The sequence below is a fragment of the Ammospiza caudacuta genome, chromosome 9 (genome assembly GCF_027887145.1).
Source record: "Ammospiza caudacuta isolate bAmmCau1 chromosome 9, bAmmCau1.pri, whole genome shotgun sequence".
NCBI lineage: Eukaryota > Metazoa > Chordata > Aves > Passeriformes > Passerellidae > Ammospiza > Ammospiza caudacuta.
Window position 1 is genome coordinate 28,887,308 of NC_080601.1, and position 129,535 is coordinate 29,016,842.

Below are 129,535 nucleotides of genomic sequence, written 5' to 3' on the forward strand. Positions count from 1 at the left end.
TCCATCAGACACACGGGGCAAAGAGCAACCAGGAAAATGCTGCTGGAGGAAGCAGACACGTCCTCCTGCCTCCCACATGCATGCACAGAAATGGACAGCAGCAATGGCCAGGGCCACCAGGCATCCTGTGTCACGGTGTGTGCCAGTGCCACACTGGGGAAGGGAGGCGAGGTCAGCAGCTCTGGCTGCAGCTGGGTCTGCCTGTGGCTGCTGTGTAAACGACTCTGTTTATGTCATGTTTTCTTCAGATACGCTCGTCCTTGTGATAACTTCCTCTCCGCTTTCTCTTTTATGAACAATCTCGTTCAAAATAAGCACATTGGCTTGGATAGTTGGGAGCCAGCAGCACCACCTCAAAGCCAGGCTGCTCTGCACACAGGGCAGCCATGCACTGAGGGACAAGCCCATTGCTTGTCCCCTCTCCACAGAACCATGCTGCACCTGTAACTCACCAAAGAGAATGGCAGAATTGTTGGGGTAGAAAAGGACCTCTGGTCCAGTCCTGCCAAGGCAGGGTCACCTGAAGCAGGTAACACAGGAGCACACCCAGGTGGGTTCTGGATGTCTCCAGGGAAGGAGACACCAAAGCGTCTTTGGGCAGCCTGTTCAGTGCTCTGCTACCCTCAATGTAAAGAAGTTCTTCCTCATGTTGAGGTGGAGCTTCTTGTGTTTTAGTTTATGGCCATTGTTCCTCATCCTATCGCTGGGCCTGGACCATCCTCCTGCACCCACCTTCAAACCATTTACATGCATTGATGAGATCCCCTCTCAGTCTTTTCTTCTGCAGACTGAACAGGCCCAGCTCCCACCGGATCTCCTCGTAAGGGAGATGTTCGTGCCCACCTGGGCTAAAAGCCTCCCCCAGCCCTCTAGAGGACTGGCGGAGCCGCGTGGGCCTGGCCACCCCGGCCGGGCCCGGCTGTCAGTGCCGGATCCCCTGCGGGGCCTGAGCGCCCGGACTGGGCCTGGAGACCCGCCGGGGACCGGCTGGAGGGGAAAGCCATGGCCGGGCCCCGGGCACAGGTCCCGCTCTCTGCCATCAGCCCGGGGCACCCACCCTGGGCTGCCCCGCTCGCCGCGCCTCACCTGCCGCCGGCCCGCCCGCCGCCGCCGCGTCAGCGCCCACGTGGGCCGCCAGGGCCGCCCCCAGCGCGTCACCGCCGATGTCACGGAGCGCGGGCGGGATCGCGACCGAGACCGAGACCGAGACCGGCACCGAGACCGGCCCCGGCCCCGGGATCAGGATCAGAATCAGAATCAGTCCTGGCACCGCCACCGCCGCGCTGCCCGGCGTGACCCCCCGTCCCATCCGGCGCTGTCCGGACGGGGCGCGGGGCTCCGTGTCCCGCTGAGGGGAAGGCGCTGTGGAGTCCGGGGCACCGGAGTGCGCTGCAGCCGTCAAGGAAGGACCGGACCGGAGTGGAGCGAAGCGCCTGTCCCACACCCCGGTCTGCGCTCGCCTCCGCGATCCGCTTCGCCCTTGAACTTCCAAAACCCAGCGTGGAGCAGCGATGGAGGCAGAGCAGCGAGCGCGCCCGGCCCCGGGCCCGGGCCCAAGGCGGGCGGAGAAGGAGCCGGGGCAGGACAGCAGGGGCTGCGGGCGCACACCGGCTCCCCCAGCACCAGGTTGAAATTCCATACTGTGAAGGAATTCTGTGCTGTGCGGGTGATGAAGCACTGTAACAGGTTGCACAGAGAAGTTGCGGATGCTCCAGCCCTGGAAATGCTCAAGGCCAGGCTGGATGGGACTTTGAGCAACGTGGTCCAGTGCCTGTGGTTGACACTAGATGGTCTTTAAGGTCCCTTCCAACCAAACTATTCAATGATTCTGTGAAAATCTGGTCATTTGCCGTGCATGCTTCCTAATGAAAATACCTTCCACGGCCCTGCTCTGTCCTGGCAGAGTATCATAAGCTGTAACTGAACCCCACTGACAGAAACAGGAGGCTGTTACAGAAATGCAGATGTGAGAAGATCACCACCAAGAAAGCTACAGCAAAAGAAAAAGCTCTGCTTTGTGACTGTGCCTAGACAAGAGGGGTTTGCCTGCAGCAGTGGGCTTTTGGAAGTCTCCAGTCCAGCCCTCTACTAAAACCAGGCCAGCTTCAAAGCTAGAGCAGGTTGCGTAGGGACTGTCCTTTGGGCTTTTGAGTATCTCCAAGGTTGTGTAGGGACTGTCCTTCTGGGTTTTGAGTATCTGCAAGAAAGGAGCACAGCCACCCTGGGCAGCTGGTGCTAGCGCTGACCACCTTAGAGCAAAAAGGTTTATTTCAGATACCCAAGCAGATATCCTGCATTGCAGCTTGCCCCTTGACCTTTTGCTGTGCACATCTGGAAAGGGTCTGGCTTCTTTTTCTCTCAGACTGTTCTCCAGACTCAGCATTTCCAGCTCCCCTGCAGTCAGGCCTGGCCAGCAACTGTGGTGTGCTCCACACTGCAGATCCCTGGAATACAATGTAGGGTACAACACAGCACAGCAAAACTTGTAATCCGACAGAAGAGAATAAAAGGTCTGTTTGCAACCAGCATCCCAGCATTGGGAAGGGTCATTGGCAGGGGCTGGGATTGCAAACTGTCCCTGAGGAGGGACAAGAGAGAGGGGAGGGAGAGGCTGGTGACCAGGACTGTTATAACAGGAAAATTTCTGTCCTCATTAACCTCCTTGGGTGAAGCTAATTGCTGTTTCTCGATTATTCTCACCTTATCTTTCAGCCTTGCCCACAGGGGACTCCTACAATCCTGGCAGTCTGGGCCAAAAAGGCCCATTTAGTTCATCACACATCAGTGTCCCCCTCGGGGTAAACTACAGCCGTGTTTTGCATTTGTGTTACAGACCACATTATGCTCACCCTGCAGAATATTTGCTGAGATTAATTTCTTGGAAACCAGCCAGAATCCAGTGATGTTCATACTCAAGCACGTGTCAGGACATTTTAAAAGCAGTGCAACATTGGCACGATGATCACCATCATGTGCTGATGGTGAACTCTGCAGCTGAATCCAATCAGGGTTGTGAAATACTCCTTTCAGCCTCCTCTGACTCACAATAACAGTAATAATAATAATTTGGGGTTAGATTTTGAATTTGGCTGTGGCTCTTAATAGAGGGTTGTGGAAATCTGCACCTGCCAGAGCTGTGCACCAGCCCAGGGAAGGGAAAAGGATCAGTCCAAAACATTTCAAATATTTGTCATATGCCTTTGCAGCTCTCCAAGTGGGGATGCCTTCTCCTCTCCTGTTCTGCAGCATTTTCAGTTTGTTTGAATTTAGGACAGAGGCTAAACACAAGGTAATCAGCCTGTGCCAGTGAAATTGTTTGTTTGATTATTTTTTACCAGCAAATCATTATTATATCACTTTGGGCTAGCTCATGGTCCGTGGGAGCAGTGGCAATCAAATACAGGGAGGAAAGAAAATACTTCTTGTATGTGGGAGTGTGACTTGGGGAGCGTGCACAGTATGAAATACTCAAGCTGCTGGCAGATCCCAGTGTACCAGGGGGAGGACAGGGAAGGGGAAAGCTCAGCATTTTCACAGAACTTGCCCCAGTTGCTCCAGGTCTAGAGATGCCATTCTGCCTGTCCACAGCCAGTCCAAGGAAAACAACTACAGTGTGAAGGCAGGTCTGTCCTCCCTCCTCCTACAGCCTCAGCAAGAGAGGAGAACAAACCAGGAGGATTGAATTTTATTAACTTTCTCTACCTTGGACCCAGCTCAGGGCAGAAATAACAAGCATCACTGTGGACAGACTATCAATGTGATATTGATGTCTCTATGTAATTTAAAATGAATTAAGCCACCACTCAAAAATACCTTACTGCATTGTCTGGTGGCCAAAATGTGTTCCCATTCTGTCTTCCTCATCAAGTTCTTTATTTAATAAAGGTAAAAAAAGACTTCATTCCCATCTCCTAAAAATGTGCTAAAGGAAGCGGAAAACAGAAGGGAAAATATTGATGTCTGGAAAAGCTTCTAGGTTGTTACTGAGTGCCTGGTATTACAGAGCCACATTGTTAAGGTTTCTGTACCCAGAGGTGACTTCTAACTGGTTCTGACTCATTGAGCACTGAAATTTAGACTAATTTGCTTTCCTTTCTGATAGAATTAATAATGACAAACTGATGGGTATTCTGCATAGGAACCTCATTCCAGAAGAGTGATGATCTTGTAAGAAAAGATATTTTCACATCACAAAGCATTGTGCAGCAGTCTCCTGCCTGTGCTGGTGACAAGTCCTCTGCAGTGAACAGCCATGTCACAGGTGGAGGTGTGAGTGTGCCATGTGAGCTGCTGTCCTGCCTGTCTGCAGGGACCTGGGTCTGAGCACTGCACCTCAGTGCCACCTGAGCCAACAGGAGCATGTTTAGCCCATGGATGAGCCCTGAGGGCTCAGGAATGCATGGGGGGTTGGTGCATGGCCAGGCTGAATGAGCCAGTGGATTGCTGCTACAGGCTTTGCCTGGGTGAGCAGAGGAGGCAGCACTATTTATTTCATTTGAATAATACATGGCTAATAAGTTAAATAAGAGAAGGCAGAGTGAGCTTTCCGGTTAAGCCAAAAGGTTTGATGCTTGTTTCCTGGGCATTTGGAGTCTCTGGGAAGCTTTGAAGTGGTCCTAATGAACTTGCCAGTGTAGATAATGTAAAATCTTTAATAATTCATTTATCAGGCAGAGCTATGATATATGTTATTAAATGTTCAAAGAGATGAAAATGTCCTTTCTAAGTGGTTGTTTGACCTCAAATAAAATGATGGAAATTGTGATGCAAAGAATTTTATGGGAGCACTTCAATCTACCTTGCTTTGGATTAAATTCTCCTAATTAGGCTATCTTTTATGTCCTTAAATTGCTGCTTTTGCATCAGATAACAAAAGAGAGGGGTAAGGGAGAAAGACCTGAAGAGAAGCAACCAAAATTCCCAGAGACCAACATCACCAAATAACAGCCATTAACTGTTGTAATCTTGATCTGTATCAAGTGATCAAGGCCAGGAAATAAGCCATAAAAGAACTTGCTTTATCTTATCAACCCTCCTATACCCATTATACCTTTATTGTGGTTGTAACTTCCATTTCCTTCACCTTCTTCTTTTGGGGCACCTGTGATATTTAGACTCCTGCTTTGCAATGTAATCACCAAAAATGCCCCCTGCCCATCTCGAGCATCCCGCAGCCTTTTGATGGCAGATGCTGTTTGACACCTTGGTGAGATTTTGGTGACAGAAGTGACCCAGCAACCAGTCTGTGACCAGGATTTTTTTTTTTTCCCTTCAAAGTAATGCAGATTTTTGTGGGAGACAGCAATGGAAACTGGGGATTTGTAGGAGGGGGCTGAGCATCTACACAGCTCTCACCAAGGGCAGGGGATGCCAGTGGTGTCTGCCAGTGGCTTGGGACATCTCCTGGCCACAGGACAGATGAAAGGGTGCTCTCAGCCCTGCTCCCCTGACACAGAGGCTGGTGCCACCAGCACCACTGGGCTCTTTGCCATGGCCCCACAGTGCCACAGCCTCAGCACTGTTTCCACGCTGGGAAACGCAGCAGGAGACACACAGGGGGTTGGAGGTGAAGTGTGGGATCATTTCCTCCCTGCCAACACAGGTCCAAAACACATTTTTACAAGGTTGCACACATGACTGAGCAGTCCCTCCCATCAGTGTGTGAGTGCTGGGATTGCCTGGACAATAACCCAGCCTCTTGTGTTTGTGTTTCCAGGGACTGTCCTGCAAACTGTCATGTGAAAGTTTTACTCACAACAACCCAAGTGAGCATCTCAGTGCTGGCTGGGCAGGGTCACATTCTCCCAGCCCAGGGGCACACCTATGTCCATGTGAGGGACAGCAAGTCCAGTTTTGTTCCTATTTCTACCCTAGAAAATTACCTAACAACAATTAGTGCCAGTGTTTTGGTTGTATATAACAGCAGTGCTGTAATGTGCCAAGACAAGGAAGGGCCTGAGAACAGCAAAAAATTGTTTGTATTTTTAGCTCTCAGCTCTGAGTTAAATGAAGGTTTCAAACATGTGGCATGAGTCCTCTTGGATCATGTTTAAAATAAATTTTGTATGTTTGGAAACAGTGAAACAAGAAACTGCAACAACAAATGTTGTGTTTGGGGGAAAAGATAGCAGGGAGAGAAGAAACAAGCCTATCTGGAGATCCTATCTTCGTTTTCCTTGGGAGGACAATTTATCTGGCCAGCACTGGAAGTTGATCATGGTTGGGTGGTTCCCAGCAGCCACATTTGGAAAGGAAAGGGAGGCAGCAGTAGGCCAGGTAGATATCTGAGTACTTCCACGTCTGCTCTTTAAGTGAAATCCCAGATGTTCAGGCTCTGCCTGCAAACCTTTAATGACTCAGATGAAAACGAAATGTTTGCTGCATTCTCTGCCTGGCTCCACTTCAACACCACAGTGCACACACATCCCCTGTCACCTGCACTTGCCTCTTTGCAAATGGCCCAGATTTGAGCCTTGTGGCTATTTCCAGGACTCCTTAGTTTTCCCTTGTCCATTCTAGCAGGAAAAGAGATGGGAAAAGCTAGATCTAATGTATGCAAAAGAGACCACAGTGGTCACTGGTGCAGCACTGGTGATAAATGCTTTAGGAGACCCTTTGTTCAGCCTGCATGAAACTCCATTCTGCCAAGGAATTATGTCCTGATGAATTGCATATATTTATGGATATATACCATGTCTAAATTTTAAAATCATGCTCATTGCACAACAGAGACTTTATCCAGTTCCTGTGATGCCATTCTTCCTCAAAGTCTTCACTAGCACAAACATTAACAGGCCCCAGTGACCTGCCTGTATTTTGGCCTGACACCTGGGAAATATTTTTATTACACAAGGTTTCCTTATCTGCTCCAGCTATAAAACTAATGGAGCCAGGTGTCTGCTAGATCCTGTCTGCTTGGGAGGCAAATGAAAGCCCTCCTGTGAGCTCCTGCCATGGATTGGGATAGCAGCACTCCTCCCAGTGTTAACACCAGTTTAGCATCTGAGATTGCCAGGGGATTTTGTTTCTAATTAATATGTGCAGGGTAATAGACATTTATTTGTGTAAATAAATATATAAAAGGGCCACATTTTACAAGCCCAGTTCCCACCCAAAGTCACTGCTTTTGTGAGCAAGGCCCACTCACCTGCTGAAAAATCCCTTGAGCCTGAATGTGTTGAAATAATTTGGTGTCCCAAGCTGTATAATATATTAAATGAATCACAGCACAAGAAACAGATGTTTATTCCAGTGAGTGCAGGAGTCCAGACAAAAAGTATTGGGTTACTGTCTGTCTCAGATAACAGTACAAAAGTTGGGATTAAATATCCTACATGTGTTCAGTGGAGAAACTTTAAAGCTTAAAAATGTAGCCCAGGTTCTGTGCCTGGCCTTATGGGACCAAACCTGCAGTTGCCATGAGGCATTCCTCATTCCCAGGCTGTGGTCAGCACCTGGGCACAAACCTGGCTGCTGGCACATGCCCTGCACATTACACCAAACTGAGGCTTAGCTGCTTTACTGTGGGGTCTGGCCCTGTTCCTTAACTCTCATGCCCAAGGCACAGTGATCCATAGCTGGTATCTGTGAGAGATTTGGGACATCTGAGACCCCACCTAGGACATTTCAACTCTTTAGACACTGCTGTCCTGAGATCTAACTGCAGAACTGGGCTTTTCAAATTAGCTGTTTTCCTTAAAATAAAGGCTCATTATATTTGATTAGTTGGTTTTGTCTGTTAAACCAAAACTCTAGATTAGGAGTGATAAAACCTGGGCTGATTTTTTTTTCCCCAAATGAAGCATGAAATATGAGGCACTCCAGAGAAATCTGGGGGCCAGGGTATCTCTGTCAGACTGGCCCCTTGACTCTTAGCAACTTCATACAGGGAATGTTTGCTCAAAACTCTGAACAGGAGAAAGAAGGAACCCAAGAAAGCAAATGAGGTAACTTTTCTCTCTGTAGAAAGATCATGCATATCCAGGGATGCTCCTTGCCTGAAACTTTTGTGCCCTGCACTGATTCTTTTATCATCAGCATTACCCACATGAGTCCTGTTTGGGGTCATTTCTAAAGACCTGAGGGTCCAGGCTGTGCTCTGTGCTTGGGGACCCTGAGGGATCTCAGCCTTTGGCCCCACAGCAAGGCAGCCAGTGCAAAGCAGTGTGACCAGGTCTCCAGCAGCTCCTGCCACCAGCAACCACTGTCCTTCAGCTGGCAGCAACTGCAGAAAATGAAAAGCACCATTTCTATATTATAAAATCTGTTTAAACAAACAGACCTTTGCTCAGAGAGAGCTTTGCCTCCTCCCACATCCCACCAATTGCTGTATCACAGGCAGTGGTTCCTGGCTGCAGAACCTAAGCTTCACTCATAAAGGAGGAAAGACCTGCTGCTTCTTTTCTGTTCCTGTTTGCATCCCTCACCACACTTGAAATGAGCTGTATCCTGAGTTATTCTTGTACAAGCCTTCCCATTGTTCACGTCACGGGTTATGGATTCTGTCCCTTGGAAGAAATATGAGCCATGTTATGGAAAAGTGAGAATGGTGTTGAGTCTGCACGAGATACTCATGGATGTGACATACAGGAAAACGATGAGTGCTTTGCTCTGTCCTCATGAATGAAGCCACAGGAAGGAGATGTGACAGGGCACTGGGCGAGCTGCTGAGAAATTTCCATGGTTTGTGACTCTGCACTGGCTCAATTTGCATCCTCATCCTGCATTTTCATTGACTGAAAGCGTTCCTCATAAAGGGCTCCTGTGGCACAAACAGTCTTGTCTCTGCTAAAAGGTTTTTTAAATACCTAGCACCAGTCATTCAGACTTAATTTGCAGAAGACTTGGAGTAGAGGAGACTGAAGGGTGTCTTCATAGCAGGCTACAGCTTCCTCACAGCAGGCAGGAGATGGGCAGGTGCTGATCTCTCTTGGGTGACCAGCAATAGGACAGGAATGAAGCTGTGCCAGGGGAAGTTCAGACTGGACATTAGGAAAAGGTTCTTTACTGAGAGGGTGTTGATCTCTGAAACCAGCTCTGCCAGAGTTCAAGCATCTAGAGGATGCTCTCAGTCATAGGGCTTATCTGTAGGTAATACTGTGAGGAGCAGGGAATCAGACTCAGTGATCCTCATGGGTCTCTTCCAGCTTGAGATATTATATGATCTTATGACAGTCATTGGTCCCTTGCCCAACTTTCCACACTACACTGCTCCTATATTGTCATCAGCACTGCCAGCTGAACATTTGCAAGGATGGGAGAAAACACTTTGTGCTGGTAGAGACCAAAAGTGCCTCTCTGCTGGCTGCAGTCTCCTCCCCAGGATGCTATTACCACAAGGTGTATTTTGCTGGAACAGGGGAAAAAATCCAAAACACCACAGCCAAAGGCCTGATTCAGGCAGGTGCTGAGCATCACCAGTCTGAAGCACTGTCCCTGGGATCTATTGGCATTTTTCTCCCCTCTCCCAGCCCTGGCATGGTCACCAACACGGGCTGTGCTGCCCATGCCGAGCTCCTGCAGGCTGCTATCATGAGCACAAAGGAAGGAGAAGGCAAAACAAGCACAGCCAGGAATCGCATAATATTGCTGCAGCCCTGCCAGGAAACAGACTGTAGAAGTTCCTGTATTTAAAAGCCAGGAGATGAGTTTTATTGTTAGGAGTTGTTATAGCAACCGGAGGTGCTGGAGAGTAATACATGCTCGGCGCGTTGCAACAGACTCTGACAAGTTCAAGACTGTTGCCTTGCTGCTAAATCTTGTTGCCAAGGCAATGCAACACAAGGCAAGAGCCTAGAGAAATTAATACTGCTGACAGCTCATGCCAGCAGGCCCGGGCTGATTAAAAGGGAACTTTTAAAATTGATGTTAAGTTAAAAAGCACAGCAGCAGAAAGGAAACGGGAGCACAGATATGGAGGAGAGCATCCAGAGGAGGAGCAATGGGTTAATATCAAGCAATAGGTAAAGGAAAGCATTTGATTAAAAAACAATGTGGCTGAACAGGATGTCTTAGCTTGTGATGCAAGAAATGTGCTGCATTTTTGGAGAGAGTAAAAACAAATTCACTAAATCCTCACTTTTTATATTTGTTTAGCCTGGGCAGTGCTGCTGTAATTTGAATGGGAACTTTGTCTTTTTCCCAACAGTGTTGACAGCAAAAATAATTTTCTCAGTAAATTTGTTTAGTGGCATGAATGTTGTTGCTGCTGTAGTAAAAACCATGAAGTAGCTCAGTCAACTTTGAATTTTATGTTCATTTCCAGCCTTTTAAAATGCTTCATGGCAAAAGGTTAGCTGGAAAAGAGATGAAGCTGCAAGCTGATTATTCTCTCCTGTCTATGATTCACTGTTAATGCTGACAGTATACCCTGAATTGAAGGAAGAATATTACCCCAAGGACCACAGAGTCAAAATAAATGATCAGTGCTGAAGAAGTTAGGTAATTACGTTAATTTCAACTACACATACAATATTTTTACATTGCTATGGGATACTAGGGCTCTAAAATTCAAGTACTGCAGAAGTACCTCAGATACACAATGATCTCAGATGAACCTGTTGACTTGTCAATTGATTTGTGAATAAAAGCAAAACATTTCTTGGACAAATACCATAGCAATATTCTGTTCCACTCCCACTTATGCCCCCCATATTTTACATTTCCATGAATTATCAATAGCTAAAAATGACCTCATGTTTTCCTATTCAATGACTGCTCCATCATGTGCAACTTTCAGTACAGTAGTACTTCACCTGAGCAAATGCCCTGTGTGGGAATTTGTTCTTCTGGCACCTGCTGTGGATCATGGAAAAGTCAGGTCTGCAAGTACTTTCTATTATATTAAAATGGGAAACTAAGACATGGGAAGTGGTTTGCCAATTGTGCTGGAAATTTTTGTGTGTGCATTCCTTGGCAGAGCCATCTCTATTGACCTTCATAAAAGTCAGGGGTTTTAATTAACTGGCAAATATTTTTGTACTATTTTGAAGTTCTTAAGCTGTGGGCCAGGAAGCAGGCAGGTGACTGGTCATATGCTTGTAGCCATCATTTGGTTTTCAGCAGCTAAATTATATTCAAAAAATCTGGCAATGTGTTACTTGCACCCCTACTACTGTTACTGGCATTGTTCCACAATTGCTGTAGCTAGCTGTGAGATATTATACAATCAGAAAGAAGGGAAAAACTGGTTCAGGCAATTGTGAAAGGAACATGGCATTGCCCCAGAGGATGTTTTTGTTTGGAGACTGTCCATTAGATAACAAAACATGAGAGTCCATGATCTGGGCATTTGCATTTTTTTTTAAATTTTAATAAGAAAGCAAAAAGAAACTCTTTTTTTAGTCTCAGTTTAATTTCTCTGCTGATAATTCCACATGTGGTGTTATTTCTTAATATATTCAGGAGAAGGTTTTGAAGCCCTCCAGAATATCCTTCCTTTTTCTGAAGGGAAGCCTACACAGAAGTCAGGCTAGCAAAAAGGCAAAACCATATGGGCCGGTCACACAGCAGCACCAACATTTAGCTGAACTGCAGGACCCCGGAGCACTTCCAAGACCTGGCTCTCCTATCTGCAAGTCCCATCTGCCCCTAGAGCCTGTGACAATGGGATCCTTCTTGGAAGCTTTCTGGACCATGTTTACCAGCCTGAATGTGTTCTGTGATGCCTCCTCCAGGACAGATGGGACACACAGGGGAAGCTCAGACCCCTCCAGAAAGAGCCAGGGCTGAAAAGCACTACAGCTAAATGCACCTTGGCACAGCTCTAAAACATGGATGTACAACCCAAGGTCATCCCCCTCTGCTTCCTTCTGCCTCCTGTGCCCCTTCCCTGCTGTGCTCTTGCTGGAGAGCCACCCCCAGAGAGCAGGGAGGCAGTGTGGAGCTGGGACAGTGTGTCATCGAGATAGCTACTGATAGCAGAGCAGACAGAGCTATTTCCAGAATGATTAATACTATTAGCACATGCTGAAGCTTTAGGCTAAACATAAGCTTCAGAGGAATGGATTTTGATGTAAAAAGTGAATAAATGAGACAACTGTCAGAACAATGAGTGGTGAACCAAGTAAAGATTCTTAGTGTAGGAGATGCAAAGCACTGCCTGCTGGCCTGTTTTCACTGAACCTGCTGGTAAAATTCCCCCTGCCCTTCAGGCTGGAGAAACAGCTCAGCAATAGCATGTGGCACAGAGGTAACCCAGCCAGCAGGCACCAAGGCTGCTCCCACAACTCATTAGCTGCATGGCATTTGAGCAGAGGCACGGCCATGGTGACACCCTGGGATCCAAGGCACCGATCCTCCCCCAGCCCAGAGCATGCTCCACTGCCCCTGGAGCCTGTTTGAAGATCTTTGTGCTGCCCTTTACTGTACATACCTTGAGTGCTTGCAGGAGTACCAGTGTGAGGGCTCATCTGTCACTGAATAAAAAGCACGTCTCAAAAGGGCCATCTGACTTATGCTGTCTTCTCATAATCCCTATTCCAGAGGTCTCAAATGCCATAATTGAAAACCTGCTGTTCATCCCCTGAAAGTCAGGTTTAACTTATTGTAAGCAGCTCCCAGAAGGACAGTATTTTGCATAATCAGTTACAGGGTATACATGTAGCATCTTTCTGTTTTTCTTCTCCTGACACTTTCCTCACAGAAGAGCAAGCATATAAAATATAGGCATAGCTGTGCAATGTCCTCTTCCCCACTTCCTTTTATTCACCCCAATCATCAAGTCTACTTCTTTTCTTATGGTTATAACATTGTATGTACAGTTCTTAGTTTCACTTGGAAAATTTATTCTTATTTTTCTGACATAAGACATCTTGAGAATAGATGTCTTGAATGAATTCACCAAAATCAGGTGAGTTTCTTACTTTAGATCCATGTCTGCAAAGAAGTCACATGCTCAGGGCGTTTCTCTGGAGTAGCTAATTCAGCTTGGGCCCAGCCACATGATCCCCCTTTCCAGCCTTGCCTTATGGCCTCTGAGGAATGCTGCATTGGCTGCGAGGGAATTGCTAGGTCTTGGCAAGACACATTAATATCTTTGCAAAGACTTGTTAGGGACCAAGACTTCAGCCTCCAACTATTTCCTCTGATAAAGCAGAGTATTCACAGCAGCTCGTTAGTCTTGAATCACCAGATTGACTTTGAGAGAAATGAAAGTTCCTCAGAAACCAGAGGGGCTCTGTAAGTAAAGCTAGCTGGTGTTGCCAGCAGGCTTCAAAACAGAAGCATAGTATTGGATCCAGTCAGAAAAATCAGTGGCTCAGGACACTTTAGTCAAGGGTTGGGAAAATGATCACCCAGGTAGAAGAAAGGTTATGAATTATGGCCATACCTGCTGTAATGGGATTTGAAAGACCAGCTATCAGCACATGGAAAATTTTGACATGGGCATTCAAATTTGATGTTTTCTCCTGAAGATCTGCCCATGTTCATACACCAAGTTTGTAGCAACAGCAGAATTATAGTCTTGTTTTATTACAGCAGTTGTTTTGAGTTTTTTTTAAACACTCAGTGTATCTTTCCATTAGCATCCAACATTACACTGATAATCCTTGAAAGCACCAGAGCATAAGTATCATATCTGCAGCTGGATCTCTCTGCTAGGAAGTTCGTTACACAGCATGGAAAGAATTTTTGCTATCTCATTTTGAATCATTGATAACAATATCACAAGTGAAGGGAATGTATTGTTCATCCATGAGATTGTAAGGGATCACTCCCACAGTCCCAGCACATTTCTGTCCCAAGCAGCCACTTGCAAGGCAGAGAGGCAACATCTGAGTTACACATTTTGCAATCCAAGAGCAGTTTTCCTAAAGCGTGGGGGGCACAACACTGGTGCAAGGGACAGAAGGTGTATGACAAAAGGTCCCTCCATGCCAGCTTCCAAAAGCACTTGTATCATTGAGCTGAGCTTCACAGTCAGAGAACATTAAAGGAGCCTGAGAGCTGGCCCCTAGCAGCAGCAGCCAGCTCCAGCAGCTGGAGTGCTCCATCTGAGGAAGGGTAGCTATCAGTCAGATGCTCAGAAAATCCCAGCTGACTCAGGGCCCCATTTCTCGGCTCTGTGCTGGCCTCTTTACACCTCTGGTGTTGGAAAAGGAAGTGGAACAGCCGGTTCTCATGTATAGGTTCAGCAGCTTTGAAAAGCCCCCCGTTGTAGAAAAGCGCAGCAGAGCTGCGAGGTCTGGAGCTGGTTTCCTATCTGAAAGCCAGGCAGGATGCCTGATCTGTAGCTGCAGTTCAGCTTGACAGAGGGCCAACTCCAACACCGCTGTTCTCATCTGCTTCAGTGTCAGATGAACACTTGTGTGCCATTTTCCAATCCAGCATCAGACAAGCCTAAACCAAAGAAAAACGTTCCCCCAGCTTTCTGTAGAGTGGTGGCATGAATTGCTGTCTTGTTCAGTGACATTTTCTGGCACCCATCTGGCACTGGGATCCAAATCAGGGCCCCAATTTAGCAGCTATTCAGTGACTGTCCCATTCCAGCTTCCCTTGCCCTAGTTAGACACATGTTTAAAGAACTCGTACGGCCATGCTTATGCCCTGAGAATAAAACATCCCAGCAGAAGAGCAGAGAACCAGCTTGATCAACCACACACAGTGAGATGTGTTCAATCCAACTAATGAGTAATCCTGTGTCTCCCTACAACAAACACACAAGACAACTCACTGTCCTGCTTGGCAAGAGAGTGTTATTGCCTCTTGGGGAACAAGCCTTCTTCCTGGTCAAAGATTATCCTTGTGGAATAAATAATCAAACCAAACTAATGATGCATGTGTGTGTATATATATATATATATATACATATATATATATGTGCAACTTGTCATATGAATCCATGTGAAATATATATATATAAGTATATGCATATGTATACATATATTTCACATGGATTCATATGACATGTTGGATATACTTATGTCAGTCCATCTGATGGGGTAGAAACCAATGGGGAAGTTGTAACTGCATGGAAGGAATGGGAATTTTCTGGTGAGCCTCAGCATGGCAGAGACTGTTCTCAGAGGTCGTAAAAGACTTCTGCAGCCTGCTAATTATACACTACCCAAATCTTATTACAAACAAGTAATAAGTACAGGCACGTTTGTTGGTTTTGCTAATGACATTAATGTCCTTTTTGATGATTTGCAGAGCTCCAGGAGGCCAGAGACAATTTGTACTGATGTACCTCTCACTCTGGTGAGGTCTAGGAAACTCTGGATGTTTGATAGTTTTTCACCATCTATCTTTAGACAATCCAAGGTCTGTTTTCTTGCACAGGAGTTTGAGCTGCTTCATCTGCTGTATAACACACACATTCAGAACTCTAATTAGATAGTGGATCTGTGTATTATTTTCTGGTATGTAAGTGATGCTATGTAGAATTACACATTCTTCTTAAAGGGAATTTGTGCTTTTACTTCTCCACAGTTTCCTTATCTCCCTCAGCTGTGACACTGAAGTCTACTCTGTAAATTAATTTATCTTTCCCCTGTGGAGTACTAGAGAGTTCAGATATCCCTGTTAAAACCACAGACTTTGCAATTTAGGGTAAATCATCACAGGGTAAGAGACAGACTTGGAACTGGTTAGTACACATTTTAAAGAATTACCAGGATTTGCTGGGCAAAGAGAAGCAAAGGTTTTTGTCTTTTCTCTCTATCCACATACTTGTGTGACTGATTTGTTTTGGGTTTCCAGTGTCTGTTTGCACAGACCTGATCGCTGGTCCCACTGCCCTTCTCCACTTCCTGTCTGAGAACAAATGGAGACAGTCAGCAGCAGCAATCTCACATCCTTTCTATGAAAACCACCAAACACAGCTTGTCCCACCAGGGAAATCAGTGCTTTAAGAATGTGAGTAATCCACTGACTTCATAGGAATATCTCAGGATGGTTTTTTCAGCCTGCTCCATGGCTGCAGTGACAGAAGGACACTGCCCTGAGCTCACTCTGGCAGCTGCAGGCTGGTGCCAGGAGCTCTCTGTGGGCACTGCTGGCCTGTGCTGCAATTTGGGGAGCCCTGCTGTGCTGGGGCAGCGAGCTCCTGCCCCCAGCTTTCGATCCAGCCATTCCTAGCATTACACATCCCTGGGAATACACTCAGAAACTACAGATGAGGTCATTCCCAAGAGTCTGCTTAGGTATTTGGGGCCCTTGACACTGAGAGGAGCTAAAATCTTATGCTCTATGAATGGTTTTTAAAGGGAAAGTGGAACTCTTTTTATAGTACATTAGCTGTTTGCTAATCTTGAATGGGTAAATTATTAACTCCTCCACAATTTGTTTATCCTCGTTGTTAGATACTGCACTAATACACATTCTTTTATCTTACTGGCCTCCTAAGGAGCTTTGGGAGTGACAGTTACTTATCAAAATCCAAAATAAAACATTATTCATGGATTAATATTGTTTAAGCATATTAACAAATCTGAGGCTGACTTCATTGCCTTGCTGTCCTTTCAAGTGATCCATCAAATATGAAAAGCAACAGTTGCCCCAAACAGCTCTGAATTTGACTTGATGCTCTAAACTTCTAAACATTTGTCCAGGAAATTACACCACACGCTCCTTTGTGGGCTCTGAGATAACACAAAAAGCACAGCATGCCAAGATACCTCAACACTGAGGATGGGGGACTCTATCTTTGTCCTATATTCAATTTGTCTTGGGGTAATGAAGAAGAAAGTGGAGCTCCAGGGTAGTTACAGAGAACCTTTTTCAGACTTACTGAGTCAACATGCACATCTATCAGTGTGCCATGACCTTGGGCTCTCACACTTGCACACTCCTCTCTCCCAGCTGGTGTGTGTCTGGTGACAGCACACCCATGTCAGAGATGGCACTTGAGGTTCCAGGCACCATTCATGAGCTGACAAAGAATCCCCACCTTGTTGTTCAACCAACACAAACCTTTTGCCTGGGTGTAGATGGTGCTGAGCCAATAAATGTGGGTTTAGTGATGCAAAGAAATGTGCTGTGCTCCAAATGCATCATCAGAATCACAGATTAGCAATGTCTTTTTAAAAATGTGCTCCGAACATGAGTTTCTCCTTCCAAAAATAACTTTTATTTTGTTCATATTAGAAGAGCAGGATGTTCTTTCCTGTCCTGAAGGGATAAGGAGGAAATGAGAACTATGGGGTTCTTATATGGTATGAGCTACTATTCTTCTGGACTAGTGCTGTGACTCTTGATTTTTTTTCTCCCCAGCCTTAGCATTTTATTCCCCATGGACCTAATTTTGCATTCATTCATGCTGATGTTACTCCAGTGAAGCTCTCTGATATCAAAGGCATTCCTCCATGTTTACAACCTCTCTCATCCTAAGGCAAAAGACATTAGAAGGGAGGCAACCTACTGAAGACAGTGCATGCTAAATGTCCCCATTCCCTTTTCGAATTAGATAAAATCAGTTGAGAGACATGAGTGGGGGCAGAAAGCATCCTTTCCTGTACTCTGTGTTCAAGGAAAGAGACAGCAGTTTGGAGGAAATGTGAACGTAATGGACTGTGCATTTGTATCCCATTGTACCGAGGTCTGACAGGAAACACTTGGGGCTTGATTCAGGAAAAAGTAAATCCTATCCCTTTATAACACTCTCATAACCCTGGTTATCCTGCAGTATCTGACTACATCCCTGTCTTTAATGTATATATTCTCACAGCTCTCTCCAGAAGACCAGAAGGAAATCTGGTCACTGGGGATCAGGGGAGGCATGGGAAGAGATTTTACAACATTTTCCATCCGATGGCCTTCCTGAGTGACAGCAAAAGGCCAGCAGCTCTTCGCTTTTAAACCAAAGGGACTCCTGAGCAGCTGCCACCATAAGCAGTTCCTTACATGAGGAAAGCTGCAAATACCAAACTTTGGATAATTTCTGAGCAGCCTCTGCCAAACCCATGAGAGCTGTGTGTTGCCATTGGCCTTTGCTGTAATGTGTTGATGGTTGCAGTGAGTTCCCACCACATGTGCAGAGCCAGAGACTCCTCAGCAGGCACTGCAGAATCCCTTGGTTGGAGGTTCACCCTGCAGCAACATGGAAGAGGCTCCAGCTCCCAGCATTCTGCAGCTCTGTTCCTCAGGCAGCCTGCTGGGCTCTGTGGGATCTGTGCTGCTCCCAGGAAATGCTTTATCTGCTCCCAAGGGAGCCTCCCTCCCCTGTGAGCAGGGTCAGGGAGCTGTACAGCCCTTTGTCTGCGGGGAACATGCAGTACCACCAGTGTTTGGCATTCTGTGTACAGCTCACGGAGCTGCAAAGGCTGAAAAAGAAACCAACCCCCACACGTGACCCAGAAGAGATGGATTGAGGACATAATGCCCTTGATTGAAAAGGGAGGCACCCAGGAAACCTTGTGGTATATTTATTTATTTTTTAACTAGAGCTAAAGTAATTTGGCATGTGTGTCCCCTGAGCTGCTTCCTAAACCACAGCTGCATGAGGAATTATCCAGCTCTTAGCTGAAGTAACTTCTCAAAAAACCCCAAACATGTAGGTCATTAAAGGGCTAATACAAAAATGTTGATGAATCTCTGAGCAGTGCTCTGATTATCTCTCTGTGGGGATGAAGGACTCATTAACATGAGCTCCATGCCACTCCCTCGTCCTTTCTCTGAGTTTGGCATAGAGCAAGGAAACAAATGTTTGTGGTTTGGCCAAGTTTCTAATGAGTAGCTCAGCTAGGTCCACTGATGAGACACGTGGCTTTAGGGAAGGTGAAAAGGCTGCCCTAGCATGTAAAGTGGCAAAGAGTGGCAAAGCATTTCTGCCACACTGGGTTCCCCAAAAGGAAATACTTGACTTCTTGTGTGGATTTTTTTCAATGTATTTAGCAAGAAATGTACAGAAACAGAGAGGGTTTCCTTGACATGGCAAACAGAGAGAAACAGTGTGAGGTCCAGAGATGGTAACAAAGGCAGGTGGATGTCTGAGGGGTCACTCTCCAAAAGTTGCTGTTGCAGCTTGCTGTGTGTTTGGTTTCACTTGTTAAGGGGGGGATTTAATGTTAAGATACAGTCCAACCCCAAAAGAACAGTCCTGCCTGTTCAGTCATCTGTCCTCCCTGCTCTGGATGTGACCTGTCCCACCCCACAGCAGGATGGATGCACAGGCAGAGGTGTCCATTTGCTGCATCACCTGCAGGAGATGCAGCACAGAGATGTGCCTAACTAGAGTGGCCCACACCACTGAGTCTCTAGAAGCACCTGGCAGCTCTTTTGAAGGAGGGAGCAGAAGCTCCAGAACTAATGGGAGAAGTCTCTTCCATGCAGGAGAGTTTCTCCTTGATCATGCTTGTAATCCATTTATAGCCTGAATCATCAGTACATGTCAGCTTCATAATCCTTCCGAGACTAAAGTAGAACTCATCTACATGCCCAGGAGAAGAAAACTCACCCTACAATAAACCTGCTGGGATAAGCAACTGCTGCCTCTGAAATTCAAATATCAGGGTGTGTGATCAATGTCACACAGCACCTTAGCACGCCTGAGACATCAAGTCTGTCCCCTGCTGCTGCAGACAATGCATTGTATAATGACTTTAATAAACTACAGCTTAAAAGCAGTGAGATTTCCATTCCAAATACCCCCCTTGGAAAAGGCAGTATTTGATTGCTCTAATGGTTAACAACTCTCTTCTGGTTTCCAGCTGAAATTTGTGTGTGGCCAGCTCCTATTCAATCACTCATGTGCCTGCATCTTCTCTAGCTAAGCAGTTGTCTGGGCCAGAGCTCAGAATTCAAGGCAAATCCCAATCCACTGATTTCAAAACCACACCTAAAGTTTCTAATTTATTGGCCTCTTCAGATTCAAGGTTTATTAAAACACAATACAGCTGTAAATTTTTTTCCAAAAGGAAATAAAAATGAGGGGATGAACATGGATGGAACAGCCCTACTAATTCCATGAGTGTTAAACTGAATTAGGCAAATTGGAGAAAGCCAATTGCTCCAGCCTTCACAGCACACTCCACATGTAGTTACATATTCTTCCTGTGCCCAAGATAAGTTTTAATTTCCAACAGCCACCAGTATTAAAAGTCCTGTATTAAATAACAGATGCTGTGCTACCTCATCCCCTTATTAGTGGCTGGTACCTGCAGGTTCCCGTGGTGCTGGAGCAGTCAGGTGGAGCCATCTCAGTGCTGGGCACACATTTGCAAAGTTAAAACGTGTTCTGCACCTTTTCCATATTCAAATCAGACACCCCATGGCTGGACAGTTTGGTGCCTCAGGCATTTTTTTCTCCAAGGACCTCTCTAGCTCCCAAGGGCCCTCGCTGACTTTGCAGTGATGGTCCTGAAGCTCCTACACTGATGTGGTGGCAGCAGACGGCTGGGCTGGAGCTTCTCTGGGACTCCATCAGAAGAGGTCCTGGCACACAGGGTCTTCATGCAGCCCTGCTCCAGCCCTGCTGCTTTCCCCATCACCACAGTCCTCCAGGGGCTCTTTAAAAACGAGCAGTACCCAGAATTAAAAGGTTTTGTCCTCCGAACCTACATGGAGTTAGTTAATGTGTAATTTTGCACCTGAAAACAGCAGTGCTGATTTCAAAGAGACCTTCCAAGACTTTTAAGCATAATTTACAAAGTTTCTTCTTTATCGTGCTTGTAACTCACTCCTAGCCTGGATCATGGGGACTTGTTGAACTTGAGGACTTCTGTGTCTTAGAAATAAATTAAAACATAATTAAAATACAGAGGGATTTTTTTGTTTGTTCTGTTTTATTTTTTGTTTTGTTTTTTGCATAAAAAGGAGAACTATCACCCAGTGCTTCCGTGGCTTCAAACGTCTGATCAAAGCCGCTCAAATGCAACAAAACCAGCCCTGAAACCGAGAAACCAAGTAACTTTGGGTGGGGAACCAAGAACAGGGATGATTTCAGCCGCAAAGCGGAACAACTACAGAAAGCCAAGAAAACAAAAAACAGGGAGTAAAAAAAAAAAAAAAATGCGAAAGAAAGGACAGTGTTTGCCAATATGACTTTAGATTTTGTGCAGCTTTTTTTAGCCAGGGTTGCTCTCGGCAAAAGAGCTTTCTCCTGAGCAGCACGAGCCATCTGGAGAAGCCGTCTGCCGCCTTTCAGCCCCAACAACTGTTTGAATTTCTCACAATTTCACTTCCAGCCCAGGGTTTAGTTGTTGTTGTTCGTTCAGGGGGCGTGGGCTCTTCATTCATGTTTCCCGCACACACCTCCCCGTGTGCCCCAGCCCCCGGAGCCGCTCTCCGGCCCCTCGGGAGCGATGCTCAGCCCCGCACTGCAGGTACGGCGGGGGCGCGGGGCGGGCCGCAACAATGGAGGGCAGCCCGGGCGGAGGACGCTGGCGGTGCCGCCGCCCCTCGGCCAAGCTGGAAGCCGTGGAAGGGCGAGGGAAGGCGGCCGAGATTCCAACTTGGCCGAGGGGCGGCCGGGGAAGGGCGGCGGGCGAGCCCCCGCGCGCTGCCAGATAGTGATCCTCGTCGGGCGGGCGGGCGCGGGAGGAGGAGCCCAGGTGTCCCTTCCTGCCACATAGTGCGCCGCCCCTTTCCCCGCCCGCCGCCGGTGGTGCTGGCGCTCCCGCCGCCGGGCGCGGGGATGGACTGCAGCACAAAGGCGCGGGCCCGCTGAGGTAACGCTGCCCGGGCTGCGGGCACCGGCGCGGGGGCGGCGGGGCGGCGCGGATCTCCCTTCCCGCCCAGCGCGGGGCCGGGGCCGGCCCGGAGCCGCGCTCGGGGAAGGGGGGCGGCGGCGGCCGGAGGCCCCGAGCGCTCCCCGCGCTGCCGCGGCCGCCCCGGGGCTGCGGGGGGAGCGCGGGGCCGCGGCCGGCGGCGGGATGGGGCGGTGCGGGGGCACGGCGGGGCCGAGGGGGGCTCGCCCGCGGGGCTGCGCCAGCTCTCCGCCCAGGGAGATGCTGCAGCGCTGCCGCTCTGCCTCGGCGCTGGGCTGAGGAGGAGGACGGGGCTTTAAATAATGCGCCTCCGCTCCGAAACTCCGCTAATCAAATAAAACCTTGGGAGTGAGCGTTGTAACCGCGGGCCGTCCTTGCTCCACCGCAAGGCTCCGCGCTCCCTACGCCTCCCGGAAAACTTCTTCAAATCCACATGATTTGGGGTTTTTATATTGGCGCGCAGCTCCACCTTGGCCGCGGGTCGCGGTGCGGGGAGCCCGGGGCTGCGCTGCCCGGTGCGGGCTCCGGCATTCCGGTCACGGCAGCGCGGAGCCACCGGCGTGACCGGCATCAGCCCGCGCCGCTCGCTGCTGCGGGCTCGCCCTGGCCACCCAGACCCCTGCCCTGCTCCCAGCTTGGAATTATCTCCATTCTGTGCCTCTCTTAGGGTGCAGGAAATTCAAGATTGCTGCCTTGAACTTTAGGCTCCAGAAAGGAGGATTTACGATGGGCCTTTTGGGAGTTTGTTCCTCGGTGTTGGTCAGTTTTCATCTCGCATTGAAAAGCTTATTTAGGAATTCAGAGCGGAGTTTTCAGTCGGTGTTCACTGCAGACTTCAGGGCAGACAGTGTCTGCATGGCTGAACGATGGGATTTTGGCAGGGAAGCCTTGGAGTGGCTCTGTAAGGAGGGTAGAGCATGACTCAAAAGCAGCAGCACAGTCGTGGAGGTGGGTTGCCTCTGTTTCTGTCTCAGCATCGTTATGTTACAGGCAGGTTGAGCCTGAATCTGCTGGTTTTCATTCACATGTCCTGGACTCGTGTCTGGAGGGTAGTGATGTGATACCAAGTGGAGGGAAAATGTGTAGGCATGTGCCTCATCTGTGTAGTTCCACTATGTGGAGGAGTTTAGTTTAAAAAAAAACAAACCGATAAAATCAATGGCAATGAATATCTGGGCCAAAAAATGAATGGCCAAGGGTTATAAAAGCATGAATGTATGGAATTGCTGAATTGTGTGGGAGAAGTTGCTGCTTAAATGAGCTTTGGTACCAGAGGAATGAAGCTGACAAATCTAACCTCAGCCTTTCAAAGAGCGCTTCGGTGTGCCTGGGGCAGCTGTCTCGCTTACCTTCTGGTCCAGTTGCTGATGACTGGAGTGAAGCACAGGTGTGGCAGAGGCACGGCTGTGATCTGCTGGGAGGGGATGGTGGTGGCTTTTGGGGGGAGTGGTGCAAGACGGGGCAGGTTCTGCCTGTGTCTGCTTTGACAGCAGTTCTGCTGTGAAAAACTCCCTTTTGCCTCCCTGCCAGGGTTTGCCGTGTACCAGGGAGTTCTCAGGGCTGCACACCCGGTCACTCCAGTGGCCTTGCTGGCTGGAAACTGTGTGAACAAATTGTACAAACCTCCTTGGTGGCATCCAGTCCTTGCAGGGAAAGAAAGTGTCAGCCCAGGGGACAGCCTGAGCTCTTGGGCTGTTATCAGACAAGCTCCTCAATGCTGATTTGAGTAAGAAGTGTGTGTATTTCTCAATGAAACAAAATGGTAATTGTGTAACTAATAGAGTATACCAGTTTTAAGTTTAGATGTTGTCATGTTAATGCTTTTAGTGTTAGTTGCATTATTTCCCAGAATATATTATTACTTGAGTTTAATTTTTGCTGGAAGAATGTGAAGTCCCAGGCAGGAAGGGGTGGGCTGCTTAGGGGTTGAGTGTTTAATGACAGAGGTTAGTGCACGATGATGATGATGATTAAGCACGTCCTTAAATCCTGACCAATAGATGGAGTGCTGCTATGCTTTAGGATATCTGGGGATTTAATGGTCTCTTGGTTAAATCAGTCATTATCCTTGACTCTTGCCTGAGGATTGTGGCAGCTGACATTATTTACGGGAAAGGTGATTTTAGGGTGGTGCATTCAAGCTGCCATGTACCTCACAATCATCTAACCAAAGAGAAGGTCCAGGGGATGCCTCTGACCCCGCAGGCTTTGCAGTGCTTGCAGGGAGGTTGGACTGGAGCGATCTGGGGGAACGGGGCAGTTTCACTGCCTTGGCCAGCAAGGTGTACTGCAGCCCTTGCAGTGCCCCTGTGCTGGTTATGAAATGAGCTGGGACAGGGCTGGCTGAGCCCAGCTGGGCTCGGTGGAGCTGTGCTGGAACGGTCCCTGTTGCATGTGATGTTAGAGGTGACATTGCACGCAGGGGCCGCCTGCTTTTGTTCAGCTCCACTTGCTAGAGGCCAAATGACCTGGCATAAGACTCTGTTTGCTGTGAAGATCATGAGAAATTAACATGTAAGAGTGAAAATCGTGAGAAATTAACATGTAAGAGGCGAGAAATGAAAACTTGTTTTAAGAAAGGCCGGCATTAGTTTGTTTCCCTTTGTAAGGGAATGTTTTACGGATCAAGAACTGAACTGAAAGAAGGCAAAAGGCTGCTGGTTTTTCCCTTGTTGAAATCATCATTGCCAGTTAAAACTGCAGTGCTGTCCTTGCTGTGCTGGGGATGGTGCTGGAATGATAATGCCTAACAAAAACAATTTTAATTTAGGGGAATAACTTGCTTCACTTTGAGATGGTGCATAAAATTGCCTTTTTGCTAGCGCTTTTTAAACTGGACATGAATTCTAGTTTCTTTTAAAAATGTCCTGTAACTTTAGCAGCCATAGTAACCTCTGGCTATTATTTCCCTTGTAAATCAATTTTGCATTTTCATAGTGCTGCTGCTTCAAAAACCGAGTTGGTCATTGTTTTGGTATTGACTTAGAAGAATGCAATCTATATTGTTTCATGGCATTGCTTCCCCTTACATCACAGGCTTTTCTTCAAGCTATGTTTTGAAATGCCTCTTGCCATATGAGAGATGGTGGTGTGGCTTCTGGTAGGATTCTTGGGGGTTAGTTGTCTTTTGTGTAGTGTTTTTTGGCAGATGATGATGAATAAAAACTACTTGACCCTTGGGGAACAAGCAGTAACTTACTCATTGTGTGTTAATATTAGTTCTGCTTGCCCACAGAGAATACTCTGCTTCTATACTAACTCTGAGTCACTTGACATGTGGGAAAACACTTTTGTTTCTTTTCTGTATTCAAGATAATGCATGTCATTGTACATCATCACAAATGGGATTTTGAGGTATTTCATTTAAAGATACCCTAGCAAGTACATGGCTTTTCTGCAGATAATTTGTGATCCGGATTATTAATTAAGAGAAACAAATTTTAATTGGTTAGATAAGAAAGTATGTTCAGTTATGGCATGCTCTTAATCTGGGCTGGTGGCAGAGGGATGGCAGTTCAAAACTGTAGAGTAAACTGGAAAATGTTGGCTACTAAAAACTTGACATTTTCTACAGATTCATTGAGAAGTTGGATGGTGGGAGAAGGCTTGAGAGCATCACACCTCAGTGGGAGGGTGATGGCTCCCGGTGTTTTATTGCCCCCTGGATCTTTACAGTCTGGTGAATGTGATGTAGGAATTTGTTTATTTAGGACTCTGGGAGCATATTAAACGTCGTTTGTGTCTTGTGGTGGTAATGTCAATTCTGCTCGACAAGGATGCAATCAGCTGTTACAAAGTGCTAATTAGGGAAATATTCTCATAGCTTCATTCATTGTTCTCGTCTGTTAAACTGTTGTGGTCTTGGCTAGGGAGAAACTCTTTTCTTGCCTTGTATTGTCTGGCATATTAAAATCCAAGTGACATCAAAGCAGGAGGCAGCTTCGTGTGAGTCAGCAGGCTGAGGTGAAATCCGTAAATCACAGGCTGGTGTGAGAGCTGGGGCTTGCTTTGTAGCCCTTCACGTTGTGTTTTCTTGACCCACAGCAGCTGACAGCTGGTAAATCCCTTCTCCCCTGTGCAGTTGGAATCTCCTGAAGTTATTCTGCAGCTGAAGTACGTGGCAGCCCTGAGCAGCACGGAGCTGACAGCAGCACGCTGCTGTTCCCATTGCTGCCCTGGACGTTACCTGGCGTTACTGCAGCGCTTCAGCCAGGAGCTGAACTCTGCTCTGCTGGCCAAAGAGGATTCATTGAACTGCTTTGGAAATCTCTGCTTGTTGTCTTCATCTATACCTGTAATAACTGATCTCAAACTTTTTTTTTTAATGCATATATTCAAGTGTTAAATGATATGGGAGTTTTGTGGTTTTGCTTTTGTTTGAGTTTTTTTTTTTCCTTGTATCCCTGTGCATATGATCCATCGCTATTACACTAAACACAGCCTAGGTCAGAGGCCAGGTGGACCTGCATATTCTGTTTGCAAATGCACAGTAAATGGAAGGATACCTGCATGTGTCCTGTAGTAAATACAGTGCAAAATAGGAAAGCTGAATTGATGGGTAAAGCTCACTTAACTATTCAATACAGTCAAAACAAGGGAGGAAAAATCTAATTATAAATATATATTATATTCCCCCCCTACAAATGTAGACCAGCTTTTTTGTTTTTTTTTTTTTGGACAGCTCTAGAAGCCTTGGCAGAATGCTGTGGGAGCAGTTTGGTACTGAGGTTGTCTGTGTGATTAAAATAAATAGTTTCTAGAGCAATGTAAATTATAAATTGGCTGGGTTCAAAGGGATTGCTGGTATTAATGTAAGTCATTTCATATAATCCAGTATCCCAGTACTGTCTTAACAACCCATATGATGTTTTAGTCTTTATGGATGTATATACAAAAAACCTCTGTATTTATAAAGAGCATCACTAAGGCCACAAAGTCAAGTATTTGAAAGCTGGATAGTGCTCTCCAAAGAAAATATCCTCGATTTAAAAATTAAATTACAGCATTGGAAAGTACACTTAGGAGCCCTGATGTCAGGAAGAGAGAAGTGTTTTGGCTCAGATGCTTCAGATCTAGCAGACACTTAGCAGAGGCAACCTTCAGCCTAACGTGAAAAATTAGGTGAAATTGAAAATAGAATTTTGGGACGGAAACAGTGGACAATACTAGGCAGTGCATCCAGCTCTGTCTAGAACTGAATACAATAACTTGAAAGTACTGACCTCACAAGTACCTCTGTTTTTTTCCTGACTCAGATACGCAACCATTTGTAGGAGTGTTAATGAATTGCATAACAATTTCTCTAGGCTCCTGGTCAATGCTAAAACAGGGGTAAAACAGAATTTAAGCAAGCTGCCTTTTAATATTATTTGAACTACACACCAGGCAGCATACCATATTTGCTGTGTGTCCTAAACCACCAAAACCTAACTTAAATTTTTTTTTCTTGGAACATACAGACTTTATACAGTATTTGAAGGTGTGTCCTGTGGAAGGTCAGATCAAGTTTTCTCAAATTATTATTTTCAGCTGTATTGACTACAGTTCTTTGAAGATGCAGAGATTTAGGGTGTAAGAACTTGTGTATGAATACAATACCTGGCATGCCTATGCTACATTAGCTTGTGTAGCTCTCCTGATACAGCATTGCTGCAATAAATTAATACTAGTTCAATATATATTTCTGTTACTGTGTTTAAATTGTGATAGTACCCACAACAAGCTCATCATCCTGTTTCAGATCTTGATTGCAGATGAAGCTTTGCACTAAATACCTGGTTAGGGGATAATTGTCCTCGTAGTGTTCACAGTTAATCTGTACAATTTCTGGCTTTCAGTTGCAACTGTCTTTAAATGCTTAAATATGTCTAAACATATAGGCAAAGGCAAAATGCTTCTGGTAACCCAAATGTTTTTGGACCCAGCCATCAGGGTAGAAGGCAAAGATGTTCATGGTCTTTAATTCACCCACTAAAGAGAAGCTTTTCCCCCCTAGAGCAAACTGTGTCTTTTCAGGCCAAAGTCTTTGTAACTTTCTTATTCCTAAAGTTACTGAGGTTGTAAAAGCACTTGTGGGTATGTGTTAAAATTTTTTCCCCCTTTCCCACCAGTGGGCATAATACTGAATACAAATGAGATTTCTTACTGATGTGCTGATTGGAATGGGTTGGCTGTGCAGAGCTGTTTGACACGTAGCTGAGTTGGCATTCAAAGGACACGTGCATGTTCTGTGTTAAATGGCTTAAGGACTGGAGTGACACAGTTGGAGAGCTTGGCAGATACCTCTGTGTGTGCATGATTTGGAACAAAAAACTCCATCTTCCAAGACAAACTGTCCGAAGTGGACCTCACAGTCAAAATTTCATAAATATTTTTATTGCAGAGATTTAATTCTGAGCATCTTAAGAAGAAAAGAGGACTTGTGATCATGTTTTAATAATGGCTAGTACAATGTTTTGTAGAGCCCAGTATGTCTGTAACCAGCAAAGCTCTCTTTAGGTGTTTGTTTTGTTCCTTATCAACCTGATCAAAATTATGGGTCTGTATGGAGCAGGAAAAAAATGCAGAAGAAATTGCAAATACATTGAAATTTATGGTGTTTCAAAATAAATAAATGAAGCCAACACAAAAGCAGAACCCAAACCAAGTGGTCTGGCAGTCAGGTTTCCCCCTCCGTTTTTTTGCTCTGTTTCAGACTTTGTTTAAATACTTCTGCAGCATGCAGAGAGATTGAATACATCTGTGTAGTGCTAGCATGAGAGAGTCTGTGCTCAAAAACAGGTTAGTTAAAAAAAAAAGAAAATCTTGAAATGAATCTAGGTAGCTTCCTAGTTAAAACATATCAAATAACATAAAGTATGTGAACTCAAGACAACTCAGTTTAACTGTATAAAACATTCAAGCTGTAAAGCATCAGGAGTTTTTTTTATAGGTGCCTGGATAATTTGCCCTGAGGTGGCAGGGGAGCAGATTGGGTTGGTTCCCTTTTTACATCAGAGGTTTTCCTGTGAACCAAGAACTTGGGGAGAAACTGAAATACTGCTTCCTCTTTAAAGGGTTGTTGCTCTTTGTGTGTGTTTGCTAAAACTTAGATATTTTTAAAGATCTGTGCCCCTAGTTTTAACATGTCCTAAGACAGCTCCTGGATAAGGGCTGGATTTCAAAGACTGCTTAGTTCTTCTCAAGCACCGCACCATTCAAAATAGAAACTTGCTGTCTTGTCAGCAGGAAGTGTTCTTTTTTCCTTGCCATTCCTAACATGAGTGTTTTATTGCATGTCAATGCTTCTAATCAAATCAAGTGGCACTTAATGTATTGCCTGTGTCCTTCAGAGTATCTTAAGTCCCCAGTTGTCTGGATCAAGGCACTGTCTCTCAAGCAATGGACCCAAAGTGGCCAATGGAGGCTGTCAAGTGTGGTTATTATTTCTTCTGTACCAGAGAGGTGTCATCCAGCAAGGGTGGTCAACACTTCAGCCCAGTGCTTTGGGGAATCTTTGCCTGGATGTGGAGATTTCCATCTGAGGAGAGGTTTGGCAAACCCACAGGACAGACCTCAGGGTGAGATGGAGGGAGAGCTCTCAATGGGGGTGAGAGGTTGGAGCGCTCAGCTTCGCACACAGGGCCAGCAGGAGCCCAGGCTCCTCCAGTGCTCCCAGTGCCAGCAGCCTCCTCTGCCTGCTCCTCTCCTAGAGCTGCAGGAGCAGACAGCCTAGGCCATGTGTGTCAGCAGAGCCATGTGTGCATGGTGCCTTTCCAAGGACCTCGAGTGCTGTGTGGCGCTTGCCACCGAGCTTGGGTCAGTGACCTGTTTCACAGGAACCCATACCCCAGACCAAAGTATATTGGTCTTATTGTCCCAATACTTGTCTTAGGAGATTCTATCTCTCCACTGGAAAAATTATCAGTTTCCTTGTTGAAAAGGGTTGGAATTATCCCCTTTATGGGAACAATATTTAAAAATTAAAACAAAAAACTCCCACATGTATCGCTTCCTTTCCTATTAATATTAGCTACTATATTGCATAAAACTAATGTATGTGCAATGTTGATTAAAAAGAATTGGCTAATGGTGTGAGTAAGAATAAAAGTTTATTTATAGCCTGGGCTAGCCTTTAACAAGAGAAAATAGCTTGAGGTATAGCATGTAACACTAGTGTCTGGCTACTATCAAACATGCTGCAAATATATAGCAACAGATATTGTGGGCAGTAAATTTATCTTTGTAGTAGAAACCTGATGTTGTTGCTATTCCCAGGGGCTAAGTTGAATTACATTATTACCGAGGCTGAGCTAACAGAGCTTTGCTTATAGCATACATACAGACAAGGCGGTTCTTCACAGAGAGGTGACCTCTGCTGTATTTTGGTTTCAGATTTCACAGAGACCCATTTCAAAGTTTTTTGCTTCAGTCCACACCCTGCTGGTAGCTAGCTATAAAACTCTCTTTGAAGTAAGTAAAAAAAAAAAAATCTGTCCTTTATTACTTTAATAAAGTCAGATAAAGGTCATTTGTTTACTCATTTTGTGATATACACTGCTGCCACTGTTCCTTGTCAATACAAGTGACACTTGAAAGATGGAACTAAAGCTACAAAATTACTGGCTGCAGTGTGCAAATGCATAGTGTAAGTAATTATCTTTTTTATGGGTCTTTTGTTTATTAGTTAACTTGAAGAATGTGCACAAGCATATATTTGTGCTAGAGAAGCTATTATGGTTGACATGGCATAATGTAGTGTACTCCCTCCAAGGTTATTCCACCCTCTCTCTAAACTTTTTTTGTGTTTCTCTCTCTCTCCAAAACCAATTTAAAGAGCCAAATTAAAGCCCTGTAATCCTATTTAAGAGCTCTGTTGAATAAGAAGTCTGCATGTCACTGTTCCAATAAATATAATCACCTCTTTAGTGCAGTCACTCCTCTGTAGGACAGATTTCCATCAGATTGAAATATTTGGGTTGAACATTACAACCAAGCTGAAGGGGATATCCTGCTCTTCCCTCCTGGCCCTGTGGCCCTGCCTCATCCTCTCTTGTGTAAGCCCTGCTGCTTGCTGAACTTGTGCAATTTGCTGTGGATTGCAGCAGAAGAGCTCCTCTCCCCCCTCTGACTGCATCAACTCTCTTTAATAAGTTGAATTAACTCAAGAGAGGGTAGAGTGAGCGCTGGGTGTGTACAAGGTGTCAAAGGCAATGGGGAGGAGCAGGGAAAAGGGGGAGTGAGAAGATGGGGCACTGTGAGTGCTGGGCTCCAGGTAGATTGCAGCCCCTTGATCCTGGTGTGGTGATGCTCTGCAGCACTGGGAGGTGTCAGTGAGCACTGCAAGGCAGGAGAGCAAGAGTGATCAAATGATTTCTCTGGGCTTTGAGATAAAATGCAGCAGGCCCCAGATTGAGAGGTTCCCCATTACCCTCGCAGTGCTCTCAGAGTCTGAGGGAGAACAGTCATGTTTAAAGGGAGATTCTGGGATAAATGCAATGTTTTGGCAAAACTACATAATTTCAAAAATATTTTAATTAAAATAATCTCTGCATGCTGGGCATATCCCAGCTCTGTGTGGCTGCCAGTGGGTGACAATCCTCTGTGGTGTGCTGCTTTTGAGCACTTGGTGTTGCTTTCCACAGCAGCCTTCCCTTGCCTCCAGAGCCTGCAGTATCCATGCATAGCACAAGATGCACAAATAAATTTTCTATAGTAAAACTCAAAGGTTTGCAGTACTGAGTGGTGCATACCATTGCTGCTCTTACTTTTTCTTTATTTCATAAGTTATATAAAAGAAGTAGAGGCTAAATACTGCCATAGGAGGACTTTATTACATCAAGCAGGCCACACTGTCTATATGTATAGAACAAATTCTTTGGTGAGAGGGAAGGGTGGGGCTGCTCTTGGTTTTAGTAATGAACTTCTGCATAGGTTTACAAGATAACTTTAAATATAAAGAATTCAGAGTTCCATGGAAGAAAATGTATACAAATAAGTTGCTTAGCATATCTCAGTGAGCCGCCCAAAATGCTAATTCTAGCTTGCAGCCTCTTAGGTGCCTTTCACAATGGCATTGCCTCTCTTCTCTTTGCATCCAGGTTCTCATCAGTTAAAGAATGTGTAAGAAAACCTGGCAGAAGAATTGTTTTAGGAGTGTAATGTTGAGTCCCTAGCAGCAGAAAGCTCTTTGCTGCTGGAGCTGACTGAAATCGTTCCAGGGCATCTCTGTGCAGGTGGTGGTGATAGAAGCTCTCAGTGTGAGCATTTGTCCTGCAGATAGCTGTTTATTGTTCCCACTGCCAGGTCCTCCCAGCTTTCTCCTGCACCTCTCTTCTCCTTTTTTCTCTTCTTCTAGCTGCAGAGAAGGATTGTCTTCCAAAATTTGCATTTGCTCTGTTTCGTATGATATGCAGGCTCCAGTGTAGAGACTTAAGGAGTCTTATCAAAGTAATACTGGCTCAGTCAGAGTAAAGATGCTTTAGTTAAATAGACTATGGCTGTGTTTAAAAATAACTGCTCTAGCTGTGTCAGCGTGTTGGACAACCTGATACTGACTTCAACAGAAAGAGCTTCTGAAAATTACTTTGCCTGTTGCAGTATTGCCCCAGTGTGAACTTGGTTTCTGTTGGTAGCATTTCAGTGTTAGATAAACCAAAACAGAGCCCCTGAATTTTACAAGTGAGCAGCCAAATGGCTTCAGAGAGAGCTTGTTGTAGTGGGCACCTTTTGAATGTACAATCAGGAGTTGCAGCAGTATTTTTCTTGTTCACGTTGTGAAAATAGCAGTGCCTGGGTTTTGGGTGCAAACACCACCCTCATTTAAGCTCAGTTAGTTTTGGGTTCTCAGCTGTTTGTAGTAAAAAGGTGGTGTGTGTATTTTCCAGCCCAAGATCTGTGTGTGACTCCATGCTTGCACACATGTAGCCTGTTGCTTTCTTGTCATAGTGTGGTGTGTGGAGGGGCTTTCTACTAATTCCTGTGCAATTGTCTCATTTTGCCCCAGCCCTGGTGTGTCTCTGACTTCTGCTGCCTTTCTGAAGACTCATTTAAAGCACTGATGTTCTTAAAAACTCTGGGAGAACTTTTAATGAGAACTTTTTGAAAATGCTTTGTGTATCTGATGTTTATTCTGTGTTTTACAGTTCTTGTCATGTGTGGGTTTTCTGTCCTTTTTTTTTCTTGGCAAGGAAGACAGTATTACATTCTTGTATCAAGAGGAAGAGTATTAAGCCTACTCATAAAAAGAAGATTTATTATCAAATGTAGTTTTTCATTTTGTCCATTGGAAATTATGTTTTTTTCCAACTCTAACCATACCCAGATTACTGGCTTCATTCATGCAGTTGTATCAAGTTTGGATGCTGTCTTTGTTAAATTATGGCTCCTGAGGGTTTTCTGTTACAGAGGTTTCTTCAGTCAGGGGAAATGAGGGTATAATAAAGAGGATTCAAGGACCGGACACAATGATTCCATATAACTGAAACAAACAATGCCAGATTTGGCTGATGTTGGATTTTCCATCAAACTTTTTTATTGGCGTTCATTCATTTTACTTTAAGCAGAGTTTAAAATTGAGGCAGTTTGAGTGCCTGAAGGAACTGAGGGACCAATAGCAGATGATTTGGGCAATACTTTTTTAATCGCTATATCCTATCATTGTGCATTTATTTTGAATTCTGGCTTACTCAGGAAGTTGCCTTGATTCAAATGCCATTAGAGCAGTAAATCCAACAGGAGACATCCAGATTCATTGAAAGGACTATCACTAAAGCCAGTGTAACAGACCTGACTGTGCCTGGGCTTTCTGAAGCACTGATTCCAAGCATTGAGCTTGTGCTCAGTGAGAAGCAGTGCTGTTTTCTGGCAGAGTGAGTACCTGACCTTCACTTCTGTAGCCTCTCACTTGCTGCAACTCCCTTAGCTGTTATTGGTAGTATATTTTGTGTTTTACCACACTTATAAAATGTTATTAACTGTAATGTGCTAGAATAGGGATAAAATAATCAGAGTGCGCTTCATGATGCAAGCAAAATTGCTGTGAGATTTTATAAATAAATGACTGCCAGCCAGAAATACAGTGTGAAGCAAGAGCACAGGGTATGCTGGTAGCTCTCTCTCTTTCTCATGTTCAGCACTGCCAGAAGGGGAATGATGCTGAATCTGTTTTTCACTGCCTCTGCTATGCCAGAACATTGAATTTTCGGGGTAGAGAGTGTGCACTACTGCAGTTTTCTGCAGATAGTTCTAAAGGAGAGAGAGGAGGAGAAAAAAGTAGTATTAGTTTGATATTTACAAGCTAAGAGGTACTACATTAAGCTGAAGTTGAAACTGTAGCTGTTGTTTAAATGTCTTTTTAATTATTTTAGAACGCTTTGGGGCGTTTTTCCTATTTATTTCTGTGTCTTTGCTCATTGGTGAAATCAGATGCATTGGTTGATACCCAGTACACAAAACTCTTTCCTCTTCCCATCTTTTTCTGCGTCTGCTCTTCAATGTGCCTTATCCAATTCTTTATTCACAGAAATCTAGGAGAAGCTTTCCTAATGCTCTTTCTCTCATTAGAGAAATAATAATGGCATCAATAATGAACAATGGTTCAATGGCATAACTTTAAGTTCTGTTCCTGCATCTTTTCTGTCTTTAGTGGCTTAGAAGTAAAAATGGTAAAAATGAAAGCCCTTGCAGTGACCTAACATGTAGCACTTTGGAAGATGAAAACTAAATTCAAAAAGCTGTATGTGATTTGAGATTAGCACTTGCAGTGCATCAGCCCTGTGCATTATGGTCAAATTCATTGGACACACTGTTTTTAGACTTTTTATGCAATATGTGGTAAAGGAGGATTCTGCTTGATGAAAGAAAGAAGGCAAGCTGACAGAAGGAGTAAAACTACATATTGCCCCAAGGATAAAATTTTAGAAATATTTCTCTGGATTCCAGCAATGGGCATTACATAAGAAAAATGTCTGCCCTGAAGTGCCTAAGTTATTGAAGCATTTGTAAAAATAGGATTTGTCTGTCCAGAAATTTATTCCCATGTCTACTTCTGACCAGAGGTGACACGAGTGTGGATGCTTTGTAAAGTCCCACTCATCTACAGGAACCTGTGGGTTTTGAGGCTGCAAGGTTGTGTAACTCAGTGTGAAAGACATAAAAGGTTGCAGCTGATATCTTCAAATTATTTGTTTACCTTGCAGTTGGGTGAAATTAAGTTTCCTGAGAGGTCTGAGTGATGTTATTTACAGTAAGATAATCTGATCTTGTAGTTGTTTGTTCTTTGTGGTGAACTGAGCTAGCACAAATGACCAAAAGTGTGCAATTGTGCAGCTCTCTAATGAGAGGGCTCTCTTTGGTGTATTTGGTAGATCAGCATTGAGGAGTGGTGGCTGTAAAAGCAGAAAGGAGAGCTGTCATCACTGTGAGATGCAGAGACTTCCTTGTAGCATCTTGTGGGGAGGAATTTGCGCTGGACTCAGACCCACACTCAGACCCAGGATGTTCTCTTGAGCCTCAGCTCTTTCTTTGGCTCAGTCCTTCAGGGAGCAGAAAGGCAGGAGGTATTCACAGCACTGTTTGTGGCCAGCCAAGGCCTTCCCCTTAATCACATTCCTGCTTTGAACTGCTGTTTGGAGAACACTCTGAGGATGCTGGAAGCCTTAAAACAAGGCAGACTCCAGTCAGGCTTGGCTGGCTAATTGAGGTGCCCCAGCAGAGCAGTGAATAGCACACTGGGGTTGTTATTCCTGCATACAGATTCTTGGTACCAGGGACCTGGGTCTGTGGCTCCTCTCAGCTCTGTGCAAATAACACCCAGATAACAACTCTGTTAATTCTCAGCTCGTTATTCAGATTGCTGTTATATTTAAATATTCTGTCTGCATTTTGGCTTAATCTCTGAGAGGAATTGGGCTGTGAGGTTTTTTTTCTTTAAAACTTCTTAACACAAGCTGTGTAAGTGCTGCAATATGTTATTTTTCTCCTTTTAAGATCTTTTATCCCATACTGATGTGACAGCTGTTCATGTTCACCCATCTTGGCCACAGTTAAACCCTTCATGTGAAGTAGTTGGCAACTAGTAGATGAATGAAGGTTTTGCCATTGATTCATTAATGTGTCCAGAAACCACCTGTAAGGTTTTGGGTTCTCAAGCAATTCCATTTATTTGTCCTGTCTCTGAAGAAAATAAACAAATACGCACACATCCTCATTTGTTTCTCCTACCCCCATCCATAGGTAGGCTTCTCAAACTGGGGTTTCTTTTATGTTTAAAGAAAAGACTTTGCTAGCAAGACTCCTGTTACAAATAGCAGATGAGTGCACCTACACATCAGGGCTCTCTTTTTAAGTGAGGCTGTGGCAGCTGAAGTTGGGGGGTAATTTTTGAATGCTCTGCAGTTCGACTGCATGGTGGGCAGAGCCTCTCACCTCCATCACACCCACAGACCAAAGCAGCTGGAAACCCTTGGGGCAGAGCAGAGCTGAGCTCAGGGCCTGGGCCCTTCAGCAGCCTCTCACTGAAGGAACCTTTCCTTGAGGAGCAGGAACAAGTGCTCTGCTCACCTCTGGGCTCAGAGTTTATTTATCCACCCTCCCCAGAGCTTCCTCTCTGAGCAAGGTGGAACCACACTTTAAATCATCCTGATTCCCCCACTAAAAACAGCGTTTCTACAGCCATGCGTATATATTTAATCCTGCTGAAAATGATTCTCAAAACAGATGTTTAAAGCTCTTCTTAAAGGTCGTTTGGGACATTTTAAATAGTTGTGTAAAATTCCAGTTGTCCTGTTGTCCTGCCTCCAGAAGCAATGTACCTGTTGATTAGAAATTGGCTGGTCATGAGAGGATTTTAAAATTTCACCTTCATTCGCATCATCTGACACAGAATTTCTTAGATGAAAATAGGACTTTCCCCTGTTTTGATTTTTATTTTTTGACTTTTTCATTATTTCATAGGACCTTTTTAATACCTTGCTTGGAAAAGATAATCTAGATTAATCAAATATATGAGCTTTAGCAATAAATGTAGGTGCTCCTGCGTGGTGCTGTTCTCTGAAGGAGTTACTTATCTTTTGATTAGAACTTTAAAAAATAAAAGGGGTTGCTCTCTTTTCAACTGTTGGTTCTCAGTGATGTCACTGAGAACTAACCCAGTTTTTCAAGTATTTTTGTCCTTCAATAAATTCATTGTTAAGGGAACAGTCTCAGTAGCCACTGAACATTTTGGAGGATTTTCTACTTTAACTTCATATGCTCATGGATGTGGAGTGAGAGTAATGATTATAAAGAGAGACAATTTTTCTTAAGCATTGGATTCTCTGTTCGTATGAATAAGAACTTGTCTGATCTAATTCAGGAGTGTGTTTGTTAAGAGGACTGTTCTTAATTAATTCAATACTTGGATATCAAATATGGTGAAAATCTCTTGGGTTCAGGTGTGGAATGATTCAGTCAGTCTTTCTGTACTGTTTCTCTTCTGTTTTGAAAAGGGTTTGAGCTTTATTCTAATTTGTTTGAGGCTCTAGATAGGATTTTATAAACCAGCAAGCATGAAAGAGTGGAGTTCTTATTCAGACTTTACTGATTTTGAATTTAAAACTTTTCTGTTGTTTCTGTTCTTTTGCTTGGTTCCTCAGGGTTTTATCAGAATTATAAAACCTTCTATATCCTAAGCAATCCTATAGTACACCAATTAAATCTTTATTTTATATTTTAATTGCCTTAGTGAGAGTTCTCTAAATTTGTAAGAGATTTCAAGGATGATAATATTAATCAAAAACTTTGGTATGTTTCAGCTGACTTTTCATTTTCTTTACTTAAGTAAACACTACAAATAATTGCTTAGAGTGTCCATGGTTTCCACAGCTCTGCAAGCAGAGTTGTAGTAACTATTTTTGCACTTTGAAAATTAAATTACAAGTCAGGTGCAGAGCTAACTAAGTATTATTTGTAGCAAGGAAACCCAGTCTAGACTTGGTTGTAACCTGCATCCTTGCCTTCTCACAGCTGGTAATGCAGTGAGCTGCTGCAGAGCAGAGTTTCCTCAGTACATGATCAGGGTTTTTGGTTTTTTTAACAGTGTGCTTGAATTATATTTTGGTGGGTTTGTGAAAGGAGAGGGGATACAACTTTTTTAGTTCTAGGAAACATTTTCTTTTTGAGTTAGGAGACCTAGAGAAAACATAGAAAATGAGTGAAATTCACGTAGAGAGAATTTTTCCTTAAACACTGGGTTCAGGATGTAGGCCACATCTGTAATCATGTTTTTAGAAATGAGTCCATATTAAATGGATTCTCTGCCAACAACATCTGGTTGCAGTTTATGTACGTGTTTTCTTTCATAGAGAAAGCAAACCATATGACATAACCCCAGCCAGATAAAATGATTGTTTATAATACTTTGTTTATTTATATAGCACCACAAGATGAAATACATCTTCATCTGAAAAACCTTGCAGCAGATTACCAAGGTGAGCAGATGACATCTGCATTTCCAGATGGCTGGTTTGGGGCACTGTGTTGTGTGGTTTTTAAGCCCTGCTTAAAGGCATATAAAATTAGAGGCTGAATTTGGTAATTGAATGGGGGCTAATAATTCCAGGTGCCTTCATGGGGAATGTCCCACATCCTGTAGAGGGGCTGTGATGCTGGAAGTGCTCCTGATGCATTGCATGGGGTCAGAAGGAGCATTACTGTGCAGTGACAAACCTTCACAGACACAATGCCTTTAGGACTGGTAGTAACCCTCTGGTAGTGGCCGCTGCTCTGAGTAAAATTTGAGAGCAGTGATTTTTATTAAAATGGGCAGCCCTGCAGTTGCTGTGCTGAGCATGAATTGCTCAGACTAATTTCAGCAGGCTGATCTTAACTGGGCTCTTAGAAGTGGTTTCTTTGCTTACAAAATGAGCTGTCTGTGGGACTGGTAGTGGTCCAGCCTGGACTCATCTCTTGGGCTCTGCTTGGAAACAAGCCACAAGATAAGAACTGGAAATACCTTGCAGACATCAGAGGTGTGATATCTTGTATTAAAGAGTGCTGGGCTGTGATGCCCTGGGATCAGGGGAAGCTCCCAGTGGGTTTCAGCTGCTGAAATCCCAAACAGCACATCTCCTGAGCACCTGCCTGCCCAGGTATTGAAGGGTGTCACCTGCGTCTTTGTCACATGAAAGTTGAGCCACCTGCAGCTGTAGAAGAAGCTGTAGAAGAAGCTGTGTTTAACTGAGCATGGATGGTACTGTACTCCTGAATCTGAGATATTTGGAAGGAGCAATTTCCACGTAGGCCAGCAATTATTTCAGAAATAGCTTCATGTATCAAAAGCTCGATGGGAGCTTTTCTACCCTGCCAGACTTTGTGTGTCAGTGAGGGACATACTGGGGAGGGAGGCAAATGTCATCTGCTGCAGGGTTTATTTCTTCCCTGAACAGATTTTTATCGAATGTGCACAAGGAAAGAGCATTTTGACAATTTGTACCCAGATAAAGTATCCTTGTGTGCTTGATGATCTCGACTGAGATCCAGAGTGTCTTTCATTTTGCATTTCTTAACTGATTATTCATACACTAAAGCTGCTTAGAATATGCAGTACTCAACAAGTAATAATTTATTTGACTCTTTGTTGCAACTGATTAACTTTTCTTTTAACAGCATAACTTCTTCTTTTGAGCCAGTCAAAAAAATGACAGTGGTTTTGAATGGATTTTTCTTGCATTACCCAAACAAACCAGAAATTTAAATATTGTGGCTATTAGACCTTTTAAAATTAGGCACCCTAATTAACAGAGCTAAACATGACTTAATTACTTAATGTAATTAACAGAATATCTATTACCTTTTTAGTTGCTAAGCTAAAAGGTTTTTACTCGAGTACAAGCTTTTGCTGTGCATGATGACCCTTTAAAGGCTTTTGGGCCTCTGTCCAGCTGGCAGCTTGGCATTGCTGAGCAGATGTGGCTGCTCTCTGGAGAGCTGATCTCTCCTGCTTAGCTTTATTAATTCCTGACATTCATATTGATCTGTGGGTCCAAACAAAAGTAAAGAGTCTCAGGTGGAAGTGGCATAGTGTGTAGCTTCCTGTTGGCCTTTTCCTGCTATTTTCAGGATATATTTCGGTATTTTTAGTCTTAGCAGCTCTTATTTTTATTGTATGTGCATGTGCATGTTTCACTGTTTCTTGGCTTCATACTCTGTTCTTGGTGATTCATAGAGCATCAAAATGCACAGAAATCATGTTCTCAGCACTTTGGAAGACCTCTCCAAATAATTCTGCATGCTGGTTGTTCACAGGAAGCAAGTGGGCGTGCTGGAAGAGCATTCAAGTTTCCCGAAAGTGCTCATGATCACTGAGGGACTGCTGTGCAGCTCCCTTCTGAGAAGCATTCTTCACTTCTTCCAATTATTTAATAATTAAAATACTGAGGTTGGGAGGAAGTCCATTTTGCTGTAATAAGGACAGGTGGTGTTGAAAAAGCAGTTGAAAATGTGTGCTGGTGGACTGAAGTTTGGTTTTTCCTGAGATGTACTTTATATCCATAAAAAGCAAACAATAGCAAGTTTGACAAAAAAACTCAAATAGCAAGTGACAGATTTTTCTTAGTGTGGGGAGAGTTGTAGTCAGATGTTCTGTGCATGGAAAGTCTTTGTGGGTCACCCATCAGTGTATTATTATCACAGTAGTAAAATGAAGATTTTTTCAAACATTTATCAAATTCAAGAGGAAATTTGAGGAGTTTCTGAATAAGAAGTGTGACCAGAGTTTGCACGTTGGAGGCACTGATCACAGGTGGTTGCAGGCTGGTTCTGGAGGTCACAGTGGAGCATGCCAGCGGGCTGTGGATTTCCCCCCTGAACCACACTCTGTCACAAATAAACATGGTTTTTATGATTACTTGCAGCAAAGGCTCTGCACTAGCACACACTGCTGACTTCATCCCAAGAAACACAGCACCAGCCAATTACTGATAGAGCTCGTGAAAAACATTTGTTTAAATACTTACTGAAAACAGATGTTTGGGAGTTTTGTTGGGGTATATTAAAGTCTTCTGAAAAAAATTTAAATCCTGTACTGTAATTATAGTAGCTGATAGTTTATACCTTTCCAATCCTTGGTCTCTGAGGCCATGCTTTGATAATTTCTCCAAGGGAAGCACTTGCTGGTCAGAAAGTGGATTCAGATTGAGACCACCCAATAGTCACAGAGTAGAAGTCACGGCAATATGTGTGTTTTCATTTAGTATAAACATTTTTAACTTAATGACTTCCTGTTTCTAAGGATGAGAATAATCTTGCCTAAAAAAGGAGGAGGAGGAATATTAAAACAGGAAACTTGCATGCATGACTGTCGTTTGCTAGCAAGCCTATAGGCTGATGCAAGCTTAGGAGAAAGCTCATGAGATGTTTTGATAATTGCAACTTGCAATTCCTAAGGTATTTGTCAAATAGTTATGGTTGTTTTCATACAAACACACAAACTTGTGCATTTTGCCAACAGAAATGGACCAAGTAACAAGAGTTTGTTGAATGGAACAGCAAGTGAGGGATGAGTTCATGTCAGGAAGACAGAAAGGGAGAATACAGACAGTGCTTTAAGTAGTGTCTTAATAAATGTTACACTGGATAGGAGTTCTGTTTAAGTAGGTAACAAGTCCCTGTTTACATTTTGAAACCTGTTCTGGATAGGCAGATATTGCTATAAAAGAGTAAAAAGAAAAGCTTAGCTAAAACCTAACAATTAGACTTGAATCGTTTAAACATTCAACAAATTCAAGCTGAAGGTGTCTGTCCTAGTTTTGTTCACTTTCCTAACTGAATTTGATGTACAAGTTCTCAATGTGACTGCCTTGAAAGTGCCTGGTTTTTTCCTGAGTTTGGCAGTTTCAGCAAGTGGAAAAAATTGAGTTGCAGAGATAGGTAAAGGCTTGTGTAAGTTGGCTGAGGTGCACATACTCAGGGAATCTTACAATTCTGTAGTATTGTTTTATTTTAGACCTGGGTGTGGATTAATTCTGCTGGCCTTCAATGTGTATCGCATGCAGTCTTGCATTGCCATTTAATGGAGTGTTCTGGTTGATCAGCACATGTTCCCTTCCCTCCTTTAAAGCAATTTTTGTTGAAGGGATCCAGGTGTGTGCAATAAAGGCTTTAGCCTAAGCTGAGGCTCTTGTTAGAAATGCAGCTACTGAGAGGTGACTTTGAAGTTCTGCATTTATTTTCCTGTATTGTTACTTTCATAGATCTTCTTCATACCTTAAAACTAATAAAACCACAACATGAAATTTAGTATCTTGTGTTTTATCTGTAAGTGGCAAAAGGTGCTGGAAAGCAAAGCTGGGTGGCAAGTGAAGACTGCTGCACCCTACAAACTTTCTTGTTGCACTTGGACCTTTCAGTCACTGTTAGCCATAGTCACCACTGAAATTCCTAATTTTTAATTTCCAGCCTCAATTCCTTAAGCTGTGGAACTGTTGCATTAAAAGCCTAATCTCCCTTTACTGACATTGTCATGAAATAAGGTTTTACGCTTGCTGAAATTTGTCTTAACAGCATGGGCAGTGGTACAATGAATTTTTTAGTACCAGGCAAAGAGGACAGCAGTGGTTTCCACTGCCTCCCTGGCATGTCCAACCTGGGCATTCACATCTATTCAGTTTTAGCCCTTCCTTTGGTAGGTCACTTGATTTCTGCATGGTTGGCTTGCTGTGTTAGGGAGAAGTAGGCTGAAATGCAGAAAACCCTACCTCCTAAACATGCCTGGAGTGTGTGCTAGGACTCATTTCCACAGCAGGGATTTGGAGGTTGGCTGCTTGCTCTGGATGTGGCTTTCTTCCTCTCTCCTAAGCTGGTATGTGCTCCTCAGCACAGAAGCTTTTGAGTACAGCCACGCTTTGTGGATGTTTTGGAAACAAAACCAATCACACTTTGCTTGAATGGAAGTAAAGCATCAAACAAGGGTTTTTTGCTTTTAGTATTTCTAGCAGGGCAGTAAGAGGCAGCGTCCTTCTGTTTGGAGAAATACAATTCATCTCTCTTGGAATAACTCACAGAGTATGTTTGGTAAGGAAAGGTTTTGAGATTCAAAAGGCAAAAAATACTTCATTTTATATATATATATATATATATATATATATATATATATATATATATATAAATCCCACTGAATACAGAAGGGTAATCTTAAGAAAGTGTGTTCTTGCCAAAGAGAAGATCAAAGTTTCTTGATGTTTCCACATTGTGTTTACAGCTAAAACCATTGTTCTGATTTGCATTCAGAATGATGCATGTGACAGGCCATTATCTGGATCATTCAGTGTGTGTAATTAGGCATTTCATTTCATTTCAGAGTATCTGTGCAGATTTTAAAAATTTGAAGTAAAAATTATCTCTGTGCTTTGATACAGCATTTGCATAATTAATTTGAGAGGCTGGTCAGAAGGATTTATTTTGAAGCTTTTGTGCCTAAAATAGGTTCCATTGATTTATGGACAGAGATGAGTATTGATGTGTGTTCTGCAGTGGAATAGCATAGTGGAAATAATACCCCAGCCTGGGGCAATGTATTTGGGATTTCAGGGCTGAGTGTCACCTCTGGCCATCAGGCAAACCGTTTTAGAAGTAGACTCTTGACACTGAGGTTTTGAGGCGCATTAATGTTTTCCTTCTGAAAATGAAAGCTGTGCAAAAAGAATTGTCACTGCCCAAACTGACCCAGCAAACCAAGGAGAGTTCCCTCTCAGGTTGAAATTAGCCTCACTCAAACACCTGTGTTGAAGCTGCTTTAGAAACATTCTATTTTCAATTCACCATCTAGTTTTCACTGAATGTAGAGGGGACCTGGATTTATATTGAAATGTGAGTTTAAGATCATTTAAAAAAACAAACAACAAACCCTGTGTATACTCAGAGAGAAATTGTGTTGTGAGAATGATGGATAACGAGTTGTTTTCCTTCTTGCAAACAGGTACACGTGTGCACCCTCTGTTGCTAAGCAGTGAGTTATGTGCCTGGTTGATAGGAGGAATGTTTCATTTCAGAGTGCACCACAAACCTCAGAACTTTTAAATTCTCCAAGGAATTCTGATTATTTTGGCCTGGAGGATCTCATCATCTGTAGTTCTCTGGTGTAGCTGCCCTTCTTGCCTGTCTGCATCCTGAGTGCAATCCCTGCACACGGGGTGCAGCCCCAGCTGGGAGAGCATCCAGAGCATCCCTGTGCCATCAGGTTGGAGGGATGCTCCCCAAAGCCCAGTGCTCATCACAGCAGGGAAACCTGCCTGGCATTCGTGGTGTGGAAACCTCTCTTGAAAATCAGCACCTTTTATCTGACCCACTTGGAGTTCTTGGACAGAAAAGTTTTCTGCCTCACTAGTTAAAGATTTGTTTTTCCTCTGAAAGAGGAACCACGAGATGTGGGCAGTCAGATTTTCTAAAAGTCACAGCAGAGCCTGTGCATGCCTGAAGGAGCAGACTATATTCAGTGCCAGCTGTATTATTTTTAGTGTCTCTTTCTGCACTGCAGTTGGGAGGAGTAGGCTGGCAGTGGCTGTGAGCTGCTGTGCATCCTGCTTACACCTCTGTGCTCTCCTCAAAGGGATGAGTGCCTCACCAGTGAGCCTGCCACTTAAATTGCTGGTTCAGGATGCCAAAGGTCCAATCCCTTAATCAGTTTGGAGTTTTGCTTCATGTGCCTTCTGCAGCTGATGCTGTGTTTGCTACAGAAGCAGCACAAACACAGAAATTTTGTCCCTTGGATTCTGCCCTGTTTCCTTAGAAACTAATTTCATACCATAGCTGCAGACTGAGCATCAAGTCACTTTTTGTTCTCTCTGTTAGAAAGATGTAAAACCAAATTGAGGCAGACTAAGTGCAAATATATTACTCCTCACTTCTTGGCAGATTCTTCTCTTCTTTGCAGCAAATATTGTCCTACTAATAATTTTTCAACTTGGATGCTCTAGAGAACAGGGCCCATTAGGCTGTGATTGCTATTCCTTTGATTAAAGCTGTGAGGAGTTGTCACTGCTGGAAGTAAACCTTATTTTTAGTAGTTTGCATAAAACGTTCAGCTTGTGTCTCAAGAAAAAGACGTTCAGGGTTGCCTGAATGTTGACTGTCCATGTCTTCAAAAAGAAAAAACATTGCAAATTTGGGGGAAAATTTGAACAGTTTGAAATGGAGGGGGAGAAGTCCTTTTTAGTAGAGGTATTGCTCAAATGATAACAGATTTCCTGGGGTTTTGTTTCTGATAAGTAATTTGGCTGTGCTTCCCTAAAGCAGAGATATGCTGCATCTTCACAGCACCTCAGCTACTTTCAATCACAAACTCCTTATTTGCTCTGCTGGTCTTTTGAGTTTTGGAGTTGAGGAGGGAAAAAACTGGGAAGGGACAATGTTGAATCATTCTAGAAACTGGCATCTTGAAAAGAAAGCAAGCAGAATGTGGTAATGTTTGGGTGAGTTATTTCAGTAGTTAGTTTTTCATGTGGGCATATTCATTACATTTTTAATGCATTGTTACCGCTCTGCTGTGTATTTCTCTAATGAACTTACTGTGGCTGTGCTGTGCAGCCTACCATACATCTGTAATTGAACTTCTACTCCTTGGTGTATTCCAGAAGAGCTGCTGAAGAGACAAGATACTCGACATGATCATGAAAAGTCATAATGCCACTGAAGGGTCACTTTGTTGCACTAAATTCAGAGGTTCAGCTTGAAAATAAACAACAGTAGATAGTTCTCTTTAAGCAAACACCCCTCTAGAAATGTGTTTTTCTTCCTAGTAAGTATTTTCTAATTTATGTTACATTGCCATTTTCCCCTTATACAGGTATTAAATTAGTTCATTAAACTGAATTAATATTTGAAATTAGTCAGATGTTTGGGTCAGGCATCAAAAAGCATTGGAGCTCTTCACTTCCTAGTTAAAAAGCTGAATGTCAAGCATCACTCATTGCTTTCATTAATTTTCTGTGTAACTAAGACACCAATCTGGCTTTCATTTAAACTTGATGCAGATTTCTGGTGCATGTCAACTGGAGCAGAGTAAACCTGCAAAATAGCTTTTAATGATAAGCTGTAGTTATAGACTACCTTTGATCAAAAGAGATAGTGTGCCCTGAAAAATAGGGTTATAAAATACTAAAAGGCAGACTTATACTGCAGCTCAGATAAAATAAAAAATAGGTGGGGTTTAGGACATGTGGTTGAAAGTAAAACCAGTTTGAAGCAGTTTCTTGTCTTCTGCAGTTTGTGCTTTTTCTTCAAGTTTCCTCAGTACACTGGATCAGCAGTGTTGGGAGAGGGGTCACAGCACTGATAGTTTGATGAAAATGCAATTTTAAAAATTGCATGCTCCTCTGTCCTGTAGGAGCCAAGATGCAGCAGTCACTGCCAGAGGGAGGAATACCATTAAAATGGATACAAGTTCAAAAGTAAATGTTTGTCCATGTTCCTCTTAAAATTTGTCTCTGATCTTAGCTTGGCAATAGTTCATTTTATTTGCAAAGCTGTCACTTTTACTGTCTAAATAAACACTTTGGTACAATTGCTTCTATCCTAATCCATCATTCATGAACTTTCATGCTGTTTGTAAGGGCTTTTGTGAAGACAGGGTGAAAACTGAGGGGAAAAATAGTAATTTCTATTTTTAATTTTTTTTTAAAGGCAGCACTAGGAAATTATAAGCAAAGAAGTTGTATGACATCAGTAGAGCTCATGAGGGAAATTGAGTGAGATCCCCAGAGAGATCAGTAATTTTTTTTGAAAAAAATAAGAACTTAAAAGATAACTGTGGAGACAAGACAGAAAGTTAGTAAGGAGATTTTCTTCGTTCATGAGCAAGTTTGACTTTCTTCTTAGTAATGTAAATACAGTCCAGATGGCTGGAAAGTACAGGATGCTCCCAGGGGTTAGGGTGGAGGTTGGCTGAATTAAGCTTTGCAGAAGTCAAAAGTGAACAAGTGAGATACAGAGTTTAAAAAAATAAAACTGTAGTTGGTTTTGATCCTTTCTCAGGTTTGGGGGCTGAATTGACTGTTTCATGAACATAATTAAGTAAAAGAATATAAGAGGCAATGTTTCTGTTCATAATGTCATTATGAAGTAGGGCGAATACTGATGAAAAACTATTTTTCTTTCACCAGTGGAGTTGGTCAGTTTGTAAACAAATCATAACCTCAACTTCCAAATACAGCTTGTTCTAATAAATAAGGGGCTTGGTCTTTCAGAGAAGAGGAAAAGTGTTTCAAGACCTTCATGTACATTATTAGCTTTGCAGCAATAATTTGGTGTCATGGATCCACCTATGGCTTTATCCATAAGTTAATACTGGAAGAAAATAATATCATACATTTGAAGTTTATGTTGTGAAACATCTTCTGATCATCTGTTGTCAAGCCAAGATTACTTGTGGTGGTTTTGTCCTGCCATGATGCAACTGGGCTAATTGCCCCACTAATCACCATGGGGAGTGTGGGGAAAATCCTCTCCAGCCCCCTCAAACTTCAGCTGCAGGTCTTCACTTTTATTTCCACCATTCTCTTCCTGTTTTCAGGCACAGTATGAGAGGAGGTTTGTCAGCCTCAGACAGAGCTGCCCGGTGCCAGTAACCCTGCTGGGAATGCTCAGAAGTACACTTCAGCTGCAGAGCTGAAAGACAAAACTCTATGTGAGTGCAGGTTAAGAGGTGCTGTGGGCTTGATGGCTGGCAAAATAAAACCAAAATAGCATTAAAGGAAAAGGTGAGAATAGAAAGGAATCAGTGTCTGCTCAGGTGGTTGAAGCATCAATTTAGCAAGAATCCCTTCTTAGTAAAAACATCCTTAATGGACATTTTTAGCATTGACATGACAAAGGCATCTTGCAAAAAGAATTGCTGAGAAATTAAACATAGGGTAAGAATGTGCTAGGTCTTGCTTTTACTTCATGGGAGAAAACACATGGAAAGAGTCCATATGAATCTTGCCTTGCTTTGTACCCTTAGGCAGACCACTACTGCTAAACCAGTGTTTTAAGTGTGAATATTTAAGTGAGAAGGGAGTCTCAAAGTACCTGCACATACCTGAGCGAGTTGGGAAGTTGGTTTTGTTTCCTTGTGTGGGAATGGAACCCAAGGGAGCGCAGAAGTCTTGCTCCATGAAGTGCCCATTCCTTTCTTGAAGCTTTGAGGCTGTGTTGGGTCCCTTGGGCAGAGCAGGAGGTAGATGGTCTGCGTACAGCACCAAGAAGTTGCTTCCAGTTGAGCATTTGAGGTGGTGGCCAGCACAATGTGTCTGGGCAGCTCTCATGCCAGGAGTTCACAGGGCAGGGGAAGAGGGGGAATGGGCTGGTGGTGCTGAAAACAGAGTCAGAGGTAGCATGACAGATGGGACTTGCAGTGGGTGCAGGGTAGGATTTCTTACAACCATTGGTAGTCTTGGTGTTCTGGAAGGGGTATGTATTGGTAGGAGTGGGATCCTGCAGACCACAAGGAAGGAATGATTGGAGCAGATGGTTTCTGGTGAGAAACCAAAAGCAGCTTTGGAAATGACCATTATACATTTGTAGGTGGGGGCAGAGGACAGAAGTGAGACTGCAGTAAAAGCTAATGGGTTGAAGTTAACACTGAGAGATTGGTAGAAAATGAGAGATTTTGTCTCAGGGAGAAGAAAGCAGGAAACCTGTGTTAACAAAAGGTGAGAAAGGAGTCATGCCAGGCCTTCACATTTTCTTTTCTTTTTATAAATGAATGTAAGATAGTTTTTCTTTCAGGAGAGACTTAAAATATGAGAAGTCTGAATACAAGAATATATGTGGAGTGAGACAAAAAGGAAGCAAAGAGGGGGGGAAAAATGGTTCAGGAGCATTAAATAGCAGCTGAAAAATGCCAAGTGTCTTTTTCTTCACAATTGCCCAAACCTTGGACATGGCTTGAAAATTATTTTACTTAAGTGGATTTGGTGTATTTTCATTTTTTGTAAGGCAGGCTAAAGGAGCACTGTCTGCCTCCTCTAGACAGGCATTTTGGAGCTGCAGTTAGCACTTGTGTTTTGTCTGGTTTGACACAGCCATTACTGGAGGAGATGCAGTGTATTCCAGTATATTAACACACACCTTCTCTCATGCCAGTCTCAGCAGGGACCTCATTCATTTGAAGGGAGCAAGGGGAGCAGAAGTACATAATGCAGAAACTACGTCCCTGAGGCCAGTTAGAAGGTCTATTGCAAAACTGTACCCAGCAGTCAGATAAGGCCATTCAGATGATTTCTGACAGTGTCATTTCCCATTGCTTAGGCTGTATTTATGTGAAAACTTAGTAGTGCCGTACTTAAAATACCCCACCTGAAACTAATTTTATTCTTGCTGAGAAGCAGTCATTAAGACAGATACCAGACAGCAACTCTATTCTTTACAACACCAAACTGTTGAGCACTGGACCTTTGTTAGTGGGGTTTATCAGATGACAAAGGTAAAATTAAATAGTCAGTATTAATATAAGCAGTAACCCATAAGGTAAGTTAGAGTAAGTTAGAATTAACCCATAAGGTAAGTTAGAATTAACACCTTTGTTTTCAAATGTATTTATTTCAGCCAGAAGTCATAATTAAAGCTTTTCAGTTACTCTTCAATAGCTTTAATTTGTAATATTTTTCTAAAATCAGTCTCTGCTTCCTTATCAGCACCAAAGCTTCTAGTGATTGTAGTGCTAATTCAACTTGAGTATGAATGTTACATAAATTTTGCCTAGTAGTTTCTTGCCATTCTGAACATGCATCTTGGTGCAGTGACTGTAGGAAAAATTAGAAATGAACTGTGCATTTTAATGAAAACCAGCAAATAATTTCTTGCATCACTTGGTATTACTATGTTCTAATTATGGTGATTGTGGTGTGCTGTAAGTGCTGCCTTGCTTTACAGTCTGCAGAGTCTGGGTAGTACTCTAGCAACACCAGGGAGATTAAATTGAAAAGGTTTTGGTGCATATTTTTTTCTTAGGATGTTGACAGCAATAAAAATAAAAGATAGGTTTTGAGTTCTCTTCTAAATCTCAGCACACTTTGTTGTATCAACTGAAGTGGGGTTTTGTTATCTAGTTAAGATAAAAACTGGAAAAATAAATTTTACTCTACTATTATAATTAAACCAAGCTGTTTCTTTGTATAATTTATGTTTAGAGCTTCAGAATGGTCCAAACAGGAGGGGAGGTTTCACATGTTTGTAGCATCAGAAAAGATTAATTCTCCAAGACAGCAGTGTGCTGTGATGAATGGTCAGGTTTTGAGAGTTGAGTGGGCATCCCTTTGAAAGAAAACATCAAGAGATGCAGTAATTTAAATAAAGCCTAACTTGAAAATTTTAGCTACTGGTTTAGCAACTCCTGGTAAATGGTTTTGTATGTGAAAATATTATGGGATGTAGTGGCTGTTTTATCATTGATTATCTATGGAAGTGCAGTATTGACATGTTTCATTTATGATGGTGACCTCTTCCTCTGTGGAGCCATTGGAACCAGTGTGTTGTCAAAGCCTCGTGGCCCTGTTTGGGACACTAGAGCCATATTCATTCTCCTTTTAGAAGAGCATGGAGGATTTTCCTGTGTTCCCTCTTGAAAGGAGAATTCCAAAATTTGAAATCCTGTAAGAGTGGTTTCCTTGACTACAAGAATAATAATCTCTCTGCCATGGATTGTAAACACTTCCACACTAGCAAAGTCTTTTTATGTCTCTATCTGAAGTTAAGACATTTGTCTGTCTTTTCTACCATCCAAAATTCTTGACTTGTTTGGCAAACTAACTCCATAAAGCTTTGTCTTTCACTGGCTTTGTTTGTTTTGGTTTTTCCTTTTGAAAACAATTTGGTCTCTTTGTAGCACATTCCAGTTTTGTTCTCCTTTCATGACTTGTTCCTCTTGCTTTCCTTCAGCCTGAATTGAGAGAATTAAGTGCAGTTGTAGCTCTGATTAAAATCTTGCCTTAATTGAGTTGCAAATTTGCAATGACATATATTGGTCAGGGTGCTGATGTAGCACCTTTCCCATTCCTAGTGCCTTCCTGAATTCTGACAATAATGTATTTCCAGTTGCCTATGTTCATTTATCCTATATTTCTCCCTTCGCAGCATGAAGTTCAGCACAGAGTGTAAATTGCTTTCTCCATGATAGTGACTTGTTAATTATCTGTCAGGAAAATTAGGTCTCTTTGTAAGTCCTGTCTTGCCTTTCCCTTGAGGCACTTGCTCCCTCTGCTCTCCTTGTGCAGTTTCTGGTAGAATGTCAGTTCTGAGCACCATTTCTGTACAGGTACACAAACATTTCCAGCTTCCTTTGGAGGGATTCATTATGTCAGTTGACGTTGCTCAAATAATCCTAAATGAAGAAGGCAGTGAGGAAATCTATCCATTAGATTTATATGGGATGTCTTCTAAGGTGCAAAGAGTAGCATTGCTTTTCCTGTCACTAACTCAGTTGAGTATCAGTCCACGTTTTTGTGCCTCTTCTGCCTTTCTGTCAGGGAATGCTGTGGGAATGTGTCTTGTTACTGATATGCTGAATTATGGTTGGGGATAGGGGTCTGTTTTGGGTTGACAGGGATGCTAACAGTATTTGAGGGAAATTCGACAATTAAGTAGAAGATTACAGTTTTGTTAATCAAAGGTGCTAAATAATTAGGCAGAAATTCTCTCTGGAGCCCCTAGGAAATATGTTTTTTTAAGTTTCTCAGGTTCTGATTTATGGTAAAGATGTCTTGTGGCCCTGGTATGACAGTTCTGTATTCTATTATATCATCTGTTTTGTATGCTGAGTGCTGAGAATGGAAAAGATGGAAACATGGTTAGATTGTCAGTTGTTTCCAATGAAGAATCTCTGTTTGGTGGAACTGTTTGCATTCCTGTGGTCAGCAGTATAAGGAAATACCATGTTATGAAAAATTCCCAATTGTTTCCTTAAGGGCTCTTAGAGTTGCACAATCTTTTGATGGTTTTGTTTGTTAGAAAAAAAAAAAAAAGAAAGAACTTAGTTGCCAGCTCTTCAGTTTGGAACTCAAAATTCTCTTAAATATTTACTAGAGTTTTGCTTTTATACTCAAGGTTTGGATTCAAACCAGAAGCGTATTTTCCTAATGCACACTGATCAGCCATTATAATATGAGTAGCTGAGGAAGATTATCATTTCATTCCAGGGCATGTTTCTTTGGGATATCCCAACAGTTCCTGGACTATCCATCATTGTGATTACTCATAGTTTCTGGATGCAGCTCTAAAACATTACTTCTTTAAGAGAGGCAGAGGTAGCTCTCAAGTAACCAAGTGGCTTTTGCACTTTAATTCTCAAGATAAATGGCATTTCTGACACAAAAATTCTTTTGTCCTACAGGCTAAAGCCCACATTTAGCATTTAATTTGTACTTGCATTTTCAATATCCTGTTAGGATTTGTGTAGTATGTCTGATTTCTGACATATGCAGCTATTCAAATGTATTGAAAATTTTCCAAAGCTGTTCATGTTCAATATCTGTCTCACTGCTGTCATCTCTTAGTTAAAATCCATTTCTCCTCCCAGTTTATTCATCCAAGAATGTATATTGCTGTTTTCCCTGATCTGAGAGGTGACTCTGAGTATATTCTTTAATGTGTGACTGTTACTCCTTCCCAGATTTTCTTTTTCCCATTCTTGCTATGATCTGCGTCCTTTGTTACTGATTATATAATTTTATTTTGGGCATGGAGTCATTTAACTGATGAACAAGAGCTGAGAATGTGACCTAAACAATGCAAAGTGCAGTGAAGACATTTCCTGACCAGTGCCTGTGTCAAAGTTTCTTGCTCATACTCCAGGAGTGGGTAGAATGGGGGATGAAGGACTCTGATGGATTAAGCAGAGGGAATTAAGTCATGGCACTGAATGGCAGAGTAGTTTGATAATTGTCACATATTTTTGTTGTTGTTTTAATAATGAGAATTTTGAAGTGGGTAGGGATGAATAGCTTGTGAAAGTGCATTGAGTGGTAATAGGGAGAAGGGATGTGAAGTAGAAGAAAAAGATTGTTACAAAGAGCTTGTGACAAAGGACGGGAAGAAGTTTGCTCAATAGCATTTTACGTTTGCAGTGTCACAGTTTCTGGCTTTGTCCTACAGTACCCCATTCTGTTGAGAGCTGTAGGATCTCCAGCCTGTGCGGTGGCCCGAGGTGGGGACAGAGCTGGGCAAGCTGCCCATTGCTGTCCTGGGGCTGTGCTGGGCAGGAGCAGGGCTGTGACACACTCGGGAGACTGAAGTGGTGTCCAGCGCCTCAGATATGGGCACCTCTGTGTTCTGCAAAGCACTGCTACTAGACCTGAAGCTGGAAAATTGGAAAGACTGAAATTTTCCTGTCTGAGAGTGGTCTGTCAATGCCCTCTGGAAACAGTAGCTGCTAGCCTGGATGAGAGTCTCTTCTTGCTTGTGACGGCTGCGCTTAAAATAACACATCAGGAGCTTGCGTAAAAATAGAGTTCCCTTATCTCTAACAGTGTGAAGTAGATGAAAAATAAACTGCACTCATGCCAAGAATAAACAGTCACGTTAGAGTGTTTAAATTCCTGATGCTGTGGAGTACTCACGCTCTAGCATGGCATTTTGGTGCCAATGAATCTCTTCTACTTTCCCAGTCACTGCATTGCTTTGTGTGCTCTGCCAGGGAGCAGTTGACAGGGCAGAAAAATGAGCAAATATGCCCAAGCCCCACAGAGAGCACCTAGGTAGAGAATTCTGTCCCCTAAATCTCCCCTACATCTGTATTCCTGTCAGGTCTAAAAGTAGATGAAATAGTCTTGTGGCTGTTTACCTGTATTACACCTGTAATACTCTGTATAAGTACATTGTTCATTGCTAAATCCAAACTTTCTGAGCAAGGCATTGACTTTATATAAGTAAATAATTCAGAGAAAATAGACAATTTGAACAATACCAAGATGCAATAACATCTTATTTTTACTTCTCTTGGAATTTTATTTTTTGCTTTAGAGTATCTTGCAATTATAGTGTCTTCCAGTAATTTTGTATAATTCTACTTGCATTATTTTTGTGCACATTCGTTTTTTTGAAAGTCAGTTCTTTACTCCTGAAATTCATAGAGCACGTTGAATAATCCAGCTTTTAGTGCTGATGGGAAATGGGATAACCAGGCTGCTGAAGTGTTGAAACTGGTGAAGTATTTGTAGTGTGATATGCTGAGAAAACCTAAGCAGTAGTGCTTGAGGAGAGAATGGTTGAAAGAGTCTGTTGCAACCTGATGAATTCAAATAGGGTAACAAGTTGGTGAGAGGTACCAGCCTTGCCTCATGGTAGGCTGAGCCCAGTGTTTTCACAATGCATAAAATGTCTAATTTGCAATGTGCAGATCTTAGAAAATGTAGCATATGTTTTGTATGCATGCATGAAAGGAAGGAGTCTGGCCCCTGTCCCCAGGAAATAACTTTTTTTTTCTTGGTGGAATGGCTGAGGGAAAAAGGAAGGTGCTAGAAATAATTTGACAGGTTTGACTTAAGATAACTTGTGCTCAAAGCCTGTGATGACAGAAGATGATAGAAGTAAACAATTGCTATTTTATTTACTCCTTTTACATTAATGTTAGAAGGTGAATGCAGGAGGAAAACCCATTCCTGCTCGGGGGTGGGAAAGGGTCAGAGCAGGGCGGTTGTCCCTGTAGGAGCTCTGGGCACTGGTAGAGTTCAAAGGGAGGTGTTGTGTTCCTGTGCTCTGCTCCTGCCCCACCTCAGCCCTGCTCTGGGATTCAGCTTCCTCAGGGCTGCCAGAGCAGTTGTGGATTGTGGCTGTTATGCTCTGCTTTAAAAATGCAGCAGGTAGTCTGGATTTTGTAAGTTGTAACCTGAGATTTCCAGCTAGGCACTCTTAAATGAGACTTCCCTTTGAGATTTTGTTGTATGAAAAATGCATTATGTGATAACAAACTAAAATTTAATTCAGTGAAAAATTCTGAAAAGGGGTTCAAGATGCTAAATATACAGTATACAGTATATTCCAGTTATGTTGAGAAGCCTACCACAAGTCAGTCATGTCTTTTTTCTGTTTTCCAGGTCAACTGTATTACTGGAGAGGAGGAGAGCTGTGGAAAAACTCAAGGTACCTAAAACATTTTACTGCCTGAATTCTTGCTGTGTTCTAGCGTAACAATATTAAGGGGGAAGAGGGAACTGAATCAGTGAACTGCCACTTTTAAAATGTTTTCATTAAAAACCACAGACAAAAACCCCCATCACAATAATCTCATTAATGTTGTGCAAAGTACTTTGTGGGATGAAGTTTTACCTTAGCTTTGGTGTGTGTACAGGAGTCTGAACAAAGCTGCATAATACTTGCTGTAAATACATAATAGAACTGCACAGTCATAAGGGTATTGAGGTGTCCTGCAAGTTCCAGTCCCACTGAGGTGGATATTCCCTTTTTGTACAGTGGGGTACAGGCACCAGCTGATGATAAATATCATCAAAGATGAATGAGTATGGTGATTGCAGCTTTGACTTTCTTCAGGGCAATTAGCAGACTTAGCCAACAGCAGTTAACTGCTCCTAAAGATGTACAGCTAAATATGTACAGCTCTAAAGATGCAAAAGGAGTGGTATGAAGATGGCAGAACCTGACAGCAGCCTGGATTCTACAAGCTCAACTTGGGATTCTTTTATACATTTTTTAGACACTTATGTTAATATCTTACAAGTGTATCTGTGGTATAGATAACATATATTGTGTTGTAGTCTTTATAATAATAGGCAGCAAGCACTCTTGCAGTGGAATATTTTAGGGATTTGAGTGCCTAATCTCTTATCTGAAGTATTTTTTTGTCTAGCGCTCTTTTATCTAGCTCCCCAGGTCTTTATTAAAATAAGACAGGGTTATAACTTGCATTTTCATGTCTGTTATGTAACTAAAAGACTATATTAAAATAATCCTGTTGCTATCACTTGGATAGGGTTCTTTTGAAAGATTTTTCTTAGTTGGAGAAAGTTTTTCTCCTTTCTTTGCTGTGAAGTATTATCTGTGAGATGTTACATGTACCTTGCAAATGGAACGCTATGAGGCAGAAGCAAGAAAGAAGTCAAAATATTATCACTTCATAAAAATGGAAAGACAATGGCTTTTGGTAATAAAAGATGATTTTATACTTCTGTGCACTTCAAACTGAGAGGAGCTGAGCTGCCTTCTTCCACTAAGAGTGCACCAACTTGTTACTTGTGAGTAGTGATGTAGTGACCTCTGGTCCTGTCTGTCCTGTGGATGCTAAGTTTGTGTTGTTTGTAGCTGTGTTGGTTGCTTGTGCCACACATGCAAAAGCAGTTTGCTACAGATGAGAATAGAGTTTATATGGAATTAATTTCTCAAATTTCTACTATAAATACAGCTTTCAGAGATGAGTTACATTGAGTCTTTGTGATTGATGGAAAAATAATGGACATTTTCTTTTTGTTTGAAGAGTGTGAGAATTTAAAAGAAAGGGCAGTGCAACTTATGGTCCTGGTAAAAACAAAATGTATTCAGTTCTTAACCTGCTGGTGGTAGTTATGCTTACATTGCACATGCTACAAAAGTACTCATGTCTGTTATTTAGACAGAATTGAAAATGCAGGAGAGCAAAACCTGTCTGCTGTCCAAGAGCAAAAACAACAGTGTTGTTGTCACAGATGTGTTCATCAATAATACCCTTCATTTCAAGAAACTGGATAATGTCTTGGTCCTTTCACTTTTGCTTTAAGATGATTCAGATCATTGGTTCCACCTTGAAACTGAGGCCTTCTGTGATGCTTGGGGTATTTAAAATACAAAATGTTTTCCTGGGATCTTGGGAGAGTGCTAGACATGGAGCCCCAGTGTGGCTGCATTCCCTGCAGTCTTGGACTGGCTTCTGCAGGCTCCTGGTAAGATGAGAAGCTGGCAAAAGGCATAAAAAGGAATTAATGTGTAGCTGGAAAAAAGATACAAGGGACTCTTAGACATTTTATCTGGCGTCTCCAGTGCTGAAGGAGAGGTTTCTATCTCTTTGCTCATTTTAGACAAGGGATTTTACTCTTGACGTTTTTTTGCCCCACACTGTGCAGAACCTGTCAAATCCTTTTCCTGACACTTTCTCCCCCATCAGTCCCTCAAAAAGACTTCAAAAGAGATTTTACCCAATTGCAAAAGGAACCAGGCATGGCCTTTCTAACTCACCCTGCATTTGAAGCATTGATAAGTAACATGTGGCTGGCTCCAAACTGCTGACTTTCCCAGCCATTTAAAAAAACACAGAGTATGGTTTTAAAACAAACTACAGGATTGTTCTCCCTTCTTTGCAATTGCCTTTGTGTAATGTGCCCCAAGAGGTTTGATTCTTTTCTGTCTGAAGCAGTGAGAATTCACTACTGTCTTTCTGATTAACACATATTGAAAAGAAATGTCAAATTTTAAAAACTTTTCCATATGGGATGTGTTTCTTTATTCATAATCTGTGTCACGCTCTTTAAGTTGTAACTTTCTTTTATTTAATGCCTTTGGATCATCACTATTTCGAGGTGCCCTAGCAGAAAGAAAAATATTATTTTTAGAACTTGATATTGAGTAAGAGGAGCCTGGAATAAAAATCTACTGTCTTGCATAATTGTTTAAAGCTGCTATGGAGTTTGCCAAAGGTAGAAACTGACAGTTCTTTTCCATAAAATGTGGTTGGGGCTTCATGTTTAAAGACAGGGTATGCCTGAGGACAGCCCTGATCCTTTTAATAAGAGTTAAGCTCGTTTGAAAGGCGAGGCTGAAGATGAAGAAGAATGTAACCTGGGGAGTTTTGAGCTTATTCAATAACTCCAATCTGATGCATCTCATTATAATGATGGGAGAATGTGGTAAAACAATGGCCTTTTTATTTCCTGCTCTAAGGAACAATCTAAATGTAAACTATACAAAAATACAGTAAGATGCAAGACTAAAGGGAATCTGTCTTCCAGTCTATCACCTGAATTGATTTTTCTTTTAAAAATAATAATAAAACCCCAAGCCCTTCCTGAAATACAGACAGTGTAGCTGTATTACCCATAACCATTTCACTTGGTCAAATAAGCTTCAACATTGTCTCTTACCTGTTGGGAAAGCCGCACTCTCTCCATGGTTTGTGTGAGGAGAGCTCAGATCCTGAACTATTGAAACGTTCAAAGGGTTTGTTGGGGCTGTTTTTGAAAACATCTCACAGAACTCTTAAGATTCAGCAAGTGGTAAAGTTGATATTTCTTTTTTAAGGTCTCTCTCTCTCTCTTGGATATGAAGCATATTTCCAAGCTGCAGGTGGCATTACTCATTTAGACTGTTAAAATCCCCTTGCACATAGGACTGAGGAAGAGGTCAAGGTAGGGCAGAGCAGGACAGTTGCCAAAGTATTTTTGCATGTTACCAGCGTGGAGTTGACTAAATCTTTTGTCTGTGCCCTGCTGAAGTGTCAGCCTTTAGTGTCCCATTCCTGCCACCTGCACACACCCTGTTTTCCAGCTCTGCTGAAGGTCATGTTCCTAACTAGGCTGCTGTGGTGTTGATGGTTTTGAGCCCCTGGGCTTTCTAATCCTTGAGAGAGGTTAGATGTGTCTGTGGGACTATTTTAAGCATGCTCTTGAGTGCTTTCCTCCCACCCTGCCCAGCATCTTTCAACATTCCCTCTCCATTCTCCAAACAGCCCTCACCCTTCCAGCCCATCAGGGAGGAATTGAGATGAACATTGCCTCAAAATCCCTTCAGGCATGATGCTTCCTAGGGTCAAGCAAGGGAAAGTGTTTAATAAGTGTTTACTCCTGAATGTATTCATGCAGATGTGGAAAGATTGTGTTCTCCATCTTCTGTCTCAGCTACCAGCCCTGATGGAACAGTATTTAATCATCCCGAAAGTCTGGGGTCCTCTGGTTAAATGTAAATTTATTGGCCTCTCTGAGCCCCATTGTCAGTGAACTTCCTGATTTTGGTCAGTTTTTTAATTGGTGCTGTTTAAGTTGCCCAGATGTGGCTCTTCAAATGTCAGTGACTGTAGATAATCCTGTCTGCATGAATGATGAAACAGAATATGTGACACAAGTATATTTCTGCCTTAAATGCCTGTTTCCAGTAAAAAGAAGTTGTCTTGCAGTCTGATAACAAAGACAAAATTAAACACAAATTTGGGCTTATGCACATTTCATACAATTATGTAATCTGATGCTTTTTTTCTCCAGAGAATCAATTTAAAGCTTTTTTTATTCCTAGTGTGAGAAGTTTCAATGCATAGAAGTCTGAGTCTTTGCTTTTATCTCATTAAATATTTGTAGTTGCAGACAGTAATATTTGTTCATGCTGTTTCTGCAATCTGTGTTTTTCTTGTTCAGATTGAAAGGTAACCACATTAATTGTGAAGAGGATTTGCATTTAAAGTCCTGCATTGGTTGGACTTTTCTTTCCTGTTGAGATGAAGAAACTCTCTGGAACTCAGTTCCTGTTTACTTGGCTGTCTCAACCTTGTCCTGTATGGATGTGACAATGGTGTTTTATCTCCTCCACTTCTCCAGCTTTCCCTGCTGCTGGTAGTGCTCATGCTGAACTGAGCTGTTCACTGTGACCAGTTCACCAAAGCACTGGAGCTCTGCCCAGATACTCATAACAAATGAAATAAAATATGGGATATATATTGTGCAAGTTAAAGTAATCAAAGAGAATTAAAAAAAAAAAAATAAAGGAGATCATGTTCAACATTTCTGTAGTTGTTGCCTTTCTCCTGAAAAAACACTTGCTTTGTGTGTAACTCCTGTTGCTTTTAGTACATATGTGAAAGAGCTATGGGGTTGTTGGTTGTGTTTTTAATCATTATTTTAAAAGCATGATAATTTTCAGCATAGATTGTTGTTACAAAACAGAACCTGATTTTCTGTAACCTCAGCACCAAGTGATGATTGTCTTGTCTCAAAAGAGCCAAACCTAAAGTTTCTTCTGGCATAAGCAGACTAAATTTTAGCACTTGTACTGCTTCTCTCACTGTAATGGAAAGCTGGTGTAGCTTAGAAGTTGAGGATGAGGAAGATTAATAAATAAAACAGGAAGACATCACCCTAGGATACTTCCACAATTGCTCCTCTTGGATGATCCAAAGCAGTAAGGAAGGCTTATCCAAATTCCTGCAGCCTTTTAAATGCGAATTGGGTGCTTGAAGCAAAGATCCCATTTCCTCCTCGGGCATGCTGCTAATCCCTGAGTTTGTGCAGAATTTCTGTAGCTGTTAATTCTGCTGAGGATTTAGGAAAAAGACATTCAGGCTTTCCAAGACAGCACAGCTTTCGAAGGCTTTATTTCACTTTTGTTAAAATACTGAATTGTTGGTGCTGCTTTTTTTTCCCCTTTTGTCTTTTGCTTTTTGTTCCCCTTGAGTGCCTGGAACATGTTGAAGAGTGTTGGATTGCTCTTTGCCATTTTCCCTTTCCGAGGTCCCTTTCATGGAAACAGTTTGCTGGCAGCAGATAAGTGTCTGTATCTCATTCCCAGTCAAATTCCTCAGTCCATGTGATAAAGAGTTCCATGGGAGGCAGGAGGAGGAAGAGGACAGCATTCATGTGAAGTCTGATTTCAGAAGGGGCAGAGGAGCTTGGTGGGCACCTCCAGAGGAATTGTAGGGAGTTGCTGGGCATGGGAGAGAAGCATTGGAGCTCTGGTGAGCACCACACACAAACATTTCCAGCTGACACAAGAAGGCTGTTAAAAGTTAGTGATACAGATTGTTTTATCACATCCTGTTAATTATAAATTAATGAAGAACAGCTCTGCAAAGAGGAGCTGATGTAACTCTTCAGTTGCTTGTGACATGGTGATCAGATTTTCAGCTCTTTCTCTATGATGATGGAATTAAAGCTGGAGATGCTATTCAAAGTTGCAGACTGGTATATTTTAAGTGATCAGGCTTATAACTACAGGAGAACAGATCTACCTTAAAATTAAATATTGTTTCCAAAAGATAAACTAATTCTATTTTGCTAGCATTACAGCTATTAATGAAATGCCTTTAATTGTGTCTCTCTACATCTACCACATTGTACGTAATTTTTTTTTAATTGCTCCTTGGCGTAAGAATAAATCTGTTCCTGATGACTTAAAACTGCTGAATCTTTGTAAAGCATAAAAAACCCAAATATGGCTAGATGGGTATTAGCTCACCATTGTGTGTTTACTGTGGAGATTGTTGGATTTTATCAGGTCTGGCTTTATTAATCAGCTGTGTAGAGTGAATGAGGAATATGTGCTTTAAAGCTGGATTTTTTTTTTCTAAAGTAGTTATAAACCTTGAAACTCTCCCACTCAGTACCAATTTAACTTCAGCAGTAGCCTGTGGGTTTGTGATTTTCCCCCTTCACTTAATGAGCTGTATTCAGAGATTATAATGTCCTTAGCAAATGTTGATATTTAGAAAGTCAGTTTTTTGCTTCCCCTCTGCTAATCTGGATTTGTATAACTTCCTGACAGTTCAGTTGCAGTAACATGAAGTTTTTCTCTGCCTGCTAATGACCAATGACTCTTCATGGAGAAGAGTCTATTAAAAGTGGAAGTTCAAGTTTAAGGCTTGGTTTTTTTGTATGTCAGGTTAAAACAAACTCAGTCAAGTTCTTTGCAGCTGATGCTCCTTTAATTCTGCTGCTCCTGCAGAGCTTAGGCTGCTAACTGAGACTTGCCAACACTCAAGTCTCTGCTGGTTATCAGGGTGGAGTGCTAGGAGCTGTGATTTGTGGTGTGTCATTTAGGCTGAGGGGAGTCTTGGTTGAAGGGGAATGGGGTAAAAAAAATCTCTAACAAAGCATGAAAGTCTGATTCTTTTATGCTCCACATTCAGGAACAGTTATTGCCCAGTGTCTACACCTTAACATAGAAATAAGGAGGGTTTCATGTCAAGAAGTTCAGTTTGAAGCTTATCTACACCATTAATTGGAGTAACCTATAATTATCTTAATTCTAAATTCAATTTTATCTTGTTTTTTGGACTAACAGTAGTGCAGCTACACAAATTGGTGAGTGAGTTGCTGAATGAAATGTGAAATATGTTTATTCTCCATGGAAATGGAGCACTTACACTTTACATAGGCTGTTACTTTAGATTGAGTTAATTCTTCTAATAAACTGAAGCAGTCAATCCCTCAAATATTGCAATTAAACAATGATAAAACAAATTCATCTGCATTCTGTTTGCAGTGTTTGTGTATGTGTTCTTAAAAATTTTTTTGAAAAATTGTAACACACAATACAAACAGGGTTACACTACATTGAACATCGCCTTGATGTTTGGGGCAGCAACCTGCTACCATGAAGGTATGGAAGGAAGCAATTTTGTGTTTCCAAAGCATGTGGGTACAATTCTGAAGCTTGTTGAAGGCAATGACTTCAGAAAGCACCAGTGTTGCTCTCAGTACGTTTGTGTCTGGGATAGCAGAGCTGTTCTTCCCTGGCTCCCAGAATTGTGTGTGTCTGATTCAAGTTCAGGGGTCTGAGCAGTGCAATTTCCCTGCCAGCCTCCTGCCTTTGCTAGTCATAAAAATGAACATGCTTGTTATAAGGAGGTTAAAGTCTGCAGGTAGTAAAGTGGCTTTTAAAAGAATGAATGAGAAGTTGGATAAAATATATACCCATCTACTGAAGACTTCAAACTTTTTGTTGTTGCTACTTTTTATTTTTAAGAGGCAAGGAGGGGTTTATAGCAGGGTTTAGGAATCTCTAAGCAACAAGGAACCATCTTTAAAGTTGAAGTTTTTGCTGAAGAAAATAGAAGGGGGAAAAAGACTCTCTCACAAATTAAATTTTAAAGTATAATAAGTCTGGCCAAAAGATATTCTGAGAAACAATTTGCTAAAGATACCAGAGCCAGCAATAAATCCTTTAAATTGAATCACTTCAAGTACATCAGGAATGAACATCCTGCCAGACAGACTGGAGAGCTGATAGATGACTGAAGTATAGAAGAAATACATGGTGAACATAGGGCACAGTAAAAAAGCGAAATGGTTTTTATCCAAGATTTTTTCCTGACAGATTTTAGGGCAGAAACTTCACTTTGCAGGTCATATTTTGAGAATTGGTTTCAAATTGAAATGTTTGTTTAAAAGATTTTTAGAACATAGAAAAACAATGTGTCAAATTGCCAGGAGTAGATACCATTTACCCAAGAGAGCTTACAGTAACCACCAGTGACAACACTGATCTGGCAACTGTGATCTGTTGCTTAAAATGGCTGTGAGATCAGAGCAGGAAGATAGACAAACACAATTTCAATGTATTAAAAGCATTCCAGGAATAGCCAGGGTACCACAGACCTGCAGGTCTGTACAGGCAAGTTGGTGTGTTTCATTAGGAACAAAGACCACAAAATTGGTAAACACATGGGCAAATGCGTGGGCAAGAACTTATCTCAGGATTTGAGGGAAGTGCTCATGTGCATTTCAGACAGATGGCCTTTAACCTCAGGGTGGGACATGCAGTTATTTAGGTCTTGTTTTCCTCCTCTTCAGCTTGCAGAGTCGAAGTTGCTGTTGGTGTGAAATGCAAAAAAACCCCAATCATTTGCTCTGTAATTGTATAACTTTTTGAAAAATGTACTTGCTTAACAGCCAGGAACAGAATACTATACCATAATGCAACTTTGTGATAAATTAGATGGATCTCAATAAATAACTGGATTATATGAAACAGTGGACTGAAATTAACTGTGCTGCCTCAAGGACACTTAATGACACATATGTAATAAAAATCTTTGACTGCTGATGTACGTTAATTTAGATGTGAATGTTTGTTTAATATTGGTCAGGTTCTGACCACAAGATGTAGGTGAAGCTTACTTTGTGGTATGTGTGGCATTGTCTGTAAGCAGACTCCTATGAAATCTGCCAAGTCTGAATTTTCTCCTGTCTTTGTATGTGATTGATGCACATCACACTGAATGTTTCTGACTCTTTCTTACAATACTGATAACACACATTTCTTGGTAAGAAGATAAAAATAAATAAGGTAAAGTGTCATATTGGCATCATACCAGGCTTTAGGAAAAAAATATTTTTTGGACTAAAAGCAGCTTCAAGCTTTTTTACGGCTAGAGCTCTTTAAGGTACTTAAAGATGGTGAAATAGCTTTAAAGTGAAACAGATTTACTAGAGCAGCCCTCTTCAGCATCTGTCAGCTTCATACCAGGTTTGTACCAAAGAATTACAAAATGACCGAAGGTTACCAGAAAGATAAAGTTACTTCCATGGAAATTTTTTCTTTCACCAAATCTCTCCTTTAGGCTTTGGGAGTATACACTGTAGATAAAATTATGCTATTCTCTTTGAAGCATAAAACATGAAGTTTGCATCATTGCTATTTTGCACATTGTGTCATATGGAAGAAAGCATATGTTTGTAGGTGGGTACTGATAAGCTTCTATGACTTAGAAAAGTATTCAAAAATCTTCTCATCTTCACCATAACTTAGTGTTGCATGTTTGTCATGCATCATGCCAATTCAGCCCTGGCTCATCTAACTGTCATGTAAGGAGGAGAGCATAAATCAGCTTTTACAAAATACATTTCAGTGCAGTGCATTCAATACATTTCACTGCAATAAACTCCTTATTGCCATGAATACAGCAAGGTGCTTGTAGAGGGCTGATGGATGCGAGGGGTTTGTTGTTGCCTTTGCTCCACTTTCAACATGAACCATTAAAGGATTTCCACTATATAGGAGTGCTTTGTTTATTTACATGTCACGCTAACACTGAGATGTAGCAACTGTATTATCACACTGATGTCAAGAAGTGTGAGTTGTGCTGTGCAATTGCTAACTTTTTGGCTCATTTTTCTTTCTTTGAGATGCACATTAGCTTCAAGCACTTACTGAGAATGAGAGATAAAGCTTTGTTATTACTTTAAAAATCATTTATGGAACTTGTTAAATACTATTTCCTATTAAGCTTTTTTGCTTTTTAGTAGTCTTCACAGGTGAACATTTTTGTAATCCATAATTTTTTTTTATTATTTTTCCAAAAATTTTGTTTTGATTGCAAACCAAATAAAATGTATCTGCTAGCTTTCCTCTGTTCCTCTTTCCTTCACTTTTCCTTCTGTTCTATTCCCTACATGTTGAGATTTTATTCCTTCTTATTTTTTTGAGGAATTGGTAATATATTTTTACTTAATGATTGCTATATTGGCAGCTCTTGCACTTGGTATTCTGAAACCTTGTTTGTTCCTGGTCACAGTTTCTCACAGCATATTTTAGTCTACACTCACACTGGTGCCAGATCTTGGGATGTGATTGGCACTGAGTTTCTCCTTTTATGCTGTGTTGTATCTCACTGCTGAGAATTAGTCTGTAATATGTGGTATTGACTTGGGCAATGTAAAAAAAGACCTCTGGTCGTGAGGTGAATAGAAAAGCATATTACCTGTTGTGCACGTTAATTGCAAGAATTTAATGAATTGGTTCTATATCTGCCACTTGGATTTCTTCCCCCTGGGCTAATAAAATAGTTAGGTGATCTCTTCCATTACTGATAACACACATTCATTCTGCCTTGCCTGTAGCTTGTCAGTGTTTCAGAGCAGCACGTGCCTTGCGTAACTTGAGATCTCTGCAATATCAGTGCCTGCTTGTGGATTGTGTGCCTCTGTTGGAACTGCTCTAAGTCTATGGCGCAGCCAATGAAGTCCAGATAATTACTCACTTCATGCCAGAGAGAGCTTAGTTAGACAGTGAATTCAAGTGCTATGTAATTATCTGAAGTTAGGCAGAAAGAATTGCACTCTAGGACCTAATGGTTTTACAAATACACATGCTGAACATGAAGATGTTAAATTTCAGTACTCAGTAGATAATATAGATGATAATGAAAACTGTTACTTTAGGCCTTAGGAATTTTTCTTTCGAACTGGGAACTTTTAGACATTGAGCAACTTTGTTCCTGATTCACATCTCGGAGAGAGAACTTTAGTCATCCCAAGTGACTCACAAATTATTTAACTGTGAAGTATGAACTTCTCTTGCAAGTTCAGATGGTGCTATTTATCCTTGACTATTATGTGATGTAAGCATTTCTAGGCACAATCAAACAACTTCCACATTTCAATAATTATACCAGCAAATGTGATATGTGTTCATATTCAGCCTCAGTAAAACAATTTGCATGTATTACAGCTGGACATGAAAATTAGGGACTTTCTAAACCCCTTTTACATTCTTTTGGTGTGAAATATTTTGCTGTGTATCAATTCTGAGAGGTGTGCACAGCTAAACCTCACTACTACTCATCTGTAAGTCTGGTTTGGGACATAAGTGGTATGTGGGCTTGGAACCCTCTCTGCATCTGAATTTTAGCCTTGGTGACTAAAATTTATCTCCAGCTTGAAGCATCATGCCTAAATTTAAATGGTAAATCCTTACAAGCCAAAGAATTGTGGTTTATTTCTGGGATAGATATTTCATACTTTTAAAGAGTACATAGATCTTGGATTGGTTTGCTTCACAAGAGAGAATTTTGCTCTGAAGAAGTAGGAAACAGAAGAGACTAGTCAGTGAAGAGTTTTGTTTAGTTAGCCAGTTGGCATATGTGCACTTGCAAGATTCACTTGAATGATTTCTATTTGTAGTGCTCAGCTGAGGTCTACTGATGCAGTGAAACTTACTGTTATCACTTTCAGCATCTATCAGTATTTTCACAGCCTTCTATCAAAATATTGCTGAAAACTGAGCCTGAGAAACAAATTTGAAATCAATAACTAACACCCATTCTAGTTACTGTGGCTGGGGGAGGAGGAATTTTTAAGCTACATAATTTTTTAAGGCATCTGCAGCTCTATCACCATTCCTTTCTTTACTGAGATATCTTCCGTTTTGAGGTAAGTTTAAAAAACCCTTTAATCCTTCTGGGATTTTTAAAGACTTCCCCATATTCTGCTGTTTAAAAATACTTTTGTCTTGTATTGTCCAATATTTAGAATAAGTAGGAATTTAAGAAATAAAATTATTTGCATTGCTGAACTTCATGTGAAAAGAACTAATGGTCTTGGGAAGGTGGCCTATGTACCTTGGAGGTCTTGGCATTGCTTAGTGTGATGTGATTGACTGATCACCTCCAGAAACTTTCTGTGCATCTTTCTAAACCTAAGCCAGGTTTGCTGTGGCAGACAATAAACAACATAGGAAATCATCCCCCCATGGATTTGCCCAATGTTGAGTAGCTAAAAATGAAATTATGGGAAGAATGATGAGTGCTGTTCTTGCTTTCCAGCAGCAGTGGAAATGTTCATGCAGCAATATAGTGAGATTCCATGAAGTCTAAATTGTGCTATGCTTCTGATTTAAAAATGTACTGCTTCTGTTTAGCCTTTATTGAGTCATTGGTTCCAAGAGAGAAAAAAGGGATGGTATTTTAAGCTGTTTGTACAAATTTATATCTTCCAGTCAACCACAGAGTTTGGATTTACTTTCCTTGAGAAGCTGTAAATTACTGAAAGTTCTCTGCTTTTCTATTTTCCAAATTTTAACACTGCATGCTTGTATCATGGTTTTGGAGATTATACCAAGCTTCCAGAAGCATTGCTCTAAACTTTAGAGATCCTTTCTTGAAAAGGTAATGTTTAAATATTTCATCAATCTTGTTAGCTAGAAGGATATTTTTCTACCATTTGTTTTATCACTGTATGAACATTTCACAGTTTTATTTCTGCTGAATGTTTTTCTTTCCACACATTGGGGCACAAGCGTGTAGTTTTAGCAGACTCAGTTTATTCAGCAAAACACACAAGCTGGTATTTCACTGCTTTTTTGTGAAGGGAATAGCCCTGTGATAGTTACTTCTTACCATAGGCACTGGTCTTGAAAATGGTCAAGTGAAAATACTTTCTTATTAGTGTCATTCTTTTGAATACCTGTACAGTTTTGAGAGAATAGATTGCTCCATCCTATGACTTGCTGCTACCAAAAATCAAAGGAGCCATTTTTTACTGGTGGTGTTGAAGCTGAAGAAAAAATGCCAGTAATACATATTAGAAGTGTTCTGCTGTTTGTGGCTTTATGCAGCAAAAAGGAATCAATTTGTAATTTTTATATGAGGACTGGCTTAGATTAATGGAGGAAAAAAATACATGTTGTTTTGAGTTTTTAAATTATTAAAAATATTAGAGGAAAAAATGAGCTGTTCATGTAAACTAGTGAGTTTGAGTGGGCAGAAATTTCCAGGGCTGTAACAGGGTGAAGTTTGTTGATGGTACCAATAGCATCCCCTTTTTATATACTCTGTGCCTTTCCTGAAATCCCAAGGGTGGCATGAGGAGATTTCATTCACAGGAAAGACTCTAAAGGACTGAATTCTACCTTAAGTTCTGGGGCCTCAGGGCTGCAAGCATTGGTGGGATTACTTACTAATCAGTCTTACTCTAGAATGGATGGAGCCAAGTCTCTATTGCAACTTTGCTGGGAAAGCATGATCCCAAGTGACAGTAACAGCTTTTGTGAAGTGCCCCCAGATGTACCTGTCTGACATCAGCCAGCATAAAAACACCTTGGCAGAGCTGACACAGACGTGCAGGTTTCTGAGCTCATCCCACCTTGTCTCTGCCAGTGATGGTTGTGCCCTGCAGGCTGAGCCTGGCTTTGCTGGCCTCCCTCTGCCCCAGATAACTTTATCCCCATAGCACAGATACTCAGTCTGGATTTCATTTCTTCCCCTGCAGCTCCGTGCGCATTCCTGGCGTGTTACCGGCAGCCCACATCTCCGAAAGGGCCGTATCAGCTTTCAGTGGCCCAAGCTCAGAGGGGAAACAGCCCAGTTCCTCCGTGCACAAACAGCTGGGCAGTTGTGGATGGAATTAATTGCTGATATGCACTGGGCTGTGTTTTTCTTCTCTTGTCATTTCCTTTGCAGCTGTGAAAGGCAAGGTTTTAAGGCTTTGAAAACAGAGCAGACCTTTTCAGTGGGAGTAATGTAAGAGTACTGAAATATATGTGTAGATTAGGATTTGCATAAGAAGTAAAATCTCTCCTAAGGTGTAGCAACCAGCACTGTTGACATCAGTATTCAAATTTCAGGTGCACCTTGTGAAATTAATTTCTAACTTTGGATTTCCAGCTTGAGGAAAAAATCTGGCTGAGGAGATTTGGATTCTGAAAGCAGTAATCATTGCTTTCTGAGCATAGGAGTCTGAAGTTGAGCGTTGAAAGCAATCTTTTATGAAAATTGTTGTCTTCCATGCATACTCTTAGAGCTAATTTATAAAATGTACTGATGCTGCTTTAGCCAAATGTGAAAGAGTCAAGTTGCTGAAAGCCATGTTCCAGCCCAGCAGTTATGGGAAATTTATCACGGGGTTGGAAAATACATATGTTATCAACAGGGCTGCATGTCTGCCTCGAGGCTTCACCCAGCCCATAACAATCCAAAAACAAACCACCCATCACAAATGAAAAAATGCTGTCAAAAGTAGGTTCTAAGCCCTAATGCTGTCAGAAGCTGCAGCATGCTGGGCTTAGTTGTAAAATCAGTGGAAAAATGTGTGGTACCTGTTGTTGAAGATAATATTTTGTGAGCTTCCAGTATGAAAGTATAACAGTTATTTTTCCCCTTGTTTATTAAACTGTTTTAAATGCACTTTTGTTTTATGGAATTGTTACACCTCCCCCGCTAGTAGGCTTATGCTGCCATGCAGTTTACTCAGGGGAAGATCTCTAAGCTCTTTTGCCAAAATAATTACAACTCTTGTAAGTATTTTACTAGTACACAGTATTTGCATACCATATATTTATAGATAGTCTCATACCTGGAATGAATTGTTTAAACAAATGCTTGAAAAAGATTTTGTTGTTTTAAGACCCTGGTCTTAATAACTAAATAAATGAAGTTGTACAAATATGCTGAAAATGTCCCCATCAGCTTGGGTTGTGTAACTCCTTGTATCTTAAGATGAGTATTTCAAAGGTCCCACTGAAACCAGGGCCATTATTTGTGGTAAATACTGTGCAGAGTGAGGAAGGGTTGACAGACCAAGATCTTAAATAAATAAATAAATAGAAATTGCACAACTCTTGAAAGGAGCCAAACTTTCAGTCTCAGCACCCACATCAGCCAAACTCTTGCAGAGACTGCTGCAGAGAGCTGTGGGATTGTACTTCCAGCAAATACAGAGGAGTGCATCCTTACATCCTAGTTTTTCAGCCTTCCATGCAAGGGATTTCCGCTGTGACCTTTTCTGTTGTGGCGAAGAGCACACAAGGGGACAGCAACCCAAGTCTGGCTCACATGGTATGCAGGAAGTTCAGCTGTAGTAATTTGATTGTAAATCTGAGCCTGAGAGTCAGTAACTCAAATCATGGCTGTTACTTCAAAGAACGAAGGTTGCCTCCTTGAAGGGCTTTTAGTTTTTATAGCTATACAAAAGTTAACTATTGCATAAGTTGTATGTTGTACATATCCATATATATGTTCATATCTTATTATAAATACGCATGTATCATAGGCACCCTGTTCCATATCTGTCATGCTAAGTACTTTTTTGGCAGGTAGTAGATGTTATGGAAACAATTAAAATTCCTGTGCAACACTGGATTACTTATTTGTTTGGAAGAGTGGGTGGTGTTGTAGGGAGGGGAAAAAGGCAGATCTCTGCTTCAAAACCAAAGAGTAAAAGCATTCTGGAGTGGTTTTGCCAGAAGGTCTTTTTGTCAATTTGTGTTTGGACAGAAAGGTCTGAGTATCAATAATAGAGTTATGGGGTTTGCACTCTGGTGTATGTTGTTAGTAAATATTTAAGGAATTATAGAGCTACAGTTGTTTTTGTGGCCAGTAACCAACTGGTGATCCTTTCAAAGCAATAAACAGTGTATGAGAACAGTGTTCTTAATTACCCCGGCATGTAAGAAGTTGTTAAAGTTTAGAGACTGGTTGTTCTCTGCTCTGCATTCACTTTAATCTAGTGCCTGTCTGACTGTGAGATTAAGAGTGGCAAAAAAAATCCAGCCAGTTTTAAGGAACTCACAGAGGAGCTGGGCAATTTAATTCATCTGACAGTGAGTATCTCGATCCAGACTGTCTGCACTGTGTTTTCCTGTGGTTACGTGACAGGTTGGTGGCGTGATTTGCTTTGCAAACCTGTAAATGAGTTCATGTTTGTGAATCTTTCAGCTGTGGTTTCTTTCTCCACCCTTTTCTCATGAATAAACTTGAAAAATATTTAGGACAAGATTTCTCTGGACTCGTCAGGTCTGATGGTATCTTTTTCAACTGTGGTCTTTGTATATATGTACTTCTAAAACAATTGGGAGGTGTGGTGCAGTGTGCTTCCTTGGAGGGAGGCACTGTTAGTAGAGATTACTGATCTATGAGAAGAGTCAGCTACAGAAAATGCTGAAACTAACACTGCCTGGGAGGAGTCTGTGGCTTTGGTTTTTAACTCCCTTTGAGTTTTGCCAGTAACTTGGAGCAGGGAAATGTTTGGTCAGCTGTGGTGTAACACTGAAAAGATTCTTGTCCTGACAACTACATTTATCAATATAGTAATAAGTGCAGTGTCTTAAACAACCACCTGACCTACTACATGAAGAAATTGTATGCAGTCAATAAATATTTCAGATGGTTCTGTGTGTGACTGACAAGCCATAGTTGACTAATGAAATACAGGATTTGGCAGTGCTAAAGCTCGAGACATCGTTGAGTGAACTTTGTGTAAGAGTGGGTTCATTCAATAAAAAATAAAAGGAGCATTTAAAGAGCCTTTTATTCCTGTCATAAAGATGCTTTGTGCTATTGCAGTTGTGTGTTTGACAGAATGGATGGGGATGGATGCTGCAGATAGTTGTCTTGTAATTTGAGTGTCTCCTATTTGACACCAGCATGATTTTTATCTTCAGTGTTGTGACATGACTGGTGAGTTACAGTTTCTCTGTTTGAATGGAGTTTCCTACTGTAGTTAGTATCATGTATCCATAAATCAGTCTGTTAGCATTGGTCATTCTGTATATTATGGGATGGATTGGGTTTGTTGGTTTTTTGTTTTGGTTTTTTTTTTTAGGAAATGAGATCTGATTTTGCTTCTGCTTAAGCCAAGGAGAACACCAGACTCAGTAGGACTGGCCTCAGAGTTTTGAGTGTTTATAGGCAGCTAAAGTGAACACAGCCACATGGGGCACAGGGCTGATTGCACTGTGCTGCAGTACCATGGGTCCCTGTACCTTTGAGGTTTTAAGTCTGTGAAATAAAATGAATCACTTATATTTTGGTTTGTGGTTGAGTTTGGTTTGGAGTTGTTTTTTTAATTGCTGTTGGTTTGGAGGTTTTTTATAGGTAGGTAATCTGGATATGTTTGAACACATGGCTCTCTAAAACAGCTCATTACTGGTCACAGGGTTACAGCAATTGTAAAGAGATGTAGTTCCCCATCTCTCTTTACTGTATCAAAGTAGTTCAGCTTCTGTGAGTATGTGTGCTAATGAGTTTTTATCATGTGTGTGAGTAGTAGCAGACTAGATATTCTCCCATATTAGTCATTGCAGTGTGATAGATAATAGAGAAGTCTGTTCTCATTTAAAGCTATAGCAGAGTGCATGAGGAAGCCTTCATTATTGTATGCTGCAATTGTATTGGATTTCTTAAATTACATCAGATTCTTTCATTACACCAGAATCAGAGAGATTCTTATGGTAAAGGCATGACCAACTAGTTTTAAGTAGTCTATTAAATTCAGTTTTCTAGTATCCAAAAGCATACATGCACCCTGGTCAAAGAAAAAAAAACAAGAGCTAAGTACCCAAGTATTTTAAAATATATAAACTGGGGAGAAAGGATGAACAAAAAGCTTCTAACTTTCAGTAGATTAATCATGCTTTCAACATCTGGAACGAAGGTTTTTCTTAAGCATAGTTTTGAGATACACAATATTAATCCCAAAGCTTTGTGAGGGCGAGCAGAGCTTAGCCTAGGAGGCAGATACTAAGTTCTGGCATTAGTTTTTTTGCATTGTTTCCACATTCTGGCACTCCACTCCATTTCCTCGCCTCACTGAGCACTGAAAGGGACATAAATTGACATAACTAGATTTTTGTGACTGGGGCAAGGGAAGCAGCCTGAAAGATAAACTTTAACCTGTCATCCTGTCAACAAATTTGCATTGTTAGAAAAGTAAGAATTTATATACTGTGGAGTCAAGAATAGTATGTAGGGACAATGCATTAAGAAAGTCCATATCTGAAGTTAATTTATTTCAGCCTAAAAATAGAATTTAAACATGCCACTGTCTGATTTGTTTTTCCATTAAAAAATCTACGTTTCCCTTTTTCTGTCATAAAAAAAGCTTTGAGTACTCTCACTGCCTAAAGCAAGGAAGTCTGAATTATGACAAAAGTTAATGGGAAAGTAATGGAAGGATTTGGCCTGTCCCTGTAGTTTTGGGACTGCTAACTTCTTTTAGCAGTCTATACTGTGTCTTGAGAATGCTGCAGTTCAGTTATGCAACCTTGGGAAGTTTCTCTTCCACTGAATGCACTGTTCCTTTATTAAGGCTAATGGGAGTCATGTGTTTGTGTCAGTGGGAAAGCAGACCCTTAAAAATCTTTCTGGTAGATTTGGTGGAAACAGAGCTCACGTTCGTTATTGCTGTTCTGGGCAGTTGGATGTCTCATTAGCGGAATGTTAATGAGGTTCAGCGAACTTCATTACTGGACGAGAGGATGTGGTGAAAATATAAAACGAGTGACTTTTCAATCTTACAATTTCCTGTATTGTTGGATTAATTTCTGCCTGTTGTGTCCTTTCTCCCGTCCCAGTACTTACACGTTGTGTACCTGGAGTCTGGTGGATGTGATGCTGGGGGTGCTTCAGCCCTGGTGCCGGGGCTCTCTGCCCTGAGCCCACGCTGTGGCTCCTCTCTCCTGTGAAACTTACAGCAGTGACCCATAGATTGTCAATCCTTTTGCAACCTCAGGTAGGAAGCAGATTATAAATATCCAGCAGTTAGGAGCCAGATTTTAGCCGCGGGACTGTCACTGCAGTATCTTTCCTGAGTGCAGGGAGAGCGAACATGGCTTTGCCCAGCCCTGTGGAGAAGGCAATGGCGAGACCCACACCATCCCTTCACTGAGCAGATGTTCCTGCAAACCCCCACTAACAAAAACAAACCCACCAGGTCCCCGCCGAGCTGCAGGATGGGCTGGCCCCATGTGAGGCCGAGCCCTTGGCTGGCAGCGGGAATTCGCTTACCCTCGGAAAACGCGGCCTTTCGTTTTATCTCGCTGAGGCGGCCGCAGGGGAACAATGGGTTATTAGAGCATTGGAACAACACGGGCTTTGAGTGACCCCCGCGGTCCTGTGTTCTGCAGGCGAGGCTAAAAGCAGAGATTGGCTGCCCTCAGAGTTAATTTGGCAGCTGCTGCCTTGGGGCCTGGGCTGGCGGTGGGTGTGAGGTGAGGGTGGCCATGAGGGAGCAGGGAGAACTTCCCCTCAGGGCCCTCTCTGGGAAAGGGAAAGAAGTAAACACAAAAACAGAGAGCTGGCAAAGTTGAAAGTGTTCAGTTTGTTTTCTCTTTCTAGTATAAAATCTGTTTTCCTTCATTCTTCAGCTTTTAAGACAAAACCGTTACATTGCTGGTTTTTGCCGCTGGCAGTAAAAGTAGCTGGAAATGGCTGAATGGCAGGTGAAGAGTCCGGTCACAAGCAGAAAGGTGCTGACCTCCCCAGTTCTACATGGAATGGCACAGTCAGGCTTTCCCATCCCATGCAGGGTCCAAAGACTTTGATCTTAGATGTGGCCTTTGGAGGTGTCATCCTCCCTGAGGGTCATCCCCCTGAAGTTGTGCACATCGATGAGCAATTAGGTAGATTATGTCATTGATATCTCAGAAGTTAGATCCCAGGATCACAGAACAGACTGAGTTGGAAGGGACACACAAAAATCAAGTTCAATTCTTAGCCCTGCAAAGAAACATCCCCCAGAATCACACAATGTGCCCGAGATCATTGTCCAAGCATTTCTTGAACTCTGTCAGACTTGGTGCTCTTACCACTGCCCTGGGGAGCTATTCCAGTGCCCAACCATCCTCTGGCTGAATAAGCTTTTTCTAATGTCTATTTTGCTGTACCAAACATTTGTTTTTTCAGAGTAAGGATGTAAGGCAATGTTTTAGCCTACAGACCAAGGTGTGTTCCAGGTATGCATGCTGCTGGTCTTGAAGGTGCACTTTTATTAGAAGCGCTCATATTTCAATGCTGGTAAAACATGTAGAGCTACAGAGTGGACATGAATTTTTAGAAAATCCAGAAGGCACACAACAGCCAGATGTTTGCCAGTAGCAATACTCCTCTTTTGTAAAGCAGAAACCCGTTTTTTAGTTCCTCAGCTTTCACTTACACACATACCCCTAACAACAACAAAAAAAGAAACCACCTCTCCTGATGACACTTCACTGTCCTGAGTAGAATTTTCCTGCCTCCAGGGCTGAAAGATGAGCCCCTCCAGTGAGTTATTTGTAGGTCAGCTGGTTTTCCCATGATGAGAAATAACAAGGTGATGAAACTAGTTTTATATTCTGGACTGGTGTACCTATTGCATGCTGAGGTTTTATGTGTATTTTTTAATGTGTTTTTCTCAAAGCACATAATAATGAAGAATTGTGGCATCCCCTTCCTGGGTAGCTGTCTACTCAATATGCAAATGTATTCCCAATGCCCTGCTGGAAGCTTCCCAGTCAGTCCTCACAGAACAGTTCCTGCACTGCATCTGAGAGTCCAGAACCAAAGACTTTGCTGTCAGTATGGTGAAGGCAAAACGGGCTCTCCATGAAGGAGGAAATATTTAATAGTTATGATGTGCGCTTTTTTTTTTTTTTTTTTTTTCTTTTCTTTTTTTATCAGTTGGGGAAAAACAAGCGGTGGCAGCAGCTGTGCCATGTGAGCAAGTGTGTCATGAGCCTGCTGGGCAAGGCATAGTGAAGGGCATTATTCCTCTGGGAGGTTGGCACTGGCCATGGCCCTCCAGAGTTGCCACAAAGGATTTTCTGTTCGACATCTAATGCAACAAGCACATTCATATGTTTGCAGAGGGTTTCCATGGAAACCGTGTAAACTGTGATGCTGGCAGACAGAGGCAAAGGTTATACTATTGTAGAGGCCCTTTTGTATTCCCTTTAAATGTTTCAGAGCAGCTATATTTCTTAACTGATATTCTGAGCCTGTGCAGCAATTCGTTCAGATTTTTGGTTTGGTCTTTTGTTTTTCCTCCTTCTCCCCCTTGTATTTTTCATGGTTGTACTGAGGAGGTCAGATGAGATGTAAGAATAACAACAAAAATGTGGGGGGGTTTTTTTGGTTTTTTTTTTTTGTGGTTTTTTTTTTTTTTTTTTTACATGGGATCACTTGAGTGTCATTATTTGAATTGACTTATCTTTCTGTTAGTGGTAATGATGCAATTGGAAATGGAAGGAGAGGGCACAAAAACAAATTCAACCCCTAGCAGTACATTCCTCATTTTTGTCAAGTGCTTTTATTGCTCAGGTAGAACTAACTTGGGTCATTGCTCACTGGCACCTGGAAAATTTTTAATGCTGGTCTCCTCTCAGAACAATGAACTTAAGCTATTTATAGATAGCAGTTTTAACACTGGCTAGCCTTTAGTATGCTATGAGGGTACATGCTGTTTTTAAATTTAACCTACAGATTTAAATTTCCAAACATACCTATTCCTTTGTTCATGTTTCAGAAGTACTCCCACCTTTGGCACAAACAGTACTTATTAAGAAGAAAGAAAATTATTGACTCTTCTATATCCAGGTTCCCCTTTCATAGTCCATGTTTGCAAAATTATGCTTGTTCACAACTTCAGCTTAATTATCATGGGAGGTTATTTTAAATGACTGGATCTGTGTCTGGGCTCATGCTGCAGGTCAGAGAGAGGTCCAGGTACTGCTTGTTCACGTGCTGCTCTATGAAAGTGAGATCTTACCTGATCTTGCTGTGCATGTATTCATTCCTGCCACTTAACTTTTGAACCTATTGCTTACTTTAAGCCAAATGTTGTACTAAGGTAAAAACATCATTTGCTTGTGCTTTACAGAAGCTGATATCTGATTAAAGATGTACGATTTTGATGCTGAGTACCTGAAGCACAAGTTGCTCAGTCCATCTGATTATAGGGCACTGACTAAAAGAAAGTCCAGGTTAAATGTAGAGAATTAACTGAACTCAATCACAAGTTTGCAGAATCAAGAGATAATTAAAATTCTCGGTTTTAAAGACTAAAACGTATTTCCTGCAAAAGGGGCAAAAACCTTTCAGGTGTATAAAATATTGCAATCTTAAATAGAAAAGTAACATTAAGGCATTGGGTTTCTGAACTTGTGAAAGTGCTGTCATAATTACACAAGGCAGCACTTACTTTTTGTGGATACAAGAATGAAACAGCCAGCTTGGAGAACTTACTGTTGTGGGAGACAGTTTCTAACAGAGAATGAAAATGGAATGTGCTGTTAGCTCAGGATGGCTGCTGATTTACTTTAGGACAGCCAGGCATGCCCACAACCTGCTGCACCATGCCAGGAGTGGCCAGGAAAGGATAGCTTTGTTTGTTTACTTATTTCTCATGTTTTGCTATTTATATATCAGATGTATAATTATTAAAGGCTTCATATCCAGTGCCTCGTGAATGTGGCATTTAAAAATAACTTCAAAAAAATAAACCATCCATTTTAGTCTTCCAGAAACCACTGATCTCCCGGTCCAGTATCACACAAACCATATGTTAAATATGACATGAAAATGAACACAGGATAGATGTAATGAAAACCTTTCTTCAAGTTTCATCCAGCATAATTGTATAATTGCACTCTCTGAGGGACGGGGGTTGTGTGCCAGGTAGGAGTGTTTCTCATTATGAATTCCACTTTCCTGAGTTTGAAGCCAGAAGTTTCAAGAAAAAGTCTGTTCATATAACACAAAACTTTGCATGCTTTCATCACATCATACTGACTGCTTTTCAGTACAAACTTTGATTAGTTTTGATAATTTATCACAGAGAGAGAACATGTACTGATGAGGTAGGCCAAAATCAAAATTCCTTAGCAATTTGCCAGAGAATTAAAAAGAGCAAAATTATAAACCCACAGCAACCCCCAAATGGTATCTTACATGCTTGTTTCAATGCACACTGGAAGCATCACTCAGTAATTAAAATAAAAATAGAAATCCAGCTATCTCCCTGCCCAAAATGCTGCAATAAATTAGCAAGTTAGAGGAACACATCTTATAGGAAAGAAATAAATTTAAGTACTGCCAAACTCTAAAAGCAGCACCTACTCCTGTTCTTCCAGAAACCTTTGAGATCAAACTTCCAAAACCAGATCAGTCCTGCAGATTCCCTTTTTCCTCTTTGGATTAAGAAATGAGTTCCAAAAAAAAAGATGTGGTTGCTCCTCATCCCCACTGTGGTTAAGGCAGAGCTCAGAGCTCTGGCTGCCCTGCGTCGGTGCTGTCCTCCACAGCATTCCAGCACGTCTGTGGGAGCTGTCATGAAGGAGCCCTTGGCAAGTATCTAATCACCTACTATTCAGCACTGTATTAATCAAGTTTTGTGGTATTTTTTGGGCATGTTCTTGCATGGAGATCTTTAATTCTTTGAACAGTATTAGGTCTTCACAGATGTTTATAAAAAAACTCACAAAGCACCCAAAACAAAAGTGAAAAAAAAACCTGAAAAACCTAGAAAAGATGTTACTTACTTTTATTCATCCAGTAGATGGACTCTCCATAGCCTCAGACATTTTTTAGTATCATCAATAATTTTCTTATGGTGTGAGGTGAAATGCTGTTTACCTAGGATCATTGCCATTAGTTATTCAAATATTGAGGGAAAAAAAGCATCACCAAAGCTCAGAACATAATGTCATTTTTCTAAAAATCACTAATTGACTTTTAAATTTGTTGCTTTTAATTCTTAATATTAGAGTTGAGGAAAGAATTTGCCTCTACATTTCAGGCTCTGAATTCAGCCCATGGATGAGGTGTCAGATACTTCCACGCAGTACACAGGTTTATTTGCAAACAAGCCAATAGCATTTTCGGGCCAGGTTTACTTATGGGCTTTGGAAATTCAAATAAAATTACTCAAGTATTTAGTTAACTAGAAGACAGATCCATCTAATATATTTGTTGGCTTCAGAATATTCTTGAAATTACAAACAACAAAAAAAGCCAGTAGAAGGCAAAATTGGACGAATTGTTTGGGGAAGGATTTGAGGGAGAGTCTTTAGTGCTGCATGTGACTGATCAAAGACTGCACGTGCCTGCAAAATTATAGCAGAGTCTTTGCAACTGGAATTCTGAGCTACTGATGCTGCAGCTTCTTCAAGTCCCTGGTTAGAGGAGAAAGTAGGAAGCTTTTCTTCATTCTTCACTTGCATTACAATGCTGTAGTACAAAGTGAGTGTCTACTGAAGCAGTCTGGGGTGGATGGCTGCTTGTACCACCTTGGCTGAAGTTCTCAGTACATTGGACCATCTCCTCTTTAGACATGAAATATTCATGCTTCATGCAACTGAGATCAAAGGAGAGGATGGTTTGAGTCTCTAGGACAAGTGTTCAGTGTCAGCTGGTGTTCCATTCTAAGAACAATCACAGATGTGTGCAAGTCCCCATGATTTTGTGTAGCATGCCAGGATGCATCCATACTCTGTAGTACCAGAGTAGTTAGCTGTGGAGTGTCTTTTATTTTATCCAAGTTTCCAGGGCTTACAAGTGATGATGGAGGAGGAGAATTATGGGATAACAGTGCATAATTGCTTGCTTGTACTGGAAAATAATAGTAACCTAATTATGAAATATTTATGTATTCTGCTTTTGACTTTTGAAATACTGCTCTTACTATTGGGCTTGATGCTGACTCACCCTACCCCTCACTGTTTGTCTTACCAAAGCTTTTGTTAGTAAATCTTCAGCACTTGTTCAGAGATGTGCTGGCTGCTGCTCTGGGCACATCTGCTTCTCTGTTCAGTGCTGTGGTTAAGTCCAAAGTGACCTTCTGCCATTAGCTGGGCTTGCTTGAAATTCAGGGGAATAGTTTTCCATTCCTGAAGGTGTAGAAGACCTTCGGCTCTCTAAATTCAATTTGCTTTTCTAATTCCATGAGCAAAAGGTGGCAGAGACAAGAAGGAGGTCAAATTCAGGCCAAGTCAATTGAGATTGATGTGCATATTTGTATAGGTTAAACTTTGAATGCATGCGAAACTTTCTGCATGTGCTAGTTGGGTAGTTTGTGAGGGGGTTTAATTATTTTTAAGCAAGCTGAAGACAATATTAACCATGTGACTATACACAGAAGAAGGGTTTCTCACTACTGTAAATCCTAGGGATTTCCCTGGGAAGGATAATTAAAGCAACATGCTGTGAACGTAGCTAATAAAGTAGTTGCCTTTTGAACTTTTGAGTAGGTCAGGCAGGTCCTTGTGGCCCTGCTCTGCTCCACACTTTCCCCTGCTCTCCTCCCCAGATTTTTTTTAACCCTCTTTCCTTTGTGTAACCACTGTAGACTCAAGCTTCATGGAGAGATGTGTTTAGCACAATTAGGGAATGGTATTTTCAGAGGTGGGGGACTGAAACACGTGCACTGGGAGGGGCAGGATTGCCTCAAGACAGCCAGGAAAACATGAAAAATTGTAGCATAAGGTATGTGTAACTTAAGTCCTCTAAAGATGATAATTTTTTTAAGTATTAGGGATGCAGCTATAGCCTCCATCAAATTCTGTGTGTTTGTTCACTTTTCCCTTGTTATGTTTTGACAGTCACAAACATTTGTTTATAAATGGACCAAGGAGGGGAAAAAATGTCCCATATGCTAAAGCAAGACTAATTTTGGTAATGGAGAAAAAAGAAAGTCTTGGAGCCTTGAATGGGGTGAGAAAAGACACTCTCAGCATAATCTGTGAATAGTGATTTACAGTTTTTTGTCCCTTGTGCCATCTCATGGCTGATATAAGCTGTTAGTCCTATTAACAGAGCCTTCATTCTACAGCTCAATTTGAACTTGCCTTTTTAAAGCGTTTATTAAAATAAGGGGATATAGTTCTTTCCTCACAATGCCTAAGGTTTTTTCACTTGCTCATGGCCAGTCAGTGGCAATGTGCCTGCTGCACAGTCAGGCCTGGGCTTGGCTGGCATCATTTGTCTCACACTTTCATCAATCCCTAAAATTATTATCTGTAAATTCTAGTTAAAAACCTTAAGACAACCATAACATTACACTAAGCCTCTTGTTCATATGTGAAATCAATATACGTAGTTGTGTTGTTTTATCTAAAATATTTTGAGTTTTTAACTACAGCTATCATAAATCAGCTTTTTGAAATGCCCTTGTTTTCTGTTTAATGTGAGAATGGTATATAAGTCAGTAAAATGTTCAAATTCCTTTTTTGAGAGGCTAGCCAGTTTATTTTGACATGGTCAAGCTGCTATTGGTGTATTAATGCGATTATGTTGTTGCTCTTCATATAAAATTTATGGCAAAGTGATTCAGAGATCCCAAGATGAACTGGGGAGAGTTGTGCAGGGTGTGGTGCATAATATTAATAAAGATACAATTTGTCCTGAAGAGTGTATGATCGAAGACCTGGCACAATTTCATCTTTTCTTCAAGTTTCCAGTTACAGTTGTCCTACTGAGATTAGCTGCTGGCCGGGTTTCCCAGTGCTCTCTTGTGAGTTATGGAGGGCGTTGTGCTGCAATTCTGTATGGTCAGTGCATGGTGGTGGTCTTAAACAGGGTCTACACTGAGCTGTCAGTGGTGCTAAAGGTCAAGATTTGCTGTGAAGAGAGAGGAACTCCAGGGGTTTGGGCTATAAAAAGGTTTAGCTGTGTGCTGCCATACACAAGATTGGTTGTTGGTGTAAATATTTGTAAAATCCAGCAGTTGCCTCATGTCGATCATCTGGGTTGCCCACTGTCACAGCCTCTGACCCTCCAGCGAAACCCAGGAGGCAACTGCTTTGGCCATGACATTTCTCAGGATAATCAAACTGCCATAAATCACCAAGACTTTTCATGTGCCCTGGGATTGATAAGAGGTTTCCCTGCTCTCCAATGTCACACATTGTACCAGTGATCCAGGACGGCTCCTGCAGGTTGCTGGGAGTAGTCCTTGTTACTCCAAATGGCTCTATCCAGGTTGATGCGAATCAATGGATTTCAAAATAAGTATTTACATAACAGACTTCTTTCTTCTATTTCATAACCTTATGTAGATTTTTATATAAAGCAGAATTGTTTTCCCCTGCATCTGTGCAGGTCAGGGACAGCCCAATAAAAAAGTCACCAGAGGAAGCTGGAGAGTTTGCAAGGGAGGGAGAGGGAGAGGAAGAGTGTTGTGAAATATGGAAAGCTGGGACTGCCATCAGCTTTTCCAGTGAAGTTTTCTTTTCACAGAGAAGTTCTTATTTTATACTGTGGAGGAGCCCATGTTTCATGTTTTCCAGGTGACACAGGGACATTGTTCAGCCATTGTCTCTGTGTGTGGGCTGTGTGTGTGCCTACTTTCACAGCTTAATACGGATAAGTGCTACCAGAACGTAATCTTTGAATTTAGCTCTCTGTTGTCTGCTAACTCGTGAAATATTTTTAGGTGACTCAAGTACAAGTGATTATGTAGATAAGCAGGGGTAAGTCTTTAAAAATAAAGTGCTTTTCATTGTCACCTGTGTGAATTGTTTCACCAACAAACTCTGTATTCCTCCTCTGCTACTTTTCAGTGACTAGTTTGCATGTGTGACTGGGTTTGTTCTGACTTGCATGTTTTGTGCACAGAACATGATAATCTCAAAATGTTCATAATGTCTGCACAATCTTAACAGTTTTTGTGTAAAGCAAGAAAACATTTCATGGAGCAGAGCAAAGAAACCATTACACTGCTGATTGCTCAAGTGTCATGCAATGCAGTGATGGCAACATCCTGGTTATGTACCGCCTCTCCTTGGCACAAGAGGTTCCACATGGGCAGGGTGGATGTTGGATCTGAACTCCCAGGGTTGAGCTTCTGAGACTGGCATTGTCTTTTATCATACTGACTCTCAGAAAAGGATGACAGCATAATTTGCTTATCAAGGGTTCCCTCCCTTTTTTCACATGAAAAACTCATGCAGCAGTGAAGGAAATAGTTTGGGTCTACGGGTTAAGCATGCAAGTTCATTTATGAAACTCCACGCATGCAAATAGCATTTATGGCCATGTGGTAGAGCATATTGGATACATCAAACCAGCATTCTGGGCTCCAGAAGTTTTTTCCCCACTTGTGCTGAAAAATGTTGGCAGGCCAGGCTGCAAATGTGGAGGTGCAGGCTGCACCTGCTACAGGCTGAGTGCATTATAAGGAACCTTCCTTAACAGAGAAAAAACATCGCCCCTGCAGTTAAAGGTAAAGCTGCAGGTCTCAAATTCACATGTTCTGTGTGGCTGTCAGCGACCCACTTAGTTCTCACTTCTTGACAATAAAGTGTCTCTGGCTCTGTTCCAGTTTACACTGAGTAAAGTGTGAGTTGCACAGCTTGACCATTTGTGTTGACTTTAACATTGCATGACGTAACTGGGAAAAAAATAATGCTTTAGATTTAGCACAGCAACACAAAAACAAGGTTCAAATGCGCTCAAATGCTTATTTCTTTGGAAAAAATATATCTTGATGCCATACAGTCTCTTTAATGTGGTGTCTGAAAAGAGATGATCATTTTATTACCTTGCTCTGTTTAAAAGCAGAAGGACTTAAATGTGCAATGCTGGATTAGACTATTTGATTAGTAACCAGTTTGGGCTGCAGTATGACAAATTGTTTATGGCTGCATTGCTACTGGAAGCAATGGTGTTTGACACTCCTGTATCATCATTATCTTTATTTCAAAACAAGCATTTGTGTAGATATGCAGCTAACTGGCAGGGTAACTGATAGAGCTGAAAATTAATCCATTTAAAAAAAAAAAAACAAGCTAACTTAAAAAAACCCTTACAGGCATTTGCTGGTATGAAACTGAAGATGTGATAAAGGGGAAAAGATTGAATGGCTGGGCAGGCTGGGAGAAGATATGGCTATTTTAAAATGCAAATTAATTTGTGTCAATTTGATGGTGTCATTTGGCTTGAGTACTAGTGTAAGGAATTCCTGTATATTAGTAAAATCAGTTAATAAAATTTTGAACAAATACTACCTATCTAGTTATTTCCAGTTCTACAAATTGAGTTTAGGAAATAATAGCATCTGAACACACATCTTACTCACCTGAACAATGTGTAAAGTAAGAAAATCCCAAATCCATTGTAAGATAAAAAGAAAAATGAACTTTTTCAACTTGGCTATTTATGGTATTTGATGTCCCCATCAGGTGAATTTCAGAATTAATTTAATTTTGAGGTGCTTATCCAAATTATGTTTTTTGCCTTAAAAGAGTTGCAGTTATTCATTTGTGTGTCATTACTAAAATATGTAGGAGGGAGGACGAACAGTTAACTTTCTAGTGCCAGAAAATAACATTGGTGACCCTCTTGTCAGTCCACATTCCCCTACATATTTCCCCATCCCTCTGAACCGTTCCCCCATATTCCTGAAGCGTGTGTGCTGCTGCCAGCTGACGTAGGCAGCTGACGGTGTTTGCTAAAGCCAAGTCTTTGATTCAGACTGGAACCTGTTTCATGGGGAGGCTGGAACTGAGATCAAGAGACGCCCAGTTTGCTTCCAACAAGTCTCCTGGCAGACAAGATATTGGAGGGGGGGTGTTGGGGAGAGAGAGCAGACTGTTCCTTAAAAACAAGCAGGCGAGAGATCGCAGGGGCAGAGCAGCTCAACGTGCTCCTGAGAGGAGCTGCTCCGATGAGGGGCAGCCCAGACCCCAAATCAGCCACAGCAGTTAATGATGCTGTGCACACACTGCTGGCTTGCAGTGCTGGGAACTCTCAGTAAGATGGATTGCACTGCATAGAGAAAATGGAGATGTCTGAAACCAGCCAGAAAAGATCAGCATAAAAGGTAGGTTAATGTTCTGTTGCTAGGTGATCTAATAATTTGGTCCTTTCACTGTTATTCTGTCTGGTGGTATTTATTTTTATATACATTCAGTGCATTGTGAAAGATATAAATATATCAAGTCAGTGCTTTCTGGGGGGTTCTTTCTCAATATAAATTTTCCTTTCATTTGGTCTCCTGCACTTTTTTTTACTTTAGTACTTCTTGTTTCTCTGACCTCATTATTATTTTTGTGATTTGACATTGAAAATAGTTATTGCAACAAAAGCAACACAGCAGGTTAACTAGATTTTACAGAGTGTCAGATGGGGATGCTCAGGATGTAATGTTGCAACCTAAAATCAACAGTTCCAAGTTCCTGGGAAAAAAAAATTGAAGCTTTCATTAAATGAGACTAACTCCTAAGTAGAGAGATAAACAGCTTCCTGGCAGAGGGGGCATGTTCTACTTTCTCTGTAGCCCAGTTACGGGTTTGAAATACAGAGCAGGATATGGAAGCCAAACCCATGAGCTATATAAGGCATCAAAGCACTGGAGGACACGACCTGTTTTCTTTTGTATCAGAATTGAGTTCAGCATGAACCAGGAGGGCAGAGCTCGGAGGGGGAAGTGGTGTTAGATTAACAAGTTACGTTGTAGCAAGACCTTGTGAGCCCTTTTGTTTTACAGGTCCTTACAAGTATTTTCAGTGGAGATGAGGGTTCTGTGCAACAAAAATTTATCCATTTTGAATTTCAGTTCTTAGTTAGGCTAAATTGGAGCAGTTGAACCAAGTGTGAGAAAACTGTGAGCCGAAGTGTGGGCTCTTCTTTAACTTTGAATCTCTTTTTAGTGTGTCAGCATGTGCATGTTAGGTCAAAATGTGGGCTAAAATGTGTGCCTCAGCAGGCCAGGCGTGATGGCTCTCACCAGGATACAATCACATCTGAGTTTATATTTGATTTTTGTGTATGTTTCTCTGTTCTGACCAGTCTAGATACAGTGTCTTGTTGCTGTAGGGTCTCTCATTTCTACCTGTGCCTCAGTCTCTGCAATTAGTCTGGAGCATGCATAAGTAATGTTAGCTAGTACTGTTTAGGAAGGTGGTAGCTCACTTTCTTTGATTCATAAACAGCATTGGAGGGGGTGGAAGCCAAAAGTAGCCTTGCAGCAAAGCCGATTTCTTCTCTAGGCACAAGTATCACACGCATACAATGTAAAAAAAAAAAAAAAAAACAAAAGTGGAGGAGAGGATCCTCTATCACAATTCATAGATATTGAGATCTGGATTTCCTGTAAATACTTTTGTCTTAATGCTGGTTCTATGCTGAGAAGGAGACATTAATTTTTTGATCCCCTAAAGCTGCTGGTATTTTTAACAAATATCCTCCTCCTTTAAAAAAAATCAGTAGAAGATGCAAATAAATAATAAAAGAATGGTTGATTTGTTTGAAAATTTTCCAGGAAACAGTAGGGGTTATATGAGAGTCAGCCTGGGCCCAACAGAGCGGGCATTGAACCAGACCTAATAAGAACAACTGGACCCAACACCCATATTATGTTCAGTAATGGAGGAGTTTTGTACTACAAGGACTTCAGTGTTGTAATCTTAATGGCTAGAGGTAACAAACCAGGCTGAAAGCAAAGAGGAAAAACTAAAGTCCAAGGCAATTAGAAAAATCTCTTTCGTGGATTTTGGGTATTGCCAGTCACATTTGTGCAATTTTTACAGATGAATGGGCTTTTCTGTGACTGTAAGAATGAATTGTAAAGTAATGGACTTGAACTAATTATGTCCTATAAACCTATAATAATAACAATAAATGTGTTTTGAAGTTCAGACATGCGTGTAGTTGATCCAGCCAACTGAGTCGATGAGCAGCTGAGCAAGTCTCCTACTTGGGGTTAACAGGTCAGGTTTTAGGCAAATAAATGGTCAGATAAGACAACTCCAGGGAAGGAGGAAAAGAGCAGGAGGCACAGCTGGTCACCAGTTCAAGCAAGGTTCTTGCTATCTGGCTTTCTAGACTGGTTTTAGTTATCTGCAAGTGATGGAAGGTGTCTGTTCTGGCTCAAATGGGGGTTCTTATCCCAACACAGATGGAGAGCAGTGAAGGCCGACAGGTCTGGTCTTGAGTTTTTCTTACCTTGTGGCATTTAGGCAGTGATTTCATGGTCTTATGTTTTCTCCTGATGCTTTTTTTCTTTTTCTTCTTAAACCTCACCATTTTTTGGCAAGGGGGAAAGGGAAGGTACACACAGGGCAGTGGAGCAGAGACATAATACACAGTTACATTTATAAGGGTATTTTTCCAAGTGGTGGTCAGATCCCCAGACACCATCCCAAAAGTTAAGTCTTTAGAAAAACTTAAACTCCTTTCATACTTCTAGCAGATTTTTCCCAAACTCTCACTTCCTTGAAGCAAACTCCGTTTGCTTCCCAATATCCCCAAACTGATCCCACATCCCAGGCTTTCCAGAGGTCAGTCAGCAAATACTGAATGAACTCCTTCTGCACCCGAGCAGCACATGCAAAACTCACCAATATGTTTCCTCAGCCTCTGGAATGAAGCCATCAGAGTTCATGGAGCTTGTCTCCAGGATGTGAATTATACATCCCAGAACATGGTATGTTCATCCAGCATGCCAGGTACCTCCTGGGAGCTCTGTGTGTGCAGCTGGATAATGTTGCATCCCAGATGATGTTTTCTTTTTCTCTCTCTCTGTGGGAAAAAAAAATGGCAGGAAGAGCAAAACCAATTAAACCTATAGGAACTGTTGTGTTTTATCTCAATCCCAAATTTTATCATAATCTGTAGTATAAAAGAAAGTCACAGACATAGTTTTCTTGGCTCTTACCTGCTAATGCTTTCCCAGCTCTGTCACTGGTTTCTGTCTGGGGTTTCATACTTGGTGGCAGGGCTGCAGTGCCCCAGGATTTCATCCTTGTGCTCTCCTTTGCACTGTCAGCAAAGCTATTTGGGAATCAGTGTGGGAAACTGGCTGAAAACCAGTTTACATCCTCAGTCATCATGGTGTGGCTGAGCAGCAGAGGGTGTTACAAGGACTGAAAGGACTTGCTGCAGGCAGGAGGAGGGCTTGGGCTGCTGAAGCTGGGATTTCCACCTGGGAAATATGTGAGATTACAGTGGAGGCAATCTGGATGCTTCACGTTGGCTCACTGTTCACAGAATGTCCCAAATGGTAATTGCAGTGCCACAAACGAGGGTGGGTGAACTGTGCCACAGAGCAAGGACACTTTGATCCACTGATACCAGAATGTCAAACCACACTGTTGAACACTGCTTGACTTGAGCTTTTTTCCTCTGAAGATGTGAATTTGCATACCAAATATTTTTTTCATGCAAATATTTTTATATTAAATGTATTATTGACTGTAGATATTTGCATGTTAAAATGTATTTTCATAATAAACTTATCTTGTCCTTCAAATCCTGCTTCTCTTTGTTCCTCAAACCTGAGAAAGTGTCCCTCTTCAGTAGCTTTTGAGGAATGGTGTTCCTGAGTGTGCTTTTGAGCCTGATTCTTTGTATGAAAATTCAGGTGTCTACTTCTTTCCTTTTGATCCAGTTTTGTTTGTGTTTAAAAATGCTTATCAGGTTTCTTAATGAGATTTTTAAGCTTTCTACCAAGACATGAAAGTGTTTTTATTGGTTTTTTTTTTTCTTTTCCTAATGTAATGAGCTTCAGTGAGAATCTTTGCATACAATTGCACACAAAAGGAGATAAGCTAAAGCTCAGCTGTTTGCTGTGGATGTGGCCTCAGTGCTGTGTAAGCCAACATACAACCTCTGCAGTTCCCTCAATGTCTCCAAGTGCTTTGTGAAAGACCAGGCACCAGCTGGAGCTCAGTGGAAATTCCCTGGTGGTCCTTGAGTCCTGAAGCATTATCTTTAAGCTGTGGTTATGAGATGCTTTGAAAGTGCTGTAATTGAGGAATTTCTTCATTCAAGCTGGGAGATGAGCTCTGGGCAGATATTAAACAGGCCTTCTCTTCTGGGTGTTTACTTGAACAGCTCTGGAAGGAGAGCTGTATAAAAACCTTGGGAGGTGGTGAGTGTAGTGTGAAATTACAGAGGGAAGTTTGTCATAAAATGTACAATGGTCATTTCAAATGTCACTCCTAACTGTATGCTTTTTGGTTTTTATTTTACTTCAAATAAAGATGATTGTGCACTATCAGAGAACTTACTAATGGTTTTTAATCATTTTTCTAGACTCTTTCCTAAATTTTCTCATTGTGATAGTTACTCACTTGTTCTCCTTTCATTTTAGATGATCTGCAGAGACGCAAAGGGACATTAGTTGTGTCCAGACTTGGAAGTTCCATGCACTGGCCTCCTTTGAACTAACATTTTTCCCTGCTTTCCTTTTGTTTCAGGGGAAGCCCTCCCTGCACAGTGTTGAAGCATGAGTGCTGATGCCAGCCAGGTGATCACCACTCCTCCCCCTGCCACGATGCCTCACAAGGAGCGGTACTTTGATCGCATCAATGAGAATGACCCCGAGTACATCCGGGAGAGGAACATGTCCCCCGACCTCAGACAGGACTTCAATATGATGGAGCAGAGGAAGAGGGTCACCCAGATACTGCAGAGCCCTGTGAGTGCCACTAATGGGGAGTAAAATGGAAAGGGTGTTGTAAAAAAAGAAGTTTGTGTCACAGCTAGATGGAGTATCTCTGGACCATCTTCTAAGAAAAGTTGCTAAATAGATTATCCGGCATTTTGTTGGTGTGGTGTTTTGTCTGTGGGCAAGCAGCCTTTATAGTGTTGTTTTTTTCTCCTGATACTTTTATATTCTTGCATTGCATTGCAAGAATTGGTTCATTGCATTGTTACAGAAAGATGTGGCTGGCTGCAGGGTTCCTAATTAAAACTTAGGGACGGGGAAGAGAGTGAAGGAGTCACTGGTCAAATAGGAACAAATTAGGGCATTACGTGGTGTTCTGGTTCTGGGTTTGAATATTAACCTATCATTTGCATCAGGAATGCTTTAATTAACATTTATAATTGGGTTGAGTTTATTTAAAAGCTAGACTATGTTCTTTTTATGTCCTTGAGGGTGATCATACCCCTACTTAGCCACGTTAGTGCTCATCTACTGGTTGTGTAAGTTCAGTACTTGTGTAGACTACATATAAAAGTATTCAATCTATTGAACCACATTTGCAGTACTTTTAATTTATATTTTAATACCTGTATTCTTTGAGTTTAACCTGATGAATACATTGGAAAGCAATGCTGTTGCTTTGAGTATTTTGAAGCCATAGGGAGTGAGTAAGGCCTGTGGAATGATCCTTTAGGGGTATCCATGTGTAATGTGAGTATTGAGGATAATGGGACTGGAAAGGGGCTAAGCAGCTTTACAGATCCTTCTGTCTTAAGTTCTTCTGTAAATTGGGGTGCTTCTGTAATTTTTTTTGAAGCTTTTCCATATGTAAAGAGATTGCAAAAAGCTGTTAGTAATCACCCTATTATAGTCATCCATGAATAACAGGATTGTTTGCTAAAGTGTTGTCCTGGAGCGTCTCTTGGATCTGTGTGTTGCTTTGAGTATAACGTGAACCTGTTGACTAAGGAATTTATTATTTTTCAAGTCAATTTGTGCAAGCTTGGGTTTGCAGCCAGGCTCTTTTATAAGGAAAATACTCTAAGGAGGTACTGCATAATGTTTTAATTATGACCATTTTATGTTAAATACTCAACTATAAAATGTGATCAGAGTCATTCCTGTTAAAATACTCACATTATGAGTAGCCAGGACTCACAGAAAGACTAAATCTTTAGCCTAACAGATAAAAATAAGTTGGAGAGATCATTTAGTTTTGTATGTGATGGTGGTTTTTTGGTCCTTTTGATGACAGTATTGAATCTGATGAGTGTAACTATTTCATTAACGTTTTGTGGCATCTTTTGCCAAGTCTGCCAGATGTAATTGAAGTCCCTTTGCTGCAGCCTCTGTAGTGTTTTTTTATAGTAGATGCAATGTCAGCATCCAGATTTTTAGGAAGGGGTGTGAAGAGGTGTGTGAACCCCTGAGTTTAGGCTGCTGTTTTAACAGAAGGTTGTGGGACAGAGAGCTGCTGGGCTGCTGTCAGTGTCCTGCTGCAAGAGAAGTTGAGCCCAGCACTTTTTGGAAAGTGACTGTTCAGAGCTGCCAATAAGTTGCAAGTTTTTGTTGTGTAAGGGAACAGTTGTCCAAATAAACCAGGGGCCTGCTGCCTGCTTGGCTTAGAGAGAAATGGGAACGTGGGAGCTGAGTGTGGGATCAGGCATGAAGAGGAGTTGTCTGAGCTCCCACTTCCCCTCAAGTATCTCCTTTTATCCTCCCTTTTCCTGATACAGAAAATTTAGAGGAACTCTGCAGTGATTTCTCACGCAAGGAAATGAAAGCATTTTTATACAGTATCTGTGAGTAAATGTCCATCAAGGGAATTTCAGCATTTATTTGGGGTGGAAGGTGCAGTGTGCCAGGCTCCAGGCTCCAGCTGCTGTGTGCCATACTGTCCCTGGGACTCAGGACTGAAAACATTTACCTTGTTTTCTTGAATTTAAAGTTTATCACACAATGGCCAGAAAGTATTGTTCCTGTTACCAGTCTGTGTAACACAGGTTCAGGATTGAATTGATGAGCATTGTCCATAGTGTTTTTGTTCTATAGCTGCAGAATTACATTGTGTTAGATATTTTCATGGAACTTTGTTGCTTTTCTGGATTACTCCACTTGACAGAGAGAATATAATTGTAAGGTGTTTAGAAGAGGAGAAATTATGAGATATAGTTGTCAGGTGTTGAGAAGAAAAGAAATTATGAGACGCAGTTTAAGGAAGAGCTTGCTTTGCTGGTGAATCTTCACCCAGCCTTACATCTATAAATGCATGTCTTCACCAAGCCTTGATAAATGCATTCAGATCAAAGAAATAGTCAATGACTCCTCTTCTGGCAAGTATTAGTAAATGTGAAGTGTATGTAGCAAGGACAGCAGCTGTCTTAAAAGTACACAAGCATGTTGTGGTGGTGATATATTGAGGTGAGCTCTTAAGATGCACTTTCTGTGAGCAGAGGTGCAAAACTAAAGGATTAATCACTGTCACATAGTAGGAAGCTTCGGTACTAATTTAATCTAGTTTTATTAACAAGGGTTTTTTTTTATTTCTTTCAAGTGGGAAAATCTAAATCCTTTAGAAATACAATAAATTAGAGAGTATATTTCAGGAACCACAGTCTATATTACTCAGTGCATGTTGTTGTAAGGGCTACAGGCCTGACCAGACACCTTCAGACATCAAGCTGCTGCATCTCTCTGATGTACTGTTTGGTGCCCATACTAGTGTGCCATCTGACTATTCCTCTCTGATGTGCAATTTCCCTTTCCTAAATTAAATAATTTAAAAGCTACTGAAAAGCTATTTCCATTACCTCTGATGTTTGCTAATGTCTTGGAGTCTGTTCATATTAAACCTTAAACAAATCATAGCTGTTTTCTGACCATTGCCCATGGAGAATGTCCTGACATTATCAGTGAGTTCTCAGATGTGTTTGCCTAATGCTGCATGTAGCCCCTGTAGAATCTGATAAACTGAACATGTTTGCTCTTCTGTGGCTGTTAGAAAGGTGGAAAGAAATTAAAATCAGCTGGCCCTGAGCAGCCTGATAGCATCCAGAAGTACTGCTGGCCAATCTTAGCATAAAGCCATTTAGGTTTATTTAGTAACATCTTCAGTTTCAGAGGATTCAGGTAGCATGTTGTTATTTTTAAAGAAAGGTACTGCATTTATACAGTGGGCTAGTTTTATTGCTTATTGGGTTCAAGATAATTGCCCTATAATATACCCAAAATCTGAAAAGATAGGATGGTTGTTTTGGGATTTATTTTATATTTTCCAACTTAACTCTGCAATTAAAAACAGTTTTGTCTGTATGCTAAACAGTCATATGTTGCTTGTTACACAGAGTTACTGTGTTTTTCACAGAACAAAAATATATTTGCTGTACCATCAAACTCCTTACTTCACTTATGGTACACAAGTCCTTCTGGCCTTCATTTCCTTCTAGCATTTCTCTGATGCTGTCACCATAGCAACCAGAAACTCTTAAAGCACTTTTTAAAAAAAAGGGCAGTGGTTGTGCAAATATGATGTTTATGAAAACTGAGCAGCCAGTTCAGCACTGAGGAGCTGAGTGAACATAAAAATGGGGAGAAGATCCCCACAGCCATGGTGAAGCAGGGAAGGTGTTGGATGTTTCTGCAGGCAGGCAGCAGTGTCACACTGCTTCCAGCACAGTGACACCATGTGAAACAACTGTCCACCCAGCAGAAAAGCTTCTACAGGCTTCAGCTAGCAGGACAATGTGTGTAACCCAATGGGAAATTAGGATCAGGGCTTAGGCTGCACTGAGGAGTACCTTCCATCCCTTTATATTGATGTATTGAAAGGAAAGCTACAGGTGAGGGTGGAAATAGGAGAGGATGCATTCCTGTACAAAAGATGTCCTTATATATGAGATACATGTTTTTTTTAATATATATATATATATATATATTTGTTCATTATTTTTACTAATGGAAGAAGAAGTTGTGTCTGGAGCAATGAGTGGAACAGCTGTTTTATGTAAACATAAAAATGCCCAGTTACTAAAATTTAAATGTGCAGTTTATGTTTTTAATTTACCGGTGAAGTTTTGTGTGGCTTCTTGAGACCCATTGGATGTGCACTGGCTATTTTTACATATAAAACATAGCTATTTGGAGCTTGGGAATTTTTTTTTCTAAAGTTGAGCTCTGTGTTGGCAGGATCCCATCAGGCTTTACTTTAATTTAGTGCTGGATTTAGAGAGTGTCTACCAACCCACTGTGACTCTGCAGGGAATTCAGGGCCACTCTGGCTTGGTACTGCCATTGCAGGAAGGCTCAGGTGAAACTATCCAGACTGAAAAATTTGGGGGGGTTGTACTGAGGTTAAGAATGTACTTCTGTGCTGTGCCTCCCTTCCTGCCTTGCACATGCACACCCCCCTGCCTCCCACACTTACCGGTCTTGCCCAAAAAAAACATGGGGAGATAACTATACAGCTTAGCAACTCTTCTATTCAGAGGTCTGCCTTAGCATGCAGTATGCAGGCAGATTTTTCTCCTCAAAAACAAGCAATCTCACCCACACTTGAATTTTTTTCCTGGATATGTTATTTTCAAACCATCAGGACAGAGATGAAGGATGATTTAATTTATTTTTTTCCCCCAGCTATTGCTGTTGTTTAGCTTACTTTAGTTTGTATCGAGTGAACATCCAGTATTTTTGCAATACCACTCCCTTTTGGGGCAGTTTATTTTCTTAAAAATATAAAAGTCCTTTCAGTTCCTCATATGTTTTGGCTTTTACTGCTCTTTTCTCAGAAGTTCAAAAGCCTTTCACATCCTTCAGAAGCCTCACCCATTGGCCACAAAAAACACACAACCTTTTGCATCACCTGAGGACCTCCTCACTGGGCAGTCCTCTCACCTGCAGCTCCCTGCTCTGGCTTTTGTCTTCTCTGACATCTTCCCAATATCCTGCTGGGAAGTCATGACTCTCCTCCCATTCCAATAGCTTATTTAGTTGCATGCTTTCATCATACAACCTGTGCAGCATTTTGTTCACCCAGAGGCGAGAGCTCAGTTGATATGTCATTGAAGACATACTACAAAATGTCCCTTAAAGATCCCCTGTGCACTGTGACAACATTTTAACTGAGAGGGAGTTTGTGGTCAGGGTAACATTGTCTCAAATCAAGGCCATGCACTGGATCTCTGTGGGGACCCAAGAAATCCCCATGCCCAGCTATCATTCTATCATTCATTTCTGTAGCTGTGGTGAGCACTGTAAATTCACACCAAAGTCCTCCACCACAACTGCAGGTTGTGAGAATTTCCCTTCTTTCTATCAAACTGGGTTCCCTTCACTCCACTCTATTTCCATATTGCTCCTTTCCACTTAGTTTGACCTGTATTTTTTTGTCATTAGATATAAATGCCACCAGATGAACAATACCTGGAAAACCTTGGAAAGCCATGACTGGTGACTTTTCTCCTTGGCTGCATCCAGAACACCCTGCAAGAGCTCTGCCATCCCTCCTAGTGCATCCTCACCATGTGTGCTCCCACCCTTCCAAGTCCTGCACTTACTGAAAATCCCACTTAATTATGCCCAGAAATGAGTGAGACCCCTAACAAGCTGAAATTTGATTTTGTCTAGCATTTTACATTTCATTGTACATTCCAGTTACATTCATCACATTTCATTTACATTCCATTTGGCAGGATGTATGGTATGGCTTTGCTCCACGAGAGAACACGAGGGAGGGACCAGACCCCCATGCAGAGCAGCAGTTGTGTGAGTGGCTGCCTCTGGGTTGGTGGGGATGGGCTTGGCAGAGGAGTTGAGTGCTTCAGGTTTGGCTGTAATCATGGGGTATCTCTAGGCTGCTTATCATAGGAGTGAACACTCTGCTGCAGCTCATGGAGGAAAGCCAGTGTGCACCAGGTTAGAGGAGCTGGAAAAACTGGCACAGGCTGAGCTCTGTGTGGGGAGCGCCTTGCTGTCAGCCCAGTCACTAAATCCAGCCCAGGTACCCTCACCCTTCAGTGCAAGCAAAGAGATTACTATAACTTCAGCTAATTCCCCATATTTATGACTGAGACTGCTTCTTTTTGTCTTAACCCAGAAGCCCCATCCCCCTTGTTCTCTTCACAGCATTGACAAACACTTTTTGTGACTCTTATCTTCTCCCCGCCAGCCTTCGCTCCCTGGCGGTTTTTTTGTGGCCAGCTCCACCCTTTTCCACTGAGGGCTCTGGCTGTTTGTATCTAAACTTCAGTCTTGAAAGAGCCTCTAAGGAGCTGTGCTGGCTGTTTCATTGAAGGTCTTCCTCTCACATGCAGCCGTGTTTACAGCACAGGAACCAAAATTAACATCTCTTCACTCTCGAGGACAAAATACCAGTTAAGTTTTGAAACTTTTCTTCAGTGGTGGAGATTTGGCTTAGAGACTCTGTGTGGGTATGTTTAGATAAGTTGAATTATGCCCTTTTTAAAAATGGATTTAAGATATTAGAAACTCTGATCAAAATCGGCAAAAGCGAAAATAGTTGAATGAGTTTTTGGTTCATTTGGCAGTTTTAAGTCTAACGGCAGTGCTGCTGTTAAAGGTAGAGACCTCACATGTATTTTTTAGCTACTTTCCTGTAGAATGATGTGAAACTGATTAGTCATTACTGTTATTAGTCCTAATGTGAGCACGTGCTTTCCCCTCTTAAAGGTTTGCAGTGGTGTGGAGTATTTGTAGATGACTTGTATACCATTATTATTTGTTTATTTTATTTCTACTTCTTTTGGGTGGATACATGTGGTCAACAAAATCAGTGGTCAACAAAAAAGAAACAGCATAGGTAGTCAAAATACTTACAAGCCTTTGTACTTCTTAACATCCTTAGAGAGCTGCCTAGCAAGATGAAGAGACTAATACAAAGTTTTTTCATAACATCATTATTCTGCACTATGTATGTGTGAATCCATGTAAAATAAGTTATTCTAGCAAGTTAATTATTCTAGTTCTTCCTGAAAAATACTAGTTGTCAACTGGTACATGCAAATGTTGCTTTGATTCTTAAAAGCCCAAATTTACACTGTCACCTCACAGTTAGACTGTACTTCTGAAAGAAAATGGAAGTAAATGAGTCAGAACTGAGCTTGTTAACTTCACTCTTGACTTTCAGCCGATCTAAGTTGAGAGATTTTTCCATCTAAACTGCCTGAACCTATGATGTGTATTTGGAAGATGATTGCAAATAGTTCTGGAGAAGTAATTTTATGATATTAGAAAGACCTTGACCTAATCATCCTACTAATGACTCCATCAAGAAAAGCTGTGTCTGTTCTGCAGGCTGTACAGTACCATGTAAGGCTGTCTAAGCTGGTGTAAAAAAGCTGATTACAGTTTTGGAAAGAGTGGAATTCTGGAAGCAGTTTTAGGAACAGGCTGAGCTGCCCTGTTCATTTTTACTGGTGAGTGGTGGGGAAATTCATGTCTCAGAGCAAGCTGGTGGAGTGGCACTCAGAAGGTGGGTGAGATGGAAGCAGAGCAGCAGCCTGCACTCTGCCAAGGTCAGGCTACTCTCTTGGGTGACTAAAGTAAAAGCCCCACTCAGCATCCTCCTGGTTGTGCGCCTTGTCTGAAATGTCACTGTTCCTCCTTCCCAGCAGCTGTCAGGGGCCCAGTTCTCACACCATGGGATATTTCCTATCCACCTTCAGGCTGATGCTTGAAGTGCTGCTTCAGCACAAACAGGGGGGACCCAGGTGCTTGGCTGGGCAGGTGAGGTCCCTGAAGACAGAAGGATGTTTGTGCAAACAGGAAATGATTCCCAGCTGTGAGGGGTGGGTTAGCCTGGCTGCACCCTTGCTGTGTGCAGGCACAGGCAGGTGTTGAGTCCAGCTGTGCTGGCAGGACCAAGGGCAGCCAAGAAGTGCTGTGCTGCTCACTTTGGGGTTTGTACCCCACTGCAGAAAGTCACTGCTCTTAGTGTCTCATGTCTAAAGTTGTCATGGTTTCAAACAAACAAACAAACCAATGCACACGTACCCAAAAAGCCTACTAAATCCCTGAAACTTTCTCTTGATTGAGCAATGCTGAGCATACAGCTGAATAACATAATTTTTCATTCATCTGACACTACAGTTTTTCCTTGGTCAGCTTTCTCTTGTCAAATACTACATCTGAAATTACCTTTCTGCTTGAAAAATATCTGCTTTGTGCCAGAGCAGCATGTTTGTCATCTTTTTGAAAACATCTCTCTCCAGTATGACTTGTATGACTTTTGCTTGATCACTTGTGGGCAGTGTAATGCCACACATATATAAATATATTACAATCTCATGAATTAAAGCAAAACCAAACAATTTGGTCTCCAGGCTCTAGTTAGGTTTTTAGATGCAGGCTCCTGCTGCTCTGGTCAGATCCCAGAATCAGAGCCCTGCAAGCTGGTGGTTTTACAGAAATCAGTCTTGTACAGTGAAATAAATATCCAATAAATATCATTCATTTAATGGCTCTTATTAAAGGTAAATTGTTGACCACAAGAAGGTGGTGCCCTTCATAGGAGCCCACTGGGATAATCAGAAATGGAGGAAGGTTGTGTTAGCACATGTGTTACATAAGGATATACAGTTCCAAGTTTCAGAAGTCTGTAGCAGTGGATGAAATGTAGTGGAATATTCATAGATACCCATGTGGCAGGCTGAAGGCTGCTAGCAAACATCATTATGCACTGGCCTGTGGATAAATTGCATACCTGACTTTGTGCACTTCATCCATTTTCTCACCTGCTTTACAACTCATCCCAAATCTCCGTATTTGCTACTTTCCTGCCTCTTACCTATCTTCTCTTATTTCTAAAACTGTTTTTAAGGGAAACTGCTTGCTTGGTTTAACAGAGCTGTTGATACAACACTAAATCCTCATTTGTAGTAGTCTCAGCAAATGTGTAGCATACTACTGCTAGCATTAAGGTGTTAAGCTCAGAAGAAGGAAAATAGCATGACCAAAAAGCAGAAGAATTAAAAATACAATATGCAATAACTTAAAAAATTTTCTTTCAAAAATTTCCCAAAATATATTACATTACCTTTTTTTCTGCTATGGAAGTAACATTAATTGTACAGGTTAAAAAAAAACTCCAGAAATCTGAATATGACTAATAAGAGTTTACTATTAATGTTTTTGCAGATCTTTTTATTAGTCCTTGTTGGAGTGAAGGAGGAATAATTTAATATAATGCAGAAAACTGGGCAGCCTAGTCCAGTTCTCTGCTACCCTTGATCTAAAGTTCTTCCTCATGTTGAGCTGGAGTTTTGCACATTTCAGTTTATGGCCATTGCTCCCTGTCCTCCACTTCTCTCCCCCAGTTAGGTTTTTTTCCTCTCTCAGTTCTGTAGTTTTTCCTTTACTTTTCCTCATCTGCTCCTTTCTCCTGCTGCATAGACCATACCAACAGCAGCCACAAAAGAGAAAAATCTGACTTTGCTTGTTCATCTTCAGGCTGGTGAGAGGTTCTTCAGCTGTTGGGGGGGTGCCACGTGAATATTCTGGACTGCACTGAGAGATCTGTGCAGCAGATCCATTCAGAGCCAGTCAGGGGGAATTTTTAGAGGCTTTACTTTGGAAAATCTAGCAAGTCTCAGGTACAAACATGATCCTGACTAATTATTCTAAGGAGAGCATGGATATCTGAAAAGTTGGTAATTAGGAGTCCTGGAGATTCAACTGTGCAGCTGAGGAGGCTGTATCAAGCAGAGTCTTGAGCATGTCTTTGTGGGGTTCAGTAGCACTCTCTCCTACAAATCAAAACCTGTTGGTGAACAGACCCCAGGGATTGGTGGATTTTGCCCAGCAGAGTGGGTGTTTTGAAGGACTGAATTAAAATTCAGTGAAGAAATTACATTTGTCATACAGAACTGTTTTCTTTCTTTAATTGAGAGCGAGTGCTCTGCCAAGGAAGGCAAACTGAAAGGAGCAATTACTTACAGGGAATAGTCTGGAGTTATAATGGGAGCCAGCTGCGTGGTAAAGACACCAAATGTCTTTTTGGAAGGAACCAGGAGTGTTCACAATCCACCTCAGCTCGTGTTATGTGCAGCTTTGGGTACTGCAAGGTTGGGGAAAAGCTGCATGATGCTGCCAAGAAGTAATGAGAGGGCTAGAAAATGTAACCTGTAAGTTTGAAGGAACAGAATTTATTGAGTCTAGGAACGTCAGGACTGTAGTGGTCCTAGGACAGGGGTTTGTTGTAGATAGGGAATAATCTGTTTATCATCTCAAAAGAACAGGCTTTGTCCACAGTGCATAGTATATTAAATTTAATAATACTATGAAAACTTTTTCATTATATATTCTGCAAGAGTTTATCTCTTGGGCTTGCAATCACTTTATTCAGAAAAAGAAGGAAGGGTTTTTCCCTTTGGGGACGGAAAAATAGAGAGGAGATAGCATTCCTTCTAGTTTTTGCATGTCTGTGATATTACTTGAGCGTGGATAAGCTCCAGTTTTCCAGTTGTTTATAACTTTATCAAATTTGAATGGGTTTTCTGAGGGATTATATTATAAAAAAATATTCAGCACAGAAAGCAACACATCCTGATCGAATTTCAAGTATCTCTTCCAAAATATGGACAATAATTACTGATAAAAATGAGTTCAATAATTAAAAAAAAATACATTTTATCTTGTTGTGTACTGGGAAATAGTAAATCCTCTGTGACCAAACTCCTCCTTTCTGCCCCACAAATTGCCAGTACCTAGCATGCAAAGTTTAGGTCAGATGATTAAGTCTGGCAAAGTTAAAACAGCTAAAAACAAATTCTGTGGGGAAGTTTCATGTAACATTAATAAGAGGCAAAACTAGCAGCCCCACCTATAATAGAAATAAGGTTATCAAGGCTGGGTTTCCTTGATGTTTTTCAAATGTTTCTACAGGCTTTTAGAGAAGATCTGGAATGCCTTATTCAAGAACAGATGAAGAAGGGCAATAACCCCACTGGACTGCTTGCATTACAGCAGATTGCTGAGTACATTACAGGGAGCACTTTTACAGGTTTTTCCTCATCTTCACTCAGTAAGTGAATTATACATAAACTGCTTTTTTTTTTTTTTTTTTTTTTTTTTGTTTTTTTTTTTTTTTTAATTGTTACCAGGGCTTAGGAGTGCTGGAATCTCCTCTTTCCTTGAATAAAAATTCTGTCAGAGCTTGCTTCAGCTGTGAAGTAGTACAGATGGTGGCCTTAACTTGCCTTTTTAGGCTTCATTCTCTCAAATTCTTTGACTTGTATAATGATATCCAAAATGTTTGGAATCCTCAAACTCAGTTATTCTATAATTTGTTAATAAAAGTTGAACTGACATAGGGAACAAAATGTTGTGCTCTGTTTCTGTTAGGAGTTCAACATGAATATAAACTGAGATGTGAAATACATTACCATTTAGTTTCTTTATTTTTCTACTCTTGCATATAGATTGTTGCTAAAAAAATCCCAAGAACTCTGAGGTGGGGAGAATCCCCTGGCAAACTGAATTATCAGATAAACAGCTCCCACAGTTAAGAACAGCTCCTAGTCTGCGCTCTACTTGTAAAGATGTCACTGGGATCTCGCAGTTAACACCCAAGTTCTTTCCAAGTCATGAAGCACTGAGACATTCAAGTCAATTTAAGTTCTGTGGGTGGACATCATATGGGAGCTTACAAGCCTGAAGCACAGTGGCAGCTGTCAGCATTCATCATCTTTGGAGATTTGGTCCCAAAATGGTACTTCAGGGTTTATTTAACAAAACGAGTGGAAGAGAACAGAGAGCCCAAATAGCCTCGTGTTCACGTCTCTGGTTGGTTACTGAGACTCTGAGTCCCACTGTTGTCTCTGCTGTGTTTGCCAGGGACAATGGGGACAGATCTCAAAGTGCACACTTCTTTTCCTGAAAACCAAAATGACTTTTAGCTCTTTTGATCTTAACTTTCCCTCTGAACAAAGGTTGTGAGCTTTCAGAAGGCTGTTGTGCATTTGTGAAGGGGAGAGGGGTATGTTTGTGTAGTCACAAGTCAAAGACAGAAATTGATGTTGATGATTTCTCTGTTAAGAGGTGATACCTTCTGTCTAAGGGTTTGAGAACTCTTGCACTAATCCTAATTTCTTCATTAGGGCTGAATTGAAGTGCTAAGACTTGAGATATCTCTTCAAATTAGTTTTGCTAGTGTTAGAAGTCTACAAGGAATCTGCTCCTGTAACAAAAACAAACCTCAAAGTTTAAAATAGTAAAGAAGTATAAAAATACTTCATTAGTGACAAATGTCTTAGAGCCCAGTACCAGTCCTGTGTAGGATATTGATTCAGGAGACAGCTCAGGAAAACCTTTATCCAGTCTCATAAATGCTGGTACTGCTTTGCTAGCCATTTAAATACACTGCATCTGGAAGATCATGGCATAGCTGGAAATACATTTAATTGTCCAACTGGCCATCATCTGTTTTTGTCTGTTTTTCAGGCCATGGAATGATTACACCCATCAATGACCTACCTGGGGTAGACACCTCCTCATTTGTTAAGGGAGAAAAACTCACTCGTTGCAAGTTAGCCAGTTTGTACAGATTGGCTGACTTGTTTGGGTGGGCACATTTGCCAAATACCTATATCACAGTAAGTATTTCAGAGAAAAAAAACTTACTTAGAATCTCACCTATTCATTCAAATTATTTTTCCCTCTGAATAATGTAAATTAGATCAGTAATCCATTTCCTGTCTCCTTTGCAGGTAAGAGTAAGCAAAGAACATGACCACATTCTAATTATTCCAAGAGGGCTGTCTTTTTCTGAAGCTTCAGCTTCTAATTTGGTATGTGATTCACCTGCTGTAATAACCAACAAGGCTCATCCTGTTTTCTAAAATACTTTTGTGGCTGCTTAAATGGACTTCTGTAATTATGCTGTTGTTTGGGGTTTTTTAATATTTACCCACCAGATGAAAAGCTGATTAACTGCATAGATAATAGCAGCCTTTGTTGCCAGTATTTCTTCTTGGGTTTAGTTTTACTTTCTGTTTCTTTGTCTCCAGCTTCCATGTGGAGCAGCAAAGTTTTGTGTTCCTGTCTGATGAAACTCAGCTACACCTCAGTGTAGCCTTTTATAACCTGGGAGTGTGGCAACACATGTGAAATGACTCTGTAGGAGTAGTGTTATCAGAGTCACCTCTTACCTTTGGAAGTGAGCTGATAAAGTCAAATAATCTTCCCCAGGCCCAGTAAATGAGCTGGGTGAAGTTACAGGCTGGTATTTAGGCAGTGGTAGCTGCTAAATCACACATCTTTTGGTGTAGAACCTGCCATATGCTCTTCATGTCAGTGCATATCTGTAAAGAGACTGACTCAAGGTGAAAGGGATATACCAAAATGAGGTTGATACTATTACAGCAAATAGAGAACCAAAATACCGTGACACATGACCCTGTAGATTTTTGTTGATCCAGGAATTACTATTTTAATGTTCCAATGAATCCTTGTGCACTGAATATTCTTACTGGAAATTTCTCAGGCTCTGAGTTATCTTCATATTTAAAATGTAGGAAATGTTAATGGAATGCATTTTTGAAAGTCAGAAACAAGGAAAGGTCAGCTAGGCTGGAGTAGAATATATGTTGTATCAGGGTCTGATCCTTACTTCTTCCATGTCTGAGCTTCCAGCAGCTGTCAAGGGCAAGTAGAGCAGGGTGGTTTATTGACACACACATTCATGGCTGCTCTCCTACTTTTTGTGCTCTGAGCCTTGAGTGTGTGGGGGGAAATTTGGTGCTAAATAAGAAAGGAAGGCTATTTTCTAGATAACTGAAGTTGCCACAACCTTTCTGAGTGTCATTTGTCTGTTTACCTTTTTCAGGTCAAGGTGAACATCCTAGGAGATGTCGTGGACCAGGGAAGCACAGCTCTCAGTATTGACAGTGTGGGCTTCAGTCCGCACGTGGCCATCTACTCCACCCGCCCCGACGTCAGATGTGTCATACACATCCACACCCCTGCCACAGCTGCTGTAAGTCTTCCTTGGGCACAGAATGACAGAAAACACCTTTGCCTTGTGAACTTAGGGCATATTTCTCCTCACAGTAATTTCATTTTGGTTTTAATATCAACTCTGCCCAGCCCTCTCTCATAAAAGCATGAGAGAGGGCTAGGCCACCACAGTGGAATGGCATCAGAATAAATTGATGCTCAGAGATTATTATACTGAGGTTGAGGAGGTTGTAAAGCAAATAGTTTACATAGGCTTCATTTATAGCATCCTAGATAATATAATGTGCTGTATAAATCATCTTCATTTGCATTATGCAGCTCCATTTTTAAGTGGTTTGATTAGTTGTTACACTCAGTTTGGATTTACCTCAGTATTTAAATGTTATAGTTAACATAAACTTTAAATTGTCTGGATAATAATGCTAAAAATATAAGCAGGCCTGAAAGAATTGGTTTGAAATAACTAAATTCTTACTATTTTATCTTGAAATGTATATATGTATATACATATATACACATTTCTTGGCTACAGACAAATTATAAAGGAATGAATAATTTCTTTTATACTAGCTTTTTGAAGTAATAAATGTGAGAAAGAAGGATAAACCATTAAGTAAGATGAGAATTAAGCATGAATAAAATTCACAAAAATTTCCTCCAATAAATATGTGCCTAGACTGGGTGACAGCATCTCTGTCATCCTATTGCAAATTAGACTGGTGGAGGGATTGTTTCTAAGCTCTCCCTATGGAGTTTGTCTCTTTTCTAACAAAGTACACCCTGCAAAGGCTTGGGTGGTTGAGATGTGAGTTTTAAGAGTTCCATTTTTCCCTAGTTACCAGCATTTCATTTTCATGAAACAGGTTTCTTCTATGAAGTGTGGCATCCTTCCCATATCCCAAGAGGCTCTGATTCTGGGTGATGTTGCTTATTACAACTACCAGGGATCTCTTGATGAACAGGAAGAGAGAATTCAGCTTCAAAAAGTTCTTGGACCCAGTTGCAAGGTATTCAACTTCATTTGTGCTCTCCCTAAACAATTTTCATGTCCTGCTCCACTTTCTACCATTTAACATTAGTGTCTTCATTTACTAGGTATTAGTTTTGAGAAACCATGGTGTGGTAACACTAGGAGAGACACTGGAAGAAGCATTCCACTATATTTTCAATGTGCAACTGGCCTGTGAAACACAGGTGAGTGAGAATTTATCTGTGTTTCATTTCAAACACTTATGCTGCAGAGTTACAGATTGTACCCCAGATGGGAATTCCTCTTCCATCACACAGTTTTGGAGTTGTGGAATATATACAGTAATCCTGTATACCTGGTCAAAGAGAGACTGGAGTGATCAGGGAATCACCGAGGGAATGGCACAAATACTCACTCTAGGAACACTGACACAGTCTCAGTGGTGTTACACTCCAAAGGGTACAGAAGGTTTTGTTCCATGCTGTGCAGAGTGAGCCTCATGCAGGGAATCTGTCAGATGATAGATTTGCTGGTACTCACTGCATGGGGAAGTGGGACTTAAGATCCAGCTCCTTTACTGAGGCTGAATGTTGTTACAAGAAAAGAAGCTTCTTCTGTGATCTCAGACTTGTGAAACCAAATTAAAAGAAGGTCTTTAGAGCAATGCTAGTGGGTGGCATATTTAAAAATAACTTGAATCACAAATTCAGTGTTTCCATTCTGTCTAACTTTAGCTGGTTAGGTATCCTGATATTACCTATTATATGTGAAGAGAGACCACTGAAAGTGTTCTCACCTTTCATAAGTTTTAGGCTCGTCCCCAGAAACTTCATCACTTTGTTCTTATTCCCCAGTGATCCTGTCCTCCCTAAAAGGCATTTGGATGTGCAAATGGCAGATTCCCATTCCTCTCCTTCCTTGCCCTACCATTCATTTTGAGTTCAGACACTCTTTCATTTTGAAACAGTGAGAAAAATGAAAAATTTTTAATCTTGTGATGCAGAAAGATGTTTGTAAGGTACTCTGAAAGCAAGTGTTTCAGTCTACCCCTTTTAAAGTGCAATTAATAGCAGATGATATAATGTTTTCTGTAGCAGTCACTTGCTGTGTATTTTAATGCAATTTTTGGACAGTAGAAAAACAGCCTGAGAAGTAACCACAGCATGTATTTAAGCAACTTCTTGCTGCAAATTCAAAAAAGCAGAGAATACAAAAGTTTTTTCACAAATACACTCGTTGATGTGTCCAGGTTCATGCATTGGCTGGAGCAGGTGGGATAGACAATCTCCTACTACTGGATCTGCAGAAGTTCAAGCCTTCCACACACGCCGTGGCAGCAATGGGAGGAGGTGGAGTTAATATGGCTTCACAACAAAAATGGAAAGTTGGGGAGCAAGAATTTGAAGCACTCATGAGGATGCTGGACAACCTGGTGAGAGCACGTTGCTGGTGCTGTAGTCCTGTAAGGTTTTGAGTGTAGGATTAGCTTTTGTAAAGCAAATAATTTTTTAGTCATACTGTTTCTGACAGCAGTATCCTGTCTTAATAAGATTTATAATGCTTTGAGCTTCAGTTTTGTCCCACCATCTTACAAATATGTAGTGCGTTTTACTTAATAATAAAAATCTTTAATTTTTTAAACATTCTTTTCTTATTTTTCCCCTCCACAGGGATACAGAACTGGCTATGCCTATAGGCAACCATTAGTCAGGGAAAAACCCAGACATAAGAGTGATGTTGAGATCCCAGCCACTGTGACTGCCTTTTCCTTTGAAGATGATTCAGTCCCACTTTCCCCACTGAAATTCCTTGCACAGAGGCAACAGAGAGAGAAGACAAGATGGCTGAACTCTCCAAACACATACTTGAAAGTGAATGTGCCTGAGGAGTCCTGGAATGGGGAAACCAGTCCCAGGACTAAGATCACGGTAGGTTGATGTGTTGGACAGTCTCTTTGGTTTTACCCTACTTGAAAGTAAGTTATGCATGGTTTATATGATGAAATCTTGACTAGGATTAGCAAATAAGTTTATTGAGCATATTAAAATAGGCTTTTCAGAGCCTTAATGACATTGGTGCTAAGGGTCTCCTCTCTTTAAGGAGAGAGGGGTTGACTGCAAGAGTAACACTTTATGATAAAATTTAACGATTATTTTCACAGTTCTAACCATCTCTTCTTATTCCTGAAGTAGAAAACAGTTTTTCTACCACTTCTTCTTGTGCTATTAGTTATCCACCAAATATAGATAGGCTTTAAGTCAACCGTGGGTTGTTCTTCTTTCTTATGAGGGAGACACAAGCTCTAATTCATTTCTTGCTGTCCTCTTTCTATTTGTGAGCCTACTGAAAACAGCTTTTGAAAGGTCTGTTCGTGCTACAGGCTTTCAATGATGATGAAGATTTTCCCCCCCCTGCAGCTCAGCAAGATGCTTACACTTCTTTTCCTGCCTGCAGAGAGGTGGCCCTCGTGGGACTGCAGAGCGTGTTAATGCTCCTCAGCTGCTCCCAGTACAACTGTAAAAGCATCATCTCCTCCTGCTGGCAGGCTGGCAGGTTTCTAAACTTGAGCTGGGGAAAAAAACCCTCAGAACCCTGCCTGAGAAGGGAAAAAAACTGTAGTCAATGTGTGGTCAGCAGAGATGGAAGCTGGTTGCTGGTTGCTCTGGATCTACATGTCAGTTACTAGAAAGTGTGATCCTTTCTAAATACAGCATCATTAATACACAGCTAACACTGGATTTTTCAGGAATATATGTCAGTATTTACAAAAAGTAGTCATGTTCAAGGCAACTTAAATCCTCTTGGGCAAACACACAAACCTGTAAAGGAATTGGGGTTATTTTTTTAGGTGTCATGTGGAATTGAAAATAAAGTCAGAAAGTCCTTTCTTGATATCTCTTCTTTAACAGAAAAACAACATAGAGAATTGTTCCTTTCTACCATACTGGGTATTTTAGCTTCTGTCTTTTTTTTTTCCCTTTTTAAGTGGATGAAAGCTGATGACTCCTCTAAGACTAGTGGAGGAACGCCAATCAAAATTGAAGATCCAAACCAATTTGTTCCTCTAAACACAAACCCAAGTGAAGTGTTGGAAAAGAGAAATAAGGTAAAATGAACTGAAAATTGTAACATTTCCAAATAAAATTATGTGTTCAAGTAATGATTCAGCAGAGCTGTAAAATAACATTTTCAAATGTTTTGATTTTATTAAGAAGGTTCTTACACGATATGTGATTTTTGGCACCAAAAACATGTATTTAAATGTGTGATATACATAAAATCTGTAGATACATATGCAATATTTATATATTTAAATCTTGAGTGTAATAGTCTGATGAAAGATGAGTGTTAACTCTGGAAATGATAGATTGGGAATGGTAGTCCCTGTTATTTAGCATTTTATTTAGTAGATAATTAGGTGTCAACACCAGCAGAATTGCTGTGCATCATCTGCAGCATGATTCAATCTCAGACTCTAATCTTGTTCTGTTCTGTTTTAATTTGCCTAGTGCTTGTTAAGCTGGAATTTCTAATGGCAGTAAAAAAAAAAAAGAAAATGAGAGATTATTGTTGGATCTCTCTGTAAACAGAAATATCTCTCTGCCTTTCCCTTCCAGCATGAAAGACACTGATTATCAGACTGGCCAAATACTCCACCCTCAGAATAACTATATTAACAGATATTCAGGACACTTTTCATTGGATTGCATATCTTTTTCTTTCTTGGAAAGCACTGTATCAGTGTCCTTGGGGACTGAAGTGGAGTTAGAAGGAGCCACTCCCTTCCTCAGAACTGGAAAGGCACCCTCTAATCATCCAGAGATTAATAAGACAAGTCCAAGGCAATGATTTTTAAATTCATGCATGTCACTGGCTCACAGAGAGTTTATTACTAATTCTCTGCTGTAGGATTTTCTTAATATGATCTATATTGGTATTTATATCTATCTGTCAATCTCTTAAGCTCTGACAATTAGAAGCTAGGGCTGTTAGTTTAGGGAAAACAATCAACTATTCACAGAAGGAAAAACTTTACCAACCTTTGTGACCACAGAGTTTCCTCCAGTAGCTGAACATGCATCCTTTATGAGGGGGAGAGGACAGCTCAGGGGCTGTTCCTGGGAGCTTATTTCTAAATGTTGGCTTGCATGAAGTGCAAGAACTGGGACTGGGGTAAATATTTGTGAGTACTGAAAGAGCCAAACAACATATGCTGTGTATTCAGAGGTGGAAGAAGAGTTCTTCATTTTTAGGTGCAGCAGCACACAGCTTGACTCTCCAGCCATCCACTGCTGCCTGTGTTAGTGGCTTTGCAAAGCTGATTGGCATAGGGTTTGTGAAAGAGAAATATCTTCTTCTAACCTGGTTTGTTTTCTCTCTATAGATAAGGGAGCAAAACCGATATGACCTAAAGACAGCAGGACCTCAGTCTCAGCTGCTCGCAGGGATTGTAGTGGATAAAAAGCCAAGTTCAGTGAGTACAACATAATTAACTAATTTACAGCTGTTCAGGTTATTTGGCTGCCTGTCTTTCAAATGTCAGCTTGGGCCATTTTTGTTCTGAATGTTTTGTTAGAACTGATTATTTTAATTCCAGTTGTTGAGGTGTGATACATCTTATTCATGTTTCATTTTAAAGGTTTAAAAAGTTACTTTCAAATTAAGATGTGCGTGTTAAGTTTGCCACCATTAATGTTAATGAAGTAGGATCCTTGTCTAAGCTCATTTAAGTGAGAGAGGAAGAACTTTGGAATGCATAGGGCCAAAAATAGCCTTCATTAGTCTGTGGAAGTGATGCTAAAGATAACAATTGAGTCCAAGAAGTAGCTGAGTTAAAAAGGTGGGATGTGACAATGTGAAAGGCAGCGTTCATTAGAAACAGGCTTCTTATTGGGAGAGAGGGTTTCCACTTTCTTACCTGGCCATATTAATCTTTTCTTGAATAGAATATATTCCAAACACTATAGATATCCCTAGTAAGATTATCCAAAATACTGTAGTGAATCGGAATTCTAGAGTTTCCAGCTACCCAACAGTTAGTACATCTGTGTTTTAATTCTGTATTCCCTGCCAAAACTTTGTCATCAAACTTTGGCCAAAAAAAAAAATACCTGAACTTTTGCTTGTTGCTTCATATTTTTTAACTGTTAAATTCTGTGGCTTTCTCTTCCCAGCCAGTGCAGTTTGATGATGAGCACGCGCCGCCAGCACCGCCCAACCCGTTCAGCCACCTCACCGAAAAGGAACTGGAAGAGTACAAGAAAACCATTGAGCGCAAGCAGCAGGGCTTGGAAGGTCAGCAGTGTGGTTTGAGTTGCTGGGGTTTACATTTTAATAATAAGCCTGAAAATATCTATTGTAAAAAATGTGTACATGGTAATTATTAGCATATACTGCTGGCAACTAGCTTAGGGCTAATCATTCCTTGAGGTGGTAGAATTCTTTTGTTGAATGTGGTTCGTTCTTTTATTTTAGTTAGTGCTGAAATTAAAGCATTAAAGGTTTGCAGAGAAATGGGGTTGACTAAAGCACAATTAACCATAATGAATTTTTGTGTCAGAATCATAGAATAACTTAAGGTGGAAGAGTCCACAAAGGTCATCTTAATCCAGCTCCTCCTCAGAGCTGATACCAAAGTTAGATCAAGTATCCAAGTCTGTGCCCAACTGAGCAAAAGTTTACTGAGATGTTTGGCCCTGGCTTCTCTAATTTTACTTCTGTTCTCTCAGTGTGCAAGTCTCATCTACTTTCACTTTTCATATCTTCTTCCAATACTACTGTTCCATAGAGAATTACTAATTCAGAGTTGATTTTAATTTTTAACAATAGCACTTACTGTGAATTCTTCTTCACTAATACTGTGTAATAAAACAACTTTGTCACACTCAGGACATAGTGTAATTGCTTACTGTACCAGCAGACTGTGACAAGATAAAACCATGGGGCTTGGAATGCAGTCCTGCCACCTTTTTTAATGCTTTCTAATAAGGAACTAATATATACCAATTTTTATCAGATAAAACAAATCAATAATTCTTTAGAGTTTCAGTTGTTTATTGTAATTTTGTGTTGTTGTCAGCATGAGCAACACAAAGCTGTAGCAGACCTGTAAATCTTGTAGCATTAACACTGACACTCTTGCTTGATTTTCACTTTTGCTTGGCTACTAACTCACATCTTGTCCTGCAGATGCTGAACAGGAATTATTCTCAGATGACGGTTCATCTGTGTCACAAATTCAGTCACAAACTCAATCCCCGCAAAATGTCCCAGAAAGATTAGAAGGTATTCCATGCAATTTCTGTTTGATGCCAAGGGCTCCAATAACCCAAGTCCTCGACTCTTCTGCTGCACTTTTACACTTGCATGAAGTCAACTGAGTCAAAAGAAGCCCTCTTTTGAAAAGTTTGGGTGGTATTCTGTCCAGAAAACTATTTTTTCCCAATTTTTTCTAATACAATATTCTCATAAACAGAAAACAACTCAGGGCGTGCTGAAACTTAGATATTAACCAGGTGGAGCAAACAGATATTATATTTGATTTTACTAAAAATGTTTTTTTTAGTAAAAAAAACTTTGCCTAAGACTTTTCTAGAAGTCTGAGTAGGCGTTTTAAAAGGCACATTCTCCAATGCCTTCTATATGGATTGGCTGTGTTTTCATAAATCAGTCTCTTGCAGGAACATGTAATTCTCACTGTGCTTGAGGCTGTGTATGCTGTGTAGACTGTATTTGTACATACTCTATACAGCTTGAGCTGTGTATGCACCTGGCAGAGATAAGGTTAAATTTTTCAGCCCATTTTCCCTTAATGACATTTTGACTGTGTTGTCTGCTTACAGCAACTAAGATTGTGGATAAAGGGGAAAAAACCACATCTAAGCACTTTGGGTTTCATTCTTTGGATCACAGTCCAGACTCTCAGGCTGTGTCTCAACACTGGGTTTTTTTGCATGAAAGTGTACATAAATAATTGCAGAATCATTTGCTCTTTCAGAAAATCATGAGGATTTCTACACCCAGAATGCCAACCTAATATCTGTGGAGATGCCAGTTGTGGTGGTGAACGGGAAGGAAGATGCACATGACATGGAAGAGGATCTCACCAGGAGGGTCAGTCAGTTGAGTACTGTGGAGAGTGTGGAGATTACCATTAAAGGCTCTGAAAAGATAGAAGAGGCTCTGTCCCCTGAAGGGTCACCTTCCAAATCCCCTTCAAAGAAAAAGAAGAAATTCCGCACCCCATCCTTCCTGAAAAAGAGTAAAAAGAAGGAGAAGGTGGAAGCATAAGTGCAGTTCTGTGGTGAGGAGACATTGCACATTTTAAACCTTTAAGTTGACCATTAACAGCGTAGTGTTAGGGGTGTGCAGTAAACTGGACTTTTAACCTAAACAAGTAGAAACTGGAAGAGGTTTTGCTTTAAAGAAACCAAACAAAGAGACACAAGAAAACCTTTCATGTTAATTGCAAATTAATTCATCTCTCACTTAGCTGTGTCCAAAATTGCTATGAGGGTTGGAAACATTGATTAGTTTCATGTAGAACTACACTGGCAGGTGCTCAATTACCATCATAGCAAGGTCAAATGCCATCACAGTATGCAGCAGCCAGTTCTGCTCAGAGTATTTTGCAGACCTGAAAATTTTCAGTACAGTTAAAGTCTTTATTAAAGTTGCTGTTGAGTGATCATATGACTTTTTAAAACTGCTGTCTCATTTGGAAACCAGATCATACATTTTTGTATTGTGGTTTTTGACCATATATTTTATGTTTCTGTACCCCTATTTGAGTGGGTACGTATTAACAGCACACCTTTACATCTTTTTTAAGATTAGCTCATATAGAAATAATATACACTGGCACATAATACCAGGGGAAAAACTGTGTAAGAGAAAGTTTATTTGGAATTATACAAAATGTCTAAAGATTTCCATTATTCAATAACTTTTTTGCCAAATATTTCATTTTAGTGAAATATAATTTTTGAAGACTTCTTTTTTATTCTATCAGTTGGGGCGGGGGAAACCCTTATTTTTCAAGAAGGGGGATTTTATACACTTAACATTGATAATTTAGTTTAACTGACAAAACAAAAAGAAGATTTTATATGTTCAAATGTTTGTATACCATTCAGTATAAAGGTATTATAAGCATGTGAACCAAGCATTTAATAGTTAGAGTGTATTTAAGAATGCTTGGTTTAGAGTATACTTAAATATAATTCAGGAATCCAGGGACTTCAAAATCAAAGGATAAAAGCATATAAAATTGAACTGGATTCATGTTTAAAAATTATTTGTGGGTTGTTCTTTTTCTCTCTCATGGTATTGCTAATGAATGAAGAAAAATAATCTCTTAACATAACCAAATGAAGGAAACAAAAATGTTAAAAGGGAAAGTGAAATAGTAGGGAAATAGGAGGAGACAAAGAAAGTAAAAGTTCGGTGATTATTTTTTTTAAATATATGATACGGATTGCGGGATATTTTTATTAAATCAGCAGAGTGACATTTCCATATTAGATGTTTTAAATAATTTGTATGGATTCATGCAGAGTGCAACACTTTGGGTTTTTTTCTTCAGTTTCATTCAAGTTGTAAAAGGGTCTCGTGAATCTGTGTTGTCCTTTGGATGAACCCAGAGCAAATCAGCGCCTAGTGCCATGGGTAAGGGTGGTACTGCCACTTACTCATTTTTACTTGTGTTGTCATTTTAGTACTTTTACTGTATTGTAAATACAAACTAAACATAGAGATTAACATAGGGGTTTCTTCGCTGTGTCAAATGTCTGTAAATCAGTCATCCAATAGGAAGTACATCTTTTAAGATCCATGTGATTCCCAAATTACCGGTTGAAATATTATACAATATATAATTGTTAAATATGGCTGGAGAGTGGTTTGGCATGCAAAAATGTTGATTATAGCATGTTTGGGGGCTGGTTAGCTTTGACCGTGTAAGTGTGATAATGCAATGTTGGAATGGATCCTGGAAACAATTTTCTAGCTGTCACTAAATACTGGAATCAGTGTTTTTAATCATAGTGGAAACTTTCAGTTGCTTACTTTGTTTTTTTATGTTCTACATTATTTGTGTTGTATTACAACATATGTAGAAACAGTAACCTGTGAACTACGCTTTTCATAACTTTTTTAAAAATATATCTAAATGAATGCAATGTGCATAAATATTTTTTAAAATGCAACCGTGAACTATTTGCACCTTTTGCTAATGCCTCTATTTACTTGCTTTGGCATAAAGAATGAGCCAGCCAACTCTTGTGTCCTGTGGAAAATATATAAATGTTATCTGAAATTGCTCATAGATGTAATGCTAATTAATGTTAAATCACAAATAAACAGTATTTTAAATAGATGGATTTCATATAGCAGCCTTTTGTTTATGCACTTACATCTCTTGCTTTTAGAGAAGATGCTTTGATTTTGCACGCTGCTTCTCAAGAATGTATTCTGGAGAGGGCTTCTTGCTTGTGCTTATCCTGAGAACTCTGCAAGAAAATGACCTGATCTTGTGTTGAACAGCTTTTGTCTCTGTCACAGGTGCTGTAAAGAGGACAGGCCCTTGGTAAAAAGCAGGGCACTGCCAGGCAGTTGTTCTGAGCCCAGGGGGGTCAGTTCTTGCCCATCCTGGGCTGCCTCCTGCTCTGCAGTACCATGGCATCACAGGTGACATGAGGGGCTGGGGTGGTTTTAGTGCTGAGTAGGTACAGAGCAAGAAAATAGCTCAAAGAAATTGCCCTTTTTAATTATTAGTAAAACAAAGGTTTCCTTATAGAAAAAGCTTAATGCAAAGTTATTTGAAGGTATCTGTGTCACGCCCTGCCAACATATGGTGTATGTTGGAGCCTGTGAAGCTGCAGGAGTTGCGGTGTTTTGTTTTTGTAGCTGTATCAACTCTGTGAAATGTCTTTAAGGACTGCACAATGTTTATTTTCCTTGTTCTTCCACAAATCAGCCTTTTGTTTCTGTTTACAAGAAAGGCAAAATTCAGTCCTCTGAGTCTGGTGACAGTTTGATGAACTTGGTCCCTATGTCGTAGAATAATTTTGGTTTAGCATTTTAAATAAATCTTGACCAAGATTTTAGTATTTTTCTGACTATAATTTGTCTGCAGAACCATCTACAATCTTTTTAGTGCTGCACTAATGTGTAAGTAAACACTGTATCCACCCAGAGGAGTGTCCACTGTAAGGCCAAGGGCATACATAATTTACTTCTTCAGGTTCTTTTTATTCCCATGAGTCTACAAACCACATCAGACCCTTCATTTTCACTTAAATCTTACTCCTTCACAGTGTTACTTGAAGGATCTGAGATTCTGCAAGCCACAGCATGGAAATAAAGTAGAAATAAAGGATGCCTGTTTGTATAATAAACATTATAATAAGGCATAATAAACATTAAAACTTAAGTTTTGGGAAGTAGGAGCCCTTGGACAGATAAGCTTCAAAATGGATCATTAATATGATAGGAAATAATTATTGTCATTAGACTGCTTAACCCAAGAGAGAGCAATAGAGAGAAGCAGTGTTTACTGTGAGGAATTGCATGCAAGCTACCAAGCAAGAACATTAAAAAGGATTGATAAAGCTGTACATCCAGGTGATGGCCTGTTGTTGTCTTTCACAGACTTCCAGCTGTTCTGGAGATAAGTGTTACATGGCAAAGCAGATTTTGCAGAATCTGCAGAATGAGCTGTGTCAGGCTTTAGATGGCACAAGGAGACAGAATAATGTCATGGTTAGGGCTCTAATAGACCATTTTGACTCATATTTTCCTGCCTTGCCAGTTGAGACCATTACACACTGTTGAGCACATGGCAGAAATTGCTGTCATCTCTGGGGCAGGTAGTTGATGATTTTCTATTTTCTGCATATCTAGTTTGCAAAACTGTTGAGTTTTCACTATTTGAGCCCATGGAAACTTCTCAAAACAGGATATGCTGTGGTGTATCCAAGGGCAGTGAGAAAGGGCCCAGTGTCCCATGCTGTGCACGTGGGTCTGATGGAAACTTCTGACGTGAGCACCGATGTTCTCTCCCTTCCTTTCTGCGCGCTGGCAGGGAAGCACATCCCTCACCCATGGGGCTGCTGTGTGGGTTGGTGTTTGTCCTTTCAAAGACCCAGGGTGTTCCCAGAGGTGCAGGGCTCTGGAAGGCCGTGGCCAGGAGCTGCCTAGCTGTGTGTGTGTGTGTGGGCAGCTGGAGCGGGGCCAGCCTGGCCGTGGGCATTGCCATGGGCGCAGCAGCACACTGGGAGCACCAGGACAGCATCCAGTGAAGGTGGGCACTTCTGGCTTGCTGCCTGTCCCACAGCCTGCAGGAACTGCTCTGCCAGAGACTTGCAGCTGGGCCAAACTTGCACAGACTCCTGGGGGAACAGTAGAAAGCCCATCCTCAATATAAACATTGCTCAGCCCTTCGCCACAGTTTCTAATCTCAATTGCAAAGCTAGAAATAATTTAAGTTTCCAAGAGAAAAGATTGACAGATTACAATATGAAAAAAACTTGTATTTTTGTACAGCCTTGTCCTTTGGAAGTGTTGGGGTGTGACAGCTGTACTTTTTACATGTGCCAGCAGTACATGCAGTTTTCACGTGGAGCAGCACACAGCATGGACAGCTTCAGTCAAGTTTGATCAACTTAAACGCAAACTAAACAAAGCCTGATGACGGGAACTGGAGGTTGAACAAGAGTTCACACTCTGAAATTGTGGCTGAGAGTTCCAAAGTCAAGCAGAGCCTCTGGGAGGTGAGAATTCAAGCGGCCTTTAGGTGGCATCAGACCCTCGCGTTTGCTGCCTTTGTTCCCTCCCCGCAGTCGCAAAGCCACCGACAAAGCGCTTTCAAAGAAGGTATTTTTGGTGGAGATTTTGTGGCTTTATTCCAGTTCCAGTGCAGAGAGATGAAAGCAGACATCTGGCTGCCGGACTCATTTTCTATATTGATTCATTTCAAAATCCAGCAATGGAGCAGGCTTTGTCAGGGAGGCAAGGCTCCTCCTCTCCCCTCCATCCTTTTGCAACCAGCTAAGAATGTTGAAGTTTTTTTGAACTTGTTAACTCACTCCACTAAGCAGAATAATATCCATTTGTTCAGCATTTTCTCTCTATCAACCTTACCCACAGGCCAGAGAGTTCTCAGTGGTTCTGAAGGGTGGGGCAGAAGTCACAGGAGACCCAGTGGAAGAGCCCTGGTGCCAAAGGTCCCCGCACCCTTCTGTCTCACCTGCTCCCACATCCTGAATTCCAGGTGCGTTTCCTTTCACATTTGCAGTGGTAACTCAATACAACTGCGTGTCTCTGGACTCTGCTGGAGCTTTTGCAAATTTTTAATTTGCAAATGTTATTTGTAAAAACAAAACTTGTGCCCTGGGTTATCAGGATAGTGAGTGGTTGAACTCTATAAGGAGCAAGTGAAATTCTCTGGGGTGGTGACGTGTTCCTGGGCATGGTCCTGACCGCTCCCAGCCCTGGCTGACATTGCCAGCTGGTGCTGGCTGTGACCTTTGGCATGTCAGCTGCTGGCTGCTCTCTGACCTCCCAGGCACAGCTCTCATCCCTCTCCTCCCAAAGGTACAGAAAGTTCAAACATCCGCTCAAGTGAGCTGCTTAACTTAATGGCCTGGCTTTTACAGAAAGGCTGAGCACTTAGCCATGCCAGAGAGAGCTGCAGAGGAGCAAGTTGTTGAGCCCTCAGCTTCATGCAGTGAGAGCCAAGTAATCCCTGAACTACAGGGGGGAAATGCAGCCCCCAACATGAGCATTTTGAGCTGTGCTTGAGGACCTTGCAGGGGCTGAATTTCTCATTGGAATCCTGTCAGCCCAGGCCCTTCCCTCTCCTCCATGCCCTCACTGGGGTGGAAAAGGAGAGGTTGCTGCAGATGGCTGAATTTCTGTGTCCAGGCTGTTGAGAGCAGCTAACTGATCCCTAATAAACATGCCATGGGCAGGGTCTCTGAGTGTTAATGGCAGTGTGGGGACCTGCCTGAGCTTGTCTCTTGAGCTGGTGTTTGGCACAGCGGCACTAAAGCTCAGGGACACTTCAGGTCCCTGCACAACGGCCATGTGGGGCAGACATGTACCCAGACAGGTGCTGAGCACCTCAGAGGTGCTCCAAGGGACCAAAGCCACCTCATCTCCTGAGTTGTACCTTTGCTGGGTGCCAAAAAGGACCTACAGAAAACTCTGAACACACTGCAGCAGCTGCAGTTTATACACAGTGCTTTGCCCTTGGATGTTGGACACTTTCAGCCCCAATCCTTCTTTAAGTGGATGGACAAGACAGAAGCTGGCTGTTAAATCCACTCAGCAGAATGGGAATGTGGGACAATAGCTCCCTTTCCTGAACAGGAACTACCAATTTCTTATTCCAGTGAGTATAAGCATCCTCCCCTTTCTAGCAGGCAGAGGTGCAGTGTTTTCAATAGTTACTCTTTCCATCTGGCTAGACAGCTCTCTCAAACACCAATACCTATAATTACATATATTATGTATATTTGTATATACATATTACACATGCTAATTATATCTACAGAGGCATTAAAACATTTACCCCGCTTGACTTCAGTTTTATTTTAAAGTTGGCAGCATCCAACCAACATTAGGAATATGCTGTATAAGTAAGTAGAGTTTATTTAGATTTATTCAACAGTGTTTACAACTAATAAGTAACCACATCCATTTAAGTCCTGATCTCCTGGCTGGCATGTCATTTACATGTGATCATTCACCTTCAGCTGGAGCAGCTGGTTCTTCCTGGATTTATTTAATGGAGCTAACTTCACAAATGACCTGGAAGAAGCACATTGGGCAGAATTTGCTCTGCCACTGTCAATCTAATGGGAGAATATTTGGGCATTGGAGTAGTTTTCTTATAAACAGATATTTTGGAATGTCTTGCTCCAGTTGGCTTGGTTTCTGCCTTTCCAGTTCCAGTATGGGCATATTCCCATAAGAAGAGGAGGTCTGGCAAGCAGGAAGCATTCCCCAGTGTCAGCCCATGCCCAGGACATGAATTAAATAGCTTGTGCTGCATGAAGCCAGACAGGCTCTTGGAGCAACAAGAGCACATGTGCAAGTGCCACTTTTGGCAGCTGCCTTTAATTTGATAGATGCAGTTATGAATTGATTTTAGGATTTTGGGATTTAGACAATGCAATTCCTCCAGTCATAAAGGAATGACAGCACCTCTTAGCTCCTGTGTTAACCAAAGTGCTGTGGCCAGGGGCTGGGATGGCTATTTCCATGGTAGCTCCAGTGGTGGGAAGGATGCTCCTCCCTGCCAGCCAGGGGCTGTTGGATGCCCTGTGCTGCACTTTGGGCAGCAGGGACAGCGCCAAGTTACTGATGGCTCCCTTCATCCCTTTCCTCCCCTGTTGGTTCAGTGTCCATTTCCTGTCTCTGAGCTACCTTGCCAGTCTCATTGGTGCCTGTGCCACCCCAGTTCACTCAGCTGTGGCTGCCAGAGTGCATTTAACATGGCAAGGGAGTGTAACTGAGCTTCTCTAAACATCACTTAGGCAGAGAGGTGAAAGGCCCCTTGGGTGGTAACAGGTGAACAGGAGCTGCTCCAACAGCACCAAACCTCTGCCCATTCCTGCCTCCTGTCCAACACCTGGGAAACAGCACCAGGGTGGGATTTGCCACCAGCCATGGCTCACCTCTACTGTGCTGGCAGACAAGACAAAAGTCACCAGAAGTGAGGATATGTAGAGGGATAGGATGTATGAAAATAGTGCAGAAGGTAATCTCACACCTGAGGAGTTGCAGCTGGGCTGATCACCAAAGATTAGGAACAGGCCTGCCCTTAATGGGCCACAGCTGTGTCCAATAAGGATGAGTGCTACAAAAGAGTGGCTTAGCTGGGTGAGGAGAGAGATGGAGTTTGTTGGCTGTCCTGTGAAGATGGTGGAGTCAGTGCTGGGAGGAGCTGCATGTGATAAATCACTGAGAAGGTATGGGAGCTTTGCAATAGGATGGTAACAAGGATGTGCAGTAAGTCACCAGCAGCTCCCGGAGAGCTGATGAGCAGGAGTGAGGTTTGCTGTTACATCACCTGCTCCCAAACATGTTCAGGAGCACTGCTGCACAGGAACAGGACCTACCCCAAACCTCCCCACTGATGGGTGCTCCCACCCACCCCCCAGAGAAACATGCACTGGGGTGCTGTGCAGCCCTTTGCCATTGCCCACATAGAGAATTTGGTGTGGTGGAGCCTTGGAGGAAGCCAGGAAACATCCCATGCCTGCCCTGCCTGCCAAGGGTGCAGCTCTGGAATGGCAGTGGGGCCACACTCTGGGCACCCCCTGAGCCCTTGGCCAGGCTCTCCAGCCAGCCCATCCTGCTCAGCTGGGGGCTGACAGACACAGACTCCTCTTCCCTCTCTTGGTGGGATAAAAACCACCCACCCTATTGTTCACAGCCATCCTCTCAGAGTTTATAAATAAACCCCGTTTCCCTGCTGTCTTTGTGCTTTCCCATTTTGACGCAGCCTTGATTTCCTCCTGTTCCAGAGGCCTTCAAACAAACAGCTCCTCTTTTTGTTGTTGGTTTGCTTCCTCCCAGCCTGTGCTGGAGCAGACACCAGTGCCTGTGCCTGGTGCCAGGATGCCGAGTGCTGGGACAGGGTTATCTGCCAGCTTCCCATAAATTGCCCCATCTTGTAGGTGTGGGTGTTAATGTGCAACTTGGTGGCAAAGCAGCTGGTTTTATTGCATGTGCAGCATGTTAGCAGTGGGAGGAGGATGCTGAGCAGTCTGGGGATGGGACATGGGAGCCTGGTGCAGTCCCAAACAAGTCTTCCCTCTACAGGGTGAGGCAGAGCAGTCAGGCTCCTTCAAATCCAAGCATGAAGTGGGTGAGCCAAAGGATTCACTGCTGCCCAGAGAGCATCACACCTCCACTAGCCTAAAAATACTGGAGTGTTTAATTTGAGGTGATTCCCCAATTAATTTTAATGGTGATACTTAATTTCTAGGCATTTTAAAGCACACTTCTTGCTGGCAGTTTGCAACCCTATAACAGCGATTCTGGTTACCAGCATCTTTTGGGTAAATATTTAAGGAACACTAAAATCCACCCATGGTCTATATAACTGCCCTTCTCTCTGTATCAATATTGGGGATTGCTCATGTAATACGTGCTCTATTACATGTGGTCATAAAAGCAGGTCTGTGGCCTGGGCCAGAACAAGGAAGGGCGTGTTTTGCTTTTTCAGCACTTGCATTGCAAGGGCAGGCTAATTTTTAACTCTCTCCTAATATTCACAGCATCTGAGTGAAACCAGTCCACTGACTGGAGCCTGGGGTAGAAGCAGAGCTGGAGAGAGCAGGGATGCTCTGAGCATCATGGTGCTGCAGGGTGAGATATGGGAATGAATGAAGCTTTCCCTTTTTGTTCCTTTTCGACCACTTCTGCTGAAACCAACCTGCTGAGAAACACTGAGGGCTAGCAGAGGTGTTATGATGGCCCTTGTTAAAAAAAACTGTTGGGTTTTAATATCCAGCAGGGTCATTCCCAAGCAGAAGTGAAGCTGCCATCTCCCCTGTCTTAACTGCTAAGGTTAAAAAAGAGCAGAGAGAGAAGTCTTAAAATATCTTGACACCTGAAATTCAGGAAGAAGAAAAAGACAGGCCAGGAAAAGGGATGTGCTGAGCTGTAGCAGCACGTGGGCAGCCCCTGTGCTGGCACAGGCAGCCCAGCCCTGCTGGCGGTGTGGGTGCTCATGACTTCACCCCGGCTGGCCGCACTGCAGGCGGGTGTCTCCAGCTGTTTGACATTCCCCTTCCTCCTCCCAAGGCCGAGACGTCTGTCTGTCCACATCCCGCCCATGTCTGGAGCCAGCAGCTCCAAAGGGGAGCAGAAGGAGCCGGCGGAGCTTCCCCACTCCGCTGCCTTTGTGTGCAAACCGGGTTTATCTGTATTGTTTGGCCAGCGCCAGCAAATTACAGCCTGCCTAATGCGTCGTTAGGGAGAGGCAATTAAATACCAACCCAACGAGTATTGCGGCCAGCGTGACTGGCGAGAAACAGCTGCAACCTGCATGGCAGCTGGGACAGACGGGTGGAAAACACCAACCTCTCTATTTGTGTCTTTATTGTGCCTTTGCTCTACCCTCTGCCGTGTCTGGCCGGGTGAAACCTGTGCAGGGCAGGGTTAGGCAGGGATTGTGCCTGGATCCGGTGAGTTTTCTCTGGTTTGACTCCAGCCCAGTGGCTGGTGGTGCCCATCCTGTGTGGTGCTGGGTCAGGTCACCAGAGGTCACAGGACTTTGCTTTTGCCCTGCAGAGCATTCCTCCAGCTGCTTTGCAGCCCTGTGGGCTGTTCTTGCAGGCACATCCTGTACATCCCTCTAGGATTTAGGGCTCCAGCTCAGTTTCCCATCAAATCAACCCTGGTTTTCTATGGCATCTTCTTCAGTGCCCTTGTGCCCGAGCTCCTGACACTGAGCTTCTGTCAGTGCCACCCCACCTGCAGCCTCCTGTGCTGTCCCCAGGTGAGATTTTCTGTCCCCTTCCTGCTTCACCTGCCATGATCAACAGCACATTCACATCTCTGTCCCTCAGCCTCCAGTGCTGAATCACCCCAAGTGTTTTGTACACCCCCAATCTTGTTGCTAATCCTGGACACCCTAATGAATCATTTTTTCTCCCCAGATGCTGTGAGCACTCATGGGGAAGGAGCCATTTTGCTGTGGCCTGGAGTGTTTTCTTAGTGTTATACAAATAAACAGGGGTGGGTTTGAACCAGGACCTCTGGAATCAACTTCCTGCAGGTGCTGAGGGAATTTCTGGGTAGATTTAGAGGGCTACCCTTGCAAACAGCATCTTTAGGAATCACTGAAGTGATGTTCATGGTGAAGTGCTCTGGCACCGGGAGCAGGCAATGAGAAAATCCTCACTAGAGTCTCGAGAGAGCCAAGGATTTAAGCTGGCTGTGTGGACCAAGTCATCTGCCACCAAGCCCAGGCATCTGAAATGCAGAGCAGATAATCTGTGCTGCTTGCTGTTACCAGCTGTCTGAGAGCCAACAGTCCCAGGTTTATAGAGGGTTTGTGAGCCCTAAACAAAGGGTGCACAGGGGGTTTCCAGGAAGGGGAATACCCATGACAGGGCAGCGCATCAGCAACAGAGAACAACCATGTTCCTGCCAAAGCCATTGCCCACAGTCAGCTGCTGATTTAAGCAAGGGTATCTGCCAGGTTGGCCCTATCAGGAACCCACAGTCACTCTTTCCTGCCCTGCACATTGGTTTGGGGCGTTTTATGTGGTTTTACTCTGCAAGTTGTTTGCTCTTTGGGGGATCCTACAGAATCTGAGTCCTGGGGGTAACAACAGACACAGGGTTAAAAGTGCAATGAACGGGTCATGCTGATTATTGTCTTTACAACCTGAGATTTTTCTAGGCCAGGCAGTGCAACAGATCAAATGTCTTCTCCAGACAGGTGTCTGACAGCACAGTCAGAGTCATCCTCAGTGGAATCAGAGCAGGTGGGGATTAGGGAATGAATTGCAAAGTGAGTAATGCACTGGCCAGGCAGGGGAGCAGAAGGGCTGGGGGCATCACCCCCACTCAGCAGAGCTGGAACCTGCGCAAAAGAAGGGTCAGGGCCAGCAGCAGAGGGTTTTGCTGTGACGTGCCTGCCATGAGATGTGGGGATCTCAGTCCAGTGGATCCTGTGGGATTGCTGTGGGCAGAAAACCAGGGGCCAGGATGCTGAGACTTGTCCCTGGTGCTGCTGCAATGATCAGCCACGGCCAGGGTGGGGACAGAGGATGCCAGGCAGGATCAGCCTGGGAGGATGCACAATCCTTCTCCTTGTTACAATGACAGAGGGCAGAGGAAGATGAGGAGGAAGCTGTAGGGAAATACTGGGGAGAGGAAATATCTTTTAAATCTCAGCTAATGTTGGCACACAAACAAATGGGTATTAAGTGGTGGGGGCTGCTGGGAGACTGAGAAATTTGTGAAGGGGATTATATGACGTGGCTGCTCAGAATAGTTGGATAAATGACCCAGCCTATCCCCTCTGGTTTTGCCCTCCCCTTATGGCACCAGGCGCTGGGAGTAGCAGCAGGGCTGGTCTATTTGTATTTGAATATTAGCGTGTCAAGCAAGTAAAAATGAGAAAAATTGCATCTAAACACTGGTGTGCTTTTTCTGTTCTTGGTATGCACCAGGAAACCCTCCTGCATCAGCTTCTGGGGTCAAAACTTGCCTGCCAGTGGCCTGCAGAGGTGCAGTGAGCTGTATTGGAGGGAGATGCTTGTAAGAAGTGAAGGAAATCATTAGACAACAGCAACTACCCTGCAAGAGCCACAAGCTGTCTCTGAATGCATTGCACTGAACCAGCAGAGCTGCTGGCGCTGGAGTCTCCCAAGGTTCCTCCCAAAGCCAAGCTCCTCCTGGAAGCATTGTCCCCTCCAAGCCCCCTTGCCCAGCTGGTGGCATCACTGTGGCTCCACAGCCAGGGGCTGCCTTCCCCTGCCCACTGTGCAGTGGCATTAGGGACAAGAGCAGCATCCTTGTGCCCCCCGGCCTCCAGACCAACCCCAGCAGCCTTTGCCCATCAGGTTCCTGCAGTCTGTCCCTGTGCACTGAGCCTTTTTCTGCCTGCAGGTGAGCAGTAACTCCAGGTCTGAGCATGACCTTTTTAGCCCACATTTTTTCTGAAGTTTAACAAATTTTTAAAGTTAAGCCCTCATCCAGCCTTTTATTTGGGATGACCAGCATTCCTCCTCTCCTTTCAAGGGAAGAATGTAATTTTTCACTATTATTTAGTTGCTGCTGTTGCTGGAGTCAAGTGGCAGCTATGCCCTGATGGATTTCCCCACATTAACATCAGACCCAGGTACCACAAAGCCCAGGTTAGCAATGAAATCCCAGGAAACCAAGGAAAACTGTGAAAATCAGGATGTCCTCTTTGTAGAAACTGTCTGGTGAGTCCAAGCTGCGAAAGCTTTGGCGAAGCAGAAATAAGGAATTGCTGAAGGACAGTCTGGGGAGGCCAAAACTGATCCCCTGCACCTCCAAAACTCTGGGCATCATTTCTGCATCCTCCATCTTGGGGTGGGGATGGCTGGAAACCTCCCAGGACACTTCCCCTTGCAAAGCCTCTGCCTTTCTTTTCCTCTGGACTTTACCTCCTGCAGCCAGTTTGCCAAGACACGAGGCCTGAGGGGGTGAAAGGGAAAAATGAGGCACTGAGCAGGTGCAGTCTGTGCACAGCCCCAGAGATGCCTGGTTTCATAGCAGCCACCACCTCAGGAAGGCCATCCTGAGCTAATGCGTCAAAACACAGGAGGCTGTGTGCTATGACATCAGTTAAAAGGCTGAGTGGAGGGACACAAAGCATTCCAAAGTGAGAAGAGGATCAAACCTCTATTGGGAGGTGTGGGATCCTCTTTCTCTGCTCTTCCCACAGCAAATTCTACTGAGCTTGTCCTAGTGGCTCCTCAGCCCCAGCCCAGAAAGCACAAATCCCAGAAATGTGTTGGATGTCACATTACTGAGTCTAACATAAAAACTCAAAGCTGAAGCATGCAAAATTGCACACTGAGAATGTTACAAGATCCTCCTGCCTGGAGCGATGTCAAATGACCTTCTCTTGATCTGCCAGCCCAGACTCAAGGATCAATTGTTGCACTCCTAGGAGTGATGTAAAGCTTTCAGCTGAGCAGATGGAGAACTAGACCCTCCACTTGGCTCTTTTCACCAGGGGAGACACTCTTGGACCTTTTGCCACATCCATCCTCCCACCTGCCTTAGCAGGTCCCATCCACGCCCACCCACCCAGACCCACCAGGAATATTCAGCATTTAATCCACCCACCAGGAGATGTGCCTTTTTTCTGCTGGCACAAGGCAATTTCAGACCATATGTGTGCTTTCCCTTAAGGGTGGGCAAGAAAAATCCTTTATTATTTTTATATCAGAACTGCATGGCAACTACAGTGAAAGGCCAAGTGTGAACAGCAGAGAACTAGTAGGAGCTGAGAAGAGCTCGTGCCATCTCCCAGCCTCTGAGACAGAAAACCTACTATTTATTACAAAGATGGAGACTGAGGAGGGCAATTAGAAGGCTGGAGGTAAAATAAAAAGCTTATTGTAAAAGTAGAGATCATAGGTTTGCCTGATGAAAGCTGAGATCAGGGGGCACCACACAGGATTTCAAGGAGAACCAATCCCTACAGGATTGTAAGGAGGGATTTCAAAGGAAATTAAGTAGAAGCTTTAGAGGTACTGACAGGATGAAACTGTAAATAACAGCATCATAAATGGACCTGAGAGAAGCAGTATGGCTAGGCAAGGCAGGACCATCACCACTATTTGTAGCTCAGTTATTTCCAGCACACACCAACAGAAAGCACCAAGGACAGATCGCAGAGGCGATGTGGCAGCGTGGGCAGGCAGAGACACCCAGAGAAACCACAGAGCTTCCTGAGCCCCAGCAGAGGATCAGGAGGGCTCAAAAGCCTGAGGACCCAGCCTGTATGACAGCTGCTGGAGCAGGCACCTGAAACCCTGACAAGGGCCTTTCACCTGGAGCACCCCTGAGTTATCCTTGTTCCATTCAGGGAGCAGTGGGGGAGTGAAAGGCCGTTGTAATGGTGGCTTCATAAGAGGGCTGGATGCAGCCCCCCACTCTGGGCCTGGCCAAGGGAGAGGCTCTGACAGCACCCCTAAGGACATGGAGCCCTTAGGGATGCAAACATCTAGCAGCCCCACAGAAGGATATGTGGCCCTGCTGTAAATCACAGTCCCATGTCACGCCCTGGGACAAGGGACAGCAGGCAGCAATAGCAGGTGGCAGCCAGGGCCTGCAGGACAGCCTGGAGCCAGTGCTCCTGGGGAGAGCTCCATGTATTAATTATTGACTAGTGAAAGAAGAGATATGAGATTTCACTGACCTCTGTGTATCTCTGTGCAGGCAGATCTCTGCGCCCCAATTAAATCATGCTTGGGCAAGGAGAGGGGTGATACCTGCACTCACCACTGGGCTGGGGCCACAAGGAGTGATGCCAGTAACACTAAAATCTTCCTGGGTCCGACAGCAAAATCAAGGTTTAGGAGTCAGCCAGGTTTCATGAGAGATCTCCTCTCCCTCCAGGGTACAGCTGCTCCAGACCAGCTCTAGCCCATCCCCACCACAACAACTGTGTCCATTAAAAAAGAAAGACACGTGATAGCCTTGATAGCCTCCAAACAATTTTTCAGTACCTTTGTATCACTCTTGTGCAGCAAGAAATGCCTGCCCATGGCAGACAGGCAGCACAACTATCACCTGGAAAATTAGTTAGTCCTACCAAAAGGACTGCAGCAGACTTTTAAAGGCAGTTGAAATTTTAAAGGGATTACATTTGGATTAGCCTGAAAGGAAAGAGAGCAGGTGCTTCCAGGAGCTTTTGCAGACCAAAATCCAGGGTTGTCTTGGCTCCCACCCTTTAAACCCCTCTCTGAACCCTGCCAGGTCTGTCCAGGGGCTGATTTACACTGGTGCTGCCAGTGGAACAAACTGGATGGATAACACCTGTGCTGTGGGGAAACAGCTGCTATGTGTGACACCAGCAGAACAAGGTCACAACACACCCACCAAAGGGGACTGAGCATTTGTGCTCAGAGCAGTGGCTCTGTTTTCCTCTGTTCAGCCCAACATGGGCACCAGCCACACACACATGAGGTGATTCCCATGGCAAAGGGGAAGGGATGCCCTCTCTCTACCCCAGGGGTTTCTCATGGCTCCTCACACTACCAGACAGCACTGCAAAATAAAGCACTCCAGCAACCTTACCTCTTATCTAATCCAATCCCCAAATGATGGGGTGGATATTTTTCCCACTTTTACAGGTGTGAATTTGGCAACATCCCTGTGGGCACCCAACCTCTGCACCCTGCCCTTGCTGTGCCACGCTGAACTGAGGGCAGCCTGCCACACCAGGCTGCTGATAAAAGGTGCAGGGATGTCCCTTGATGTGACAGCTGCCTTGGCCCTGTGCCTGGAGGCAGTGGTGGGATGGGATGGGCTGTGGGGCTGAGCCAGTGGCTCCCCAGCTCACCCCAACTCCCACAGCCATGGGCCCATGGGGCTGCACTCAGATCTTCCACTTCTGCCTGAGAAGCAGCTTCCCCATCGCCTTGCAGAGAAAAGATAGACAGTGAGACTTCAGGATGAGCTCAAAGGTTGAACAAAGTACAAGAGAAGGGAAATAAAGAGAGCATGCCCTTAAATGGCTGTATTTAGAAGGCTGCAGTGGGTGAGGGTGCTGGACCATGGCTGCTGGATGTGCAGAGCTGGCAGTGCTGCAAAACTTCTTCCCTTATCACTCCTGTGTTGCCTCTCTGATTCTGGGTGCTTTCCACTGTCCATATGCCCTAAAGCCTCCATTCCTCTTAAGCCAGTTCCCTTTGAATACCTGCCCTTGGATCATTACCTTGTACTTTTCTCTGTGGAAGTGCCTTTAAAGAGAAATTGTCCTGGAACTAAGCTAGAAGGGAAAAGGATGAAAATTATGATTATTCTGGCTTCAAACCTGGGAAGTCACTGGGAAAACTGGTACCTGCTGATCCAGACCAATTCATACAAAGCATTCAAAAATCACTAGAGAAGTGTTGTGCAGGTGCACAAGGAGGACCAAGAAATGCAGTAGGTAACAGAGGATGCTGCCACTAGGCACAAACAAGATCTACAGTATGGACTCTGGATGGCCAAACACATCCTCATCATCTGGGAGAGCACCTGTGATTTTTAAATCATCTGATTTTAAGCAATCTGATGCTGGCTGCCTCTGGTGCCTTCGGTGTGCTTTCAGCAATGACCTCTTGTACTCTAAGGTGAGGTCATGGAGAGCCTCCTGCCCGATGGTGAGCCAGCAGAGAGGAGCCCTCAGTGCCCAGCCAGGCTGGACAGCTGCTTGTGTCCAGTGGCTGCATCTGGGGTTCTTTAGAGCAATCCCACCATCAGCTCAACCCCTGCAGAATTAGAAAGCCAGGGACTTTCTGACTGATGTTTTAATGGGAGTGTTTGCCCATGCAGGCTTGTAAAGCAGGAACCGTGTCTTAGCTAGTCAGTGGAGTTAATAAAATCCAAGTACATTCTGGGTCCTTCACCTGCCTGGATGTGTCCTATGGCTCAGCCTGGCTCCCACCTCTGCTCAGCCCCTGCTTTCCCAGCTGGAATCCTGCTCTTAGGGATGGCCAGTCCCTGCGGGGGCTGAGCCCACCCGAGCCTGGCGCTGCGTTCTGTCCCGCCCCACTCCCGGCACACCAGGCTCTGCCTTCTGCACTCTCCTTCAGGCCACGGCTAAACCCAGATGATGCCGTGTGCCCTCCCCCCGACACCAACCCGCTCTGGGCTGCCGAGCGCAGCGATGGGACGAGCCGTGGCACTGTGGATGTGGCAGCAGCCGTGCGGTGCTGCGGGCACGGAGGAGGTGCCATCTGCCCGCGGGAGGGGCTGTGCTGAGCCGCCCTGCACGGGCAGCTGGCCCGGCCCCGGCATGTGCCGTGGGAAGGCATGAGACCGACCAAATCCTGCAGCCACGCTTCCCAAAAATAGCCCGCTGGCCCCCAGCAATTGGGTGCCGCGGGGGTTTCATTGCGTGGCCGCAGTGTCCCCTCTCAGGTGAGTCAGGTCCCCGTGATGCTGCGGGCTCCGGGTACCATTGGCATTACTAACACAGCCCTCCTAAACGCCACCACGACCTCTCTGCTCCGCTCTCCGGCCCGTTCCGGTCCCTGCGAGGCCGGTGAGCCCGGCGAGACCCACGGCAGCCCGGTGTGAGCAGGTGCCCACGCCCCAGCACATCTCCGGGGCGATGCTGCTCCCCAGCCGCTCCCTCAGAGGAGCCAGACCAACCCGACCGGCCGGGCAGGAGCGGGGCTTTGTGCTGCAAACGCAGCGCCGTGCTTCGGTGCCGCTGTCACGGACACAAGGGGAGCCAGGAGGGTGCTTGCGATCACTTGCGGCCAGCCTGGTGCTCGTGGAGTCCACTCCGCATACACCCCTCAAAATTCATGGACCCGAGATTGCAAATGACTCCTGGAAGTGCAAATCCTTGCCCTTCTCCTCAGTCTGGGTCAGGTCCTGCGCTCTCTCCTCCGGGCGCAGCTGCTCTTCTCACCTCCCTGACTGCAAAACAAGGGCAAAACAAGCTGTAGTGTGCCCGGCCCTGACCCACGTCTGCAGGGATGGATGTGGAGGGGGTGAGGGAGGCTGGTGCATCCCTTGCCTGCTCTCCGCCTTCGATTTACTTTGGAAAAAAATAATTTATTAATTGCTTTTAGAGTCTGCACCCAGAGAGAGCTTTCTGGGGGACACTGCATAACAGAGGAGTAACGTGACATTAAACCGCTAGTGCTTCGTGC

The 129,535-nt window shown here is 42.4% G+C and overlaps 1 protein-coding gene across 3 annotated transcripts; it reads left to right on the plus strand.

Moving 5' to 3' along the window:
- Positions 1-21,486: 21,486 nt before the first annotated feature.
- On the plus strand, positions 21,487-113,529 carry ADD3 (adducin 3). 3 transcript variants are annotated; one of them, XM_058810056.1, is made up of 16 exons: positions 21,487-21,608; positions 54,671-54,716; positions 88,986-89,206; positions 100,112-100,250; positions 101,669-101,820; positions 101,935-102,015; positions 103,053-103,202; positions 104,047-104,190; positions 104,279-104,377; positions 105,403-105,585; positions 105,824-106,081; positions 107,140-107,259; positions 108,538-108,627; positions 109,328-109,448; positions 110,343-110,438; positions 111,151-113,529. In XM_058810056.1, exons 3-16 carry the CDS (start codon positions 89,015-89,017, stop codon positions 111,441-111,443), a joined length of 2,118 nt encoding a protein of 705 aa, XP_058666039.1. In that variant the 5' UTR covers positions 21,487-21,608; positions 54,671-54,716; positions 88,986-89,014; the 3' UTR covers positions 111,444-113,529. The 3 variants fall into 3 exon arrangements, with proteins under 3 accessions (XP_058666039.1, XP_058666041.1, XP_058666040.1); XM_058810058.1 differs by lacking the exon at positions 110,343-110,438; XM_058810057.1 differs by lacking the exons at positions 21,487-21,608; positions 54,671-54,716 and adding an exon at positions 84,438-84,607.
- The last annotated feature ends 16,006 nt before the right edge of the window (positions 113,530-129,535 follow it).

Coding starts and splice junctions, on each gene's coding strand:
- ADD3 (XM_058810056.1), top strand. CDS start 89,015: ATGAGTGCTGATGCCAGCCAGGTGATCACCACTCCTCCCCCTGCCACG. Junction 100,251..101,668: donor TTTTTCCTCATCTTCACTCA/GTAAGTGAATTA, acceptor TCTGTTTTTCAG/GCCATGGAATGATTACACCC. Junction 104,378..105,402: donor AACTGGCCTGTGAAACACAG/GTGAGTGAGAAT, acceptor TGATGTGTCCAG/GTTCATGCATTGGCTGGAGC.